A 108,096-nucleotide genomic window follows, 5' to 3' on the forward strand; every position below is an offset into this window, starting at 1 on the left:
TTGTCCACTGTGAAGTTACTTTACATTTATAGTTTCATTTCCACTTTAACATTTTCTTCCTGAGATAAAGAATAAAGGTGTCAAGTAGGCTTTTAAATGGGCATATGTGTAAGACGTTACCTGTCTCTGTCTTGTTTCAAACTTTACGGACACTGAAAAAATTTGAAACTCAAATTGACCAAAAGAAGAAGGGAAACAGATGGCAGCCTGGTCGTGCGGATGCGCGCTGGAATGTCGTTCGGTCGTCTCGATGGGCCAGAGTTCATGTCATGCCGCTATTATCCTCCGTCATTTTGCTGGAGGTTAGGGCTAAGAATCAGATATCTTCAACTCTGAAGGGAACATCCGAAACATGTAAAGCATTTTACATATATTTTTTTAAACAAGACAATGCAAATCGAACGACAGATTATTGTCTCAATAAACGGAAGCGAATATCATACAATTAATCAGCCAAAGATCTGTCCTATACCGTAACCGTTACTAATCAAATCAAATCTTTGCTAATCAAATATACCTCCTTCAGTCACGAAACGAGATGAGATGAAAATGAGACGAATGCTTGGACATAGGCTGCGGTGAGAACAACTTCGCCCACACATCAGCCGATACAGTTTGGGAGGGGGGGGGGTCAGCTGCGTCGCAGGCTCTGTCATGGTGTAGCACTAAACTATGCAAACTGCCCAAAGGTCCCCTGCTCCTGATCTTTACCCAAAGTCTTTCCCATGGTTGGGTATACCTGCAAAGCAGTTGAGGTTTGAATTCAGCATAGGCCTAACTAGGCAGCCACCAAGGGCCTCCAATTGGTTGAGGCCTCGCATAGGAATAAAAAAAAATATAGAAAAAACAAATTTCAAAACATGGATCAGATCTAAAATAGTAAAGCACTAGAACACTGTTTATCAGTCTAACTCTAGCCTTACTACGGCGATAGCGCTTTATGAATTTCAGTTATTTGTCGATTTAGATCAGGGATTCTAAACCTGTGGGTCGCGACCCCTTTGGGGGTCGATTGACGATTTGCCAGGGGTCGCCTAAGACCATCGAAAATATGGATTGTTATTGTCTACTCTTCTATTGCTGTGTGTGTAAGGGGGGAGGGGTCGCGGCAAAGTGAGGAATTGTTAAAAGGGGTCGCCGAGCTTAAAAGGTTGAGAACCGCTGATTTAGATAATAAGAAACAGGCAAGTTTTTAACCAATTGCCGGCCTTGAGTCAGCGGGGTAACCATGACAACTTTGGCATTACAATGAACCAAACAGAAAATAGCCAAGAAGATGCAACCTCTAACTGCGATACCTATGGGCGGATGTTTATGTGTAGGATCAGGATGTATGGCGAGGCTGAATATAGTGTTTCCTTATTATGTAAGTATAAAAGAGTTACATGCCTGTGTCTACATATTCCCAGGTTATGGGTTCTGTAAATAGTCTGCATACTACGTGAAATGAATGTTTGGAGTTAGTTGTATGACAGAATTTTTTTTTTTTCAGTGGTCGGAGTTAAGAGTTAGTTAGTTGTTTTTTTTTTTTTTTTTTGGGGTGGGGGGGGGGGGGACTGGAAGAGGGCAGTTGTTGTTGTTTTTTTTACTGTCACTATGACAATCAACAGTAGACATTTTTTTTAAAACAAAAGTTATGCACCTTGATTAAGGGAGATAACCTTAGAAAATAAATGTTGAATAGGAGTTACATGTAATGTGAAAAACAAAAATTATTCAAAAGTAGAAATCACAATTCACATTTTATTTCTATATAAAAAAATATGTTACAATAAAATTCATAACAGACAATACTTTATGTATATGTGAATTCCAGTCCACCGGAATAGAGGCAAATAAAAATAAAAAACAATATTGAAAAAAAAATTATTTATATGGACATTGTGCAATTATCCTAATCCTAAAATTTATTAAAAAAAAATTAATTATATGGACATTGTGCAATTATCCTAATCCTAAAATTTAATGAAAAAAAAAAAATTAATTATATGGACATTGTGCAATTATCCTAATCCTAAAATTTAATGAAAAAAAAAAAAAAAGACGCACAGGCAGTTTGTTGCAATGTATGTCTTCTCAAGAAACAGTTGAGTAATGCTTGGTAGAACTATATAATCCTTTAATATCAGCAACATTTCCTGTGTACACTGAAAGTAAAAGTATCCGAGCCTCTTCGCTTGGTCACCCCTCTAGAACTCATTTTATTTAACACACCATTTTGTTACATTTTCAATTACATTTTAACTAATCTCTTAATCTATACATGTATTTCAAAGAGTAAAAAAAAACCTTGTGATCTATGGGGCAAATGATATAAAGTTCAACTGTTTCTTTGTGGACGGTTTATGAGGGTGTCATGTGGGCAGCACAACAACTAACCACCTTTACTTCCTAATGTATAATAGGTACCCTTTAGAGTTGGGTGCGCTAGGAGGCGCCATAAGAATCCCAAGGTTCAAAATTCCAGTTTTCACAAGCATTTGAACTAGAGACCCCATCGGTTCAAAAGCCAAGCGCTTTACCACTCAGCCACCATGACCATCCAAGTATTTTGGCAGCATAATATTAACCAAACGTTGCATTTTCATAATCTACCTCACAATGTCATCAAGTGACTGACATGGTCACAAACATCTTGGAATGTTACAAGAAAAACAACATTAAAATAACTACACATTTATAATGTAGCTTATGAATGGGTGTTAGTCAACATGATGTCAGTGTAGAGAAATAGTTTTTTCTAGAAACAAAAAGCAATGGCAGCAGTGTTCAAATAACCCAGTGGCCTTAGTTAATCAAATATACTATAGAAGAATAGTAGGCAACGCTGACATAAAAGTAAAAACACAAGAATAACCATTTTTGTTTATTTTTTTCAATCGGGCAAAGGTTGATTGTAAGTTTAAGGCATTCCTTCATGAATGAACATTAAATTATTGCTTTTATATAGCACTACTTTCATGCTTATAGCATGCTCAGAACGCTTGGTCCAATCTCATTTGTGGACCAGTGGGGAGGGGGGGGGAGGAGGTATATGGGAGAAGGTTTTACTAGTTGCCTTTAGGCGCTCAAGTAAACACAACTCTACTTGAGTCGGGTGTCGAACCTCGAGCCCCTTTCATAGGTAGCCAAGCCAAGTTTAAGCATACTTAGCCTCTTGACCACGCTTCATATCCCAAACCTCTTGAGGGAATGATGGGGGATGACAATAGCCCACGGTTTAAACTTAGTGCACATGACACAGACAGGTCATCTTGTGTTGGGAAAAACATCTATAAAATGATGCCCTCATCAGGCTGTGGAACTCAACTCAAGGAATTTCAGATTATGTTTGTTGGTTTACCATCCAAGTGTTTTATTATATAACCAAACACTCTGTTTAGTGTAATGAACTACTATCCAGCTATTGCATACACAATGGCATTTATACAAACTTTGTATTAATTTACTGGCATATATTAAGTGAAAAAAAAGGTAATATTTTTAGTTAACAGTGTTATAAATTTATCTAAAAAGTTATACTAATAGAAACACCAACCCCTTATAAAATAATGTAAGCATAAGGTTTATACTGGTGCACTAACAAATTCAATAAATAATTTTTTAGTAGAAATGTCATAACATAGAGATAGAATGTCATCTGAATGGTCTATTCAAATACTGCTTATATTTAGTTGCAGTGTATAAAGTTTTTTAAAATTATATAACACTTTTATATAAACATTTCTTGAGTTTCATGTTTTTAAATCCTCATCAATAAAAATATTCAAATATGTCCTTTCTGTTAAGTCCTGTCTGAAGGTGTACTTAAAGTACAATCTTTCTTACATGAAAAGATGCATATGAAAATAAATGATAAATGAGACTTTTTAGTAATAAGAATATTGAGCAAAACAGCAACAACAATCAATGTTAAAAAAAGGTTATAATATATATATATATATTTGTATATATACAAAAGGCAAAGCTGTAGCTGAAAGAGACAAAGTCTTTGTTTGGAATGTTTGTGGGATGTATAACAAAGTTAGTAAATAGATTTCATTTCATCCACAATAAAATTTTCTGAAGCAAAAAGAGTAAAAAAAAAAAATTAACATTAACAATCAAAATAACAGCAACAAAAAAAAAAAAAGGTCAACACATGATGCAGTAAAAAACTTCAAATATAGAGTTAAGTCTTACTGTAAGCACTTGTTAATGAGTTGCTAACTTTTTTTGTTATATTTTTGAGCTCTTACTAAATAAATATATATTAACAAAAGAATAATACTTAACCCAGACTTTGATAAATTTGAATGACTAACAAATGTTTGAACCCATGCTAACATAACCTTTAAACCATTTTCCCTTGACCCTTTACCCAAACTTCTTTTTATCTTTCCAAAATTAATGTTTGAATTGTGATAAAAATGAAACCACCATTATTACAGTCAATCGACTGTGAGCCGCATGGCTCTTATTGAACTACATTTTCCTTGATATTTCTGTTTACAGCTGAGGATCAAAGGGAGGCTATGCGAAAAACATAAGCAAGCCTAATGGCGGGACATGGGCTTTTATTAACACAAGGGCCACTATATTGAACTTCCTAGATCAAATGATTGGGTATGTCATGTCTTAGTTATATTGACATTTCAGCATTGGTGCGTTTGAGTGTTACTCTATATTTAAAATAGCTCATATTACTCTTTTATTCAGTTTATTAATTCATCATGTAAAAGAAAATAAGAAAATACTCTTACTTTTCTTTTTCTGGTCTGGTCAAGTTTTAAACTTTAGTACAACTGGTTTGAGGTTTTTTTGTTCTTTAATTATTTGACAATAGACATAAAATTGTTAAAGATATGTTAGAGTGATACAAAATCTAGACCAGTATTTCTCAAGCTCTTTTTGAAACAACTATATTCCCCCCACCCATTCAGTTCACTTCTAATTTCTAATATTTCTTTCCATCCCAACTTTAAAAATAGATAAAAACATAAAGGCAATTTTTTTTTCTCCAAATGTATTGTTAATTTGTACACAAAATGAATGTAATATTTCTGAATTGAGAAATCCTGATCTGGATTGCAATAAATGTTACAGTTTTATTTTCTTCATTTCAAACAACACCTGCACACAAATAAACTTTACAAATGTGCATAGACCTTCTTCTTCACTACAACACTATGGCTTGTGTGTAGTTTTTTTATCATCATCTGAGCTTGGAGGGAGCACATGAGTGGAGAAGAGTATAATGAGTGTGATGATGAGAATGACCACGAGGGCTACAACTACCAAGATGATGGTCATCTTCTTATTGCGCCACCAGTAACGCTTCTGTATTTTCTTTGCAGTTCTTGAAAAGTTTACAGCCTGATAAAGATGAGGACAATTTTTTTATTAAGAAATAGGCTATGTACTTAAAAGCAGTATATATATTTGATATACATTGGAGTTTTGATAATCTGAACTTCAGAAATACGAAAATTCACTTAATCCAAAACATGCATTTTTAGGAAGGAAAATAAAAAGAAAAAAACTGATTAAGTTTATTATGTACTAAAAATTACAGTTATGTTTTAAAGATTGACAGTGTAATGAACAAAATAGAAAAAAAAACATTTCAACTATCTTTTACTAATGTATAAGAAACATCTTGTCACGCACTTCATGCACAGAATTTGTTTCAGAGAGATGAAATAACTGTACTTATTCTGATTAAAATATGTGTATTGTAAGGTTCAAGTATTTAAAGCTGGCAGCTGTCTGTGGAACTTTATTTTGTTGTTCTTGGATTGATAAAAAACTATTTCAATGTTTTTAATGATAATGGCTTGCAACTATAAAACAATGTTGCCACAAAGAAAATGAGAAATATGTGGAATCATATGGTTTCTTAGAGCAGTATTTCTCAGTCTTTTAATTGTGAAGCTCCGCCACGAGTAGGGAAGCTCTAATACTGTCAAATCCGGTTAATCGAACCAGCTAGGTTATTAGGACCAGATTGATAGCATTCAAATGTGGTATGATTAACAAGATTCTAATGTGGTTGAATGATTAACTAAAAATAAAAACTCATTTTTTTTTATTTATGGTAAACCAGTCACACAGACCAAAAACTCAAAATATCTAGGTGTAATAATAGATGTAAAGTTATCATGGAATCCCCATATTGATGAAATTATTTTAAAAAATCAAGCAAAGCATTAGGGTTTATTAAAAGAAATTTTAAAAAATCAAACAAGAACATAAAACTAAAATGCTATCTAACTTTAGTTAGGCCAATATTAAAATATGCATCCTTTGTTTGGGATCCCTTAACTCAAGAAAAGATAAAGAGACTTGAACAAATACAAAATAAAACAGTGAGATTTATAACAAACGAATATTCAAATTTGACACTTCAGGAAAGAATAATAAAAAGTAGATTAGCTTTAATACATAAAACAATGAACAATAATTTAAAAATTTAAAAACAAAACCTTATGGCATACTCAGAAGATAGAGGCACATTTCTTATCCCATATGCTAGAACAAATTCCTACAAGTTCTCCTTCTTATATAGTGCCATTAGATCATGGAATGGGTTACCTGAATTAGCAGGAAGCCAACAACTTAAAGAGTTTGAGTCATTCATTAACATGCATTACTAGATTGACACATGAAATGTGTAGGACATAATTATCTTCTTTTTTGAAGTAACATCTGTAATCTGAAAGATATACGAGAGCTTGCTACCTACCCCAGCTTCCAGTTCTTCTGATTTATCCAATAAGTCTTCCAGTCTTTCCCCCCTCTGTAGAACTTTCTCTATATTCTGAGACATGACTTCTTTCACTTCATGGACTTGAGCTTGAACTGTAGCCACAGCACTGCTACTTCCAGCTCCATTCTCAGAATATTTTTGCTGCAATTCAAAACAAATTCAATGATATTTTAATTAAGATAAAAGTTAACAAGTTTTTACAAATTACAATACACTAAGCTAAAATTTTCAAATTATTTAAACACTATCACTAATGCAATTATTTTCATAATTAATAAAGAACAAAATAGAATAAAGAATGTACTTAAAAGAATACAAATATGTAGAATTTTTATTTTTTTAAAATTAAAGTTTCTTTGTAGGAGAATGAAACTGATAAATACAAAAGACAATTTAAAGGGCTAGGGTGATATAATTAAAAACATAAACTAAAGAAAAAAAATATTGTGGTTTACCATTTGTTGAACTAGTATAGAACCGAATTCACTGTCCAAGTCTCCAGGTCCTCCTGTCATGGCTCGTGCACTCAAAGAGGCAGATTGTAATCGTTTTCTCATCTGCATTAAGATAAGTTACAATATTAAATAATCATATTAGCAAATTCATTAAAAGGTATAGCCTCTGTTTATTTTATCACTTGCTTGTATCAAGATAAATTTTAATATTAAATAAATACAGTATTAAACAAATTGGAATCGAAGAATCCTAGCTAATCTTTGTATGTTATTCAAAATGATTAATCAACTCCAAAAACATGTATTTTTATCAACAGAAAAACAAAACTGGATAATTACTCAGGATTAGATGTGATGGATGAACTAAACTTAGAGTCACAGGTTCAAATCACAGCCAACTGCAGGATTGGTCCATAGCATACAAGGACATTACTGATTATAACCACTACTTAAGGAAGAAATGTACTGGCCTACTTGATTATGTATCATTAAACTACCTCTTTTAAGTTAAGCATCCATACAGATAAAACACAAAGCTTTCCTAATGCTGATATTGGAAGCATATAAGACCTCATCATGATGACAATCAACATACACTTTAAAAAGTAACAAAACAGGGACCCAGCAAGATAAAATTTGACCTGAATAAACTGAAAGACCCTAAAGTGGCTACCATATTTAAGGCACAGGTGGGAGAACACTTTGAGGTCCTCAATGTCTTAAGACTCCAATGACTGACACAGCTCTGGAGGTGATATGGAACAACCAAAAATATGCTCACAAATACAAAAGTGTCAATCTGTTGATAAAGAAGGACTTAAAAGAAGCGAAGAAGTGTATAGAGAAACAATGTCAAGAAATTGAAGATGGACAGTGCAAAAACAACATGGCCAATAGTAATGTTGTGTTGTGTGGCCAACATGATATCACTGCCTTATTTTCCCCAGCTTAAAAAAATTTCATTTAGGGTATCAGAGTAGTTGGGCCGTTCTATAAACCCTTTGACCACTGAGAAGGATATCTCTCATCAGATAGGCGTACGACAGGAGTTCTTCATTTCCAGTTCAGTTTGATGGTTTCTCAATGTATAAGACCGTTGCTAGGTTTGGGAACACCATGATTCACAGTGCTGACACTTTCACTCATGGGTACAAGCAGCTGAAGGCAGTGAACTACAGGGAACTACTTTATATTCCTATTATATGACTTCCATGCTCCTTCAGCTTAGAGGTTGCACACCATGAAAAATTCCTTCTTGTTCCCCATTCTCCATGGGTTAATTGCCACTTATCTTAGATTAGGTACTCAGGACTCAGAGAAGTATTTTACTACTATAATCTCAAGTAAAATCTCTAGGGTCTTCCTCTGAACATAAGCCCCTGAGCCTGAGGATTGTAGGACTTAATTGTTCAAAATTCAGTGACAATGATAAAAAAAAAGAAAACAAACAAATATTACCTCATTTAGAAATCCATATGGTTGGGTTTTGGCAATACCGGCATTAGTGGCACAAACATACAGGATCCCATTCTCAATCAAACAGTGATATTCATAGCTGTAGAATATTAGTTTTTCTATCATTAGGAGCAACATGTTAACTTAATAAGAAGCTAAGAAAGTAAAGTTTCCCCTTTCACATCTAAATATCTTAATTGCTGTTGAATGTTATTTCCCTTCTTCCTCTGGTCACCTCTTCCTATGGTTGCCCCTTTCTTTGGTCAATTTAAAAAAGGGTGTCATGATGGCAAAATGCATTTAATCTCCCCAAACAGATTTCTGATAACTATCAAAACGGAGCCAAATAAAAAATGTCCTTAAATTTCAAGCAAAAGTCCTAGTCCAGTATCCACCAACATTTGAAATATGAGACCATTGACGTAACAGCTAAGCGCTTAATCCACGAAGCTACCATGCCCCATTCTAAGGTCAGTAGTGAATAAAAAGTGAATGGTGTTAGAAAGCAATCCAACTTTTCAAATAACCTTTCTAATGTGAACTCCTCCTACATTTTATGCACTGTCACCAGGATGGACCGAGTTCAAACCCTTCCCGATGACATCCCCTGCAGTCTTGAAGGAGGTTTGGGCTAGGATGCAATATTCTTTATTTCTTATGGAACAATGCATAAAAAAAATAAAAATTCTAGGTATGATATGGTATGGTAAAAGTTTCCCACTAATGTCAGGTACCCACTAGAGTTGGGTGGACTCTGAGGTGCCCAAAAAAAAAAAAGATCCAGAAATTTAAAAGCCCAATCTTCACCAGGATTCAAACCTGGGACTGCCGGTTCAGAAGCCAAGTGCTTTATCACTCAGCCACTAGGCCGATAGAAAAAACTATTATTGAGGGGGCAAAATAAAAAAAATAAATCGTGTACCTGTTTGAGGTATATGTTCTTTTACTGTCTGACTGTGTTGATATGTTTGGTAACATGGATTGGAGTGTTGTACTAAAATTTCCATTCTTAGTCTGGTGGGAACAAAGCACAGTTGTTCCCCTTGCTATACAACCAAAATGGATAGTCATGGTCTATAAATTTAAAAAAAGGCCATTAGATGACAATGTGGAGTAATTTGTTTCACAAGAAAGTCAAATACTCTTTCTAATCCTCTATGCTAGGACAACTCTCAATTTCCTAGTGTTTATGCAGGTAAGTGATAAACTCTTGATAAGAAATCAAATATTAATTACTATTAGTTTGTTTTTTCTTTAACCTCCCTCCTTCCTAACAAAAATAAAAATCTTTAAATTGCTCAATGCTTTCATCACAATAATATATATGAAAGCTGATAATGAAAGTTGCTATATGAAAAAAAATTCCTTACATTTCAACATTGTAATTATTAATTTCATATGTAGAAAGTTTAAAATAGGTATGATGCTATTAGGCTAGCCTATTGCTCTTCAAGGCAAATACTTTAAACTCCTTCATGTCGCTTTTGCTAGTTTATATTAAAATAAAAGAGGAAGTCTTAAGAAAATGTGATTAAACACCCCATACATGTGCATTCATAAAGAGGTTGGCTGGCAACCAAGGCAGTAATCAATAATAATAATAGCTATAGTCTGATATAGATAGTAAGATAGTATACTAATAATTCTAGATCTACTACTAGATCTTCTAGTCTAGATCAGTAGATCTAGATTTCTAGATCTATAAGTATATAATAATCTATGTTTATCAGTCTCTATGACTCTATGTCTATGTTGATCTAGACTAGATTCTAGTATGTCTCAATGTCTGTTACTCTGTATTATAATTACGATTTTCCCATTCTTATTCTTAGTTATTTTAGTTGTAGATTTAGTCTTAGATCTAGATTCTAGACTACATCTAAAATTCGAGTCCTTAATTATCTGAACTATTATATAATATTATATAAATTATAATATAATATATAATATATATTCTTAAGACTACTGACTAGTTTAAGTCTTAAACTTAAGTCAAATTTATTAATTAACTAAGTAAAGTTGTCTTAACAATTAGTAAATAGAATCTAGATCTAGTAAAATACTATTAAATAAATAATAATTAGATTCTATAAGACATAAGGACACCTAGTTACGGTACAGTTACCTTAACCTAGTTACTAGTACTAAAATTCATAGTCTAGACTCTAGACTAAGACTGACTAGTCTAGACATACATAGTCTTCCTGCCTATACTATAGATAGATGAGAGATCAAAAATGATCACCAATAATGAAGCTTACCAGTTTAAAACATTAACAAAAATATAATGAATTTAGGATCTAAAGCTAGATCTAGTAATCAAGTCAAATGAATAATGTTTCCTTTTTAGGTGTAAACAATGACAAAACTATATTCTGTCTTGAAAAATAAGGGGGCGTGACCCTATTTTGTTTAGATTTAAATCCCTTTAATTTTGTTACTCTTCTATGAAAGAAAAGCATCTAAATATTGATGGTGTCTAAACTGAAAAGAGATATTATAGTCTAGGACGTCTAGGTGACTCGGATCATAATCATACTCTATGTCTATGTTTTCAGACTAGCAAAGTTCTTCCAATCCAAGGCTATAGATTTACACCAGATCAAGTTATACTTATAGACTAGATCTAGATCTTAAATACTATTTGTTACTAGATTTAACTAGATCTAGTAAACGACACTTACTCTCACTTACTCAACTTGACAACTTAACTGAACTTAGCCCTAAAAACAACGTAAGCCAAGTTGAAGTTACAACTAGTAAACTACTATTTTAATTTATTAATTTAACTATCTATTATTATACAATTAAGATTCTTGGAAAGTAAAAATAGGAAACATAATAATTAGATCTAGGTCTACATAGACATAAAACCTTAAACTTTTAAACCTAGTTACCTAGGGCTAGGAGTCGGACCTAGATTCCTAGATTTATAGTTAGCCTATACATAATACTCTAGAACTCTAGTAACTCTAGTTATACTAAGACTAAGTTATAGTCTAAACCTTTATTGCTTGGCTTTAACTTAGTCACTAATTTACTAACAACACTGTCACTAGATTGTGACTAGATCTATCTATCTATATAGACATAGATTCACTATCTACTCTAATTGAGTCTAAATTTACTTATAAGTTTAGAATATCTGCTAATATTATTACTATTAGACCTAAGATTAATTAGAATTAAATAGTAAGATATCTAGATTCTAAGTCAACTGTAATACTGTGTTTTGTATGAAGTCTGTGTCACTGTGACAGCATTCTAGATTTAGAGATTTGTAAAAATATCAGCCTTCCTAATGTATGATGTGAAACTCACCTGTTTCTAGTAATTCTAGGCTATGGTTAATTAGGGATGACCTGTACAATTATTATGTTAGTTTGATCTTCAAATTTAAAATACTTACAAAACAAAATAGTGGCACTGGATAGATCCACATATAGAGAGTGAGCATAAAGGAAGGGTCCAGATTGCAGATGCCATACACAACTGTAATAGAAATAATTAAGGGTGAAAGTGCAATGGTGCCTGTGGTTACAGATGCCCAACCTGTGACAGCAGCTGTGTATCAAGGATTTGCTTCTTCAGTCACACAAAAAGTCGCAAAGGGAAAAGATCATCTCTCAAGACATAAAATCTTCAAATTTAAAATACTTAATGTGGTCCAAGAAATGTCCTACAATCCTGGATACAAATGTAAACCTTAAAAAAAGCCAACTAGGAATCAAACTCTAGACAATCAGTTTGATTGTAGACAATCAGTTTGATTGTTGAGTGTTCTATATAACCAAAAAGCCTCCGTCTGCTATTGTTTCTACTTTTTGATAGAATTTTACTTAAGTTTAAGCCTTCTCTATTTCTTTTTCTTTTTAAAGAATTGATCTAATCTTTACTCTGTAGGAAAATCTTCAGTTTCAGTGATAATTTTGTAATAAATCCAGACTAACAATAATAAACTTGTGTGACTGGAAATTTTTTTTATTATTAATTTTGTTTAGCACAACTTTCTTGCTTATAGTATATTTAATGCACTATGGTCCAATCACTTTTGTGGACCAATCAGTGGGAAAGTGTATATGGGAGGTTTTCACGCTGCCTTTTCAATAGCTATTTTTTATTAAAGCTGCTTTAGTCTGAATTTGAACTCCAGGTCTCAAGCCTCCATGATGGAAGGCCAACGTGCTAGATACTCAGCTATTCAAGTGTTTATAAAAATATGTTTTGTTGACTTTTTATTTAAACATTTTTAGTGAACGACCTAATTCTCTACAAAATGCTTAAAGTACATTTTTTCTTATAAGAAAATTTAATTAATTACAACTAATTGAATAATTGGTAAAATGTTTTTAATGATTCATGTTATTGACAATGAATAATTGTGCAAAGTTTCAACTTGATCCAAAATTGGGAAGTGGGAGAAAAAACTTGTAAAAGATTTCTTACAGACAGACACAGTTAATATTTAAAAGCTTTGTAAAAAATGAGTGTAAACAGTAATGTCTCAATGGATAGTATTACTATTTCTTTTTGGTCATTTTTTTTTTCCAGAGTGTCAGATGTCCCAAGATTTGGCCATAATTCGAGAAATTTATGAGCATGAATACTCTACAGAAGAGTTTGAAGTGGAGCTTGACAGAGCGTTAGTGAAGAAAGCTCAGACAATTGTCATAGAGCCAGCTAGATTAGGGGATGATACAGCCAGGTGGATTGCATGTGGCAATTGCCTTCACAAAACTGCAGTTTTATCTGGTCTGGGATGTCTTGTGTGTGGCTTGCTTAGGCCCAACAATGGGATTCTCTTCTTGCCCATGGGGTTCACCAGTGTTGTCTGTGCTGGCGTCTATGCAATCTCATGGCAATTTGATCCGTGTTGTAAATACCAAGTAGAATATGACCTGATGAAAGTCCCAAAGTTACCTTTGCATACTTTAACAACAACCACACCTGTAGTACTAATTCGTAAGGACGATTCTAGAAGGAAAGTGCTGCAGAATGTATTAGCTATAGCCGCTGGGTCTTTTTGTTTTTACAAGTTATATAAATGGTATATGTAGATACTAGTTGTTTTAGCTACCTTCATTGTTCCTTTTATTAAGGCAAAGATTAGTATAATTATAATTGATATAGTTGTAAAGTATAAGAAGACTTCTTGGACTAAAGCTAAAACTGTTATTAATTATTTTTTTTATGTAATATTTAATGCCAATTATTATTGCAGAACTTGCACTATCATTTCTTAAACAGCATTGGCTAGCATTTTTTATTTTGTAATTTTTACACTCACAATGGCATTCAGGACCAAGTCATTATATAATTATTATGACATTAGCAATGAACAAAACAAAATGATACTGTCTCTGAGCTGGTGGAAGTCCATTGTATGTATTTATATGTCATGACACTGTATATTTTTGAAACATTTGTACTGCTAATGTTGGTTATAAGTATTATTACCAATTAGGTTGACTTGATTATTTTGTGATCTTCATGTTGACATTTTTATGTTTCAGTGCTACAATATTTACATATTTTTTAGGTGATTTAAAAGTGGTCAATTAAATTGTATAGAAACTAGAAATGGCCTTTCTTTCATTGCTGAGATTTGTCAGATGTTGGGTACTTGTATGTTCATTACATGTTTTGGTAAATCAAATAATAATAATATTTATTGTCCATAAGGAGATTTGTCTTACAATTTGTGCATTACACCAAACAAAACATTCTAACTATAAAAAAACAAAATGTATATTCACACCAGACTCACTCATAATTTACATGTGAAAAGTTTATATCAGGTTGTTTCTAATTCATGATTGCCAGGGGAACAAAAGAGTTTTTTTGTCTGTTTGTCTTTGCTATTAGTGTCTTGTATCTCTTTTAATATTCGCACTATTATTCCATCAGGCCCACCAGCTTTCATTGGGTTGATGTTATTGAAAATATTGCAGACTTGCTCTTTCGTTAATTCAAAAGTTGTCTACTTTGATATCCTCAAGGGCTTTGAGTCTTTGGTAATTAAAATCGTTAGTGTCAAAACGACAATAGAAATCATTTAACGCGTTAACTAATGTTTTGTCATCTCTTGTAGCAAGATTATTTTTACTTTTGGCTTGTGCTCCAGCCATTTTGTTCATGATTACCCCACGCCTGTCTCATGTCACTTATCTTAATCAAGTCCTCCAGCTTGGTGCTATAGTTTCTCCTCCCTTCCTCAAGAGCGACGTTGAGATTTCGTTGAGCTCTTTTCCTTTCCTCTCTGTCGCCACTGATATATGCTCTTCTTTTTTTGATGATTTCCCGTTTTATTTTTGCAGTGACTCATGGTTTGTTGTTGGGGTATATCTTGATACTCTTAGTACTGATACACATGTTTTCACAGAATTTAATGTAATTCGTCAACTCTTCAACCCATTCTTCCAGATTTGAAGTGGTCTCTTTAAACAAATTCCAGTCTGTGCAGTCTAGACAACACTGCAGTTTGAGAATGTTATCTTGTGTCCATTCTTGTACGTTTTTTTTTAATGACTTTGTCCTCCTTAAGTTTCGTGCAGTAATTAGGCAGCAGTTGTACTGTTTTGCGGTCCAATGATCCTAGTGGTGGCTTTTCACGAGACGTGAATGCTCCTTTGATGTTACAGTAACATAAATCCAGAGTTCTGTTCTCTCTTGTTGGGCATGAGATGTGTTGAAAGAAGGTGGGTAGGTCAACCTTCAAGGTGCATTTATTAAAATCACAGAGTATAATTACTGGTGCGTCCGGAGACTTTGAAACTCATGCACTACATCAGCGATGATTGCAGCTGCAACCTCCGTCTTAGCTGTAGGTGAACATAAACCAGGACAATGTAAATAACACCAAAGTCTTGTGGCAAATAAAAAGGTCCCAATGAGAGCACCAGTAGTTCTAGATCAGGACATCACATTTTCTTTTTAACAGTGTAGTTGTTACAGTACTTGATGTTGATGTACAAACACAGCCCCCAGCCTTTTTTCTTCTTAGTATCAGCCATTCTGTCAGATCTAACACAAGAGAAACCATCAAGAGCAATCAGATCATCATTGTCATCCTCCTCTAACCATGTCTCAGTAAACGCCAATAGACAACTTTCCCTAAAAACATGGTCGTAGCGTACATGGGCACATATCCACTTGGTTTCTAATTGAGCGGACGTTAGCTAGAATAATTGTAGGAAGTGGTGGGCGAAAACCTCTTCTTCTCAGTCTTTGCCATAGTCCTCCTTTTTCCCTCTTTTCCTTGTACTAACAGATGAAGGGTACAGACAATTTATACATGCATAAAATGGTGGAAGAGGCTTCCTCTTTGAACGAAGTTTGAGGACTTGGTTTCTACTATAATGGATAGATCTAGGACTAGATCGGCTGCCATCTTGGGTCACCGTTTACTTCTTTTATTTATATTAGAATAACTAAAGTTGAACAAATCTAGATCTAGTAACACATGTAATGTAAATACTCATTGTGGAGCCCACCTTGAAAGGCAGAAGTCATCATCTGCATAACTAATAACAAATGAACATCCAATAATAGAATTCAATTAGAAAGCACAAATTGCATGTCGCCACAGTGCAGCGCCATTTTGAAAAAAAAAAGTTTCATCATAACAAAAAAAATAAAAAAATTAGAAAGAACATGAAACAGGTTATTTTATTTAAAAAGGAAGTGCAAAAAATTACTTAAATATTGTGTAATTTTCTGCCTTATTTGATTGACAGTAAAATGTATAACATCATGAACAAATTACATACGAGATCAAGTCTAGCAATCAGGTGATATATTATACTAATAATCACATATGCAAAAAGTTGTATGCATATCATACAGTTTTAAAAGAAAACAAATTGCACACATCTTATTCTATTAAGAAGCATATTTTTAGCAGTAATTTAAAAAAAATTGATCTTTACAGGAGTGATGTACCATATCTGATGAGCTGGATTTCAATTGTATATAAAATAAATTGTTTTAAAAATATATTTACATAGTAAGTTATACAATACAGTACTAGCTCAAGTCAGGAATGTAATGAGTGATTTTATCATGAACAGGTCTACTTTACTGTAAAGATGTAGATGCCCTTGCATAGGTATTTTCAAAATTTAAAAAAATAATAATTTCACAACATTCACAGCATTATCTAAATACTAATTCAAAATAAGACATTATTGTCTACTATTCATTTAACAATTAATGACATTTCACAATTGGATTCCTAAAAAAACAACACTGGCACACTTTAAATCAATTATTCAATAGTCATGATTATTTCTAGTAACCCTGCATCAATTTGAGCAAAATTCACACACACACACATGAAAATCTGGATTAATTAAAATATTCTAATGTGTAATAAATACTTCATAATGTAGAAGCATCATTTCAAACAGTTAAATATTGAACTATTTAACTATCCAGGATTTTATTAATTTTGTCACCTAATACATTTAATAATTGAAAATCAATTAGCAATGACATATCACATCAAATTAATAAGTCATATATTTCAAGGATGCCATACAAAATGTTAACTTATAATGTTTTAATTGAATCAAAGAATTTTTAAACACAAGGTTAGTTAGAAGGATGAACGCTGTGTGATTGTCAAATCTAGAGGCGAGGACACACACCTGTGTTAAATTACCATCTTAACAAAATAAATCCCACACAACTCCCCCTTTATAGACACTGCACCCACCCTTATGAAACTGTAAACCATATCCTCTTTGAAGGCCCCTTCCTAATCCATCTTAGGCAGACCCTACTACCACTACAGCCCAACATAACCAACACCCTGTATGGCAGTGCTGAACAACTGAAGAGAACAGCACACTATTTTTTCCTTGGCACAGTCTGCAAAAGAGCTCACAGCTCAGCAGCAAAAAGCTGGCTAGAAGAAGAAGAAGACAAATCCAGAGAGCATTTTAATACATAAAGAAATATTAAAAGTGTATTAATTTCAGTTATAGTTTATTTATTTTTCCTCTCCTTCTCTGCCCTCCTTTCCATCAGTCTGAAGTATATCCATGGGGCAAGAGCTCTAAGACCTATGGCCATTCTTACAAACAAAGGTGCTATAGTCAGTTCGGATGTTCTGTGGACAACACAATCCAAAATCTGTTTGGCAACAAACTCAGGCTTCAAGCCATTTGCAGTGGTCTGATCCATCTCTGAGGGAAAAAAAAACTGACTGCTTAAAAAATAACATCATTTTGTACTTAGAAAATATAAAAGTTATGCATCATGCAGTCTTAGTCATTTGGAATAAAAAAATAAATAAAAAAAAACTGCTATAAAAAAAAGTTTGTATATAAAAGGTGAAAAATATGTGTAATGGCACATGTAGTGAAAAGCTGCTATGTCTGTCCATCTCCCTTGTTTAGATCTGTCAAACTAAAAGATTTTTTTAAATATTTAATTTCATTACCCCTTATATATGATGTACTGCTATTTTTTGGTCTTCTGATATCAAGCATTTTTGTTTTAAAATTAACTATGCATATAGTGTGCACATAATAATTAAATTTTAACAAAGTAGTTCCTGTAGCTGTATGATATCAAAGATTATCCACAACTTAAACAAATGTACAAAAGCTCTTCAATTTCCTAAAATAATACCTGTCAGTAATAATAGCAGTCTCATTCATGTAACATTGAAACTTTTTCTTTTGCATAATTAATATGCATGAATAATGAAAAAAAATATGTTCAATTATATATTACTATTTTTTTGTTACAATACAATACATTAATTCAAATGCATCCCAAGTAACATACTTCCATATGGTGATCCATCCCCAGTGATTGCATTCAAAGATAAATTGGTATTGATATAGTGAGGGCTGACGACGCAGACATTTATGTTATGTTGATGGAGTTCGGCTCTCAGACTGTCAAAGTAAGCTTGTAGGGCATGTTTGGAGGCAGCATCTAACAAAAGAGCAAGAAAGAACTCCTTTTAAAAGTAAACAACAGAAGTAAAAGCATGTAAAGTAACAATCCTCTTAGCAAAGAAGAAATAGGGTACTTACATGCAGATCGGAAAGGAATGGCTATTCTTCCTTGAATACTGCTGATTGTAACAATGTGTCCACCATTTTTCTGAATCATATGAGGTACAATGGCTAAAATAAAGCATAAAATTAGAAATTCAGTTACACACACAGAGCAGCAAGCAAAATATGTTAAAAACATAGGGTAAAAATATTTTCTCATATCTAATCTTTCAAGAATACATTATGTGATTCATTTTCATAAAATACTGATTAAGTAAACTTTTGATTTCGAACTTTATAAGCAATCATTTTATCAATAAACATTTATGTGAAAACATCAAGATTTTTAATTTTAAAATAAGAAATAACAGCAAGCTGTGTAAGCTTAATGGGGGAACAGACCTGCAGTACCAGGGTCACAACAAAGTATCAGCCAAGAATAGTTTTTAACAATAATTGAAACACACAAAGAGAAATAAAGAGTTCTGTTCAAGATAATTACAAATTAAGTCTGAGTCTAGACAATTATACTATACAATTGAATTAGATAATCATGAAATTCCTTCTCAAACTCCATGCCTGATTAGTGTAAACTAAAATATGATGTACAAACATATTTAACAACGAAAAAAAAAGAGGAAAAAAAAATGCAGCTAACTGGATATTATACTATTAATAATAGTAATAATGCTGTCCTCCAGCCTATTGTACCATATTCAGCTCATTTACCTTTGGTAATTTCCACATGACCAAAAAAATTAACATTCATTAACTTCATATCCACATCAATCTTTGTCTGGATGGCTTCCCCTCTGTAGCTCATGCCAGCATTGTTTATAAGGATATCTACCTGGCCAAAGGCTGCAATTGCCTGGTTGACTTTCCCTGGAATGCTGGGTAAATTCTCCAGGTCAATGCTTATGATGGCTGGATTGTGACATCCTGGTTTCTGGAAGAACATGTGTATGTCTATAATATAATACAATACAATATGAAACAATAACTTAGCGATCATTGTTACATAATATTTTAAAATCTGGCCAGACAAGTGTCATCTCCAGAATTTAAGAATAAACATCTAGGAACAGAAAATATCTTGACAAATTTTCAGACATTTCTTTTTTCAGAAATTAAGAGTATTATATCACAGTCCAAATCTCCTGCAGAATGACAAAGGATGGTGATGGGCAGGGTTAAAACCTGGTGCTATCTAGATGCCAGACTTGAGCCATCAAACCTGAACATGGACAAAGAGCTTGAAAAGTAAATAGCTCATAAAAGCCAAGACCCTTTACAGCATTTCTCATTCCCAAGTAACATACTGTATGTTTTGAACTTTGTTTATAATGATGTCTTGATTTAGTATTCAACATGTGTGGTTTTTTTTTTCAAATACTGATATGCAAATATAATAAAAATCTTTTTACAACTAAATCTTTTAACAAACAATAATAATTTAATTTATAGAGCGCTGTTAACAAACATAATGTAGGCTCAAGGCGCTGTGATAACATTACAAACATAAACACAAGAGCTAAAAGGATAAACTAATCTAAAAAAAAATTTTAAACAGACAGGTTTTAATGTTCTTCTTGAATGTAATGAAGCATGTTGTCTGAGATATATGGGGAGTGATTTAACACTGTGCTTGTAAAGAAAAACAAGGGATTAAATAAAGGGTCCACAAAACTAGCAGCAAGAAAAACTCATGCATTAAAAAATAAAATAAAAAATGAAGATGAACAACCAAATATTTATTTAATATTTTATTTAGGAGGGAAAAGTCCTGCAAATGATATAAATGTAAGTTAAATTCTGAAAAATATATCCTATCATACTTTTCAGAGTAATTACTACAAGAAATGTGTTCAAATCCATACCTTTTTTTTTAAAAGTCGATCTTTCAGGTCCATTAGCTTTGTGACTTGCCTTCCAGTCAGGATCAGCTTGCAGCCTGAGTCATAGAATACTTCTGCACATGCTGGGATTTCAATTCAAATATATTTGATTAATATGATGTTGTTTTTTTTCTTGGTGGGAGTTGGAAAAAATGAACAGCAACTGGCACAATGAACTATTGACTTATAGTCATATACAATGGCTTTTGTATTATTTGTTTATGTCACGGGGTGCATCTATCCTGTTTATTTTTTTTTAAAAGAATGTAATTCTTTCTCCACATCATAACTCTAACTATCACAATGGCTTTGAATAAATCAGATGGTGATTATAATTTTTATTGGTCCAAACAAATGGAAATTCAGTTTGACAACAATTGTCCACCTCAACATTACTGCTAAAGTTTTCTCTTCAAAAATAGCCACAATATTTTCTTTTCATTTGGATATTATAAAGGGGAAGTGTGTCTTTAAACTGGTTTTCTAGTACAGATTGTGTAAGGTACTATTGAATTAATTAGTTTTTAAAATTTAATACATTGCCACAAACTAATAGATACATAACAAAAAAAAAGTTCAATTATGTAGCTACCTTCTCCCAAGCCAGAAGAGGCTCCTGTTATTAAGACAACTTTATCCCTCACTTCTTCTTTCCTCCATCTGCTATACAAGTAGAACAGGAGCGATACAAGACCTATTGGAAACCCTAGGAGGGCCCAAAGGGAGTTAACTTTAATATCAGTCATACTGGAATAAAAAAGACAATTTTAATCATTTTACATTTAATTTTAATACTTTTATATTAATTAGTATAGCATTTCTCTCTAAGAGGTGAGATTTTTTTACTACGGGAAAATGGGGGGGGGGGGGGGGGGGAATGCTAGTTAATTTACTTTTCATGGAGCAAAAAAAAAATATGTTTAGGTTCATTGTATTTATAAATGTTTGTTTGAATATTAACTCTTTATCTCCTAATTAACGATACCCTAGTTGATTTAACCCCATTAAATTTAATTACTTTTTGGTTTTATAAACTATAATTTGTGTTGCATAAAAAGAGCATGCATTCTCCTATAATTCTATACCAAAAGTAACGTTTTCTGATAACAAACAAAAATGTTATTGAAGTTTAATCATAATAGGGTAGAATGTACAAATGTGAAAAATGAACAATTCTGTCAGAACTTGGAAAATAATTACGAAGAAAAGAGTTAAATAAGTAGAATGATATTGTTAAAAAAATTTAATATTCTAAGTAAGAGACATTGTTTCATCTTCTTGGTATGAACTTTAAAAATGTATTTCATTTTCCTAAGGGCAGAGCAGCAATACTGACTCAAAACATTTTGAAGAAGACCATTCAAAGCATGATTCGACTTTCTTTTGTAAGAACAGACAAATTTTCACACAACCTCAGCTGGCTTAGGGGAACACGAATGAAATTTTTTCCTTTGGAAAAAAGGGGCCACCAGTGGTAAAAGTTTGAGAATACTGGATTAGTTATGATCAGTAGACTTAGTTTTGCCAACTAAAGTTTTCTATAGCATATCAATACCATTGCTAGGATTCTCCTCTCTAGTTCTGCAGTCAGCATCCAAGATTGACAAGCATATAGGTCATGACCAGGGAGTGTTTAAGTCTGATTTTAGTATTAAGGGCCAGTGGCAAAGCTAGGGCATGGAGGGGGGGGGGGAGAGAATTTGAAAATCCACCCGGGATTAAGGGGGGCCCCCAATTGAGTGTTCCAAATTGTTTTTTTATATTAAATATTAAGCAAAATGTAGGGGTCCCAAAGATATCAAGTCCCCTCCCCCTGGGCCCCCAAATGATGGCAAATCCCTAGCTATGCCACTGTTACAGTCTATGCCTTTGTTTTTCCAGGTTGTATTGAGTTTTGCAAGTCCTGCTGTGGACTGAGCATCCTTCATTATCCTTTCAAGAAAGATATTGAAAAGAGTTGATGTAAATAAGCAGCTTTGTCTTACTCCATGGTTTAGCTTTAGTGGTCTGCCTGTAGAGGTTCTGGATCACTTTAATATTAAATGTTTTCTTGAAATCAATAAAGACACAAAAAACATTCTACTGGTGTTGAAGGTATTAGGAGGTTTAGGATTTTGTTATGTTATAATGCGACCTTGTCTAAAACCTGCTTCTGATATTCTGTATAGATCAGTTCTAGCTGGTTTAATATAGAATAATATAGATCTAATTTTTAACAGGGCTATTCCGATACTCTTTTCATGGATGTTAGATTACATAAAAATATCTAAGAAGATAATATATATAGCTGATGATTACGGATGAGTGACACTAATAAAATAAAATAATAATTATAATACACTATCATGACTATAAAATCTAGATGTTAGATCTATTTTATAGTATTATATGGATCTATAATCTAGTACCTACTTGGGTTCAACAATTGTCAGTAACCTAGACTTAGACATCGAGCTGACAAAAAGGATAGGAAAAGCTACCACAGCATTGGCAAAACTCTCCAAGCGCGTCTGGGAAAATGGTAAATTGACCACAGCGACCAAAATCCTAGTCTACAATGCCTGTGTTGTGAGCACTCTCCTTTATGGCAGTGAGAGCTGGTCAACATACATGTACCAAGAGCACAGATTGAATAGTTTCCACTTGCGCTGCCTGAGACGCATAATGGGCATCTCTTGGAGGGACCATGTCTCCAATCAGGAAGTTTTAAGATTGGCCAATATGAACAGCATGTATGCTCTCCTGACACAAAGAAGATTACGCTGGCTCGGACATGTCACCCGCATGCCAGATGGCAGAATCCCGAAAGATATCTTATATGCTGAGCTTGTGGAAGGAGTCAGACCCAAGGGCCGCCCAAGACTAACATATAGAGATGTCTGCAAGCGAGACATGAGAGCCTCAGGCATCAGCGAAAGTATGTGGGAAAACATAGCCAAAGACCGGAGTGCATGGAGACAGACTGTGCGTGCTGGGACAACCCTTGCTGAGAACAAAAGAATTGAAGCGGCTTTAATCAAGAGGGATAAAAAGAAAGCTGCCCTGTCTGCTAGCCCTAAATCAGAGGCATACACATGTACGAATTGTGGCAAAGTCTGCCGTTCTAGAATTGGCTTGATTAGCCACACCAGATTCTGCCCCGTCTCAAGATTAAGCCAAAACCAGTGACTCATTTGGGCGCATCCATTGCCTTTCGAGACAAAAGGAGCCATATATATATATACATATATATATATATAATCTAGTAGACTAACTTAAGAGTTAAGTCAGTTAAGTAGACTTTTGTCTTTGAAAATAGACTATATTATATACAAATCTATACCAGATTCTAAATCTAGAAAATAGATTTAAATAGATATATCTCTATAAACTATAATTACATAATTAAATGCTTACTAAGTGCTGACTTACACTAACTTTCAGTCACTTACATTATCATTAAACTTACTATTACTACTATTACTATTAGAGTATTAGTAGTATTAGTTAAGTAATAAGTTTTTTAAGTTCATTGAAGTTGTGAAGTTACAGTTTCAGTTTATGATTTTGTTTACCTTTTAAGTTTTTTAACTTAGGCTTTAAACTTAAACTTAAACTTTACTTAAAGCCTTCTTAGGTCTAGGCTCTAGGACAGTCACAATCAATGAATCATTCAAGCACTATCACTAAATTAAAAGCTTTAACTTTAGGTATCTCTATGTTATACTTTCTAATCTCTGTTACTAGTGTTACTCACTTATTGTCAGTCACAGAGACTAGTGTAACAAAATCCTAGATTGTAGATCTAGTAATCTAGAAAGAAGGTGGAAAGCATAATTTTGTTTTACAAATAAAAAACATTTATTAGAGTTACCGTTCTTCCTTTTTTTTGAAAGGAAAAAAATGAAAAAAAAAAAGGGGGGGGGGGTCCAGAGAGTTTCGCCGAGTAGCGAATGTATCATTCATATTGTAAATTTGATGTAGGCCTATTATATTTTATTTAAAGTCATTTTTAATTTATTATATTTTATTTAAAGTCATTTGTAATTTATTATATTTTATTTAAAGTCATTTGTAATTTAATGACATTCTTTAATTGAGTAGGATTACTTCTTAATCTATATATAAATATATATAAATATCTATATCTAATATCTATATATATATATATAATATATATATATATATAATATATAAATATCTATATAAATACGAACATTGTTATAGATTAATAAAGATACTATAATACTGGTCGCGACAATCAGATAAGAATAAGATAGGCCTACAGGCCTAAGCTCTGAAATGAAGAGTTACAGTACCGTTAATAATATTGCGATGTTATTGTGACTAGGCCTATCAACATAATATGTTCTTTTACGTATGTGAATGTTGTATATCCTCACACAAAATATATACATTTTCATTGAGTAACAGTAGGCCTACTCTAATGCCATGGGACAGCAATTTAATTTAAGCCACTAGGTATTGTTCGGCGATGTCATTGGGACGATATATAGCCACAGCAACAGAGTTTCTCAAATTCGAGTTGCTTTTTATAGACCTATACGTACTGGCAAGAATGAAATGAGTAGATCCCATAATGCAGTAAAAGTGCGCAGAGCTGTTGAGCAAACGCACCGCGAATACAATGATGTTGGAAGGAACTTGTGTTACAAACAAACTCAATCGTAGGCAATTTTAACCCCATGCGGGTCAAACATGAGATTCTGGTTGAACCTTGGGGCACTACACATGATATGTCAACCATTCCTGTCTATATTGCCTTCAATATAATCTATTTCTTTTGTCTTTTTCTGTCTGCCTCTTCATTTTCCTGGTACTGTTCCCTAAAAGAAGCCTATAGGTCTTTGCGAGTTCTTGTGAATGGACTATAAAGTTTTAGTTTGTGTTTTTTTTATATAGTGGCTAAATTAAACACATAGACACAAAGACAAAGAAAAAACACATTAAACTTCATTTAAATAAATATTTTTTTATATGTGTGGAATGTTTAATAAACTTAAAAAAAAAAGGAAATTAATGCAGCATGAGCAATACAAAATTCTTAACAAAAATATTTTTCAAAATTTGTATGCTACAAATAAATTAACTGTCTTAGGAAGAAGTGATAATTGAGTAATCTTTTGACATTTTAATTTACAATACTACAAAAAGGTCCTTAAAATCATGGCATCATAGCCAGTTAATATCATATGTAAGTTGTTAAGTTTTAACTACAATAAATTTGTTTATAAATGATGATATACATTCAGACACTGACATATATAGCTAGACAGATATATGATAATTGAACAAAATATAAAGCTTGTGTTTTGTGTGACTATGTCCAAATTATTTATACAAGAAATGGACTTATTGCAAGATTTAAACCATTTTGAAGCTGACACACAAAATACTAGGCTGACAAATAATTTCCATTCTGAATTCTGAGCATTTCCATGTTTTGGATTTAACTTCATTATTTTTTTTAGGAACAATATTAAAAGATGAAGAACAAATACATTAAGGCTACTTCTATTGAAATCCCATAATTTATGTACATTTAAAATTTACATCTTTATTTTCCTTTGTGATACAAATTTACATATATAAAAAAAAAGTATATAAATTTAAAAAAATCACAAAGAGTTTGAGTTAAAAAAAAAAGAGGAAAAAAAACAAATTTATATGATTGAAATAAGTTTTTGAAAAGTAATTTACAATAAAACATTGAAGACATAATATAAAATGCTTTAAATAAATAATATCATTATTTTCAGCCCAATATCACAAAACATCTTTTCAAATTTCATCTTTATTCAAATGATGCAGCATTTACGATACCTTATTTTTAAAAATTTTAAGCAATGTTAGTATTATTATGAATCATTTTGAAACCCAAAAGTACGTCAATCTAAAAGTTAAAATGTCATCTGACATACAGTTTTTACTTTATAACTTTTAGAAAAAAAAATTGCTATTTAGTTACTTTTTTTTTATGTCAATAGATTTAGCAGAGTCATTATACCAAATTACAGTTCATGGGCTACGCCTGCTTTATGATGCCTTGCTGTCCCCCCAAAGTGCATAATGATGTCATTCAGCCTGGTTGTGTGGTGTGCACTTTGGACTGTCATTCGGTGGTCTTGATTGTCCCCAGGCTATGATGTAATTATATTCAAATCTAAAGGCACATCCGAAACAGTAAAGCATTAGACAACTAAGCATGTGTCAAAAACTTGTATCTACCCCTCCCTCCCCGTAGAAAATAGTTAAGTCTTCAATGATTTAACTGATCCCATGAAAATTAATTGAAAGTACTGAATATAATGTGTGGAGAGTTTATACTAAAAGAACATTTTAGGTCTTATTAGTTTGTAATCTTAGTTAATTTGAAAGTCCAGGCCCATTTACATGGCATTTTATTCACAGGAATAGCAGGAACATTTATCTCCAAACCATCAGCTGAGTGTGCCCATTTGAATGGAATAGAGGATCCCAACAAAGTGATTACAGTATCTTCTGATGGTACAGGGTCAGCTAGCAACAATTTAGATGTAGTTGGCCATTTGAGGACTATGGCAAAAACATCATATCCATTTTCTGCTTTCTTTGATGTATACCTAAAGAATTGATAAAAAGAAGATTCAAGATGTAATTCTCTTTTTTGTTCTTTATATGTGTGGAATGTTTAGTAAACATATGGACAATAAAGATTATTATTATTATAAATAAAAATAGCTTTTTTAAATAACAATATATGCACTAACTGGTAAAAAAAAGTAATAATACCATAAGAGACTGGTTACTTCCCTTGAAAACAGTGATTAGATTAAAGGAACATTAGAAATAGGTTGCGAGAACTGAATTTAAAAAAATAGCTATCAATCTGAAGAAAAGGAAAGTTGCTAATTGCTTACGAGTGAACTATTGCTAAAATAAAAAGTTTGGGAGAAAATTTACATTTCTAAACCAAGGCCTTTTAAAATCCCTACATATGTGAAAGAACGAAAGGATTTATTTTAGGTGTTGACTCCCACATTACAGGCATATGACAATTAGTGTAAATAAAACTATTTAAGAGAAACAATATATGAGCTTCCATAACTTCTGACAAACCCTAAAATATTATAAGACTTGTATCATTACTATAAAGACAGGGAAAAAAAAAGAAATTGAATGACAATAAAATATAGATGTCTATTTTGTTTTATTCATTAGGGGCCTTTGAAGTTTCAAAATTAAAGACATACCAAACATCAGGATTATAGGAATCATTCTGATGACTCCAAGGCTTAGAGGCATAGATTGCTTCACCATTGACTGCTAGCCACTCTCCCATCTGTCGTAATCTCTCTTCAAATATTGGAACAATTGTTCCTTCTTTTGTGGGTCCCACATTAATCAACAAATTGCCACCACAGCTGAGGATGGTATAGTTATTTTAGTTAAATTAATACCTTACTAAATTTGAAAAAAACATTACGTATATATATTTTGGTTTCCATAAAAAAAGTAAATACACATCTGAACTACAAGCTGACAGTTATAAAGTACATTTCACTAACTGTGAACTAGGCAGTACCAAAATGCAATCCGCACCTATGCATGATAAATTATAGCTTTTATATAGTGCTACTTTCATGCTTATAGCATGCTCAGAGCGCTATGGTCCAATCTCATTTGTGGACTTGGGGGGGGGGGGGGGGGGGGGGGTATCTGGGAGAAAGTTTTCTGTGTTGCCTTTATGTGCTCAGTAAACACAATTCTGCTCAATTTGGGTGTCCAATCTGGAGCCCCCTTCATAGGTAGCCAAGTCAAGTTCAACCACGCTTCCCATTACAAGAATCTGGTACCCCTAAATTTTGCTTGCTAGAAAAAATATATAAAAAAAAGGAATAGTTTATTATTTTCCTCCTAAAATAAATGCCAGTTCCAGATTTGAGCCCTGTAACCTTGATACTTGACTATGATCACTTTGTAAAACATTTTTACTTAGTTGGGATGTTATCTTATAACATTGGTATTTATTAAAGTATCAAGTTTTTTTTATCATTCAAAGATTGAAGTAGATCTAAGTTCTTGTTGTTTTTTTTTTTAAAGAAAAAAAGGGGTATCTGGGAGAAAGTTTTCTGTGTTGCCTTTATGTGCTCAGTAAACACAATTCTGCTCAATTTGGGTGTCCAATCTGGAGCCCCCTTCATAGGTAGCCAAGTCAAGTTCAACCACGCTTCCCATTACAAGAATCTGGTACCCCTAAATTTTGCTTGCTAGAAAAAATATATAAAAAAAAGGAATAGTTTATTATTTTCCTCCTAAAATAAATGCCAGTTCCAGATTTGAGCCCTGTAACTGTAGCTTCCCATTACAAGAATCTGGTACCCCTAAATTTTGCTTGCTAGAAAAATATATAAAAAAAAGGAATAGTTTATTATTTTCCTCCTAAAATAAATGCCAGTTCCAGATTTGAGCCCTGTAACCTTGATACTTGACTATGATCACTTTGTAAAACATTTTTACTTAGTTGGGATGTTATCTTATAACATTGGTATTTATTAAAGTATCAAGTTTTTTTTATCATTCAAAGATTGAAGTAGATCTAAGTTCTTGTTGTTTTTTTTTTTAAAGAAATAAGGTTTCACTATACAGTTAATTGGTATTGTCACATAGTTTGTAGATTTGATTTTATATTACTAATACATAAACTCTTCAGCTTAAAGAATTTTTTTAATGTATCCTTCCATAAGTGGAGATATTAACACCATAAGAAAAGAGCTCTCTTACAAAAGCACAAAAATAGTGTATTACTAATATATACTTTTTAAAATATGTATAACACTCTTCATGATCAAAATTCGTTTTTATAAAAACTAGAAATATTTACATTTTGGAACCAAGCTTCTATGATTAATAATTTAAACTAAATGCATCCTATAGAGTAACAGTAATGCCAAAACAAAAAAATTGGACAATATCTTCTTTAAGAGTAGTTGGTTTTTATTAACAAATATTAAAATATTGACATAAAGTTATAAAATTAAGAACAAGAGATGATTTGTAAATATGAAACATTATTCAAAATGACATAAATTGCAAAAGTCACTGTAGCACTGCATTGTTTGAATAATAAACATTGAGATTTATGTCAGCCTGTAAAGTGATGTTTACCTTTTTTTATATTGACTTTTAAACATTTTAGAATGTTGCTCCATTAAAACTTTCTATTAAAATATCATAACAAATTTTAAAAAAGAATATACTCTAGAAAATTTGATTTCTACATTAACATCATTAGCATGGCTATATGCACCATAAACACAGTTAACTTGAACTCACCTGACTACTTGTGCAATCAAAGCAACAACTTCCTCCATGGTCTGTATATCACTCAGTTGTAGATCCCTTCTATACTCCCAGCCCTTTTTGTCCATGGTAGTTGGGTCTTCAAACTTATGTTTCTGGAGGCTTTCTGAACATTAAAAACATTCATTTAAATTTATATAAATAATACTATAAGATAATACTATTAGAACCCCTGGAAGTAAACTTAAGTTTCAATTTAATATTCCCTAAATAAATGAGTTAAAAAATACAGTTTTACTAATATTTAGTTCAAAATTTCAATCAAAATATTTTTTCTCGTACTAAACACTAACTTACTTGGGTTATAGTGATCATCACAAGTATAATAGCCACCATGATGGCACATAATGCCATTGTTTCCCCACCTGTCATTGGTCACTACTTCATCTTTCACTGGGCTGATAAAAAAAAAATTATTTGTATCTTCAAAATATGAAACAACATCAGAAATTTATTAATGTTTTTAAATTCACAACCAAATTAAGATGTGACAACTTTTAAGAAAAAGTCACAGAAAACATTGATAATTCCATCTGGGTTTTAAGCCTTTGAAACTACTATTATACTCTATGACAACTATTTAAACATTTAGTTAACTTATTTGTTACATTTGATAAAGGTGTACAACCGACAATTTCAGTCTTTTAGGCAAGATTACATACTCTTTGTATATATTACAACTCACTATCAATATTAACAGATTAAAAACTGCTTACTGATGAACAGTTAGTTTCAATTTTGTCTAAATAATTGTTGCCAACTAAAATATTGACAATTACCAACCAATAAAAAAAAAACAACTAAAAAATATATAATTCAAATTAATAAAAAATTTAAACCATGAAAAACTAGGCTACAAACAAATACCAATGAGTATTTAATGTAAAAAGATTTTTTGCTAATTATTGCAAGGTGAAAATCCCACCACTTCTTCCATCAAAAATGTTACGTTGACTTGAGCTTTAGGAGATATATATATAAATTTATTTCATCTGACACTTTAAGTGACAAAGAATCATAAATAAATATGATCTAAAAGATGACTGACATAAGCATCAATCCTTGACACATTAAGATCAATAATTAAACTCCATGCGAGTGTGTGGTTGAAAGGCTCAAATCCTCTCTTATAAAAGCACTGCAGTTGTGAGCAATGCACATGTCAAGAGCTTGTAACTTCCCAGAACTGTCAATATGGAATTCAGCAGGTCTGAGACAGCCAAAAAATATGTATAGCACATATAAGCATCAATAGATTTCTTAAATTAAATGAGATACCTTTCATTGTAGAGCCAAGCTATGAATTGTGTTGCATTCCAGTAAGTATCTGGGCCATCTGGTCCATCAGACCAGATAATGTCAGGTTTATATGTATTGACAAGTTCATACAATTCTGGTAGGGTTTTGGTCTAACAGAAAAAAAATAAAAACAAAACTGAACAACACACACATATTTATGAACTAAAGTTTCTGAATCTAAATGCAACTGGAGCAAGTCATGACTGTGAGATTATGTGTGACATGTTTTTATAAATATTTTAAATTTAGTGAGCCTTGGTGGCCAAGTAGTAAAATACTTTGACTTTTTTATCTTATAACATACTGACTTTACTTAAAAAAGATGATTATGCCCTTCGGATGTCCTTAGGTCAATCTAGTCATGTATGTTAATCAATGACTTAAACTGCCAAGTCATTGGTTTTCCTGGTTGACTCACGCAACCCATTCCATACTCTAATAGCACTAAAGAAGAAAAAGTATTTGTACTAATTTGTCCTAGCATATGGAACAAGGAATGTGATTTTATCTTTGTGTCTTTCTGAGTATTTTATCAGATTTTGTTTTTGTATTAGAAGATCATGGTTCAGTCTTTTTGTATAATTGCTACTTTAAGTTAAATTAGTCTTTTACCCTTAAGGGTCTCTAAATTTAATGATTTTACTAACACTTTTGAACTGAAAGGTCGTGATTTACAACTTTCTGACATTTAGAATATCCCTGAGACTACTCAACGGTATTGGGTACCAGACATTAGTGAAGTAAAAGCAGTTTTGGTCTTTGAACTGGCCTTATGACACCATTATTAAGTGTCTGCCTAAGAAACAAATAAGATACACTTTATCTGCTTCATGGAATTCCAGGACTAAAAGGGAAACTATTCTATTTTTTTTTAATTTACAAGAAAAATTCAACTTATGAATGATAAACAAAGTCTTGAAATTAAAAACAAAGTAAATAGGAAAAACAAAACACTGTAAATCTGATTTAGCAAAATAATATTTTAAAATACATATATCTTTTGTTCTTACTTTCCTTTAGAGATCAGTGAATCTCATTGATAGGTTTTGCAAGGTTTCTTATTTTACAATCATATTATTTTTTGCTTATGCAAAAATTTAAAAATCTATCAGTTTGTTTATTTTTAAATTACCCTAACAAAATTTTGAGTGGTGAAATTGTTGGCCTTATCTTGCAAATAAAGTGGATGAAACCATTCAAACAGAGAGTGGTAGGCACCAAATCGTAATCCCCTCTTTCTAACGGCAACTGCAAGATCGCCTGAAAAAACAACAACAACATAATTCTTAGTAAATATGATGATTTAATAGATATTAGCATAGAAAATAACTACCGATTAAATTTCTAAAAAAGTAAAAAATAGAAAATAATTAGAGATTAAATTTAAAAACAAGTAAAATTTAAAAAATAGCTATTATGTATAAAATAATAAAGGCTAAATAAAAAAATTCATCTATAGTATTATTTTTAAAGTTATTTTCCTTGCCTCATAAAGTATTACCAGCTTTGAAGCTCTCATTATTTAAGAAAGAAATGCTGTTTACTTAGAAAATGTGCATACTTCAAGCTAAACATTTAAATATTTTACGGTCCTCTTAATATTTCTCAATTTTTGGCTAAGATGGATTTTAGGAGTCAGTTACAGAGATTGGGTCTCAAACAAACAAATCCTATGCCAAACTGGGACTTACACCTAATGAGGTTATGATCGAGCCTCACATGAGATCTGTGGGACATGTCCTCCGGCAGAATGAATTACTCATACCAACATTTGTAATGACCTGGAGGCCAATACAAGGAAGGTGCAAACAGGGATGTCCTTGTATAACTTGGCACCACACTTTCATGGATGACCTTAGAGCAGTGAACGCCAAGTGGGAAGAGGCTTCAGACATTGCCAGTGACAAATCTTTATGGAGACAGCTTGCCGCCCAAAGCACTGCATGGCATGGGAGGATCTCTTAGTATTTAGATGTAATTTAAATAGTAGGTAGCCTGGATATGAGGTTTAGATTTTAATGACAATTTGAGAGCTTATGCCTATCCACTCTAAAAACATGAAGATTATATCATATAAAATACATTTTTTTAAATATTACAGAATACCAATTTCTTTTTAAATCTAGATGTTATACTCATGTTCTTATTTTTAAATAATCAATGCTAAGAAAAAAGTTATATTACTGATATGTAATTAACTTTGTTAAGTTTGTTTTACCAACTAGATCTCTTCTGGGTCCAACATCCATAGCATTCCAATTAAAAGAGTGGTTAGTAGGCCAATTACAGAACCCTTCATGGTGTTTAGTTGTCAGCACAATGTACCTAAAGACAAATTAGAGACATAACATTCTAATTAAAGATTTGAAATGAAGGATTTAAAACATGACACAAAAACTTCATGTCTGTTGCAAAAGCATATTGAAGAATCAGATTTCACAGTCATCGTTTTCCTTGTACTTGTAGATCATACAAAAATAAACACAGAAAAAAAATCTAATGATAGAATTGAATGAAATATAAAGGAAATATAGGGGAATGATTTATCTAAGAGATGCTTTTTATTAGAAAGAAAATATGGTAATTCTGCAGGAGTTCAAGGGGCAGCCATCTTTGTACTATTTTGTTATTGTTTATGTTCCAAAGAAATCCCAAGATAGTGTCTTAAAAAATACCAAGAATTAACATTACTTCTGTGTTTTCAAAGCAATGCTATTTTTTCTTTTAATTTTGACTTGGTATCAATACAATACGTTTCTTATTGTTCTGTCTTCTTTTTAATTGTTAAATATTGTCTATATCTATTCTGAATTATTCTGATATAGAGAATCTAATTTTAACTAGGCCTACAATAAATATCAGCACAGTTTATTACCAAAAATTAATAGACCTTTATTGCCTTTAAGAACCTTGTCATATTAATATAGTAATTAGTCTAGTTCTAGGAGTTAGATTATGAGTCTAATTAATAGACTTATTAAGACTAGATGATACCAGTATAGCTAGATCTAGCATATTATTTAGCTTCAAAAATAAAAACAAACAAAAACCCAAATCTGAGAGAAAACCCAAGATATAAGATTACAGTCTAAACAATAACAAAGATGGCTGCCCCTTGAACTCCTGCAGAATTACCGAAAATATCAAGCTTGTTTGCATTTTTTAAATCGTTACTTGCTGCCAAACTTGACAATTAGCTAAAATATTGCTGAAACACATAAATACCACAATAAAATTACAACTTTGATTATTAAAAGCATATTTTGGACATGCTAATGACATATAATATAGTTAGTACTCCCAATAATTTTTTTTCATCTGGGAAGTGTTACTGGCAATGATTTATTGCATAACTCTATTGAAATCTAGATCTTATCTCTATTATAGGTAACTAGATCTAGATGACTATATTATAGTTACTCTTTACTTACTTGGCACCAGAAGATTTGAAAATATCTGCCCACACATCTGGGTTGTAAAATTCAGCAGTAAACATCGGTGCAAAGTCTGCGTACGTGAATCCTGGTGGATAATTTTTTTTCATAAACTCTATTATTTCAGGTCTTGGCTCAGGTCCTTGCCACCAATACCAAAACCATGCTCCAGCATAACTGGGCACAGAAAACACACCCCAATGCAGAAAAATTCCTATTTTGGCATCATCATACCACTGAGGAATAGGCCTAGAATCAATTGATTTCCAGTTGGGTTCATAACGTTTTTCATAATAGTTGCCATGGTCAGAGTCAGAAGCTCGGTTGGGCCAGGCAGAATTTCCATTTGCACATGTAGATTTTAATGAAACTATAATAATAAGTAGATCTATGATGATAATAAATAGCTTCAAGTTCAACGACATCATCATCCTGAGTCACTGACTATCACTAGATCTATAATTCTATATAAAAAAATAAAGTATAAATAAGTAATTAGATAAAAAATAACTTGACTAAGCCTAATTAGCCAACTAGCTACTAAGTCTAAGCTAGATGATAGATCTATCTAGAATCTGGTCACCAACTGTGACCAATTTAAGGTCCAGTAACTGTAAGGCAGGCCTCTTCTCTTCACTCTTAGTCTTGTTTTGGTGACTCTTAAAGTTAATCTTAACTCTTATTTATACTCTCGCTGACTCTCAGTCTGATTCAGACTCAGATTATCATTATGAATGATTGATTATCGAATTTATGCAGATGCCTGAGAGTAGTGCTCAGTCTGAGTAGTCAAGTACTGAAGTACTAAGTAGTCACTAAGACTAAGTCAGTAGAGTAGTGACCTAGTGAGAGTGAGATATCATATCATCAGACATATCATAATTGAATAATAATAATTGAGTATTGAACAGATCTAAATAATCTACGTCTAGATTACAGACATTTTTTTTCCTAAAGCCTAAAGCATGCACTAACTAGATCTAAATTCTATATAGATCTAGATCTATCTACATGCTATATAGATATAAATATTGATCTGGTCTACAGCTGACTTTTGTTTACATTTATTTCTGTATCGGCATAATCCGGTCACAATTTTTTATTTTCTAACTAGGGTATTGACATCACTGACCCAGATCCATCAGTGCATGTGATAGGGATATTATCTTCATCAGTATTAGTCAGTAATGCCTAGAATACATTATTATATTTTTAGGTTAATCACTTTTCAATTGTTTATGATTTAATACTTGTGAATTATGATAACTTACAAATAAAAACATATTTAAAAAAAAAAAAGCCCACAAAAGAGGCAAGATGGCCCATAAAAGAGGCACATAAAGCCCAAAAAAGAGGCAAAGAAAAGAGGCCTAAGGATTCCTATGATGATAAAGCTAAAACTGAATAGCGCAAATTCTGAGGTTTCCTTTAAAAAAAAAAAAAAGATAATAAACCAACATTTTTGTTTGAAAGTTCATCGTCAGTACTGTTATTTCTTGCCATTTTGTCAGTTCTATATTAGATACAATAAAAAGAAGTTTCGGCTAGTTTCAACCAGATCACAGCTCGATGATCTTTCTCTTCTTTAGTAGAAATTAATGGGAGTGACTACTGATGGTGCCAGAACTTCACAGAAGTATGGTTGACAGCAAGAGTTATTAGAAAAGTTGTTGAGTCTAATGGAACTGAGCCTCTTTGGCTTCAGTGAATTATTCACCAACAAAATCTATGTGGCAAGGTGTTAAATCTGGACCATGTGATGATGATCGTGTTCAAATTGAACAATGTTAGTCGTTTTTAAAATCCATCTTCGGCCAATAATATGCCAAGTGCCTAAACAGAGCTGCATCTGGAACTGATTGACTTACAAAGCTATTAGACATCCTTGCCTGACAAATTTAAAGTGACGCAGACAATTGATTTCTTCTCCGAATTGCTTGCAGAAACTTTTCAGAATCTTCGAAAACGAGCGTTTATAATAATCATTTATTTATGAGGAGAAACTTTTTTTTTAAATCGACTTTGCGTGGCCCGCGACACGAGTGACGGAAATTAAAATGGCCCGCCTCCGAATAAGGTTGAGCATCACTGATCTAGATAATAATAATAGAATTAAATATATCTATACTGACTATAGATATAAATATTAATCGATATTTAAAATTGATATTCTATTATAGAATAGACTATTGCGGAACAGTTTGCAGCTACTTTTAGTTTTCAATTTTTTGCTCCGTAATGGTTAGACATATGGAAAAACTAAAAGTATCTAGACATTGGCCATCCATTTTCCGATAAAAATAGATGCTTTGTTTAGTTTTTCAACAGATATTTAAATTTTACATTCAATTCGACTGAGATATGAGTAGTCACAATTACGGAACAGGATTTTTAAAGAAGTCACAATTGCGGAACACGGTAAAAATGTCGGAACAAAGCCTATATAAAGCATATATTTTATTAGTCTAATACTTGAACTCCTTATCCTTTACATTAATTTTATTTTATTAAAGCTTAATACAACACATTGTCACTCTTAGATTCTCTACCTCTTCTTTAATAGTATTTGACGTCACACTACCCTGATTTTCCATACAAGTTTTTTTTTTCCACTATTCTTTTATTCTTTTTTGTTATATTAATATTATATATATATGGTATTATGATTTGTCTTCTTTTTGCTGGACGTATGGTAATCATAAATTATATATTATATGTAATATTATTCTCTAAATGTTTTTAAATTTATGTATACTAATACAAACTCATATTTAAATTTCGATATCTAAATCACTATGTAAATATTAAGCTAAATGATAGGTCAAATAAATAACATCTATAGTGTTCCACAATTGTGACTATCTTTAAAAAGGTAAAAACAGGATAAACACCTCCTATTTTTTTTTTAAATTTAATTCCTCATAGATAGCTATGAAATGAAGTTTTTCCTCATCCATTTATAAACCGAAAAATATGTGTATCATGCAGGTGATGTGTCATTATCATTTTTAAAAAGTCTTAAGCCATGGCCTATGCGGTTCTCCTGGTACGTGAAAAATAATGGACGATTCCACACCTGTCAACTTTAACCTGGAGTCAAAATTAATTTTCTGCTGTGAAAGGAAAACCCTTATATTAGAGATGTAGAGAAATGGACCATGCGCATTACCGTTACAGTAGTTTAGCAGAAATTTTCAAAATAAAGTAGATTTTAACTAATTTCGACGAGCTGTTCCGCAAACATGCCTGCTCCGCAATAGTGACTCTACTACTTAATTCTAGATCTAGTTAGTGTAGTATGATTGTAATCTTCAGCTCATCACTTAGACTTGATCAAAGTCTAGACAGTCACAGTATACTATGACTCTATGAGTATGTTCAATGTCATAGTATGTTGTCTAGTAACTAGTAACTAGATTAGTCATTTACATTAGTAGGCCCTAGACTAATCTAATATTCTAAAGCTAGATTGCTAGATTCTAGTCAGTCTAGACAAGATCTAGAATCTAGAGGTTTTCCACTGGATACAGAAAAAACACACTACTAGTAACTAACTAGTAACTAGATCTAGTACTACTACGAACTAGAAATTACTAGATCTACTTACTAGACCTACTAGGTTGCACTGTGTGACTGTACTGACTGTTAGTGTTACTGTTGACTGTTAATTAGCATCTAAAATCTAAATACCATATACTTCATTGGGAAAAAAAAAAGTGTGTGGGGAGGATTTTGAAATTGAAAGGAATTGTTATAATAAAAAAAAATTGGTATTTATTATTTATTTATTTAAATCCTTCTAGAGGAGGCTATATGCTAGAACTATATAAATAACTTAACTATCCCCTATATAGGCCTAGACCTAGATGTCAGTTTCAGAGTGAATTTGTGTATTTTTTTACAGGGAAAAAAAGGAGGAGTGGGGGTGAGAACAACATTTTCTGTCTGTAGAAAGAGAGAAGAAGGGATAGATCTATAGGCCTATACTGTATACATAAAGTGAAGAAGTGGATGTGTTATAGGCCTATTAGATATAATATATAATATTAGTAAACTAATATTGTTAGTTCAGAAGAAGTAGATTTTATTTATTTGTGTTATATATATATATATATTATATAATATTTTTTTCCTTTTTATTGTATCTAATATAGAACTGGCATAATGGCAAGAAATAACAATAGCATGTATACTGACGATGAACTTTCAAAACATGTTGTACAGCTTTGCCTACAAAAGCCCACTGATAAACTTGTACAACTGTTAAGTCAGAATCCAGGTTGTGTCAATAGTGTTTATCAAGATTACACTCCTTTGATAGCTGCAGCTAGAAAAGGTCAATTAGAAACTGTATCCTTACTCCTCACTAATGGTGCAGAGGTCAACAGGGTGAATAGAAAAAATCAATGTGCTCTTCTATTTGCATGTAGATTTAATCATCCAGCCATTGTGAAACTGCTACTTGATCACAAAGCTGATGTTAATTGTTGCAATCCTCAAGATGAGTTAACAGCACTGTTAACAGCAGTTAAAAACAGCCACTTTGAAATTGTGAACATTTTACTAGACCATGAGGCAGATGTTACTTACACTACCAAAAACGGAATAAATGTTCTGATGATTGCCGCCAGGCATGCTTCGGTTGAAGTCATGCAGCTTTTGCTCAAACACTGCCCCAAAAGTATTTTAAATGAAAAAGATTGCAATGGATGTACTGCATTGTCTCATGCTGTTTATCATAATCAAAAAGATAATATGTTAATATTATTAAACAGTAAAGTGGATGTTAACATTGAAGACAACATTGGACAAACTGCACTAATGTTAGCTCTTGGTTTATCAAAGCTGGACATGGCAGACTTGTTACTTAGAAATGGGGCAGACTTAAATCATACTGATTATGAAGGAAATAGTATTCTAATGTTGGCATCAAGTCAAAACAAATATGATGTTGTAGAATGGTATATGAAGCAAGCTTCTAATCTTTATAAACCTAGCTTGGGAGAAATAAATACACAAATACCTTTTAATAAGGAAATTAGTGACTTGGAAATAACAGAATCAACATGCAGTGATTATAAAGCATTAATACCTGTAGCAGAAAAAGAAGCATTACCAACATTTTCTAGCCCTAATAAAGTCACATGTGCTAGCAATTTTGAGGACAATGTAACAGAACAGAATAGACAACCTTGTGCTGGTAATAATGAAATTGTTATCAGAGAAATAACTACTACACTTGCATTTTCTAATAATAATAATAATAATAATGCTTATCAAACGGTACGTGATCTTGAAAGTAAAATTCAACTTGTCAACAAGGCTGGATTTAATGCTCTTCATTTAGCATCAAAGAATGCATTAACCAATATAGTTCAGCTGTTGCTTAATAATGGTGCCAATGCCAACAGTGAAAATGCCTTTGGCTGGACACCTTTGATGTTAGCCTCATGTTCTGCTGAAAGCATCCCTTGCTTGAAATTGTTCATTGATAAAGGGGGAGTGGATGTCAACTTTACCAATACTGATGGCTGGAGTGCATTGAAAGTTGCAACATACTTTGGGCATTTGAATATTGTGGAATTTCTGTATTCTAATGGTGCAAAGATAAAATGCCCTGGGGATAATTCTTTTAACATTTTGAAGTTGGCATCAGCTACGGGCCACTATGATATGGTCAAGTTTATTGTGACCCATGAAGCAGATGTCAATGAGGTAAATGATGATGGGATCACATCGCTTATGGCCGCCACATTAGCATGTAATAAAAGTGCTGAAATCATTGAGCTTTTAATTGACTCTGGTGCAAATGTTAACATTGTTGACAAGTGTGGGAGAAGTGCCCTAACACATGCATGCTGTTATGGTAATTCAGAAGCTGTTGGTGTGCTTTGCGCAAATGGGGCAGATATTCTAGTAATTGATAAGTGGGGGCTAAACTGTGTAATGAATGCTTGCAAATATGGCCATTTGAATGTGTTAAAAGAACTAACTGAAATGCAAAATTGTGATTTGAATGTTGCCTACCCTGTGGATTTTAGTTCCGTTACTTTCAATGGAAATTTAGAAAATTTCTCATTTCCACAAGAGCATTCAATCAATCAGCCTGTGATAATCGAATCAGTTTCTGCTTGTACTATAGCTGCTGTGTGTGGTCACAGAGAATGTGTTAATTACTTATTGACATCTCAAGTCTGTGTTACTGAGGACATGAAATGCATAGCTGTTGACATTGCTTGGAGGAAAGGCTATCATGAAATAGTTTCTGTATTACAGAGCTATATGTTGGCCAAGTCACTACCCTTAAATGAAGAAAGTTTAACTAAGTCATTTGTTGTGGCTAATTGTCCTAGTTCCCCCAAAGATAGGGTGGCAGAAGGTAGTTTTTCTCCAAATTTAGGAGAACCAACTAATTTTGATTCCATCCACACCAACTCTGCTGATCACGATTGCTACAATCACCTTGGAAATTTTCCTTCCATTAATGCTAAGGCATTAGCTAATGCAGTCGTGGAACCAGACTCTGATAATACAAACTCTTCTCCCAATAAAATGATGGGATTAACTGACCTTGTTTTGGAGACAAACTCTGCTAATGATAGCTCTAACAACAATCATCTTTCAAAAGAAAACTCCGCTGATTGCCATGACAACAGTCATTCAAAAGATTCCATCGGTACACTTGATACACTTCAAACAAACATGGATATGGTTCTCACTGATCATATTCTATCCTCACTTCACTCCAACATTTCCAAAATTTTGCCTGAAAATAGCACTCTAAATCTAAATATAGCTGTAAATTTTCAAAATTACACAATTGAAAATGTCCAATCTTTGTCATTCCAAGGTTCTAATATTGATAGAAGCAATATTTTGGATTCCAATATAAGCATGTCAGTTAATGTAAAAAATGCCCAGTTTATGGCATTTGACAACAGTGTCATAAACACCTCTCCGCATCAATAAACATATCCCATCAGCTTTTTTGTTTTGTTTGTAGCTCTGTATGTTTTTTTTAATTTTTAAATCCATAAATATAATTTTTATTTTTTTAACTTTTCACCTCTTGTTATTTAATTATACAATGTGTAATTTTGTGATTGTTCATAATTTGTTACACTGGGACAGAACAGAAGGAAAGTGTAAGGTGAAAGAAGGGGGAAGCGTGGTCGAGAGGCCAAGTGCGCTTGAACTTGGCTTGGCTTGGCTACCTAGAAGGGGGCTCGAGGTTCGACACCCGACTCAGGCAGACTTGTGTTTACTGAGCGCCTAAAGGTAGCACGGAAAACCAATTCCTAGATACCCCCTCCCCCACTGGTCCACAAATGAGATTGGACCAAAAGCGCTCTGAGCATGCTATAAGCATGAAAGTAGCGCTATATGAAAGCTATAATAATATAAAAAAAAATGAGAGCAAGAGATACAAGGACGGGGAGAGAAAATGAAAGTTTGGGAGGTAAGGTACGCAAAGAGGCTCATGGAGAAAAGAAGGGTCATTTTGGTTGTAAAGGGAAAAGGAGTGATGTGAGACTATAAGCATAATGCACAAGCGTTAAACACATTTTAATTTTTAATTATTATTACTTTATGAGCTTTACAATGAAGTACAAAAATATGTATAGTAGAGTCACTATTGCGGAACAGTTTGCTGCTACTTTAAGTTTTCAAATTTTTTGCTCCGTAATTGTTAGACCTATGGAAAAACTAAAAGTATCTCGGCATTGCCCATCCATTTTCCGATAAAAATAGACGCAATGTTTAGTTTTGCACCACATATTTAAATTTTACATTCAAATCGACTGAGATATGGTCAGTCACAATTACAGAACAGGATTTTTTAAGAAGTCACAATTGCGGAACACTGTAAAAATTTCGGAACAAAGCCTATATAAAGCACATATTTTATTAGTCTTATATGATACTTGAACTCCTTATCCTTTACATTAATTTTATTTTTATTAAAGCTAAAGACACACATTGTCACTTTTAGATTCTTTATCTCTTCATTAATTGTAATTGACGTCATAGTACCCTGATTTTTCTTACAAGGTTTTATTTTCCACTATTCTTTAATTATTTTTTGTTATATTAATATTATATATATGATATTTGATATTATGATTTGTCCTCTTTTTGCTGGACGTCTGGTAATCATAAATTCTATATTATATGTAATATTATTCTCTAAATGTTTTTATGTATACTAATACAAACTCATATTTAAATTCTGATAATCTAAATCACCATGTGAATATTAAGTTAAATGTGCAGGTCAGATAAATAACACCTATAGTGTTCCACAATTGTGACTATCTTTAAGAAGGTAAAAACTGGGTGAAAACGTCCCAATTTTTAAAAAATGGAATTCCTGGTAGATGGCTATGAAATGATGTTTCATCATGCAGGTGATTGGTCATCATCATTTTTAAAAAGCCTTAAGCCATGACTATTGCGGTTCTCCTGGTGCGAAAGGAAAACCTTTATATTGGAAATGTAGAGAATCGGACCATGCGCAGTACCATTACAGTAGTCTAGCAAAAAGTTTCAAAATAAAGTAGATTTTTAGCTGTTCCGCAAACATGCCTGTTCCGCAATAGTGACTCTATATGTTTATATATTATATACATATATATTTACTGCACTGCACTGTAAGTATCATAAGTTAATGAAGTAATTTAAAAAAATAAATATATGATGTGTAATAAAAAATGAAAATATGAACTGTGGTAAAATACAACATTATTAAACAAATTTTTCATAATTTTTATTATTAGTATTGTCTCTGTACTGATATCCATCAGTCGTACACACTATAGCTTTAGTATACCATTACACTAGAATATAGTACATTGATTTTTAACAAAAGTGTTTTTTTCATTTTAGTGATAGTTGATGTGCAATATTTGAATGGTAATTATTTTTAACTATTTTAAAAATATTTATTTTCATGATGCCTGTATGTGATGAACTTTTGCCTTAATGTTTTGTTGTTGTTGTTTTTTTTAATATTATTTTTCTTTAGTCAGTATTTGGTAGGTCTACATGCTAGACATGTTAGACGAGATATGGACAGGTAGTGATGACCTCAGCCCTGATAGAAAACTGAGTGAATGTTTACACCCAAGCTGGGGGTCTCACCTGCAAGTGGGATATATGTTGGTGCTTGATTGAAATTAGATGAGTCATGACTGAAGGCAGCACTGCACTCTTCATAATAACTAAGAAGCTGATCATAGCCAGCAGCAACCCTTTTGCAAAATAGTTCAGTAGTGAAGAAGACTACAATAGAAACTATGATGACAGTTTTCATAATGAATGACTTGTTTTCAACCCTATATTCTTATATATCTGTATATTATAACACATGGTTAGGTGCAGGAATTTTTTTTTAAAATCAAACAATGAAAAGTTGTTTTTGAGATTTACAGGGCTAAGGCTTTCAAATTTGAAAAAAATTATACATACACAATGACTTTGTTATGCTTTATGACTATATTCAAAATGACTTTGTTATGCTTTATGACTATATTCTATGTTATTTTATTAAATCTACTCATGATTATTTTTTTTTCATGAGTGTATTTAAATATTTTGGTAATAATAGTGATATCTTATATATGAATTATCCTCAAGTAAATATAGAAATTAATGTGTGATTATGAAAATTTAATTCATTTTGAACCAGGGTAATCTAAACATTTTAACCAAATGTGGCTACATTATGTCCACATTTGTCTAATCAAATATTAAAGTCTAGTCAACCTGTGTTTTGTTCAAACAGCTTGTGTGCGTTCATGTCCATTCCCTCACAAGCTATTATAAATATCATTGTAATTCTTAGATTGTAATAGTACAGCACTTTTTTGTAGGTATTCTTCTAAATGTTTGTTCCTTTATTAATGGAATTAATTTTTGTATGTGATTATAGGACACAGATCTGTATGAAATCCCTACATACCCAATTTATAGCTATTAGCAGCAAAGTTATATAAACATTTGAACAGCAATATTGTTTGTCACAGCTAGTTCTAAAGGTTTTAATGAGGCTTAGAAAAAAAAAAAAAAGGAAGTGCCGGATATTTTTTTCTTTTCTGTTTATTTGTATCCAACACTGTTATTTATCATCATTGATTTTTTTAATTGGTTAAATTTATTATTTTGAAAAAAAAACTTTTAAAACCTATTTTGATCAAGTTTATATATGATTTTATTCCCTTGTGGCATTAAAATCATAACAAGGGAAAAAAAAAGTCAATAAAACATGAAATTTAGATACACCAACATTAAGCCTTTTAGTTTTTTATTTATTAAAACAAAATTGTTTTGTTACATACAAATAAGTATTCTAGCTTTTAAAATTACTAATCACAGCAAAAATGTTAAAAAAAAAAAAAAAACATTTGTAATATGCAACACCACTGAAGATAATAGTGTTAATTAACTATTCTGACCAAATGTTTACATTATGCTACAACAGACTTTAATTAGTACATTATTTATACAAAAATCATGACAAGTTCAAAATATATAAATAAAAATCAGCAATTTCAACAACACACAAAAACCAATGGCACACTATGTGTTTGAGCATTTTACCTTTTGCTACACATGTAGTGTAACCTTGCAATCTTGCTATTTAGATGGCAAAATGGAAAAGAAAAACAGCAAAAGTTCATTATTCCATACTTAAGGTACAAAATCTACATTTGAATGAGAGCCAGGAAAGATTACATTTTACCATGCAAAGAATGTGTCTAATTTTTTTCTAATAAAAAAAAATGTAGACACAATAGGTTTTCAAAAAAAAAAAAAAAAAAAAGTGAATGTTACCTTGGTCAAGTGCACTTAACCCATTAGCTCCTACTGCAGTTCAGAACTTTTTGACATTATATGCATAACACAGTCTGGAGCATTTTTTAAACTTTCCTATAAGAAGAGCTCATCATGTCTCGTTTAAAGCAAGAAAGAGAGCATGGTAACTTTTTTTTTAGTGAATACTGGATGTGTATTGAATTTGTATTATTTTTTTAAAGAATTTTTAGAACAAACATGCCCACAGACCCAGTGTATAAGCCTCCCTCATCCGAGAAAAAGAGTACCAGTATTTTTCAAGCTTTTCCAAAAATATCGAAAGTGTTTTTTTTTATTAGGCAAAAGTTGTATATTTATTTATTTTACAAGTTCTTAAATTATTTTTTTTTTAAAGAATTTTTTTATTCATTCTATTTATTTAATTTATTCTTTGCTTAGAGGATTTTTCAGACCGGAAATAGGAGTTATTGGGTTAATGAAAAAATTTCAATCACTGTTTGGTTTTACCGCAAAGACTGCATCCAATTGCAGTAGAAAATAATGGATATACTGAAGGATGAAAATAACAGAATTTTAATTTTAAAAATACACAACAAATTTAAGAAAACACTTTTATCTGTTCTATAGAAGAGAAAACAAATTGCATGTATAAAATAAATAAAATTAATTGCTTTTTGAGACAGTCACTTCTGAGCTCCACACTTTTATTTAGTTTAGACAAAATACAAGTGCATTTTGTTTACTATATTTGTTAAAAAAATTGTTGAAGTCTTAGTGGAATTTACAAATTATGAGTATTGATCATAGAAATACAGATTTTTTCAAGTGTTTAAACTGAAAGGTTTTATGTCCCTTTCTCTTTTTACTAGGGTTTTAAATCCTACAGCTGCCTAAAATGTTATACATATGTGTTTAAATCCAAATGAGGCTAAACAGGGAGAACATCAAAACAAATAAGTGAATGTCAATGTAAGTGACTCAAAAGGTCTTTGATATAAATACTCAAAAAGAAATGAATATGATTTTCATTTGTATGCAGAAATAAAAAAAAAAAAGCACTTACAATACAAATTTTTGAAAACAAACAGGAATGTGTTCTGAGATGGAATGAAATGAAGGAAAATTTAAACGCCAATGTCAATAATCATAAATGTAATCAGTATAAGCTATCTCATTTGCTATAGGAATGGTCTTTTTTTTTCTCCGAGTCTAATGAAATGCAGACGTCACTATAAAAAAGATGATTACGTCCTACATGTGTTCCAAGGTCAATCTAGTGATGCATGTTAATCAATGACATAAATTCTGGCAAGAGAACACGTGAAGGTAATTCTTTATCATATGTATTTAAAAATATAAATCATTCACACAAACAATTACAATTTTAAATTGCTCATATCTGTAAAAGCAAAATGCATACTTAATCATTCTTTTAGCAAATCAAGGTCAAAGAGTGGCAAGCTTGTAAAAAATACATTTTTCACATTTGATACAGTTCATTTAATTTACAATCATTATCCATTAAATGTAATCAGACTAATTAATTAAGTTTGTGAGTTTGAATACCCATGCCCACTTGCAAGGCATGTCATTGATTGAGATTGGTGGTAAACTAACCAGCATGCCGGAAGCCACTCCATGCCACTTGAAAACACCTTGATATCCCAGCAGTGTCACAACAGTATCTTGTGAAGGTCTCGCATCGCCTAATATTAGGTTAGGTCCAGTTGGCCACTTCAGGACAATGGCATAAACATTGGTGCCATTTTCTGTCTTCTTTGAAGTATACCTGGAATAAACCCAATATCATTTGATTAAACCCAGCAATAAAGTGTTATGACATAATCCAGTTACATTTCCTTTGCGAGTCAACACAGCTGTCTGACATACACATATATATTTCTTCAACAGGTTTATTAAAAGTATATAGATCTGGTTTATTCTGTACAAGGGAAAATATGTTGTCTTCTGTTTACTAGTATCCTTCTATCTAATCTCTAACTTTAAACTGTGGTCATTTAGTTTTTGTCTAAAACAGAATTACTAAGGCTTTGAGTTTCTTCTTCTTCTTCTTCTTCTAGCCAGCTTTATTGCTGCTGAGCTGTGAGCTCTTTTGCAGACTGTGCCAAGGAAAAAAAAGTGTGCTGTTTTCTTCAGTTGTTCAGCACTGCCGTACAGGGTGTTGGTTATGTTGGGCTGTAGTGGAAGTAGGGTCTGCCTAAGGTGGATTAGGGAGGGGCATTCAAAGAGGATATGGTTTACGGTTTCAAAGGGGTGGGCGCAGTATCTGCAAAGGGGTAGTTGTCTGGAGTTTATTTTGTTCAGGTGGTAATTTAATAGTGGTGTGTGTCCTGTTCTTAGTTGGAAGATTGTAGATTGTTCTTTGCGGGGGAGGAAGTTAATACTGTCCAGTTTGTTAGGCATAGTCATTTCTCTGTACATGGCTCTGCCTGTGTTTCCTGATGCCCATTTGTTGAGCCACTCCTCTTTGTGATTGTTGACTAACATTGACCTTAGAGTGAGGTAGTTAACAGGTCTATCAGGTTGTTCCATAGATGAACCTGCCTTTGATAGCTTATCTGCCTTTTCATTTCTCATGATGCCAATGTGTCCAGGGATCCACTGTAGTGTGATATTGATATTTAATTTTGATATCATCTGGTGGATTATCACAATGAGTGTTGTCAACTCTCTTGGGCTGTTTGAGGTGCTGCTGTTGAGTGCTTGCAGAGTAGATTGGGAGTCTGTAAAGACAACAATATCTGATGGTGGTTGCACTCCTTCATATAATTTGTTTTCAACTGCCTGTAGTGCTATGGTAATTGCCTCAATTTCGGCTTGGAAGTTTGAGCAGTAATCGCCACAGGGTGCGCTTATCTCAAAGTGTTTATTTTTAGGGAAGACCAGGAAGGCACCAAGACCAGCATTGATGGTAGCTTTGAAAGCTGATCCGTCTGTATAAATATGGATAGCTGTTTTTTGATAGCTTTCAATTGTTTCAAGTGTGCCTACTTTGAGCTCCAGTGGATTTGATTATTTTGTTAAGGTGTTATTTAGTAAATGTGTTTTGATGGTTGGTTGTTTGTAGTTTAGTCCGGGTGTAATGTTTGAAAACCTGGTAATTTTTTCTCTGTTATTGGGTAGGTCCTTTGCTTTTTTTTTTTTTTTTTTTCCTATTTCTCTGTGTTAGTAATTTATTTGGATGATCATCCTCCAACCTTCTGTATCTCTCAATAGCTTCTAATGCTGCTCTGTTGCGCCTTAACTTAAGAGGTTCAATATTGGTGTCTATTTCACAGGCTGCTGTGGGAGTAGTTCTCATACCTCCACTAATTAGCCGCAAGGCTTGGTTTTGGATTGTATCTAATGATGATTGATAGGTTTTGTTGGCAGCTACTTGTATGGAGAGGCTTTGAGTTTAAAATACCCAACATTTATATCTCCAAGCTATCCTACTAGCAATGTACCATGAAAAGCTATTAAGTAACTTCAAGCTATCTCATGACCACCAAAAAAAGTAAAATCACAATTTTTCAACATGTCTTGTGGAAAGCCACACAAAAAAAGGGCAAATATGCTCTTCAAGTTAATCATAACAACAAGCAGTTCATCTCACATATATGGTTAAATCTTCTCCATGGCTTCAGTTAAAAACAAAAAAAGAAATAACTCCGTTAAGTTTGGTTTAAGGTTTGTGAAGAAAAAAAAATCCACCATGTTTTATTTTCTTTCGTCTTGTTTTTGTGAGCATAAGTATGATAAGTTACGATACCATAATGAGGTCAATGCAACTGTTAATTAAAGTGTTTCTGTATCATAATAATTGATAACCAGTGCTGGTACAATCTAAAATCCTTTTCCAAGTCAGAGGTTCATAAATGGGATTTATCTCAAACCTTATGGACATCTCAGCGAGGTACAATCTATTTAATAACTTAAGATAGTTGAAAATTTAAAGTAAATTAACAGGAATTGATGTCAGCTTATGATTTCATCAGCTTGACTCCACAAAGCGAAACACTAAAGGTATGATGATGTCTGGGGCAGGTATGGCGAGAGTGAATATTTTACTTCTTTGTTGATATTTTGGTATGATAGAGTTATACCTCTTTCTTTATGAACTTCCAGGTTCTGAAAGTGAACAGTCTTCAAGGGATGTGAACTGAATGTTTAAGTCTTCCTTGTATGTAAGAGAAAGTGTGTTAGTCAGTGGGGTTTTGTTTCCAGACCAGGAAGGTTGGACAGTTGTTTCCTGGACTGATTTTTGTGTTAATCAGTTTTTATCATATAATAGAAAAGGATGGATTTTTGTTTGCTATAAAGGAGTGTTTTCTATATAATTAATAAACTTGTAATCTTAGGACAAATAAAGTTTTTCTGGATTCTTTTAGAAATATATTTATCTATAAGTGTTTGCTATAGATCTGCAGTAATCATTCATAAGTAGAATGTGTGGTTGAGAGGCTAAGTACACTTGAGCTTGGCTTGGCTACCTATAAAGGGGGCTCGAGGTTCGACACCAGACTCAAGTAGAGTTGTGTTTACTGAGCACCTAAAGGCAGCAAGGAAAACCTCCCAGATACCCTCTCCTCCCACCGGTCCACAAATGAGATTGGACCATAGCGCTCTGAGCATGCTATAAGCATGAAAGTAGCGCTATATAAAATTTAAGCTATAATTTAATTTAATTTTAATCCCTAATGAGCCAAGAAAAGAACCTGACAGATGATAAAAAAAGAATATTTTTTAATTAGAAAACTTACCACACATTAGCATTCACAGAATCATTCTGATGACTCCAAGGTCTAGTAGCATAGATTGCTTCACCATTGACTCCCAGCCACTCCCCCATCTGTCTTAATTTCTCTTCAAAAATAGGTACAATTGTTCCTTCTTTAGTGGGCCCCACATTGACAAGCAAATTACCTCCACAACTGAAACAACAATGTTGAGACATATGTTCAAATATTATATACCACCATTGTTCCAAAGTTTCTATTGTGTTAATATTTATGATAGTTTTATTTCCTAAATAAAAATCTGAATAACTTTGAGAAGTTATCAAGAGCTAATACACTTCACTTTAATCATCACCTGAAACTAACTTCAGAAAAATGAATATTGATCTTAGGATACTTGGAGAAAAAATGGACAAATATCCAAGATTATTGAGAGAGTTTATAAAGGGGATTTACTGTAACTAGAGTAATAAAGAATAAGCAGTCATGTACTTCAATTTTAAAGAATAAATATTCTCAGGTAAATCAACAATAATAAAACTTATTTAAAGAATGTACCTGACAACTTCAGCCATTATTGTAAGCAGTTCTTCCATAGTAAGAAGATCATCCAGTTTTAAGTTGCGTCTATACTCCCAAGCATACTTATCTATAGTCATAGGGTCTTCAAATTTGTGGGCTTGTTTCACTTCTGAAGTCACATTTTATTTCAAAAGATCAGTACAGATTTTATTTAAAGGTATCATTTAGAAAAGAAACAATACATGGACTTTAATAAAACACCTCCAATTAAATTTTTACAATTAAAAGCTTTTACTTTCAAATTTCTATAACATGTCATCAAATTTCATTGATAAATTAACAATAAATTAGAAAAAAGAAAAGTCAATAGCAACACTTACTTGGATTGTATCTGTCATCACAGCTAAAGTAGCCACCATGCTTACACCAAGTATTAGAGCCCCACCTATCATTTGTCACTACTGAGTCTTTCACTGGGCTGATACAGATGGTTTAAATTAACACAAAACTATACTTAGTATTAGTGTCACATTCACAAAGACAGATTTCTTGTATGTAATTATGTTGGAAGAAAACAAAGGTTGAGTGTGTAGTATTTACTTTACCTGTCATTATAAAGCCAGGCAAGGAAATTGGTTGAATTCCAATAAGTATCTACAGCATCCCAATCACCATCTGACCAGATGACGTCAGGTTTGTAGGCATTGACCAGTTCATACAGCTCTGGCATTGTCTTTGTCTAAAGAACAACAAAACATTTCTGTTTATTTACAACATAACAAGAAGGCATTTCATAATGAATAATCAGAAGTTTCAAAACTTTAAAAGTACTAAGTCATAATGAAGATTACAAAGCAAAGCAAGTAAGCATTTGGTGTTCTAATGAAGTTGTAAACAAATAACACAAGTTGAACTCTTTAATTGATATCCTTACCCTAATAAAATCTTGAGTTGTAAAATTGTTTTTCTTGTCTTGCAAGAATAGTGGATGAAAAAATTCAAACAATGAATGGTAAGCACCAAACCGCAGACCTTTCTGACGCACAGCTGTAGCTAGATCACCTAAGAAATGAGAGTCATAAGTGCACAAATAAATATTCTCATATTTATAAAATGCATTTAAAGTTAGCAAATAATTATATGAACATTTTGTACACTTTACCAACAAGATCTCTCTTAGGTCCTACATCCATTGCATTCCAGTTCCAGGAATACTTTGATGGCCAGAGACAGAAGCCCTCATGATGCTTAGTTGTAAGCACAATATATCTATTTTTTTAATTAAAAAAGAAATAGCATGTTTTTCATTTAGCAATTTAAAACTGTTTGGATATAACTTATCAAGGACATTCCTTAATATTACATTCTAAAATATCTAAAAATTAATCAAGTTGTGCATGTTAATTAGATTTAAAATCTACTAAGAAGACAGGGATTTTTAGGGCGCCTTGGAGTCCACCCAGCTCTAATGGATGCCTGACATAAGTTGGGGAAAAGTAAAGATGGCTGGTCATAGTTATAGTAGATGACACCCTGATTTACAGTGGGCCACAGAAACAGATGACTTTTACATTCTTTGCCATATAAATCTCAAGGTCTGAAAAGAATACTTTGATGGGTTACAGATTTTCCTGCCTAATTCTGGCAACCCATAATTTAATGCCTGTGGGAAAGAAAGAGCACCATAGCAAAGAAATATTTGAGCTAAATAACATTTTGCTGTGAAAAAACAATGGATGATATTTGCCAAAATTGCATCTTGATTTCCTGATATTTTTTAACTTCATGTCTCATAAGTATAAAAATAATAAATAAAATTCTGATAATGTAGTTAAATATATATTCATTCAACATTTAGTGGAGAAAATTGTATATATATATTCAAGAGAACCTAATTTAATTTATTTGTTGTTGCTGCTGGGTTCAAATATTGCCAGAAACATGCAAAACATACATGTACATGCTCACATGTTTAAGTATTTAAAAAATAGAGACACAGAATTTTAAAATCTAAAACAAATACTACATTTATTTTAAAAAACTAAATTTAAACATTTGCTAAAATAATTAAGTTAAAAATAACAACATGTATGTGGTAAAATGAAATGAACTGTTCAAAAAAGATTCTAAATCTTTATTGGTGTTTGAAATTAAAATAATATACCAGTTTTTAAAAAAAGGTCACAGCTTTAAGTGAAGTAGGAAAAAGAAAATAAACCACCAAAAAACAAAAGCACTTAAAGTAAACAACAAGCAAATTGGAGACATAGAACTGGATTCTCAGACCATAGATCAAGTACATAATTTTATATGTAGTCAGTGTATCAGGTGGAACAGATAAAGACATTAAATGTCATATAAATCTAGTGCGTCAGACATTTACACAGCTAAAACAAACCTGGAAATCTCCTCACATCTCAAACAAGACTAAAATAACTTTAACTCTAATGTCAAGGCGGTCCTACTGTATGGTTCTGAAACATGGAGAACAACTGAAGCGACAACAAAAAAGTCATCAACAGATGCCTGAGAAATATCCTAAAAATACACTGGTACGACAAAGTAGAAAACCCCAAAATGTGGGAGATGAGTGGGCAGAAAAAATAGAGAAGTGCAGATCCTAGAGAGGAAGTGGAGATGGATTTGTCACACCCTTAGAAAAGATACCAACAACAGAGCTAGGCAGGCCTTAGAGTGGAACCCCCAGGGAACAATACGTAGAGGAAGACCAAAAGAACATGGCGATGCAGTAAACTAGAGGAAGCCAAGAGGAACGGAAAGGACCATAAAAAAACTAGCAAGAGACTGTGGAGAGTGGCATGTTTTTACTGAGGCCCTATGCTCCATGAGGAGCTCAGGGAATGATGATGATGATTTAAAACGTTGAACAAAACAGTTCTCTAGTTCAACCTTTAATAAGGTTTTAATTTACTCACTGTGCTCCTGATGCTTTAAAAATATCTGCCCACTGGTCAGGATTATAAAACTCGGCTGTGAACTGAGGTGCAAAATCGGCATAGGTAAAGCTTGGAGGGTAGTTCTGCTTCATAAAATCAACCACGTCTGCTTCAGGGCTAGTTCCCTTCCAATACCACCAGAACCAGGCACCCACATAACTGGGCACAGAGAAGACACCCCAGTGCAAGAAGATGCCGATTTTTGCTTCATCAAACCATTGAGGTAGAGGTCTTGCATCTAGTGACTGCCAGTTTGGCTCATAACGCTGCACCTTTTCATATGCACAACTGATGCTGATGTAGCTAGTCAGTAACAGTGTCAAACAATACTCCCAAAGCATTCTGAAAACAAAAATAAAAAGTTATATGTTATCCATTCAATATTATCTGTTTAAATCAGAGCAAATAGTTTTAGTTTTTTCAAGCTCATTTGGGAACTTTGGGAACAAATGCTGTTTACTATTTCAGAGTTTGATCAGCATCAATTTTAGTAGCCGACTTGTTAAAAGCTCATGAAGAGAGGGAAACAAGTCTATTCTCTATTACCAACTTCTTTGGCAGTAAATTTAGTTTTGCGATGGCAGCGTTCACTTTATCATGACGTAAAACAATGAATTCTATTCTTCTTGTAGCCATAGGCTGGGGCAATTTAAAACAGAGACTATATATACTGAATATATGCTAGTTTACAAAGCCATTTCCAGTCGTGCATACTACTTCTCAACTCAAATCTATCATTAAAAGAACATCAAAGATCATGTCTGACTCTATATAATCAATTTAGAATTTTTCCTCGTCTAACTGTATGATTACTTCCTATTTTTCCACATAGTTGGGCAAACAGTCGTGCATTCAAAGAATGGTAGATTCATCCAAAAATGTTTCTATGGCCAACGGTTAACAAGTATTGTGTAATATGTGGCCAGCACAACGATCAGCGCCTTTACTTTCCCCAACTTAAGTCTAAGTCAGTTACTCATTATTAGAATTGGGTGGACTCAGCCTAAGCAAGCTGGCGCCCTAAACATCAAAATCACAAAATTCAAAATCCTTGTCTTCAGAGAGATTTGAACCCAGGACCCCAGCCAGGTTCGGAAGCCGAGTGCTTAAAATTAAGTTAACCACTGAGTCCACTCGCCACTGACTATAACTACTATAAGTAGATCTAGATCTATTTCTATATAATAAGTCTTTATTATAAGTTAAGTCCTACTAAGCTAAGAGTAGACTAGGACCACTCTACTCTATAAACTATAATCTTATCTATTATAGAATCTAGTATTATTAACTTATACGTATACGGTATACTTATCAACTATGGGCTATGGGTTACTAGAATCTAGATTATTTAGACTTATATCTATAATCTAGAGTTAAACCCATGATAATAGTAATAATACTTATAAACTAGACTAGAATATATTTTAATAACAAATTGTTTATTTTTACCTTTGCGGTCTCTGGAGATACAAATGTTAATCACGTGAATTCTTTATTTAGAATCTAGTGTTTGTTTTTTAAGTGTGGGGGGAGGGGGGAGGGCGAGGGAGAGAGAAAAATTTGCAATAAGCACACTGACCTGTATATTTGTACACTCTAGATCTCGATGGAAAAAGGTTGCCCACCCCTTGATATAGCAATAAATCCGTTAAATGACAGATTTGAGATTAAAAATTAGCGTTAAAATATGAGCAATGAAGGTTTGCAGAAACATTTTCAATTATAGGGGGCCTACAGTCAAAATTTTCTAGTTCTACGGAAAAGCAGAGTTCTAATTGCAAAGGAACTTTATGAATAACTGCCTGACATTACCCGCGGGTCTTAGTTTGTGTTTACTAATCTAGTGGTTAAATAGCATTTCAGTTGTATGTTCTTGATTGATTTATAAAATAAAATAAGTTAATAAACCCTAATAAACACCTAGGTCCATAGCAATGTTTCATTATAACTTCACTGTGCCTGGCGCTTGAGTGGAAATGGTCTTGTGAGGTGTATCTAAGGGATACATGAAGAAACTACATGTTAAAGGCCTAATACTATACGTGTGATGCAGATGAGTGATACCGGTCTTAGTTTTCTGAATCAGTTTTATCTTCTTTATTGAATAACCTCTAGTAATATAAGCATCTTTCCAGTTTTAATTAACTTCTTGTAAAATATCTTAAGGGGAAGATAAAACGCTATGAGACACTTTTAAGATTACTTTCACATCCGTAAGAGGACAAAAAGAGGATGATGCTTTACAAAGGAGGACAGAAAAATCAAGACAAAGTAAACACTAAGAACTAGTCTTACACTGTATTTAATGGAATGTGTTAGTAAATCATAGGCTACTATATTATTTGTATTCTCTTTTTCATACAGATGAATGTAGAAAAGTAAAGATAAAAAAATTCCTCAAAAAGATCTTTGATAGTAATAATTTTTTAATTGATCAAAAATATTTTTCTAATATCAAATACAGTAAATATAAAAAGCAATGGCAAATATAAAGTAGATTTTAATAAATTAAAAAAAAAATCACATTTTTTAAACAAAAGGCAAGAGTGAAATTTCTAACATTGATCAAAGAGAAGTAATTATTTTAAAATGCATCTTTTATTAAAATTATTCTCAGTTAGTTGGATAAGAATAAATATGAAAATGAGACTGCAAAGGTTTTGCTTATATACACACACACATACATTTAAAATGTTTACAACAGGATTTTAAAATATTTTTTGGGGAAAAACTCATGTTAACAATAAGTGCTCTCAGATTCAGGCTTTCCCCCAGCAAGTTGGAAAGGGAAAAGATCTCGTCTCAAGAAGTAAATTGCCAAAGCCATCTCAAGTAAAAAGTGAAGTACCCCTTTCAAACCTTGCAATTTATAGGGAAGATGATGTAAGGTCATCTGTTTCTATGGCCAACAGTTAATGTAGGTGCCATGTGGCCAACACAATGACCAACTGACTTTACTTTCCCTAACTTAAGTCAGGCACTCATTAGAGTTATCTGTCATGGGTGTACTAAGAATTCCAGAATTAAAAATCCTTGTCTTCACAAAGATTCAAACCGGGGACACCTTGGTTCAGAAGCCAAGCGTTTTAATATTCAGCCACCACATCCCCATAGGCCATTTCTTATTCAGTATAATTTGCTTCAACTTTTGATAGCTCAGAATTGAAAGATAAGGGACTAGGGGCTGAATGTTTTTGAAATAAAAATGAACAGAAGAAAATCAAGTCGCCCTAAGACCTAGTTAGTAAGTCTTAATTGTCTAAAAAGAAATAGTTGAATAAACAAAGAATGTGTTTTCACAGCAATGAAAAAGTTTATGTTGGAAATATGGGAAGTGTGACATGCTAAGGCTGACAGCAAGAACAAAGTTAGAGCCGCAAGTATAGAAAATGAAATTTTTTAGCAGCAGTAAAAAAGAAACTTAGAAACTATACTTGTATTATTGAACTTCACAGTAAATGACTAGGCCTATAACAAAAATTGGTTATGATAGTCTAATAACTAAAATGATTTTATATAAATATTTTGGACTAGAGTTATTATAATGACAGTTATTTTTTCAGTTATTTTTTAAGGATAGAAAAAAAAAGATTCTTTTGAAAATGTTAAAAAAAATATTCACTTATTGAAGAAAAAAAACTTTTTAAAGCTTTTGCCATTTTATAATAGTCTTTCAGTTTCCAGACATTTAGTCTAAATAGTTCATAATTATAATACAAGTCAATACTATTTTGAGTTTTTTCAAAATTTACATTGTTACCCAGTGAAACAAAATATGTTAGTCATAAAAAGAACAAACAAACTAACAAAAAAAAAACAAAACCTGCTAATTATATAATAAAATTATATTTTTTTAAAAAGTAATTCATAAATCATTGAAAAGATCTTTAATATGATCAGAAACTTTTTAATCCATTATGCTGCATTTTTTGTTTTATGTTTTGGATATTCCTTCAATATTCAAGCCCAATCCTCCTGCAGGAGGACATGAGAGATGGCAGCGGGCAGATTCAAACCCGGGGGACCAACAAGGCAATTCTTCAAAATGCATGTCACATGACAAAGCTATCATAAAAAAAAAAACTGCTCTAGATTATTACAATAGAGCAGATTTATGGATCATATTCTTCAATAAAGTAAGAAAAAAACAAAAGATAAATATAAATCAAGGCAAAAGTTGTACATTTTCTGGTGACATTAATGGAAGAGTACAAAGGTAGGGCTAATACTAGTTTGTATACATTTACTTCTGTAGTGATTAACTAGGCGAGTGTTGTATACACAGTTCAGCTTATCACCAGGTCATGATCTAGGCAGCTTAATTAACCTTGTTTCATTAATAGATAACAAACATAAAAAAATATATATTTTAAAACAATGGAAACATTTTATCTTTAAAATTCATATTGACAAATAAAAAAAGTTTATTGATTTGTAATAATACCTATGTTCTCATTGTTTGCATTGCTTAAAATGTCTTATAAAATTGATTTTGTGCAGCAAAAAGACATAAAAAACAACTCTAATTAGAGGCATCTCTAGAAGTGCACCAAATATTAACAACTTGGAATGTAGATTTGTGAAAAAAAAAATCTAAAACATCTTTAAAAATTGCAAGCACTTAATATTAAGTTTAAACATAAGAAAACAAAACAAAACAGATTTTGAAGTAATAAAAACCATAGCAGACATAAGTTGTGATAGTTTTTAAGGTATTTAGTTTTTTATATTTGTGAGTTTAAAGACCCAGGCCCACTTGCAAGGAATCTGGTTGATGGGAATAGGCGGTATGCTAACTACCATACCAGATCCTACACCTTTCCATTTAAAAGTATCTGGGTACCCCAGCAAAGTCACAACAGTGTCGAGTGAGGGTAACGGGTCAGCCAATATCAAGTTTGGCCCACTTGGCCACTTCAGAACAATAGCATAAACATTTGTACCATTATCTGTCTTCTTTGAAGTATACCTGTGAAATAAACAAAATTTTTTAATTGCTTTAATATATTGACAACAACATAAAGACAAGTCAAATTAATATTTGCAAACTTTTTGTATGCTAATAAAGATACAATTGTTTTAGTAGATATTTTATCATGCAAGAGTCTGGGTTTGTTTTTTCACTACAGAAACTATAACTACAATAAACACTACAATCAAGACATATAGTATACAAGTTCTTTTAGACCTTTCAATCTATAGGGCAGATGATGTAAAGGCCATCTGTTTCTGTGGCCAATGGTTAGCGAGGGTGTCATGTGGCCAGCACAACGACCAACTGTCTTTACTTTCCCCAACTTATGTCAGGTACCCATTAGAACTGGGTGGACCCAGATGCGCCCAATGATCCTGGAATTAAAAATCGCAGTTTTCACCAGGACTCAAATCCAGGACCCTTGGTTTCACAAGCCAAGCGCCTTACCACTCAGCCACTGCACCTGCAGCCAAGACATATAATGTTAAAAAAAAATTAACAAAAAAGTAGCTAATGTAATGATCAAGGTATTTCATCAAATGCACTATTCAGTTCTAACTTTAGTGGACTATGCCTCAAGAAAACTGTGTTTTATATCCTTTTTAACTGTCCCAAATTTGCTGAATTGCATTTAACAAGTCTGGGAAGTGAGTTTTTATAGTTTTGAGTTTAGGCACATTGGCACAATTTAGGCCATGTCGTGCCTGTAATCCTTTAAGGATCACTCTCCCTTTATATAACAAGGGCTAAATGCTATACAGTTAAATCATTAAAAACAAGGTCTATTCACAGTTAAAATAGTAAAGGTAGTAAAAATGTAATAATTTGGTAAAAATCTTATGTAAATATTATATGTTCACAATTCAAAAATCAGATCTTCGTAGACAACCCCACCTCCTGGACAAAGCCCAGTACCTTCCCAGGGTTGACATTGTCGAATAGTGTTTTTAAGTTGTGTGCTCTAAAAAATTTCTCCCTGACATCCTGGTATCTGGGGCAATCAATGAGGATATATTCCATGGTGAGGCGAGAATCACAGTACTCACAAAGTGGGGCTCCTCTCTCTTCAGCACAAAAGAGTGCGTGATGTAGGTGTGGCCAATCTTAAGTCTGGACATGGTCGTGCTACCACGCCTTGTCAGAACCTTAGATGTGGGCCGCCAAATCTGGGAAGTCACATGCTTTGGATTTGCATAGAGACATACTGCACTAATGCAAGGTTTTTATCCAGGACTTTTTGGAAGAGAGGATTAGAGCCTCTCAAGCTCTCACTCCATGGGCTTTAATGATAAGGATTTCATTAACCACCAACAAATAAAGTAACATTATCACTGGCTCATTTAATGCAGACTCCAAAGAACTTACCACACATTAGCATTAACAGAATCATTTTGATGACTCCAAGGTTTAGTGGCATAGATTGCTTCACCATTGACTCCTAGCCACTCCCCCATCTGCCTTAATCTCTCCTCAAATATTGGAACGATTGTTCCTTCTTTGGTGGGTCCCACATTGATCAACAGATTGCCACCACAGCTAAAATAAATGATTAAATATATACACATTGAAAAGCATTGTAACCTGAAAAGTGAAAAAAGTTTTAAACCACAATTTTACACAACAAGATGTCAAGCACATTTAAAATTTAAAAAATACTTTTAAAAGTGTTGTATTAAAAAAAAAACGATTTTCAATGTGTTTCTAAAAGCTATAATGTATTGACAGATTCAATATTAAAAAAGAAAAAGAACTTTGCTTGCTTTAATTTTTTAAGATTAAAACCATCTTCATCTACTGTACAGTTTTTTTTTTTATATATATTTAAGACCAACTATCAGCCCATTAGCAAACACCAGGTTGTTTCAACATATCAACTTTCATTTCTAGCTCCTGTAAAATACCAACAGCAAGAACTTAATTAGTAAACTTTCTGTTTGATATTATCAAGCCATGATCTGTATTAATCAATAAAAAAAAAGTACAAAAAATGTGCTTATCTGTTTTCTTTCACATTTCAAAAAATGTTTTTATTTATGGCATATAATTTTTTTTTTTATTTTTCAAAAAAATTACCTGACAACTTGTGCTACTATTTCCAGCACTTCCTCGATTGAATGGAGATCGGATAGTTTCAGGTTACGTCTATACGTCCAAGCATACTTATCCATAGTAGTTGAATCTTCAAATTTGCGATCTTGTTTAACCTCTGAAAATTTAAATTGCAATAAGGATTATGATTTTATTCAGAATAGTTTGTTTCAACAGCCATGAAAAAAAAATAAAGTTATTTATAATGTACATCCAAACATCTTACTTGGATTAAACTTATCATTGCAGGTCAGATAGCCTCCATGTTTGCACATTGTGTTGGAGCCCCATCTATCATTGGTGACTACAGTATCTTTTACAGGGCTAAAGATTAGGTGGGTGAATAAAGAGGGCATAAGTTAATTAGGTCAAGGGCAGAGAACTTTGACAGAAGAAAGGAGGCAAGAAAGAAGCATCAATGACAAGTTAACATTCTTAGTCATAAGTTAATTTAACTCTTTCTCTCCGTAATTATTTACCACATTCTGGTGGAATCAACGTTGGTATCATCAGTTAGGAGAGAAAGAGTTAAGCTCACAAATGTATGTTTTAAAAAAAGAAACAAACAAAATTTAAAAACAAAAGCTTTTTAAGACAAAATAATTGTTTAGATAATTATTGTTTACAAAAAAAATATTTATACCTATCATTATAAAGCCAGGCAAGAAAATTAGTAGAATTCCAGTAAGTATCCAGAGCCATCCATTCACCATCTGACCAGATGAGATCAGGTTTATAATTGTTAACAAGTTCATAAAGTTCTGGCATCGTCTTAGTCTGTTTGTGGGAAAACAAATATAAATCTATATCAGTTTAAAGAATGACATTCTAAAAGGAAGAGAAAAAGAACTGAACACTTTAATAAGAAAAGAGAAAAAATACTTAAAACTCTAAAAGTGTTTAATCAACACAGCAACACTACATTGAAGAAATTTTTAAAAATAGGTATTCCTATGATCTTCAGAGTAATAATTATGTTGATGTATTTCAACCTTTTTAGAAGACTTTGCATTTAAGAGAAGCTCTTTGTTCTATCAAAAACAAACAGGTAATTGCTCTTCTTTAGCAGCTTAGCCTGTTGTTATTTAATGTCACTTCCTCAACTCCCAAACCAATGCAATAAGCACAACAATACTTTGCTTTCCCATGAGAGAAGTCTGCAGCAGCCAGTATTTCTATTGAAATGTGTTTTAGCAAATAAAAAGTCTTTAATTTCTATACAAAAAAAAATGTTAAGCTAGAAAAAAAAAGAAACATTTTGTGATAATCAAAAATATCTTAAAATAATTCTATACCCTGACATATTCTTGGGTCGTAAAATTGTTTTCTTGGTCTTTCAAAAAAAGTGGATTAAAGAATTCAAACAGTGAATGATAAGCTCCAAACTTTAATCCATTTTTACGCAAGGCTGTAGCAAGTTCACCTATAAACACAAACACAGGTTTATTTTAATAAGCATATGTTACTTCTTTAAAACAACAATGAAATATATATAATGAAACAGTATTACAATGGCCATTGGGCCCCATGGCATTCATGAAACAATGCAAGCTAAAACTGCATGGCCTTTATGAGGAGAACAGTAACGGTAATAAGAAGAAGGAGATGTAGACAACAGAAAGGATGGGCCAAAAGATATGAGGGAATAGAGTGAGACGATCGAAAGATCATGTGAGGTGCACCAACAGACTGTGAAGCAGAACAGAGAATGAAATATAAATACATTAGAACCTCCATACTTCAGACTGACCTTAAAAAGGGTGAGTTTGTAAAAGTCTACATTTTGTATATATATTGTACAATCCCATTTCTCAGAGTCCTAAGAAAAGTCAAATCCATCATAGTAGTATTTCAAAACACCAGACATTCAGTAAAAAAAAAATGCCCTACAATGCATCTGTCAAATTACTAACTAGAACTTTGTGAGGTAATGTATAGATTCTAAATGTTATTTGATATCGTCTTACATATACATGTAATAATCTTAATGTACTGTAAAACCTACATTGTATCATATTAATATCACAAGAGACAAAATGATAATGAGAAAGAGGAAGAAGAAGAACTTACAATGATAGTTGTATACATTTAGGCTCTAGTTCGTAAAAGTAGTTAGGCATTTCAATGAAACCATCAGCTTTTATTTTAGTAGGTTATACATGGACTCTACAATATCAAATAAAACTTTAAAAAAAGTAAAGTACCTCTTTCAGACCTTGCAATCTATAGGGCAGATGCTGTAAAGGTCATTTGTTTCTATGGCCAATGGTTAACAAGGGTGTCATGTGGACAAATGCCTTTACTTTTCCCAACTAATGTTAGAGTTGGTTGGACTCAGCAGTGGTCCTAAAAAGCCCAAAATTTTAAATTCCAGCCTTCAACAAGATTTGAACCAGAAACCCTTCAGTTCAACCCCCCCACCCCCCAATGGTAAACTATCACTACAACATTGTTAAAAATACTCACCAACCAAATCTCTTTTAGGCCCCACATCCATTGAGTTCCAATTCCAGGAATATTTAGATGGCCAGAGACAGAAGCCCTCATGATGTTTAGTAGTAAGCACAACATATCTAAAGAAATTTGAATGAATATAACCCAAATGTGTGTGCATTGCCTGTTTGTCAAGTAACACAATCAAAATACAAGTTGCAGAGGTGATTTTGCAACCCATTTTGGCATTTAGCCATAAAAATTGCGTCTTAAAAAAAAGGAAAAAAAAATTTGGTGTATATAATATCACTGTGAAAATGTGAAATTCAGACTGCTATTCAGTGGCGTAGCTAGGATGGGGGGGAGGAGGAGGGAGAATTTGAAAATCCCCCCAAGCCCCCACTTGAGGGGGCCCCCAAATGAGTGTTTTTTACATTAAAAATTAAATATTACGCAAAATGCAGGGGCCCTCAAATAGGTTAAGCCCCCCAAACTATGGAAAATTCCTAGCTACACCCCTGCTGCTACCACTTAATTAACAGTTATTTTTTTAAACAGTTTTTAAAATGTTAATTTTTCATTAAAAATGAAAATTAAAATATTTTGAGATTTTTGGTATGGATTTATTATATATATTCTAAGCTTTTGCATAACCAAAAAAAAAAATTAATAACAGAACAAGTGCCAACATTTTAAACATAAACAATTGCATTTAAAATAATTGAAGAACTTTTCCCTCCACTTACTGTGCTCCAGAAGCTTTAAAAATATCTGCCCACTGGTTGGGGTTGTAGAACTCTGCTGTAAACTCAGGAGCAAAGTCTGCATAGGTAAAACTAGGTGGATAGTTCTGTTTCATAAACTCTACTACTGCCAAGCTTGGTTGAGTCCCTTTCCAGTACCACCAGAACCAGGCACCTACGTAGCTGGGCACAGAGAAGACACCCCAGTGCAAGAAGATGCCAATCTTTGCTTCATCATACCATGGGGGCAAAGGTCTTGCATCAAGTGACTGCCAGTTTGGCTCATATCGCTGAACATTTTTGCTTTCACCAATTCTAGCAGTGAATGAAAAAATGGCCAACAGAAGTATTAGCCAATATTCACCACAATACATTCTGAAAACAGATAAACAAAAGGTAACATCCATCATTATGAAATCAGCAAGAATATGTTTGAAAAAATTGTGAGGCATAACTTCTAAAAAGGTTATTAATTCATTTTATCATATGAGCCAACAATCCGTGGGTGTAGCCAGGAGGGGGGAGGGTGTTGGGGTTCAAACGGAATTTAGTGACTGATTTTTAGCTATGATTTTCTTTATTTTAGGAGCGATTTTAAAATTAAACCATCACTTGCCCCAGCGCAGTCAAGGTTAAATCCCCTTCTTCTATAAAACAAAACAAAAAAATAATAATGTAAACAACAATTCCCCAATTCCAAGAGCATAGCTAAGAAAGATTCTGATTTTAAAACCCACTCCAAAATTTACGATAAAACCCCCTCTTCAATATAAGACTAAATCATACATCATTCACCAGATTCTATAAGCGTAGCCAAGAGGGGTTTTGTGTTTAAAACCTCCCTCCTGTGGGGTTTGCAGCTAAAAACCACCTCTTCAATATAAAAAAAGCAAATTACACACTCAAAATTTTATAAACCCCCCTTCAGCAGAGTTTAAAGCTAAAAAAATATGTCTTAAACATAAAAATAAGCAAATTATGCACCAAAATGCTATGAGCATAGCCAAAAGGGCTTTTGAGTTTAAAAACCCCCTCCTTCAGCGGGGTTTGATGATAAAAAAAATACCTCTTCAATATAATATAAAACAAATTACACACTCAAATTTCTAGGAGGGGGGAGGGGTTGAGTTTAAACTCCCCTCCTCCAGAGGGCTTTTTTTTTTAAAGTTTCAAACCCCTCCAGATGGTTTTGAGTTCAAAATTTCCCTAAATATTTTGAGGTTGAAAACATCTCTCTTCAATATCATTCTAAAGCAAACTAGAGTCACCCAATTCTATGAGCTTAGCTAAAGGGGGTTTAGAATTTGTTATAAAAAACTCAAGAGATTTTTAGTTTAAAACTCCCCAGCAGATGATTTTGACGATAAAACTTCCCTGTTCGATATAAAATATAAAGCAAACTATAGTCACATAATTCCAAGAGTATAGCCAAGATAGGTTAAAAATTTCTACCAGTGACTGGGCTTCATTAATAAAGTGCAGTGAATAGTCATCTGCTGAAATTGAAAAAGACTAAATGTGGCTCAACAAAGATGGCTAAGATGGATTTTAGGAGTCAGTTATAGAGATTGGGTCTCAATCAAAGCGCAAACAGGGAAATCCTAGTATAACTTGGCGCCACACTTTCAGGTAGAGTTGCATTGACATAGGGGCCATCACGAGGAAAGCACAAACAGGGAAATCCTAGTATAACATAAAACTTTTTAATAGCAGGATAATGCACTGTAGATACTTCAGGATAAGCATTTTGTTGGTTTTCAATACCGGAAATAGTGTTTGGCAGTGGAGTTCCGCCCCGAATCCGGCTGGGAGAGCTAACTCCAGGAAGAACCTATTCTAGGGTACAATATGGTCAGAATGTAATAAAGATTAATTATGTACACACACACGCACACATATATATATATATTTGCCCCCCCCCCCCCCCCCCACACACACAAAAAAAAAATCCTGGCTATGCCCATGCAACAACCTGAAGCATATTCTGCATAAAACCTCAGATTGTAAGACTAAATAAGGTCAATTTTTAAAATATAAAATGTATCAATAGCTTTCATGTAGCACTTTTTGTTTTTTTGATTCAAAGTATTAGAAAGTCATATATAATAAATAATCATAAATATATTTTAAGGTATTTTGTAAAAGAAGATTCGTGAAACCTCTAAAATTAGAGAGCTTGAAATAAGAGTATTAAAAGTTAACTTTTATTTAATTATGGGTAATAGATCTAGATCTATAGCAAAAGTATCTTAGCATTGCTCCTGTAAACTGTGAATCTAGATTAATATATATATATGTCTATGTATACAGATCTATATTATAAATGGGATAGGGTTAGGGTTCATTGTCATGATTCAATGAATGTCTGTGAGTAGATCTATATCTATGAGTTGAGTGTGACACAGTGAGAATCTTCAAAAGTTCATGACCTTCACTTGGCTTTTAAAACATGAGTGTCGTCTCTTTCATCTGTCTCTAGATTCAAGATCTAGATATTCTAGATGATATAACCTAGATCTATTACAGAGAATCACTCTAACCAATTTATTACACTATTTAGCAATAACAATTTAATTTAGCCATTAGGCCTTTTTCAAAACTGAAATGAAAAATGAAAGGCTGAAAGTGACTGGTATCAATTTAGAATTTTAGATATCGATCTTCTTCTTATATGATACAGACGTTACTTCAAAAAATGAAGATGATTACGTCCTACACATCATGCATATTAATCAATGACCTAAATTCTGCCAAGTCACTGGTTTTCCTGGCTAGCTCAGGCAACCCATTCCATGCTCTAATAGCACTAGGGAAGAAAAAGCATTTGTACAAATGTCCTAGCATATGGAACGAGGAATGTGCCTTTATCTTTGTGTCTTTCTGAGTATTTTATTACATTTTGTTTTTGTATTTGAAGATGAACAATGATTTCACATCATAATCAATGTTGGTTAGGATTTTGAATTCAGTTTGTCCCTGCTTTAATACTGGTAAGAATTTTGTCGGCTAAGGTGCTGGTTGATCATTGTGCAAGTTTACTGAACTTACATAGATTCATAGATTACAGAAAATTACACTTACAGGGCAGGGGAAAAAAACAAATTTTGTTTTTGTATTTGAAGATTATGGTTCAGTGTCTTTTATGTATAAGAATAAGTATAATTAAATAATTGCTATTAATAATACTATAGTATTGTTACAAATGAACAGTGACAAGTAGAGGTCAACATGTGACCCCAGTGAGAGAACACATCACAGAGTGTTCTCTGGAATCTACGCATATAAACAAAGACAGGATGTGACGTGCCCTCACGTGTTGTTCCAGAGGACGAACTGATCTACGAAGGGGGAAGTGTTACAAATGAACAGTGACAGTTAGAGGTCACTACGTGTGACCTCGGCGAGATGACACTGCAGCAGGTGTTCTCTGGAATCGACATGTATAAACAATGACAGGATGTGATGTTTCCTCCCGTGTTGTTCCAGAGGATACTAGCAGTGTTTTTGCAACAATGGACAAGCGATTAGGGACTCTATATAAGCCAGAGAGTTAATGTGAAAGTCAGTAGTGAGTGAGCCGTTACAGTCAATACAGACTATGTAAGGCGTGTGAGGCCCTAGTGGAAGAGAAATGTGTACGACTCGATGCAAGTTAACTAGGGTAGAGTTAACTGGAGTGGACTACTATCGTTATAGTCTATACAGCGAACTACAGTGGACTTGAGCTGTTACAGTCGATACAGTCAATGTAAGACGTGTGCGGCTCTGATTCGGTAGACTTGAGTACGACTTGGTTCAGCTTTGGGAGACCTGGAGCGACACTGGGAAGTGTGTCGTTGGTCTGTTCTGTGGAATACGGCTCGATGCATGTTGACAAGAGATGAATTGCAACAAAGTGAAGAGATGAATTACAACGAAGTATAGCTAACTGTAAACTGACAGATATTGTACAGTCTTCTACGCTACATGTTACAGTGACGAATTGTTAGAGTTAATAGTCATTAAAGTTATATGAAACTGAAAGTTGAGTCGTCAAGTTCTTTGCAGTGTTTTTATTTGTGTGCCTACTAATACATTTAGCCAGAAGATTCTGAAATACATAACAGTATTATATATACTTTATTACTTTTACTTTTAAGTCTTCTAGAGTCTAGACTAGACTATCCTCATAATCATAATGATAATCCTGTAGTCGTAGTCACACTCAGTAGTGGCTGAAGCCAGTGACCAGAGAGTATAGCCGTATTGTCTATTGTCACTATTTTGTTTTACTTTAATTAGAGATTTAATCATTTATTAGATCTACCTGAAATATGTTACGGCTAAGACAAGAGCTCAGAAGTAAACTCTAGTAACTATTACATCATGATAACATCTACTACAGTCTACTGAGATGTAGATCTAGATTCTAGATCTAAATTAGTAAATAACAATCGAACCCAGGTCACGTGAAAGTCTAAAATTAGTAAGTTTTTCACTTGACTATATAAAAATGATGTATGGACCGAAGGCCGTCGTTACCTTCTTAAAATATCTTATCTTACCTTATAATTATAATGTCTTATCCTATAGAATACATATTCGACGTTACGCAGGCGACCAAAACGATATTGAAAGGTTCTTTTTTTTTTTAAATAAAAAAAATAAAAAATAATAAAAATAAAAACAAATAACTTGGCGAATGGCTTCAGTAGGCCTACTAAACTAAGGAATCTTTTTTTTTTTTTTTTTTTTTGTTCTGCTGTGATTTGACATAGGCCTACTAAATTATATTAAAATTGAATCATCTTCGTCAATAAATTGTTACAGACAAAATTTTTCTATTAGCAATGGAGAAGCTAAAAATAATTTTATAAACCTAATTTAAGACATATAAGAATAAGAAAATGTAACATGATTTCGGACATCACGATGCATGAATATCACGTCCGAAATACCTCTACTAGCTCTAAACCACATTGACTTTCTGAGAACACATCGCTTACAATGGAATTTGGACTGTCGATAAAGGATTATACCCCATGCAAGGATTTTCTCGCTAATGACAACAATTTTTAGAGCAGTTAGACATATGTCACCTTTTTGTACAGGTATATGATAGTGGCATCTCAGCACAGCAGAGGTCTGTATAATAAAGCACTCCGTGATAGCAGCACCAAGACCTTAAGAGCAAGACGCTTATATTTTGAGTTGTTCCATTTCCGTCTAAAGTGTTGTGAAGTCATCGAACTTCGTTTGAACTGTTTTCTGCTTTATTTTAGTTAGAGACAACACTTATGTTGCTAACAGCAAAAATAATGATCGGTTAATTTTATAAGCTACACCCTGACAGACTGCGACGACGCTGATGACAAACTGTATGGGCACTTGACGTTCTTTTGGATTTATCCGCTGCGAGAGTTGGGGGGGGGGGAGGGGAGAGAACAGATATGTGCGGGGCCACGGGCGACATCATTCCAACCACAGGCAATGCCAAGGCATTCATCTCATTTCCATGGTCGCTTCATGACTGAATGAGGCCATAATATATGTTTCCCATTTCAGATCTTGTGATCTATTAGGACAGATCATGTAAAAATAATCTTTTTCTGTGGCCCACACTTAACGAGGGTGTCATGTGGCCAGCACACCAACCAACCACATTTACTTTTCCTCAACTAATGTCAGGTGCCCAGTAGAGCTGGATGGACTCAGAGGCGCCCTGAAGATCCATTATATATGATATTGATATTAATAAGAAGCACAAATAAAAATAGGTTTGCATGTTTTGTTTATTGTATCTTAATCATACATTGTAGAAAATTATGTTATAATTATTTGGAAATTCGTAATTAAATAGAAATCTTAATTTTTGGAAAGTCATACACACATATTCTTAGCTTCTGGCTATTTATAGTGAAATGACATTCATGTCTTACTTGTAGAAGTAAAGTACATCTTTCAGACCTTGCAATACGTAGGGATGATAATTGTCTTGGTGGCTAATGTGGCCATCACAACCACCTTTAATTTCCCCTACCAAAGTCAGGTACCTATTACGCTGGGTGGACTCCTAAAATTAAAATTCCCGGTCTCTACTGAGATTTGAACCCAGAAGCCAACAGACCCCATGGTCTTACCTAACTTTTTTTTTTACTTTAATAGTATCTTGGTACTTCTTTTAATATTTTATATAGCTCCTGCAATAAGGTTTTTAAAACTTTATAGTTGTAAAACAAATTACAGAAACAAAAAATGAAAACAGTACTGAAACATTTCCAAATATAGTTAGATTAATTTATTACTAAAAACTGCTTTACTATTGAAGTTTTCAAGATTAATTTAATGCCTTTTTTTGTTGACCAAAATTGTAACATTTGTATTTATAAGTATAAATAAAAAAAAAGGATAGCCTTTCAATGTATACTATAAAAACACAAATTATATTATAGAAGTAAATAGACAGTACAGCAGTACAAAAACAATGATGGCATCAACACTGCAATAAAAAATGTACAAGAAACTACTCATTGTACATCAAAACAAATTAGAGATAAATAACATATGTACATGAAACACCAAAACAATTTCTAAAAGACACTTATAAAACTTTGTACACTAACAAAATCTATCATCAATCATCAAAAACAGCTTTAAAGAGATTTTCATTCTCTTATTTTAGATTAAACAATATAAATTGCATATTGTTTGGGATGAGAAAATATTCAAATTAAGAGCAACATACTTTTTTAAAAAATTTCAAAATTACTTTTTATAATCATAAAAGTTTTAATATAAAATTATATTTAAATATTACACTATGTTGTAATTTCTAATTAAAAGAAAATCAGTTGGAATGTATTTAATATATTTAAATCTTAAATTAATTTTGCTGAATCTCTATATCACTGACAAGCCAGAGTATAAGCTCTACCATATAGGGAAAAATATACTTAGTTTCATACACAGAAAAAATAGTAAGAAACCACCAATACTTTTTTTTTGTTTTTGTAATGATTGAACTTTTTTTAAGCATTAAAAGTTTTGAATTGGTCATTTTTTTAAATTTATACAAGAAATAGCTGAAATCTAACTAGTTATTCCTTTGAACCAAATCATAATTAGCTAAAATGGCAATATTTTATGCAACACTTGAGATTATAAAATTCAAAAAGAATAATTTCATTAAGATTGATGGTTCAAAATGTAAAGTGAAATTTTGAGTCTCATGCGTGAACATGAAAGTCAGATCTAGTTAAAAAATTATTTTTTTTTACTCAAATAACAATACAACCAATGGATGCAGAGAAAACAAATATTACTATTTTATGATACATTGACCAAATCCAGTTTGAATATTAAAAGAAAGTAGTACAAGTCCAACTACTTACTGTAATAAAAATAGTGTAATGAATTATTCATATAACAAAAAAAAAATCAATAAAAAATGGCATTTCCTGTTAAGTTATAATTAAATGCAATATTATCCTATATAAAAGTAAAATATAAATTTACAGTAGGGTTTTTAACTAGGATTAGCAGCCTAATTAACTCTTTGATGAGGACTATAAAAAAAGTCTAATTTCACAGTCAATATAAAACCCAATATTTTGTATTGAATAGATGTTACATGAAAACTCTTGCAAAGAAACCCGACTGAGCTAGAATGGAAAGCTTTACCAATACAAATCTTAAGACTTTAGTTTTCCTAATTAAAGGTATTCCAGTTCTTGACAAAGAGGCTACTCAAGACGGCTCATATTTCACTTTAGGCTGGGAAAAAAACAAAACAATAATTTTATTAACAAAAAAAAGGGTTCGGACAGGGGAGCTGCTTTTATTTTATTTGGATGGACTAAATATCAACTTTTCATCTAATACATCTTTTTTTTTTTTAATTTGGCAGTCTACAAAAAAAAAAAAGAACATTAGTTGTTCTTTTTACTTTGGTTAATAAGTTAATGTTAATAACTGGAATAAAATTACCATAACTATGTTGTATTATGTTATTTTTTTAAATATAAAAGGGGAATGCAGCAAGTACATTGAAGCTAAAGGACCATGTGGTATAGCTAAAAAGTTTTAGAACCCCTGTTCTAAGTTAAAACAATTATTAAACAAGCCTGTCATGTACTTCATTTCTTCTATGAGACAGAAGAACGAAGCTTATTTTTCTTGATTTCTACATTTTTGATAAATATGGCTAGTGCATACAATCTTTAAAAAAAAAGATGATGATGCAGATAAAGATAGACTAAAATTATTCAAGGCAACGGAATGTCCAATGGAAATAGGTTTATCCATGTAAGCCACAAAAAACTTTTCAAATATACAGAAGTCTGAAAAAATCTTACAAATTGTAATAAGAAAATTGAGTTAATAAAATACAAAGGAATGAAGACTGAAAAAATGTTAATACATATAAATATATTTAATATAGAACAGAGTTAATAGAAAAATTGAAGTTTCATTGAACTTGACGCACATTCGGCAAGAACAAGCTCAAGACTGAAAAAGGTATTTATAATTATGCCTCAATGAACGATAAAACAGGAAGAGATATTGAATTGTTTTTGGAAGGAAAATTCTTTTGCTATTGAGCCAGTGTTAAAATAAAATATTAAATTAGTAAATAGGCTTCAAGTGATGCAATTTTAAATTAAGTTGTTGGCAGTAGTTTGAGAAAAATTGGACTGCACCATTAATTTAAAAATAAAGGTTCACATAAAAGCATTTTACATTTTCTAACAATCAAAGAATTCAAAACTTTTAACAGATACAGTCAAACCTTATAAAATTTGAACATCACATAGCTGCCCTTAATTTACTTAAAAAGTAAAATGATTGAATGTTCTTATAGAAAAAGCCCAATCAATCTCATGTAAGGCTCATTTAGGACTTAAAATAACTAAGATTTTGATATAGACATAAAAGAGATATTTATGTAAAGATATATTAAGCAGTAATTTAATCAGAAGTCATAATAATAATTCAGACATTTTTTTAATATTATTTAAAATTATCTTAGCTGTACTGACATCAAGCACCTTTCAGATATGTTTACTTAAATAAGTAACTATAGATAATATTACAAGTAACTTTCTTTCCTGAATTACAATAATTGAGCTTGCCAGGAAAACCAGTGACTCAGCAGAATTTAGGTTATTAGTTAATATACATGGGACGTAATCATCTTCTTTTTTGAAGTAACATCTGTATTATATAAGATATTAATGTTTATTTTTGTAAATTTTATTAATTAGGCTCTTTGTTTTCCTTTAATTAGACAGTATTTCTATCTTCCTTACTAGCCCCACCATTCTCTAGTTCAAAATAATGAGACTCTTCTGATTTATTTCCAGATTTACTTCTCTTAGCAGGGATAGGGGCTTCTGGGACTGGTGCATCTTCCAAAGGAAGACTTGACCGTGAGCCACTAAGCGGTTCATATCCACTGTTCTCCGACCTCTCTTTATCTGAGTCAGCTTGAGCATTAAGAGTGCCACTAGATGGCTCTGGAAGAGGTTTAAAGTATCCATTTTCAGTGTCTACCTCAGGAGTTGCTGTATCTTTCTCATATTGGCTGTAACGAGGAGGACTTTCATATCCTGGATTTGAAGCTTGCCCAGGTATTGGTGGCATGGGTCTAAATCAGATAATGAAAAAAATTAATAAAATTGTATTATTTAACAAGAAAATTTTGACTTAACTAGTATTAAGCAAAACCTGAATATATATAATGGATAAATTCGAAATTAGCCCAACAGCATGTTTTCATTAATTTTAAAAAAAAAATATTTCATATTAGAGTGTTAACAAAAACTGAAAAAATTGTAGGCCTATATGTTCTTAAACTAATCATTGTGTTATATATATGTGAACACAAACTTGCAAAAAGGAATCTGACTATTATCATACTTATAATTTGTGTGTATGTTTATTTTATGTGTCTGGAAATATGAGGGACTATATAGGTTAAACAAGAAAATAAAAAAAAAAAGCTTATATTATGTGTATCAATTAGTTTGGATCAGTCATGTAATTAAATTTGTAATAGATCTAGACTAACAATAATAAATCTGTGCAATCAGAAATACTTCTTTTTACCAATTGTTTTTGTTTAGCGTTTCATGCTGTTAACTTCCTTAATATGTTATATCTTATCACTTGTCTGGACCAGTTGGAAAAGGGTAGGGGGAGAAAGAACAGTGTACTTTGATAATCAACTTTTAAATGTATTTTTAAAAAAAAGGGGAACGACCTGAATTTGAACTTGTGGGCTAAAGCCTTCTACGGCTTCTCAAGCCAACACAGCAACTCTGCTAGCGAAGAGTCTATGAACACAGAAGATTGTATAGTTATCTATTGTTTCTATTTCATCTTTGTGTTCACTAAGCCTCAGATGATGAACTATTAAGGAGACTAATTCAGTATATACCACCACTTCAGTCAAGTACAATTTCTTTCCCTTGTTCGAGATATCAAAACAAAATAATCAATTACCAATAATTAATTAACTAATTGATTAATTTATACAAATTAATTCTTGTGTTGTCAGATTAAAGAAATAATAGTGCAAAATTTCAGCTTGATCTGCGATTGAGTGTTGAAGAAACGACGTGTACAAACTTTTTACCAGACTGATATACGTTTTAAAAAAAATTGTTAAAATTTTGTATGATTCTTGCAAGGACAACATTTCTGAAAGTGTATTAGGCTAAATAAAGGGACAAATTAAACAAAACAACATTTAAAAAAAAAACAACAACTTTGTTGTGATTCATATGTTTTGAGAGATACCAGTATCTAAGGATTACACTCCATCCAAAACCTTCAGATCACTGCCCAGTCATCTGCTATACTGTTTTGCATGTTTATTGTACTATTGGAGATGTTCATACTAAAGATTCTTCACAGTAATCTGTACTTTATTTACAAATTAATTTTTAATTTGATTTTATAGTGCTACAAAATGCACAATAATTATTACATGGTTTAAAGTTATCAAGCCCATCAAGGTAAGTAGTAACAATAAAATAAAAAATTAACTGGGAATTGTCCACTAGAATGTTAATTGTGCTAACTATTCCATGCCTTTATTGTACAAATGCTAAATAAAAGTGCTTGTGGATCAGCTTCCAAAAGCAAAGAAAGCCCATGAATTTTATAAGAATACATGTAGCTGATTACTCCTATTAGAGCACCCAAAACTCATAATTATACAACTTGTAGAGCATTTTTCTCTATATATATTACTAATGAATGTTAAGATAACGACAGTTGAAGACGCACTTTGTTAGCTTAAGCAAGACGTAAGATTTATTAGGAACTGTTGACATGGGACTGTGCCCCCTTCTTTATGTATTAAATTATATTGTTATGTTCTCTCCTAATCAGGCCTTCTGTAAATACTGCTTAATCTTCAACACAGCACATCTAACACAAGAACTTAACAGCCAGAGTCTCAAGTAACAATGTGACAGTTTAATGACAAATACATGAAAAGCCAATACAACACAATTGGCTACATCAAATTTGAATGCTTTAACACAATAGAACTGCCTACTAAACACTACAAGTCTTTCTCTATCTACATCTAGACTCGTACAGCTACATTTTCAAGGACTCACTTTGTAGCACACTGTCCTTACTGCCTTGCGTACTGAATTCAACTGTCCTTTCTAACACACTGTCTCTTGTCTGTAAAGGCTTTTTGGTCACATGACCATAACATTGGTCATATTGCGTGCATTAGCAGTAATGTCCCTTGTTCAACAGCCCTTGACCTGAATTATGTGTGTTGGTAGGCCGCACACACATTAACCCTTTCAGTCCGCCACTAGGGTTATAACAATATGTTGAGTTGAACAAGCTTTTATCAAGTTATTTCTAGATTCATTATATGTTGTGCGTGTGATCGAACCGCAAGGCCAGACTGTGAGTTAGTAATATTTTATATACACATTTACAACATCTAATACCAACACCACCACAACATTATTCTTTGTTTAGCGATACACATTAACTGTTAAATTGTTAGAGCCGTTTTACAGATCTATGTTCAGGTTCCAAGAAGATGCGAGTTGAATTGACAACAAAAAAACAACAAAACATTTTAATTGTAATAAAGAGTTCAGGCTTCCTATTGATTATGTTATATTACTTCAATTTGTTATGGAGTTTCTTTTATTTTTTTTTTACTACAAAGCTAAGACTTTCTACTAAAACTGAAATGATCCATTCCTCAGCTGCTATGACAATTTTTAAAACACTAGTCATGCTGATCAAGTCAGATAATTGGAAGGGCTTTAGGTGTCTGGGAATTAATTTGCAAAGTCAAATAGGATAAATAGACAATCTTGGTTTACTTTTCAATGCTTTATACTCTGGCCCTGCCAGGGAATTAATTTGCAAAGTCAAATAGATTAAATAGACAATCTTGATTTACTATTCCAAGCATTATATTCTGGCCCAGCTGCAGTTTTTACTCCTAGCAGCTATAACCGAGCATATAAAGAAACATTTTGAATAGGAATTTACCTGTATTTCATTCCAGCCATAACAGGTTCTAAGTAACCAGAATCATCTTGAATTTGTGAATGTTGTACATAGCGTGATGGTAAGTTTGGAGGTTGGTTGGGAGGAAACCCTTTATATATCTAAAATACATCAAACAAAATGAAAATAAATAAAAACCTTAAATTTCTCAATTTAGCGGAGGACTATTTCCTGATGAAAGAAACAATATTTTTGAATTCAACAACAAAATACTTATAAAATTTAATTTGACAATTATTATATCATCTGTGTGTCATGGAAAAGCCAAGTAGAAGAAATTTAGGGCAGGATAATACCTGTTATTCTTTTAATATTAAGGTTTCTAATTTAATCCAGTCCAATTTTTTTTTTGTCCCTTCAGGAGGTTATTTTTTAATATATCTGTTGAGAAAATCCATTGTCCCTCAACAGTGAATAATTTTGTCAGCAGACATAAAATTTGAGAACTGTTTTGTCCTTTGTGAAACAAAAGCTCACCTGCTGTTGAAACCTTAAAAACTCTTGATACAGATCTTTAGCATTCCAATTCAAGATTGGTTGCTCAAAATAAAAAGAAGCCATTATTAGATTAATAAAAACCTTTGTCTGGACAGCTTTTTAAGTTTTATTCTGACACCATGTAGAATATTTGTATTACACAAATAACAAACTAGTGTTTAAGAGGGAAGACATATTAGGAACTCCGTTTATTACGTAAACACAAGCGGTGTTGCACTGAAGCGCTAGTGTGCAAATGTACATATAATACTATTATGTTACAGAAACCATTTTCCATCCTGCACACTTGAATGTTTGATAAAACATCACATCTTTCTTTTTGTCAGTTTTATGATATTGTAACTTAATAGAAATATGCACATATATCAGCATTATAATGGCATTTATCTAATATTCTAGAAGTTTCTCAATGTTAAGTTATTTTTCTAAATAATGTAGCTTAAAAAAAATAATTTTAATCTGTGGAATCAAAGTTTGTAACTCACTTTGTCATCAAAGAGTTCCTGATAAACAGCATCTTGTCCAGGAGGAGCCATGTACACAACATTGGGTTTATTTTTGCTAAAAAAAAACAAAAAACAACAAAACATTTCAATAAAACATTGTTTTCCCTTTTGTTCTGTTTTTTTTTTCTCTTCCCTGTAATTTTCTGTAATCTATGTAAGTTCAGTAAACTTGCACAATGACCAACCTGCACCTTAGCCGAAAAAATGCTTACCAGTATTAAAGCAGGGACAAACTGAATTCAAGATCCTAACCAACATTGGGAGTCGAAATCTAGACTACTTATGATGTGAAATCATTGTTCATCTTCAAATACAAAATCTAATAAAATATGCAGATTTTTCTCTTTCCATTTGCTAGGACAAATTTGTAGATTCTTCTTCCCTAGTGCTATTAGAGCATGGAATGGGTTGCCTGAGCTAGCCAGGAAAACCAGTGACTTGGCAGAATTTAAGTTATTTGTCAATATGCATGATACGCAAGACATAAAGTCTGTATTATATAAGATAAGATAATGTTACCTATGTATTGTATCAATTGAGATGTCCATACACACAATCACACATCTCTTTTAAAACCTGATCTTAATGGTTCTAGAAAGAACCTAAGACATACCTCTTTTTTAAATGTTTTCGTCTGTAACAAAAAAATATAAGACAAAAGATGGCAACAAGAACTACAAAGCATGCAATTCCAATGCCAATTATTGCCCCTGTTGACATTTCATTTGAGGAGGTTTCTGTTTGAAAAAAAAAAAAAAAATATCCTCAGTACAACTCAAAGTTAATCTTCTACGTTGCAACAAAATCTAAAATAATAGACATACTTATTATAGATATTACAGAAGACAACCCAATGTACAGAGACAAGAAAATACATCACAATTTACCATTACCATTTTCTTCCCCTTCATGCTCTAGCAGCTGACACCTACATTGAAGATTTTGAATTTCTGAATTGAAGAATCTTTCCACTGTTTTATGTGTTGTAGTATTATTGCATATTTCTTTTCTATTTTTTGCCAACCTTTTAATCAAGAAAAAAAACAAAAAACATTAACTTTTTTTTTTCCATTACATTTTTATATGGCATGCTATGAATGTGTAGCTCCCAGAGCAATTAAGTAATTCACTGGCCAGTTTTTTGCTCACACAAAAGGCCATCTGCTTCCTTTACAGACTTCTCCAGATGAATGCCATGACGACGCCATGAGCAGAACTCACTACTGTTCCATATCAACCTACAGCCAGATGATTTCCTTAATAGTGACTACGGCAAAATGCCTACTTATATCTAGTACCAAAGTGACACATGCTAAACATTACAACTTAAAAAGGAAGTGGTTAATCTCAATAAAAAATAAGGCAACTGCTGACAGCTAATCCATTCATTGGAATGAACATTTAAAAAATATATTTTTTGCCATTTTTTTTAAAGTTAAATGAATCCATCTAATGTTAATGGATGGCAATGGAAACTATTTTACTTCAGAGAAAGGAATATTTGTACTGTTATTGATCTTAAGTGAATATAGTGATGAATTTATTTGTAAAAAAATAAATAAATATATATAAAAAAAAAATAAATGAAAATCAAATTTGAACAAAAACAAAAATGAACAAAGGACTTACAAGCAAACTTCTTCCACTCTAGTTGTTCTCTCGATATCCCCATATCTATTCTTTAAACATGTATTGACATTTTTCCATGTTCGATTTTTATCAAGCATATCATTCAGGCCATCTTCAATATCTGATCGAATTTCTTCACGTTCAATTGGACTGCACTTTCCTCTTAGAGTGGTGTAATTTCCATTTTCTGGTTTGTAGATAAGCCTTTAAAAGATTAAAAAAGACACCTTTTGGATTACAATCTTCTCAAATTCATGACAACCAAACATAAAATTAATTACAATTAGAACAAACACCAAACTGTGGGACATGGACAGATAGAGAAGTCTAGAGGAGCAGATATTAGAAAGAAAATGGAGATGGATTAGTCACACCTCAAGAAAAGAAAACAACAAAAGAGCTAGACAGATTTTAGATTGGAACCCCTCAAGGCACAAGACAAGGCAATGCAGTTCACTAGATGAAGCATAGAGGACAGAAATTGCTGGGAAGCCATTAAAAGAGACCACTGAGAGAGGCATTTTTTGTGTGCTTAGGCCCTATGTTCACAGGGAACACAAACTATAATTGATGATAATTTTCATTGTTCATTTCTACTTTGAAATAATTGTTGGATGCACTATTTAAACAGAAGCAATAAAGGTGTGCAGCTAAGGTGCAAGACTGTATAAAGGTGTGCAGCTTTGGTACTAGAGGGTATAAGTCATAATTTTCAAACATCTGACGATGTAAAGAACCTTTTTATTCTCTAAACAGTCAACCATTACCATTGGTCTATGCAAAATTAAACAATTTGTTATTTATTCATAGAGTAAAGAATGAGATGGTAAGAATAAAATTATCAAAAAAGCTGATTCTATTTTTTTTTTAAAGAACTCCACATACCCACAAGTTTTATTAAGACTAATATTATCTCCCTTGAGAACAACAATAGCATTCTCCTCTTCCAAAAGTTTATCAATGCAGTCAGTTAACTTGGAGCATTTTTCTTTCAGGCGGTCAAGATTGTGTTGTATATAGTCGTGATATTTTGCTGTAAAAGGAGAAAAGTACACAACAATGTATAAAAAGTTGCTTTTCTGCTTAGAAAGAGTAAATTTTGGCCCATTGACCAAGCACTTAGGAGACATCATTCAAAAAGTTTAAAAAGTGAACTCAACATTCAAATAATTCTTACTGTGATAAATTCATTAAAAAATAATTAAATACTACAAAGTATTTACCATCTGGGACACAATCATAGTTGTGATTGTGATCCATACTATTTAAGCCACCACTGGCTGTTGTGGTGGTTTCTCTTTTCTGTAAGTAAATAATGAAAAGATTAGCATATAAATAAATATAAATAAATATATAAAAAAAAAAACTTTTTACTTTTTTTCTTGACTGACAAGGCACACACTCATACACAATTATCTGAGTAACAACACAACAATTAGCAAGAATAACTGCACAACCTAAAACCTAAATTATTGCTGACGCATAATAGATCTAAACAGCATGAAAGCACCAGGAGATTAAATACTACACGGTAGTGGGTTCTCAAAGTCTTGTTACAATCAAAACCTATATATGGATTAAAGAGCCTAGTAGCCTACTTAACAGGGAAACCGATGGTTTTGACAATTTTTGATATATGTGTTTTGATTTACAGATAATTAATGTATTTTTCTTTTTTTTTTTAATTTGCAATAATAACTTAGTAATTCATGTTTTTCTGATGTAATTTTCCTGCTCATCCAAAATTATCAGATTTTCACCAGGTTTCTACGTGACATCACACTAGCCTATTAATTAAATTTATTTACTTATTGTATAACGGGAGACCAGAAAGTAAAGTTTACATTATCGTAAAAGAAATATATCTTCATCTATGCAGCTAGATGTAGATCTTGTAAGCAAAGAAAAAAATGCGTATTGAAAGTAGATTTACATGTATGACTAACCATGGCAGTGTGTATTTTCTCACCTGAACACTTAACACACACAAACACTATCGCTTGGTTGTCTTGTCATGACCAACTACACATAGTCTAGAGTAGCCTTACACTGACCAGTTTGTTAAAATCAGCCAGACACACGATCTATTTACTTTTTAGGACAGGGAGGGGCTTAGATGAAAATGTTACTATTTTTCTCAAGTTGGTTATCCTAATGATTTAGATCTCTCTCTATATATATATAACTGTACGATAGTCTGGACTAGGCCGTCACTAAGCCAAATAGCTACTGTAAGAATGAAGCGATACCATTGGTTAAATGTAGTTTCTCTTTCAATATTGTTGAGGAAAGTGACATTTGACTGAGCTAAAAACAAAATCTCAAAGAACCCCATTTTTTTTAGATGTCAGAAGTTACTGACTAATTTATTAAATATAAATGTTTCTAAGCATTTAAATACAAAATGGTAAATTATTACAACTTTTTACGCAGAATTTAAATATGTCAATAAACCAAATTTGAAAAACCATCAGAGTTTCCCTTTAAAGCCAGTTACTGTGTGACAAGTTAACTCCAGTTGGTGATGATCATGTCAATCAGAATATCCAAAAATCCTAATCAAATTGAAAATGACTAAATCTAAAAAACTCTCAAATCTTTCTTTAAAAAATAAAAAGTACATTGTATATATCTCTACTAAAATCTAGATCTTTATAGAATCTATATATATTTAATTTATATAAGTAAGAATATATATAATGCTATTAAATCTAAATCTGTGTTATAGATTCTAGATCTAGATGCCAGAATCAGACTAGAAATCAAAAAAAAAAAAGACATAACTAGACAGAGGGCAGAGTTAAAGATTCTAATTGACATGAAGGACTTAATTTTAACACAAGAGTCAAGAGACAAAGAGGAGGAGTGGGATGTCTTTTAATTTAATTAGTCTAGATGTCTATGTAATTTAATGAAATTAATGATTGAATGAACGCCTGTAGATCTATAACTTTCTATTCTGGATTATTATTATTAATATATTATATATATTATAATATATCATCAATTAGTGAAAAACAAAGTAAAAGATTAGTCGCTGTGGTATAATATATTAGTCTTATAATTCTATGACTAGTCTATGACTTGTCAACTCAACTGTCAAGAGTAAGTAACTGTAAGTTTCAAAGCACTGTGAGTGAGACTTGCGTTTCATCTTTATCATTCAAGAATCATTGTGACTGTCATTTATCATTATCATTATGTACATTCAAGAATAGAATTGAATAGATTGAGATTCCTTTTCAGGATAATACGTCAATTTAACTCACCATTAACAATCGATCTAAATTCTATAATTTCTACTTCTTCATTATCCCTTTCTGAGAAAATAAGACCACTAAATATTACAAGGAGTGGCCGACACGAATAACATTACAATGAGAGCACCGCCATTTACCTGCCAAATAAGGCTAAGGTTACCTGTGTCATCCTCATTTCCGTGTTTCCAAAAGTAGGTCAAATTTATTTGCAATTTTTGATTGGTGCATTTAGGTTTAGCTCTAGAGTCAGGGGTCAGAAATTAAAGTGTAAGAAGAATGAATTTGATGTAGCGATACTTAACCTTCTAGGCTGTCTGTCTGGTGCAAATATTATACATGTTATTTCTCTCACTTTCCGTTCTCGGCTCAGGTTGAAACTTGCACAAATATTCATTGCCCCTAACAATACATTAATCAATCAAAAAATTAACTTAATTAACCAATTATTTATTTTTTTAATTATATTTTTTTATTTCGAAAAAGAAAAAATAAATCTGGCATTACTGGAGGAGGGGATTTAAACTCAAAACCCCTCTTGGCTTTGCTACGCTCATAGAATTTCGAGTGTGTAATTTGCTTTTTTTTATATTGAAGAGGTACTTTTTAGCTTCAAACCCCAACTGGAGGGGGTGGGGGTTAAACTCAAAACCCCGCTTTGGCTACGCTCATAGAATTTTGAGTGTGTAATTTGCTTTTGTTTATATAGAAGATGTATTTTTTTTAGCTTCAAACCCCGCTGGAGGGGGTTTAAACTCAAAACCCATTTGGCTACGCTCATAGATTTTTTAGTATGTAATTTTCTTTTTTTTTTAAATTGAAGAGGTATTTTTTGGCTTAAGACCCCGCCGCTGAAGGGGGGTTTAAACTCAAAAACCCTTTGGCTACGCTCATAGAATTTTGAGTGTGTAATTTGCTTTTTTATGTTGAAGAGGTGGTGTATGGATAATTTTATATTGAAGAGGGGGGTTTTATCGTAAATTTTGGAGGAGGTTTTAACATCAAAATCTTCCTTAGCTATGCTCTTGGAATTTGAGGATTGTCGTTTGCATTCTTTTTTTTTTTTTTTTTTTTGGTTTTGTTTTATAGTAGCCTAGATGGGGATTTGACCCCCTATAACCGACAGTTAAAGAGGGTGTCTTGAAACCGCATAACGACCAACCACCTTTAGTTAACCCAACTAATGTCAGGTTAAGTCACTAGGTACCCATTAGAGTTGGCTGGACTTTGCTACATCACAGGTGAGCCAGTTGGCCTGCTACTATTTCCGAAGGACACGATCAGTTTTACATCTAAAATACTGGGCGTTCTTGTTGGTAAAGCATGCTTGCAATCTAAATGGCATTAACGTTTTTTTTTCGGCTACATAGATTCGTTTAATAGAACTTCGTTACAAATGACCAGGGCCAGATTTAAGGAAGGGCCGTCGGGGCTACAGCCATGTGGAATCCACACGACAGGGGCCTCCAAAGAGATACAAATTTCGACGGGTCAAAAATTAAAAAAAAGTCATTTTTTTTTGGTAACATTTTCTTTTCGCATTTTTAAGGCTGGCAAAAATGTCGTGATTAAGAAGTGTACGCTTGTAGCATGTTCAGAATAAGCATAAGTAAAAACAGTTCGGATCTACGACAATGCGTTTAACAATGGCCTTACCCTTCACATACTCAAAAATGTAAACTTTTGAACACTAAAATATGCATATTAATTTTTTTTTATACGGAAAGTGAGATTTAACTCTATTGCTTTCTTTGAAATATATCATGCTTTTCATTCATAAGTGGATCTCTATTAAGGTTTCGAAAAATTGTAGCTAGGGGTCACCACAAAAAACCTGCCACGTGGGTATTCCACACATTTAAATCCGGCCCTGAAAATGACGCATTAAAATTTGACGTAAGCCTGTTATATTATTAATAATGATTTAAGTCATAAACACAGGGGCTACAAATACGACTCAATTTTATTAATATTAGAAAATGAATAACAGAAGACTGACAGAAGAAAATATATCCAGACATGAGAAACACGTGAACAATTGCTCCACTAAGTACTAGCGTATGTTCAAATTAGACCAAATTCTGGTAGATCTCCAGACCAAATTTAATTTGAGATGATTATATATGGGAAAAAAATAAGGGTCTTTGATGAACATTAATTTATGCTGTTAAATATATTTATGTAGCTACAATTAATAAAATCAAATTAATTTATACTTGTATCAAAAAGCATTCCACATTTTAGAAAAAAGAAATAGAGTACTTGTACTTGTTAATTAATTTATTCTCACCCCTCCCCCCCCCCTTTTTTTTTAAACATTTAATACCGGGGGTATGCATATTTTAGTAAAAAAAAAAAAAAAAAAAATGGGGGGTACTGTTGCTGCACGCGGACACTTCTAAACCACGACCAGTGTTGCCAACCATAAGATTTATAGTATTTTCGGTAAAAATGCGCAAAAAAATGTTTAGCCTAAATATGCTAAAGTAAATGTCTCGAAATTCTGATATTTTTTAAATCTCTATTATGGAGGCCCTCTCACTGTCCCCTTAAATCCGGCCCTGTCTTTTATATTTAAACAAAAAAGAGTGGAAAACGTTTTATCCAATGTCAATTTATTTCAAGTTAGCATGGACAAAACTTCATATTTCCGATGGCGACCCCATCATTCGACTTTCTCTAGGAGTCGCGACCCAAATGATGAGAACCATTGTTCTGTTGAATGTCCAAGTGTTTTCATAATGTCGAACCGAAAGCAAGTCTCTTTTCATACGTGACCTCTGAAGGCGCCGGTTCATAATCCAGTCATTAGTCTAGCATGCACGTCGTATTTATTCACTCTCTCTCTCTGTCTGTCACGCTTTACAGCTCATAGGCCTACTAACAACTACGCTTTCTTCCTCTTTGCTTCTCCGTGGTTTTACGAGGAAAAATTATTTAGACCTAGATGTAGATTTGAAAGCCTAATGTATTTTATAAAAAGTCATAGGAAGTAAATTACAATAACCTCGCATCAGTGGTTCTCAAACTTTTCTGACAAGTAACTGTCAATGAATAGTTGTTTTTGTCGGTGCTCTTTTAATGAAAGCTTCCAATATCAATGAAGACGTTAAGATTAAAACTGATATTGAACTGATTAAACTTTTATTATTATATTAAAGGATTGTGTTTTTTTATAGTCATACAAAGTTCTTCTTTCGTCAGATTTCTGTCACTAATTTTTCTTTAAAAATTTCTTGGAAATGTTGATTGTCATTTTTATCAATGACTCTTTGATGCTGGACGGAAATATCGACACTCATACTATTTACCATACGATGTAATTCGGCACTTCCAGGAGTCAAGAACGGACATAATACAAGTCTCGAATAGAGCTAGGCCTACTTCAGATAGACAGTCATGCAGACAGACAGAGTAAGTTTTGTAAAAAAAAAAAAAAAAAAAAAAAAAAAAAAAAAAAATGGCCAGCTTCCAGGCCCTAAGCAGATCACTTTTTAAAAATAATTTGCTGAACTTTATATAGTGACTCTTATTTTAATGTTCACCACCCTCCTAGTACTTGTAGAATTGACTTTAATCAATCGTTGGGACTATTTTTTTTTTAAATGTTATTATATTCACTAGAAGGCAGATATAAGTAATACAGACTGGGGCGATTGTCCTAAGCGAACTAATGGACCGTGTCTTTTTTTACAAAGCTTATATAAACGCACTCTGGTAAAAAGTTTGCGCATATTATTTGTCCGACACCCAATCTTGGAATAAACTGAAACTTTGCACAATTATTTCTTTAACTTGACAAAACAAAATACGAGTTGTTGTTGTTTTTTTTGTAGCTAAATGTTTTCAAGCAAACTAGCTGAATGTTTTACTTTTTTCAAAGCTAACCCTTTTTGAAAAGTTTTGAAAACCTTTTACTAGATCTCGTCTCATCTCAACCAGTGGTTATGTCTCTAGCAAGTGCCACCATCCAGTTTCTTCCATGCGTCTCGTTTGTGGGCGAGTCACTCCAACAACCCCCACGTCTTGCCCATCAGATGGCATCTGCATCCACATCTCGGCGCCATGTTATATCTAGGCCGTCTCCTCTTCCTCTTTCATTTGGGGGTTACAGAGGAATCGTAATGTTGGATGTGCAAAGGCTGAGGCCTATCTATGGCTAGCGACTCTGAATATCTTCTTGACTGGGCTGCTTTGTTCTTTGCCAGCTTCTCATTGGTGATCTTGTTCTTGTCACTAGATATACAACGTTATTTATTTCATCTCCCCAAATACCATGTTTCTCCCCAGTTGTCACAAAGTGGTTTTGTTGTTAATTCGAACATAATCACCTGTTATGGAAAGTAAAAAGGTTATATATAGGTCTAGTGTTGTACATTTAAGGGAGGCGTCAAAAAAGAGTCGGGTACGATGATGATGTATATTATAATTGAATGTTAAAGGTGGCAAGACACACACATAATATTTCATAACTTGACTTGAACTCATGCTCAACCCCGCCGTTACATTACAATCTTAGGGTTTGCCAGTTCTTCTTACATCGACTGAGGTAGGCCTACCTCCGCCGTCACACCACCATATACAACATAATTTCCCAGTGTTGCCTCAGTAAATGACGATAACTCTATAACAGGAGATACCCAGCAGGACCAAGGTCATCTGTTTATACAAAGTTTATATCAACTCACTCACTCCGTCTGTCAGGTACGATTCTTGTTCACGTTATTTCTCCGACACCCAATCTCTGATCAAGCTGAAATTTTGCACAATTATTTCTTTTACCTGACAACACAAGAATCAATTAAAAACAAACAACCAATTAATTAATTACTAACTCTAAATTGAAACAAACAATATATAACTATACAATCTTCTCTAGTCATAAGTAGCCTACCTCACTAGAAAAGTGTTTACCACGTCGGCGCGAGGTGGAGTGAGCCACGATTTCGAATTCAGGTCGTTCACTTTGTAAATGCTTTTAAAAACCAACTACGGTACAATCCAACCAGATATTTCTTTCTGATCCAACACTAATTGTTACAATTACACTTCGTATTAGCTTTGTTGTTTTTTAAGTATGTTTTGAAATGATATTCTTGTTTCTATTCCAGTTTAACAGAACTGGTTATCTCTTTCTTCGGCCTCTTCTTTCATAGAACTGAGTTTCGGACCCGTTCTAAGCGGTCTGCAGTATGTTCAGTTCACAAGTTTTAAGCTTCATAATAAGTCTACTTTGTGAATTTGTTTGAATTTGAATTATTAAACATATTACTCCTTGTGTGTGTGTTTTCTAATTTTATGTTTTTAACCTGATGATTAATTAAAACTCTTTATCTCGGTAATTATTTTTCCATGTTTTGACTGAATTGTTCATTTTTCACAATTGTACATTCTACCCTGTTAGGATTAAACTTCAATAACATTTTTGTTTGTAATCAGTAAACATTACTTTTGGCATAGAATTAAATTGAGAATGCATGCTCTTTTTATATAGAACAAAAATTAAAGGTTATAAAACCCCAAAATTAATTTAATTTAATGGGGTCAAATCAACGATGGTCTCGCTAATTAGGAGAGAAAGAGATAAAATATTTTGTTTCGTAAAGAGGAATTCTTTTACGTTTACAACTAAACAGTATAAAACTGGACAATGGACCAATCAGATTCAACTTGTGAAAACATCGAGACGTATTCATCCGTGACCCTATGTCGAAGGTGCCGATCATCACCCAGTGCAGGATTTACCTGTAGGCAACATAAGTTATAGCTTAGTGCCCCCTTTTCCTGCCCCCCCCCCCCAATATTGTTTTGAAGAAAAAGCAATTTAAGGAATAAATTTCCTTACATGATCACAAGTGGGTCCATATCTCAGATAGTCTAGATAGTCTTATCAAGTCTACGTCCGCCCTTGCCATCGTCCAGTCCATTGTAAAACCATAAACATCGATGCAAGAGCAGAGTAAGAGCAATATTCTATGATAATTTGTTTTCGATACATGGAATAATAGTCTCTGGTTTGCATTATTTACGCACATTTGAAGAGCTTTAAAAATATTTATTAATAACATTAAAACCTATTTTACAATAATACATAAACAGGGTAAATATGAAAGTAATATTATAGAAATCTGATCTCGACCAGATATATATTGATGCATGGTCCTAAATACATTTTAGTTATTTTTTTCTCTGTCTATTTAACATTTACTGTTAATGCTAGGATGTCCCGCTCTTATTTGAATATTTGTTCTACTCTCTATGTGTTTTTAGTTCGTCGGTTCTTTTTTCTGCATCAATAGTTCTATCAACTTCAAGTTCTAATTCTTTGTTGTTAGCTCCGTCTCTGAAATATTGTCCAACGTGGGCTCAGATTCTATTTCAAAATATTGGGATTCTATTTTCTTCTCTGTTATTTTACTTCTCTTGGCCGGAACAGGCCTGAAAGACATGTCTGGCGGCGTAGATGGCTCTGCTTCTGTTCTAAGACTTGAGATAGGATCTACATATTGCAAAGATTGACTACTCGTTAAGCTGAGTCTCCTGGGGTATTCCTTGTCAAGCGCTTCCCCAGTAGGCTCTGGGATGGGCTCAAAGTAAGGGTCGTCTGCCGCATCTAATTCACATTGACTATAACGAGGTGGGTACTCCAAGTCTGGATTAGACGTTTGGCCTGGAATAGGCGGGACAGGTCTGGAGAAAGTAAAAGAAATTATTTTTTACTGAAATAAGCCGATGATGTATGTGTATATATTGCTAAAAGATCATCACCCACAACAGTCGCGCTTTTTTTTTCGAGTGTGCAAAAAGAATCTGATGCTTGCATTTTTAAGAATCTACCCTTTGCAATTAAGAAGTTGTTTGATTTTTTTTTTATGGGAAAAGGTTATGGTTGTGTTTCTCAAACTTTTATCAGTGGCGCCCGCCTCCACAAACTAAAAAAAAAAAAAAAAAAAAAGGTTCAGCTGGGGTCTGTGAGAACGAAGTTAGCTACCACAATGGTGCTCGGCCGCTCGGGATTGTTTAAGGATATACCAGAAAGATAAGAACCTTAAGCATATTATTATAACACAATTTTACAGTTTTTCTTTGTATATTTACAATATGTTTGGAATTCAAATTTATTTAATAAACGTTCTTACAAGCTAGACCCTTTAGACTTATTTAAGCAATTTTATTTTCCTGCGCTCTAAGATTCAGAAAGGCATCGTCCATTTTTTTTAGTAAAAAAGATACCAAAAGAAAAAAAAAGATTGTATTAAAAATGGATTGAGACGGGTCAAATTAAGTCTCATAAAGGAGGAAGTACTGACCAATACTATTATGTGAGGGACATTCCTGGTAATTTTAGCGCACGTGGGTCTATAATGGGCGCAATAATCCTAAGATCATCTTTGTGCTAACTAGGACTGCTTGACCTTTATTTGTTTTGTTACCAATTAGCCAAATATTCAATTAATTATTGGCAATTAATTATTTTGTTTCATATCAAATAAGGGAAATAACTTCTATATTTTTTTTTTAGATATATAGTTGTAAGTGCGAAATTATTTCCTTTAGATAAGCTTTTTTTTTTTTAAAAATGATTTTTTACAAATTTGCTTGTTAAAAGTTCTACTTAGAATATTACTTAAAATATTTATAATTAATATTTAAAACTTGGATTTATAACTACAATGTCCCTTGAATTTATTGATCGGCCTTGCTAATGCCCCCCCACCCATTGTTAAGAGGTCAACCTCTTCCCAGGTCACGATCTTGCCCCATCCTCCCATAGGCCGCATCCCCAGTTTGAGAAGCGTTTCATTATGGCATTTTCAATGCTAAGTATCTCATTACAAAACACTCTCCAGTCATTATGTGTGTGTACTGTGGAAAGTTCTGATGCTGCCCGACTAGTTATGGGAGATTTCAATCATCTTTCGTTAGCTCAACACTTGCCAACATATAATCAAATACTCAATATGTTAATTGTCCCACATGGTACGATAAAACCTTGGACATCTGTTATGGCCTACACATCTCGATCCTTATTTCCCCTCGGAGAGTCGGACCACACAATGATCCATCTTACACCCACGTACAAACCGGTTTTAAAAACAACAAAACCCGAAGTACAGTCTTTCCAGTCATGGTTTGACGACGCTGTTTTACAGCTACAAAGTTGTCTGGAGCAAACAGATTGGGACATGTTTGTAAACAACTGCCAGGATAGATGAACTTATCACAACTGTTAATTCGTACATCCAGTTCTGGGAAAACATGATTGCACCAAAGAAGAAAATTAAAACATTCAGTAATAATAGACCCTGGATGACCAACATCAAAAATTAACATTCTGTCGTAATTGTGAAGTACATAGAAGTCTATTTATAAAGCGCTGGTTATGTGTATGAGTTTTTCGTGTGTGAATGTCGTTCGTATGTGCATCTATATTGTGCATCTATATTGTTATTGTACAGTAGTTACGATGAAGTTGTCAATTGTAGTCAAACCGAATTTCCATTTGATTGGATCAATAAAAGTTATCTTATCTCTTATCTTATATTTTGAACTTATTTGAATTAGGCTCTAATGAAGTTGGTTCTGAAAATTCACAGCATAATAATAATGGTAATTATTCATTTGTGAATGACAATAATTGATTTCCCGAAGAAATGTCTACCTGTATTTCACCCAGGTCATCACTGTGACATCTTCCCTTGGCATCAGACGGGGATTATATCTAGTAGAAACTGACAATGTGTTGTCAACTGGAGACTAAAGATGAAGAAAAAAAAAAGCGAATATATTATTAATCTTTTGTAAAAGAAAAATATCTTTTACTTATCATACAAAGTAGCAGTGCCTCTAGTGTTTTTTAGCGGCCCCCGAAAGGGGAAAAGACGCTATTAGTTTTGTGCGAAATGTCTGTCCGTCTGTCCGTCTGTCCGTCCGTCCCGTTTAGATCTCGTAAACTAGAAGAGATATTGAAAATCCGACTTCACAATATTTTAGACCATTCAAAGTTCTGATGCAACGGCTACTTTTTTTTTTCCTGAAAGCGAAAATTCTAATTTTTAAAATCAATTATGCAAGCAGTTTTTTATAAGAAAAAGCTAATTAGTATGCATTATTTGTTAGACCTAATTTAAGACGAATAGTAATCTTATAAATATCATTTTCGTAAATTTTTCTTTGTAGCGGATTTTTTTTTTTTTTTTTTTTTTTTTTAGGATTCGAATAAGAGATTGAGCCTGTTCAAAACAATTAACTTATTTAGTTCGAACCCCAGGTTCGAATCCTGGTGAAGACTGGGATTTTCAACTTCTAAGACTACCCAGCTCTAATGGGTACCTGACATTAGTTGGGGAAAAGCAAAGGCGGTTGGTCGTTGTGCTGGCTACATGACACCCTCGTTAACCGTAGGCCACAAAAACAGATGAACTTTACATCATCTGCCCTAAAGACCACAAACTAGTTAGGCCAGGTTCACATCTAACTTTACATTCACTTTCACGTATCCTTTGATCTGTGGGACGGTTGGGGCACTACACAAGATCTGTTAACCTTCTTTCTCCATTCTTATCTCTCATTAGTCTTTGATATAATTTCATTCGGAAGTTCTTTCTGAAAATATTGAAGCCTACCTGGGTGGACCACTGGTCGTGCGGTTTGCGCGCTGGACTGTCGTTTGGATTTATCGACGATCGAAGGTTCAAACCCTTCCTGCTCCCATCCCCCGTCGTCCTGCGGGAGGTTTGGACTAGGAAGTAAACTATCTTCAACTCTGAAGGATTATCCGAATTATGTAAAACATTTTACTTCGGGGCCGATTTTGAGTTTGTGTTTCCACACAAACTGTCTTTTGTAACCTTGTTTAATTATTATTATTATTACTACATCCAGTCCACCAATACTTTAAATCCACAAATGAATTCCATTCCATCATTATTTCCAATTGACCAAAACGGTCAATCTACCAATGAATTCCACTCCATCAATACGTTTAATGTACCAATGATTTCCAATCAGACGAGTCCAAAACATTTTCTAAAGCCTTATTTTTTTATTTTTTTTTTAAACAACCAATGAACGTATTGATTTAGTTTATATTTCCATCAAAAATAGTTCGATCCGAGGTAGGTTTATAAAGACAAATGAAATCTCCAATTTTCTCCGAGAAGAAGGTATTACTGAAAGAGAAACTTGGAATAGATTTCTGAGCACTTTCTTAAGAAAGTACAGATGTTACACAGTTACAGATGTATCTTACTGAAGTAATAGTTTTAGTTAACGTTTTGCTAATAGTTTTGTAAGTCAGAAGTAGTAAAAAACGTCTGTCAACTATAACAAAGAAAATACAATCTGCTGGTTTTGGATTACGAATCCAACAATTCAGTGATTAGTCTGTAGAACTTACTGTAGCATTCAAACCTTTTATACAAACTTGAGCATCAGGACCATGAGTGTAGGTCACACGATTGCCCGTTTTCTTTCTGTAATAAAATCAATACATACATTTTTTGATACATATATAACCTAGATATATATCTTTTACATGTGTTAGGCCTACATATGCTTAATGTCAAATACAAACATAATGTCGTACACAAATATAGGCTAGTGCTCCCCTGTGATAAAATCCTTTGTTTTCTTTTCTAATCCCGAACTAAATAAAATCTGGAAAACAAAACAAAATATGTAGATGAAGCTAAACTTTTTTTTAAACCAGGAAAACGTTCAAAACCTATAATTAAATGTTTAGGGTTTTTATATATATAAGTAAAAAACTATCTGCGTAAGTGTAGCTTCTAAAATTAGTTCAAGAAAAACAAATTTGAATGTTAATTTGATTAAAATATGAAATAAATGGAAAAAAATTAGCATTTTCGTTTGTCAAAGTATAAAACTATCTTTGCAAAGAGAAGTTCTATCATCTTAGAGTTGAAAGAGTGTTTTAGACCTAGAAATAGAGAGATGTGTAACCTTTCCGGTAATGTCTAATGAAAGAATGCACGTCAGGACTTCTAAATTCGCAGATATAAGGAAGGAATTTATATAAAAATGCTTTTGAAACACAAATTTGAAGCTTAATTTTATTAAATAATCAAATCAATTGACTATATTTCGTATTTTAATGTGTCAAAGTAAAAAACTTTATGCGCAAAGTGTAGTTCTTAAAATTAGATATATATCTAGATCCTTTCGATCTTTTCATGTAAATATGGTAAATATAGCCTAGATCGATGAAGTTGTAATGCTTTCATAGAGTTAGTCAACTTTTTTTTTTTGAGGGTCTTAGTTTGTTTTAGGGCTACAATACATACACTACGGTCTAAGTTAGTACCAAAGGAACACTTCTGCCAAGTTTTATCAAGATTGGTCAAACGGTTTTGATTTCTATTCGTAACATACATACATACATACATACATACATACATACATACATACATACATACATACATACATACATACATACATACATACATACATACATACATACATACATACGCCTTACTTTCTACTTTAAATAATAGATTTCACATCTAATTTAATATTTTATTATTTATTGTTATTTATTGTGAACAGTCTTTTTTCCTTGGTCTATGTGCCGCTTAATGTTGAATGCTTTAAATTGTATTACAAATCTACTTTCGTTAATATTTTTACCTGTTTAATTTATGCGTACAGACAAAAAAGACAGCGAGAAAAATGGCTATAACAGCAACAAAACATCCGACTCCAATTCCAGCAATTACCGCAGTTGGCAACTCATCTACAATGAAATAATAAAGGAAACCAGTTTCAAACTTCAATTAATAGACTATACTAGAAGAGTTCAGGATGGAAATTTTTAAAAAGCATAGTAATCTTTGAGCAGCGTTTCTCAAACTGTGGGGTTCATCTATGGGGGCACAACGTTCTTATAAAAATAGAGTGTGGACGAAACCGGCCAATTTTTTTTTTTTAGGGAATAAAAAAGTTGCATTAACATTTTAGTAATCAATCCGTGTTTGTTTGATAACCAAGTAAAATGGAATTATTAACAAAGTTTTTAAATGTAAATATTTTAAGCGATTGACGTCGTTTCATTTTTTAAAAAAAAGGCCTATGTAAAACGTATACGTCATCACTAGAAGAGTCTGTAATAATATCGATTCAAAACATTTTGATTATTCTCAGCTTACTGTTACGAAATGGTTGAAAATTTTTTCCCGACTGCTGTACATCATTATATTGAGAATTTTGAGTGGCCAAAATCAAATGGTCCTCGGCAAGACGACTTTGGAAGATGATATTTGGAACATTAAGACCTTTAAAAACGCACTGCGCTATACGCACCTCAAATTACCCAATGTCCCTCGTATAACAGTATGGCAAGTACTGCTTCCTTCTATATAAGACTTTATCTCACCAGCGAATATTTTTTTAGTAGCATGAATAGTATGTTCTGCTTGTCAGAAAACACTTCAATATCGAACCGCCCCACCAATTTGAACTTAAACCTTTTTGGACATGTTCCCTTCTTACTACTAGAAAAAGGCGCCAGGAGAACGAATTTCTGAAGTTCAGAACGCGAAAATCTGTTAGCGCCGGGGCTCGGTCCCAAACTCTGCCAGGGGAGCTAACAGCGTGACCCGAACCGCTTTCTGGATGAAGATGGAACCTGCTAGATCCTAAATAGAGTGTTGATATCAATGCAAAATAAAACAAAAATCTGTTAAATACATATTATAAGTATATTTTCAAAGGCTATTTTTTTTAAATTACATTCTTAGACTCCACCCCCTACCGATCACATTTAGAAGCCTACAGTTTTCCAAAAGGTACCCAGCTGGCTAAGTGGGGGAGGGCGAAGAAAAACTTTGTCATTTAGGAGGGCGCCACCGGTAGAAGTTTGAGAAACACTGCCTTAGAGTTTTATATTAATTGAGAATGTTCAAACATCATTCTGTAGCTCAAAATGCAGGGCCCAATTTGAGTATTTTGAGAAATGTGACCCTTTGTATGTCCAGATATTTATAAAGTCTATAGATCTATGCCATTACCAAAAGCTATTTGTGGATACCTAAAGGGTTAAACATAAAGTCGGAATACAAGTATCTGAATATCTGATTCCAGAACTCGAGACCATAAACTATATCTTGTGTAGTTTAAAAGTAAATCCTGCACTACGAAATTAATATAAAATACATCATCCAATAATAGTAACATGGATTCAGTATACGTATACATCGTTGAGAACTTTTTCTGTATTTCTTTCATCTTTGCTCAATGATTCTCAGTTAATGCTTTTCCATTTTTTACTTTTAAATTAAATAACTGTTAAAAATGTTAAAAGGTAAATCTACAATTTAAATATAAATAGCATATACCTGATTTGAATGACTCTTGACATACGCACTGCGTGTCTCTCATTTCTGTATTGAGAAATTTCTCCACTACGGTGTGACTGAATCCACCACAAAATTCTGTTTTGTTTCTGGCCTTCCTTTATAAAGACACAAAAAGAGAAACTTCAAAACTAAATGTTATGTTTGCTTAGTATCACACATTGACTTACGTTTCAAGTTCTATTGCACAGTGGTGTAACTAGGGAGTGCTAGGGGTGTCAGGACCGCGTTGTTGACAGCTAGCAAGAGTGATGTCAGTAACAAAACGAAAATCAGAGCACATTTGTGTAGGCAACTAATGAATGTAGGTTATCGTCATGCTCTGGCTACAATTAAAAAAAAAATAGAAAGTGGTTTGAGTTCTGGGATAAGTACAAAAAAAGCCCTTGAAGTCTTGGAGCGCATGAGGCGCCCTGACGACACTTCCCCGTGGTGATGGCTGCCCAGGCCTGAGCAAGCTATTATAGCACAGTGCAGGACAGGCCACTGTCCTGTTGGTTTATATTTCTCAAGGCTATGCCCAAACTTTGACTCACGGTGCACCAGCTGCGGGGAAGAAGTGGAAACCGTGCCTCATATTCTGTTTGACTGCCCCAGACTTGTTGATCTCCGTCTCGAAACCACAAATTCTCGACCTGTATAGTAACTTAATTGCACTACGCAAAACAGCAGACGATTTGAGCCTCTCAAGCCCTCACTCAAATGGAGTTTGATGATGATGATTGTTTTATAACTTTCTGAAGATTATAAAAAAAAAATTAAGACGATTACGTTCTGCTCTAAGACTTCTTAACGACAGGATAGAAAAGCCCTTTGTTATATATGGCTCCTTGTGTCTCGGAGAACAATTGATGCGCCCAGGTGGATTCGTATTGAGACGGGGCATAATCTTGTGTGACTGATCAAACCAAGTCTGGAGCGTCAGAGTTTGCCACAATTCGTGCATGTATTTGCATCTGGCTAGTTTTCTTCTTCTTTCTATTGACTAATGCAGCTTCGTTTATTTTGCACTCGGCGAAGTTCGTACCAGCACGTACAGTCTGTCTCCATGCTGTCCTGTCTTGGGCTATTTCTTCCCACATACTTTGTGGTTCTCATGTCTCACTTACAGACATCTCTGTAAGTTAGTCTTGGGCGGCCCTTGGGTCTGACTCCCTTTGCAAGCTCAGCGTATAGTATGTATTAGCTATTGTTGTTCCCAAGTATGTGAATTCCTGCACCACTGTAATTGTGTGATTTCAATATGTATTGCTGGTATTTCTGCGACATCTTGTGCCAGGATTTCGGTCCCTAACCCTATGAGTGCCGCATCATCATCGGCGAACAGCAGTTCCCTAATTAATATTAATTAATTAATATGTTTTGGTTTTAAGGCGTGCCAGGTTAAATAACTTTCTATCGAATCTACTGTGGATACATACTCCATCTTCCAGGGATCTAAAATTGCTGGTGAGTAAAACTGAAAAGAAGATGCCGAATAGTGTTGGAGCCAGAACTCATCCTTGTTTTACTCCGCTCTTGATGGAGAATGGCCTAGAGGCAGAACTGTCAAATTGTACGGTGTCCTGCATATTTTCATGAAACGCTGACACTAGTTTCCGTAGCTTGTTTGGACAGCCAATTCTCTCTAATACGGCATCTGCTGACAAAGTCAAACGCCCTGGTCAAGTCAATAAAAGCTATAAAGAGTGACAGTTTTTGTTCGCTGGAATTCTCCTGTTGTGGATCTACCGGCCCTAAAGCCACATCGCGATTCTGGGTAAACTCGATCTGCCAAGATCTGCAGCCGCTTCAGTATTACTCTAGTATAGGCTTTTCCAACTATGCTAAGGAGTGAAATGCCTCCATAGCTGTTACAATCGGAGCGGTCGCCTTTATTTTTGTAAATTGTTACTATGTTGGAATCCTTCAATTCCTTGCTCCCAGCAGAACCTAGCAGTTCGTGGAGTGGCTTGATTAGGGCATGCCTTTGTTATATGTTTCAACAAAAAGGATAAATCGACAGATTTTATGGTGAAAGATGAGAGGGTAGCACTTTTAACTTATTGCACCAGTTTACACCAGCTTTAACGACGCCTCTGCAACATTATGGAGACTAGCATAGTTAAACAAAATATGGCAATATTAATTAGACTAGTATCTATCCCTTTGCATAAATACTACGTACAAACATATTTGCTCCAGATTTGACATTCCATCAGCACTAGCAGTGTTAGCCAGGCACCTCTTCAGACTCCCCCATGTCTTGTTACCTCTCAGTTGAAGGTCAATGTGTGTCTCTAGTTCTGAGCGAATTTCTTCTCTTTCTGTTTCCGGACATTGTCCAAATAGTGATGTGTAGCTTCCATTTACAGTCTTATAGATAAGTCTGGAGAGTATACAATATTCAATTACAATCTACAAACTAATATTCATTACAGAGTCACTGATTAACATGCATGATTAGATAGACATATGAGATGCGTAGAACGTAATTATCTTCTCTTTTGAAGTGACGTCTGTAATCTATAAGATAGTCTCAACTGATTATTTATGAATTGCTTGAGCTATCTTGAACTGTAAGTAAAGTGCTGTTCGCCTTTCAGACTTTGTGATCTATCGGGCAGATGATGTAAATGTCATCTGTTTCGGTGGCCCACGGTTAACGAGGGTTTCATGTGGCCAGCACAATGACCAACCGCCTTTGCTTTTCCCCAACTACTGTCAGATATTCAATAGAGCTCGGTGGACTCAGAGACACCGTAAGGATCCCGAAAGTAAAAATCTCAGTCTTCATCAAGATTAGAGCCCTGGACCCCTGGTTCTGAAGCCAAGCGCGTTACCACTCAGCCACCGCGCCTCCTACTTACAATAGTAAATATATATTTATTTAGCGAAGTCTTATGTTTACCGCTGACAATGCTGATTATATTTAACACATTTAAAAATTGATGGTCGTCGAAGAGTCTGGATGGCGACTTATCATAATAACAATTTGATATAATAAAATATAATATTTCAAATGTTTCTTTTTTTATAGTAAGGAAAAAAAGGGGTTGCGGTGGCTGAATGGTGAAGAGCTTAGCTTTCGAACCTGGGGTCCCGTGTTCGAAATAGAAGATTGTCTAGCTATCTATTGTTTTCTTCAAACTTACTTTAATGCGGCGACCAATAAACGGGATTAATTCAGCTTATAGGCTACCACCAACTCAGTCAAGTAAAATTTCTTTCCTTTGTTAGAGATACCAAACTAAATAACCAATTACCAATAGTTAATTAACTAATTTTTTGTGTTGATTCTTGTGTTATCGAGTAAAAGAAATAATTGTTCGAAATTTCAGCTTGATTCGAGATTGCGTGTGGGAGAAAATAACGTGAACAAACATTTTACCAGACAGACAGACTGAGTTGATATAAGCTTTGTACAAATGAAATGTTTAAAGGTTTTTAAGAGGCAAGGCGCTTGGCTTTCGACCCGAGAGGTCCTGGGTTCGAATATTGGTTAAGACTGGGATTTCGAATTTCTGGATAACATCATCTGCCATATAGATCGCTAGGTCTGAAAGGAGTTCTTTTCGTTTTACAAATTATTTTTTTTTGGGGGGTGGGGGGGGATTAGCCATTTCCAGCTTTTAACTACAGACAAAGTACTGACAATTAGAGTTGGCACATAGGGAAAACAAACAATTTAGTCTGAACGACATCCTAATGTGTTTTTTTTTAGATGTAGACCTTTGCTACTCTTCAAGTATCAACTTCATATCTAGACATCTGTTTAAAGAAAATGGCGAAACGTAAAACAAAGTGTGTGTGTTGTGATATTACCAGTACAAAATAGCTAAATACATCTAATTACGTGTGCTCAAAAAGAACAAGGAAATTCTATCATATTAAAGTGTGAGCTATTCTGAGTGTTATGACTCAGTATCACGCTAGAAAGTAAATACTTATCCTTGTTTTTTTCAAACTGAAGTCCGATTGACATGCACAGACCTATGTATACTATGTCTAAGAGCATAACATTTCTGTATGTCAGTATACATTCTTTCTTTCTGAAATCTTCATAAAGGTTTTTCAGCGCTTAACAACAATTTTGAAACATAACTTTCAAATTACAGAAGTTACTTCAAAATGAGAAGATAATTACGTCCAACACGCATCCATGGTTCCAACTAGTCATGCATGTTCATAAGTGAATTAAAATATCTGCTAAATCTTTGGTTTCCCTGGCTGATTCAGGCTGCCCATTCTATGCTGTAATAGCACTAGGGATGAAGGAGCACTTTTACGAGTATGTCCTAGCATAAGGAATAAGAAATGTGCCTTTATCTTTGAGTCTTTATGAGCATCTTTTATTAGGCTTTGTTTTAGTACTTGTAAATTATGGTTCAATGTTTTATGTATTATTGGCTACTTTTACTTTTTATTCTTCTGTCCTGAAACGATTCTAAATTAGTGATTTTACTAATGGTGTTACTATAGTCAAATATGAACATTCGTCTAGAAATCTTCGTTTTGCGACTGTTCCTTTATGTTTTCTTGAGCTGAAGGGACCCAAACAGAGGGCGCATTTTCAATAACCAAGATTAAATAACATTTTAGTTTTATGTTCTTGTTTGATTTGTAAAAATAATAAAACCCCAAGCTTTGTTTGATTTTTTAAAACATAATTTGGTCAATATGTGGATTCCATGATTGGCCTATTTTTCCATTTTGAATTTTTACCCGTGTAACTGGTTTACCATGAGTAGTAATGTAGTATAATTAGTTTTTGTTAGTTTTAGTGGGTTTTTTAAATTACTATCAGGAAATAACGAATTGTATTGTATTGTATTGGGGAAGTTTAAATAACTGGGCGAACTATGATTTGTTTCTGAATTTCTGAGTTGATTTTGTGTTTATCCTGAACGCTTATAAATAGAATCAGATATTAATTATTATATTATTTTATACCAGTGTCTACATGAAAATAATATATTATAGTATCTTCTATAATACAGACGCTACTTCAAAAAAGGAAGATGATTACGTCCTACGCGTCATGCATTTAGCCATGCATATTAACCAATAACCTAAATTCTGCTAAGTCACTGATTTTCCTGGCTGGCTCAGGCAACCCATTCCATGCTCTAATGGCACTATGGAAGAAGGAGTCCTTGCATATGGAACGTAGAATGTGCCTTTATCTTTGTGTCTTTCTGAGTATTTTATTAAATTTTGTTTTTGTATTTGAAGATTATGGTTCAGTGTTATTTGTACAATCGCTACTTTACTTTTAAGTCTTCTATCCTGAAGGCTTTCTAAATTTAATGATTTTACTAAAGGTGTTACTCTAGTCAAACATGAATATTCGTTTGTTATGAATCTCACTGCTCTATTTTGTGTCTGTTCTAGTGTATTATGTTTGTTTCCTAAAGTCATCCGTAACAATTAGGCTTTAAGCGGCATGTTTGCCAACACTGCAATGGTTTCAATATATCTATTAGCACTGGCTACAAAAAAAAAACGAAAGAGACAAATCTACATTTACATTTTAAGTGACCAACGTTCTCTATCTACAAAGTATCAAAACAAAGACTTTGTTATACTAGTAACATACCCACAGGTTCTGTTTAGGCTGACACCCTGTCCGCTTAGTATGTGAAGTGGGTTCTCTCCCTCTACAAGTCTATCAATGCAGTTAGTTAGCTTAGAACACTTGGCTTTCAAATACTCAAGGTTGGCAGCAATATAACTGTCGTATGCCCCTGTTATAAAGAAGACTTCTAACCAACATTTCTTATGGCATGTCCAAATGTACAGTGGTTCACTTAGTCGGTTAATAAAATTGTCTTAGATAATATAAAGAGCGCAAGTAATGAGTGGACTAGAGAGCGAACCTTTTCTGTAGTACATGGGCCTGCTCAGCCCCTACATCTATCTATCTATCTATCTATCTATCTATCTATCTATCTATCTATCTATCTATCTATCTATCTATCTATCTATCTATCTATCTATCTATCTATCTATATCTATCTATCTATCTATCTATCTATCTATCTATCTATACATAACATTGTTCATAAAAAAAGTTACTCAAGTTATTTCAAGTTTTACAAGTTAAGATTTAATACGCCTACAGATGTCTACCAGAAGTTTGATGCTAAAAGTCAATTACCGTCCACAACAATGTTTTATCCTTGTTTCTTTTGTTTGTTTTACATGTTTCGGAAGTTTCCTGATGATTACATCCTTGCTCAAACCTCCCACAGGACGACGTGGGATGCCAGAGGGCAGAGTTCGAACCCGGGACCATCGAGACTACACGACCAGACAGACCTTTTAGCAGCTGTCAGTTGTTATGATAGAAAGAAGGACTCCACGCTCAGAAGAGTTCCGAACAGCGGCTCAAAGATTCGGTCACAAACAAACTTGTTAATTTTTCTTTTTAAATTACTACTGGGGAGAAATGTGCGTTGGCGTCTCTAGCGTTACTGCTCTAATAGTCTCTGTCCTCAGCTTGTCTTACCCTAGCAATTTTTTGACTTTACTACACACTAAACAAACTATTTTCTAATTCTACTCGCTATGTATTCTAACAAAAGTCTATTTAATAAAATGTCTGGACATTAACTTATAAACTCTGCCAGTTAAGATCTAATTGACTCACCGGATGCTTGGCAAACGTGTTGATGTTTGTGCTCCATAAGTTGAGTGTTAAATGATCTACACGCGCTTTGTAAAGCATAGTACAATGAAACTCCACTACCTGACAATAAAGATAAGCATTTAATGTAATATCAGCGGTATAGCTACAGGTGCCTACATGTTGAATGTATCCATCAATAAATACAATAAAAGTTTATAGTATATAACTGTTGAAACAAAACTTCTTTAAATCTAAGCGTTCTTTTCCGTAATTTAATTAGACAATTTTCACGGAACCCTTAGCTTGAATGGGATTGGGAATTAGAAGAAATGAAACACACTGAAAGTCAAAAGTCGCACAGCAAACGGAAATTTTATTGTCATCAATGGCCTACTGTTCATTACACTTAAAAGGATTTCGGAAATTCCCGCTAGACAGAAAGGAAGCTCGTTTAAGAGATTTTAATATTTTGATTTGTGGCTACTAGTGTCTAGATAAGTGATTCTCAAACTATGGCACGTGGGAAATGGCCGTTCCGTGAGTCCGTGCTATTAGGCCTCTTGACACTCTTGTCCACAGTGAATAACGTAGCCTGAGAGGGCTAGCTCATTTGCACTAGACCATATATATTTTTTTGTTTGTTGATCTGGCTCGTCACATGCGTGTAACAAAACAAGGCACCACTGGTCTAGCTGTAACCGGTTAAAACACAAACGGGAAAAAAAATAAAGATTTTAAAAAGAGAATTGTGTGCGTGCGTGTGTGTAATTAGCGGGAAAAGCATTTTTTCCAATTTAATAATATTTCCAATACCTATCTTAGGATTTTCATCTCTCCGTTTTAGTTCCTCCCCCCTCTCAATTTTTATATATACACCGGTGTCTGCTTCTTTCAACATTTCATTTTTAGCGGCCCCTAAAAGGAAAAAAGACGCTATTAGTTTTGTGTGAAAGGTCTGTCCGTTAGTCCATCTGTCCGTCCGTCCCGTTTCGATCTCGTAAAGTAGAAAAGATTGTGAAAATCTGAGAGTGACATCATAATATTTTAGTCCATTCAAAGTTCCGATGCAACGGCTACTTTTTCCTTTTCTAACAGCGAAAACTCTAGTTTTTTAAATCACTTATGCAAGCAGTTTTTTTCATAAAAATACACTACCATTACAAATACGCTAGGCTCTTTAGTAGGGGGGATTACCATTTACCATATTTTTAACATATTTATGCAAATGGTTTTAGACTTTGAGTTAAAATATTTTTTTTTACATTTGTATTGCTACGTTATATAAGTTCTGTTCTACTAACTACTAAGTTTATCCAAAAATAATGTTTACTTTTTTTAAGAGAAAAAAAGCTATTTAGTATGCATATAAGTTGGATATAATTTAAAACAACAATTAATAAGTAGGTTTTCAATAGTTTTCATATTATCTCGTGAACTATGGAGCCACACATTCATGAAAGGACACGTAACTAAGGAAATTTTTTTTTTTTTTTTTTTTACGAAAATGTGTTTTTCTTTTTTTTTTTTTTTTTTTGAGGATTTGAATAAGATATTGACCCTTTACAAAACAATTAGATCAATTAGATATTCATTATAAGTGTGATGGCCTTGTTCAGACTGTCTTGAGGTCAACTATAGATGACTGTTGAATTTCAATCAATTCCTCTGCAAGCGTTTGACTTTTATTGTTCGGGTGTATTCAATGTAGTTGATCAACAATACAGAATAAACAAGACGATCGATTTAACGAGTAAAGAGATGTGGTCAACACTGATGAACAGTTCATAAGATATTTATTCCAAGAAAAGGCCACAGTAAAAGTCTCTGTCAAATATAACACGTCTTTACCCCAGAGAATTCTATCGCTAACTGATTTTCCAGTCTCTAACCCAAAATATCCCAAACGTCACTAGTCCCGTTCAATATACGTCTTCTGTGGTGCGTCGCTAAATAACTAATACTATAAACTAGGTGCCTAACATAAGACATCAGTTAAGACAGGTTCGCATTTAATTTCACATTCACTTTCACCTATCCTTTGGTCTGCTGGACCGCTGGGGCACCACACAAGATCTGTCAACCTTCTTTCTCCATTCCTCTGTGTCATTTGTCTTTGATAGAATTTAATTATGATGTTCTTTCTGAAAATATTGATACCGGCCTTTTTACCTGCCTGAGTGGACCACTTTGGGGGCCGATTTTGAGTTTGTGTTTCCACACAAACTGTCTTTTTTTATGTATAGGCCTAGTTTCGTTCCTGCTGTTGCATCTATTCTCTTCAAAGATACGTTTCTCTCCTTTTCTTTTTGCATTCATCTCTCTCCAACTCTCAGTAATTTCCATATCCCCGCATCTTTCAATCTGTTCATGTCTATAAAACTTTACATCTCTCAATTTGTCTCTATCTTTTTCCTGATATCTCCACCTCTCCCCTTTCAAATATTACCATCTCTTTCTCCTGCTCATGGGCGGACATGGGCTCCCGCAGGGGGGTGCAAGGGGGTGCACTTGCACCCGCGTGGATTCTGAGTAGCAAAATTCTAGCCACTTTTTTGCACCATCAGATCAATTAAAATCTAAGTAGCAACTGAACAAGTAGTGCTTCTACTGGTGACTGAAGTACAGTTGTAGTAGACCAGCCTAGGCTTATCAGGAATTGATGGCTGACCATTCACGTGCAACCCTCTGAATTTTGGGTAGCCAAATTTTAGCCAGTTTTTTAAACCAAATCAATTAACGTCTGCTAGGAAGTAACTTAACATTAAAATAAAGTTAATAAGGATAAGCTATTGTTGTAATAAACTGTAACAAGCTCATCTGTAGTTAATGTCCGGCCATGTACGCTTGCAATCCAATATTCAATATTTTATAGCACGTTAGACGTAACGATTTGTTTTTATTTGCATATAATTAATAGTTATCATTACATTTAGTAAATGCCTAGAATATGATAAAAGTATTTTTTTTGTCTTGGAGTAAAAAAAAAACTTGCCAGCTGTCTTTTCATTAGATATATATGTGAAAGTGTCTTCAACAAGATTGAAGAGGGAAGTCATCTTGGTAAATGTATTTACGTCTTGCGGAGTTGCGGTCAGTGTTAGCGCTCAATAAAATAAAATAGCAGGTTAAACACGTCCACCAGTTTGTGATAGAAGATATATAAAAAAAAAAAGGTTCTACCCATACCACCCGAGTCAAAACGTTGATTTTGTATCGACAGAGCACTTTCAGCAGTAAGAAATCAAAATATACGAGCAGCAGCAGCATGAATTAACTGCGTTTGCTTTGTATTTCGTTAATAAAATGTAGATATATCAGGCACTAAACAAATGTGTTTGAACGTTGGATTTGTTGATGGCGCTTGTACTTGATAAAAATTCATTGGTTTTGCCATTGTTGTTTAGAGAGACGCACTGCCTGTGTCCAACTTCATTGTCAGCGAATACATTATGTACATTTTTCACATGGACAAACTACTCGACCAAGGCTACGTTGGCTGCCCCGTGATGGGTAGCATTTAAAACTGTGTTCAGGCAAGGATTCGTGAAAATATCCTATAGCAGATGTCCGTTGCGAGTCCCACAGACTTCAATTTGTTATTATTGACCTGATTGCCATTTCAGATATGCAGCATTTCGGTGTCATTCAGAAGATTGTCTATTTCTTTCATAATAGTTCCAAGAGAGAGCGTTGATGCTAAATGTACCTCTTTTGTGTGAGACAAAATGGACTGAGAAATACGAATTCATTCGCTCTTTAAGTCACAACTTTGAGAAGATCTTTGACTGTTTGGCGTATTTTAAAATAACGCTGTAAGTGAAACCTGACAAACTGCATATGTGTTATCTATGCCTGCTTCTTATATGTTTCTAATTTGTCTTTTAATTGTTAATTATTCATCTTTTCATGAACCAGTTTCTTGAAAATGCAGTCTGTCCATCTTAGCACCAGCAGTCACATTAATGACATAGATATCAACTTGGCCTTGCATAGAAACGCTTCAAGGATGGCATTTTGAGGAAGGCGAGGCAGGCAAACAGGGTATTGAGTTGGAGCTACCAAGAATTTGTAGTCGACAGACACACCGAGAAAAAACATATGTTTGGATTTCGGGAGTTATTACTAAACACGGCTTTACATTACGTCACTTTGTTCGTTAGATTCTTCATTAATGTCTCGCTTTTCCAGCAATAATAATGCTCAGTTCAACTTGTTTTGTCTACATCCTAAAATTAGGCAAGAGCTGCAAATTATGAAGAATACCATCAATGCAGATAAGCAATCAACGCCGGTTTGTCCATCGGGACTAGAAGCAATTCAGTAGTAAAGTTATTGACAGTTTTGGCAGCGTTTGCATTTTTGTTTGATCAACCGTTGGGATGCATGAGCCGCACGGATCAACTGACCAAAGTGTACAGTAAATAGTTTGTTCACGTGTTCGTTGTTTTGTTTTTATTTCATGAACCAAGTATTTAGTGTGCAGATAGTCAAACTAGGTTTCCATGTTATTGAGAAAGCAGTATTTGATCTTGTGAGTAAAGTAAAATTCCCCTTGCAGACCTTGTGGTCTATAGGGCAAATGATGTTAACCTCGAATTTCATTGACCTTGATTGTCGTGTGGCAATTGAGTAGATTCCGTAGAACATTGGCTTGACATGTACAAGGTACCGAGTTCGGTTCTCTGTAACGGATTTTTGTTACATAACGTTTTTTATACTTATTATTAATAAATATCTAAAAATTGCAAAGTATTGTGCTTACCTATTTTATCTTTTTTTAAAATTATTTTTATCATTATCTGTCCCTCTTATATAATACAGACGTTACTTCAAAAAAGAAGATGATTACGTCCTACGCGTCATGCATTTAGTCATGCATATTAACCAATGACTTAAATTCTGCCAAGTCACTGGTTTTCCTGGCTAGCTCAGGCAACCCATTCCATGCTCTAATAGCACTAGGGAAGAAGGAGTATTTGTACAAATTTGTCCTAGCATATGAGACGAGGAATGTGCCTTTATCTTTGTGTCTTTCAGAGTATTTTATTAAATTTTGTTTTTGTATTTGAAGATTGTGGTTCAGTGTTTTATGTATGATTGCTACTTTACTTTTGAGCCTTCTGTCCTGAAGGCTTTCTAAATTTAGAAATGGTATCTCTAGGATGTTGTTAGTGTAAGCGTAACAAAATGTCTTCACTCTTCCCAGTGAGAAGCTATCCATAGCAGAAATCAAGACAAAGGTGGATTTGTTGTTTGATGTCGAATATCTAGCTTTTCTTTGTCATTTTATTACCTTTGTACCTTTATTAAAGGTGATTTGACAGCGAGTCGTGTTAGACAATATGACCGAACCAACTTTGAATTTGAATGCCCATGTAAATGTTAATGTATATGGTAGCAGAAATTTTTCATAATAAGAGATTCACCATTCCAAGTGTTTTAAAATGTATTTATTTAGTAATAGTGTCTATACGATTGTTTCAAAACCATATAACAAATCATTCATATAACAAAATACTTTTGATACATTATTAAACTTTATGAAATGCTTTTGAAGACAGATTTGATTGGATGCCAGGAGCGGACTGGCTATATGGGCATTTGGGCAAATGCCCGGTGGGCCGGTATCCAAATGGGCCGGTAGGGCCACCGAAATGGCCTGATCGAAGTCACTATGGCACATATCAAGTTGTTATAATATTCTTATTATATTATTATTATTATTTTTATAAAAGGCCCTCTGAGCGTCGTGTTAAAAAAAATCTTTCAC

At 33.2% G+C, this 108,096-nt stretch overlaps 9 protein-coding genes and 1 long non-coding RNA gene across 18 annotated transcripts; 3 read left to right on the forward strand and 7 right to left on the reverse strand.

Moving 5' to 3' along the window:
* Nucleotides 1-1,729: 1,729 nt before the first annotated feature.
* Nucleotides 1,730-11,069, reverse strand: LOC106054398 (vesicle-associated membrane protein 7-like). The gene is made up of 6 exons (XM_013210269.2): nucleotides 10,920-11,069; nucleotides 9,581-9,732; nucleotides 8,662-8,758; nucleotides 7,204-7,305; nucleotides 6,725-6,889; nucleotides 1,730-5,355 (listed from the first exon to the last, which is right to left on the reverse strand). Exons 2-6 carry the CDS (start codon nucleotides 9,727-9,729, stop codon nucleotides 5,167-5,169), a joined length of 702 nt encoding a protein of 233 aa, XP_013065723.2. The 5' UTR covers nucleotides 9,730-9,732; nucleotides 10,920-11,069; the 3' UTR covers nucleotides 1,730-5,166.
* Nucleotides 11,070-11,105: 36 nt separating this feature from the next.
* LOC106054474 (transmembrane protein 11-B, mitochondrial-like) lies at nucleotides 11,106-14,239 on the forward strand. Of its 2 annotated transcripts, none has more exons than XM_013210550.2 (2): nucleotides 11,106-11,175; nucleotides 13,210-14,239. In XM_013210550.2, exon 2 carries the CDS (start codon nucleotides 13,218-13,220, stop codon nucleotides 13,713-13,715), a length of 498 nt encoding a protein of 165 aa, XP_013066004.1. In that variant the 5' UTR covers nucleotides 11,106-11,175; nucleotides 13,210-13,217; the 3' UTR covers nucleotides 13,716-14,239. The 2 variants fall into 2 exon arrangements, with proteins under 2 accessions (XP_013066004.1, XP_013065923.1); XM_013210469.2 differs by lacking the exon at nucleotides 11,106-11,175 and adding an exon at nucleotides 11,374-11,392.
* Nucleotides 14,240-16,307: 2,068 nt separating this feature from the next.
* LOC106054002 (dehydrogenase/reductase SDR family member 7B-like) lies at nucleotides 16,308-24,437 on the reverse strand. 4 transcript variants are annotated; one of them, XM_056018954.1, is made up of 7 exons: nucleotides 24,306-24,437; nucleotides 21,162-21,316; nucleotides 20,552-20,652; nucleotides 19,401-19,620; nucleotides 18,708-18,800; nucleotides 18,454-18,606; nucleotides 16,308-17,846 (listed from the first exon to the last, which is right to left on the reverse strand). In XM_056018954.1, the coding sequence occupies exons 2-7, from the start codon at nucleotides 21,313-21,315 to the stop codon at nucleotides 17,647-17,649; spliced, it is 921 nt and encodes a 306-aa protein (XP_055874929.1). In that variant the 5' UTR covers nucleotide 21,316; nucleotides 24,306-24,437; the 3' UTR covers nucleotides 16,308-17,646. The 4 variants fall into 4 exon arrangements, with proteins under 4 accessions (XP_055874929.1, XP_055874928.1, XP_055874930.1 ...); XM_056018953.1 differs by lacking the exon at nucleotides 24,306-24,437 and adding an exon at nucleotides 24,001-24,085; XM_056018955.1 differs by lacking the exon at nucleotides 24,306-24,437 and adding an exon at nucleotides 23,981-24,063.
* A 9-nt stretch (nucleotides 24,438-24,446) lies between these two features.
* LOC106054340 (uncharacterized) lies at nucleotides 24,447-27,206 on the forward strand. The gene is made up of 2 exons (XR_001215405.2): nucleotides 24,447-24,528; nucleotides 26,981-27,206. It is a non-coding gene; the product is annotated as an uncharacterized LOC106054340 (long non-coding RNA).
* On the reverse strand, nucleotides 26,527-35,724 carry LOC106052526 (alpha-L-fucosidase-like). 3 transcript variants are annotated; one of them, XM_013208972.2, is made up of 9 exons: nucleotides 35,707-35,724; nucleotides 34,642-35,108; nucleotides 33,429-33,535; nucleotides 32,343-32,470; nucleotides 31,190-31,320; nucleotides 30,209-30,309; nucleotides 29,885-30,017; nucleotides 27,802-27,972; nucleotides 26,527-27,171 (listed from the first exon to the last, which is right to left on the reverse strand). In XM_013208972.2, exons 2-9 carry the CDS (start codon nucleotides 35,073-35,075, stop codon nucleotides 26,919-26,921), a joined length of 1,458 nt encoding a protein of 485 aa, XP_013064426.2. In that variant the 5' UTR covers nucleotides 35,076-35,108; nucleotides 35,707-35,724; the 3' UTR covers nucleotides 26,527-26,918. The 3 variants fall into 3 exon arrangements, with proteins under 3 accessions (XP_013064426.2, XP_013063733.2, XP_055874932.1); XM_013208279.2 differs by lacking the exon at nucleotides 35,707-35,724 and adding an exon at nucleotides 35,586-35,686; XM_056018957.1 differs by lacking the exon at nucleotides 35,707-35,724 and having other exon boundaries at nucleotides 34,642-35,211.
* Nucleotides 35,725-36,155: 431 nt separating this feature from the next.
* On the forward strand, nucleotides 36,156-41,613 carry LOC106051010 (ankyrin-3-like). Its single transcript, XM_056018606.1, has 2 exons — nucleotides 36,156-36,721; nucleotides 38,799-41,613. Exons 1-2 carry the CDS (start codon nucleotides 36,702-36,704, stop codon nucleotides 41,611-41,613), a joined length of 2,835 nt encoding a protein of 944 aa, XP_055874581.1. The 5' UTR covers nucleotides 36,156-36,701.
* A 3,317-nt stretch (nucleotides 41,614-44,930) lies between these two features.
* Nucleotides 44,931-55,211, reverse strand: LOC106067082 (alpha-L-fucosidase-like). Of its 3 annotated transcripts, none has more exons than XM_056018959.1 (9): nucleotides 55,127-55,211; nucleotides 53,657-54,019; nucleotides 51,883-51,989; nucleotides 51,655-51,782; nucleotides 51,326-51,459; nucleotides 51,101-51,198; nucleotides 50,757-50,889; nucleotides 50,223-50,393; nucleotides 44,931-47,248 (listed from the first exon to the last, which is right to left on the reverse strand). In XM_056018959.1, the coding sequence occupies exons 2-9, from the start codon at nucleotides 54,016-54,018 to the stop codon at nucleotides 46,996-46,998; spliced, it is 1,386 nt and encodes a 461-aa protein (XP_055874934.1). In that variant the 5' UTR covers nucleotide 54,019; nucleotides 55,127-55,211; the 3' UTR covers nucleotides 44,931-46,995. The 3 variants fall into 3 exon arrangements, with proteins under 3 accessions (XP_055874934.1, XP_055874935.1, XP_055874933.1); XM_056018960.1 differs by lacking the exon at nucleotides 55,127-55,211 and adding an exon at nucleotides 55,078-55,114; XM_056018958.1 differs by lacking the exon at nucleotides 55,127-55,211 and adding an exon at nucleotides 54,491-54,522.
* An 874-nt stretch (nucleotides 55,212-56,085) lies between these two features.
* Nucleotides 56,086-68,377, reverse strand: LOC106073995 (alpha-L-fucosidase-like). The gene is made up of 9 exons (XM_056018962.1): nucleotides 68,223-68,377; nucleotides 63,920-64,291; nucleotides 63,207-63,313; nucleotides 62,036-62,163; nucleotides 61,384-61,517; nucleotides 60,967-61,064; nucleotides 60,726-60,858; nucleotides 60,018-60,188; nucleotides 56,086-58,646 (listed from the first exon to the last, which is right to left on the reverse strand). Exons 2-9 carry the CDS (start codon nucleotides 64,288-64,290, stop codon nucleotides 58,394-58,396), a joined length of 1,395 nt encoding a protein of 464 aa, XP_055874937.1. The 5' UTR covers nucleotide 64,291; nucleotides 68,223-68,377; the 3' UTR covers nucleotides 56,086-58,393.
* Nucleotides 68,378-71,059: 2,682 nt separating this feature from the next.
* LOC106073996 (uncharacterized) lies at nucleotides 71,060-82,575 on the reverse strand. The gene is made up of 9 exons (XM_056018963.1): nucleotides 82,484-82,575; nucleotides 80,310-80,388; nucleotides 79,972-80,119; nucleotides 79,087-79,290; nucleotides 78,351-78,481; nucleotides 78,071-78,194; nucleotides 77,437-77,512; nucleotides 76,436-76,554; nucleotides 71,060-73,541 (listed from the first exon to the last, which is right to left on the reverse strand). The coding sequence occupies exons 2-9, from the start codon at nucleotides 80,344-80,346 to the stop codon at nucleotides 73,178-73,180; spliced, it is 1,203 nt and encodes a 400-aa protein (XP_055874938.1). The 5' UTR covers nucleotides 80,347-80,388; nucleotides 82,484-82,575; the 3' UTR covers nucleotides 71,060-73,177.
* A 5,809-nt stretch (nucleotides 82,576-88,384) lies between these two features.
* LOC106073997 (uncharacterized) lies at nucleotides 88,385-103,036 on the reverse strand. The gene is made up of 8 exons (XM_056018964.1): nucleotides 102,348-103,036; nucleotides 101,295-101,442; nucleotides 97,884-98,084; nucleotides 95,699-95,814; nucleotides 93,993-94,098; nucleotides 92,743-92,818; nucleotides 91,006-91,100; nucleotides 88,385-89,033 (listed from the first exon to the last, which is right to left on the reverse strand). The coding sequence occupies exons 1-8, from the start codon at nucleotides 102,382-102,384 to the stop codon at nucleotides 88,661-88,663; spliced, it is 1,152 nt and encodes a 383-aa protein (XP_055874939.1). The 5' UTR covers nucleotides 102,385-103,036; the 3' UTR covers nucleotides 88,385-88,660.
* Nucleotides 103,037-108,096: the final 5,060 nt, after the last annotated feature.

This window comes from Biomphalaria glabrata, chromosome 2 (assembly GCF_947242115.1).
Source record: "Biomphalaria glabrata chromosome 2, xgBioGlab47.1, whole genome shotgun sequence".
NCBI lineage: Eukaryota > Metazoa > Mollusca > Gastropoda > Planorbidae > Biomphalaria > Biomphalaria glabrata.

What these genes read in the sequence shown, in the direction of transcription:
- LOC106073997 (XM_056018964.1), bottom strand. Translation starts at nt 102,384, where the DNA reads ATGGAGCACAAACATCAACACGTTTGCCAAGCATCCG. An exon ending in TCAAGAGTCATTCAAATCAG is followed by an intron (nt 94,099 to 95,698) that starts GTATATGCTATT and finishes ATTTCATTGTAG; the next exon opens with ATGAGTTGCCAACTGCGGTA. An exon ending in ATGACCTGGGTGAAATACAG is followed by an intron (nt 89,034 to 91,005) that starts GTAGACATTTCT and finishes TACTTTCTCCAG; the next exon opens with ACCTGTCCCGCCTATTCCAG.
- LOC106073995 (XM_056018962.1), bottom strand. Translation starts at nt 64,290, where the DNA reads ATGTATTGTGGTGAATATTGGCTAATACTTCTGTTGGCCATTTTTTCA. An exon ending in CGACCCAAGAATATGTCAGG is followed by an intron (nt 61,518 to 62,035) that starts GTATAGAATTAT and finishes TCCCACAAACAG; the next exon opens with ACTAAGACGATGCCAGAACT. An exon ending in GCCTGGCTTTATAATGATAG is followed by an intron (nt 61,065 to 61,383) that starts GTATAAATATTT and finishes CCTAATCTTTAG; the next exon opens with CCCTGTAAAAGATACTGTAG.
- LOC106051010 (XM_056018606.1), top strand. Translation starts at nt 36,702, where the DNA reads ATGGCCCGCCTCCGAATAAG. An exon ending in ATGGCCCGCCTCCGAATAAG is followed by an intron (nt 36,722 to 38,798) that starts GTTGAGCATCAC and finishes TATCTAATATAG; the next exon opens with AACTGGCATAATGGCAAGAA.
- LOC106052526 (XM_013208972.2), bottom strand. Translation starts at nt 35,075, where the DNA reads ATGATGATGTCGTTGAACTTGAAGCTATTTATTATCATCATAGATCTA. An exon ending in TTCAAATCTTCTGGTGCCAA is followed by an intron (nt 33,536 to 34,641) that starts GTAAGTAAAGAG and finishes ATTTGTCTTTAG; the next exon opens with GTACATTGTGCTGACAACTA. An exon ending in ACCCAGAAGAGATCTAGTTG is followed by an intron (nt 32,471 to 33,428) that starts GTAAAACAAACT and finishes TTGTTTTTTCAG; the next exon opens with GCGATCTTGCAGTTGCCGTT.
- LOC106054002 (XM_056018953.1), bottom strand. An exon ending in CTCTTCTGGCTTGGGAGAAG is followed by an intron (nt 20,653 to 21,161) that starts GTAGCTACATAA and finishes TTGAAATCCCAG; the next exon opens with CATGTGCAGAAGTATTCTAT. An exon ending in CATTCCTTTCCGATCTGCAT is followed by an intron (nt 18,607 to 18,707) that starts GTAAGTACCCTA and finishes CTCTTTTGTTAG; the next exon opens with ATGCTGCCTCCAAACATGCC.
- LOC106067082 (XM_056018958.1), bottom strand. An exon ending in ACCTAAGAGAGATCTTGTTG is followed by an intron (nt 51,783 to 51,882) that starts GTAAAGTGTACA and finishes CTCATTTCTTAG; the next exon opens with GTGATCTAGCTACAGCTGTG. An exon ending in TCTGTGAATGCTAATGTGTG is followed by an intron (nt 47,249 to 50,222) that starts GTAAGTTTTCTA and finishes GGTTTATTCCAG; the next exon opens with GTATACTTCAAAGAAGACAG.
- LOC106073996 (XM_056018963.1), bottom strand. Translation starts at nt 80,346, where the DNA reads ATGGATCACAATCACAACTATGATTGTGTCCCAGATG. An exon ending in CGAAAACATTTAAAAAAGAG is followed by an intron (nt 77,513 to 78,070) that starts GTATGTCTTAGG and finishes GTTTTTTTTTAG; the next exon opens with CAAAAATAAACCCAATGTTG. An exon ending in ATGGCTGGAATGAAATACAG is followed by an intron (nt 73,542 to 76,435) that starts GTAAATTCCTAT and finishes TATCTGATTTAG; the next exon opens with ACCCATGCCACCAATACCTG.
- LOC106054398 (XM_013210269.2), bottom strand. Translation starts at nt 9,729, where the DNA reads ATGACTATCCATTTTGGTTGTATAGCAAGGGGAACAACTGTGCTTTGT. An exon ending in AGAACATATACCTCAAACAG is followed by an intron (nt 8,759 to 9,580) that starts GTACACGATTTA and finishes AATATTCTACAG; the next exon opens with CTATGAATATCACTGTTTGA. An exon ending in CAGAAGAACTGGAAGCTGGG is followed by an intron (nt 5,356 to 6,724) that starts GTAGGTAGCAAG and finishes CATCTTTATCAG; the next exon opens with GCTGTAAACTTTTCAAGAAC.
- LOC106054474 (XM_013210550.2), top strand. Translation starts at nt 13,218, where the DNA reads ATGTCCCAAGATTTGGCCATAATTCGAGAAATTTATGAGCATGAATAC.